Below are 138,547 nucleotides of genomic sequence, written 5' to 3' on the forward strand. Positions count from 1 at the left end.
ACCTAGAATGGTAGCCTTCCTTCTCCTCCCAGGAACTCAGAGCAAGTGAAGATGTCAGCACCTTGGACAGCGCCCAACCTATTACAGGACTCTGAGCCAGAAAGCGAAGCTCTCCAACTCCCTCCGCCTCTGGGTGATGGATTTCCTCATTCCTCAATTTGATTAAAGCCCAGTAGATAACCAGAGCGCCTTGTTCCTTTCTCTTCTCCCTTCCTGATGAACATAATTAACTCCGTTAGGCTGGAGATACTTGCTCTCAAACACTGCTTCCCAACCCCCACCCAGGCATGAATCAGTAGGACACAGCCAGGACACTTAGAAGGCTTACAGAGTTCTTCCTGGGCAGTGGAGGTGGAAGAGGAAGCTTGCCTCTAGATATACAGAGGCTGGTATAGAGACTGGAATGTGGTAGTTGGATGAAAGTACCCTAAACAGAAGGTCAGAAAATTAGCAGCTTGGCCCTGACTCTATCACAAATCCAGCTAGGGTTAGCCACATGCATTTCTTTCTGAGCCTGATCTTACATTTGCAATATGAAAATAATGAACTAGACAACATAAATGCTACATTGGATGCTAAGATCCTATGGAAAGAAATCTTTAGAACAGAAGGGAAAGTATTTGTCCAAGGTCACACAGAAGCTCAGGGAAAAACCAGGCTTGAATTCATGGCTTCCAGCTTCTACTCCAACAGAATTTCCCATGAATAGAATTCATCCCTTCATCTGTATCACAGAATTTCTTGCCAGGGAAAGGAAGCTTCAAAAGTTGAAGTCAGGTAAGATTGTTATATTAATTGGTGTTGGCAAAAGAACGCAACATATACCGATGTCACTAAAGAGAACTGAGTAACCCCCAAGTCATTAAGATTAAGAATGATCACCTGAGAGTTAGACATTCAACCTGAGGTGCACATAAACCCAGAAGTGTTTTAGGATTTTCCAAGGGCCTTCCAGAAAGGCAACTGTAGAGTGTGGAATTCTATTTATCTGTCTGTCTGTCTCTCCCTCACTCCCCTTCCTATCACTCCCTCCCACTTTCTCTTCTTTCTTTCCCTCTTTATTTTCTTCTATTTTATTCAGGGTCTCATGTATCCCAGGCTATCCTCAAACTGGTTCTGTAACCAAAGGTGACCTTGAACTTGTGATCCTACTACCTCCACCTCCTAGACTACAGGTATTAACTGCAACACCTGTTTATATAGGTCTGAGTATCAAAGCCAAGGTGTCAAGCATGCCAGAAAGCTCCACCTAGCCAGCCATTTCTCAGCCCCCATAGAAACCTCTGCAAAGAAAAAAATCAATTATCCTAATAAAGCATCTGGATGCTCCATCAGAAAACAATGGGGGAAGAGATAAGCCGGTCAGCAAATACATTTTAGATGTCTGTACTTGCCCAGCTCTTTGACAGGCATATAAAGAATGATACACAACTTGAGCTCTCTAAGCACCACATCTTCAATGTGTCTCTTCTGCTTAGAATTACGTTCAATAGACTTATGCATCTAAAATGCTGTTCCATCAAGGCCAAAGCAAAATGTCACCCTACCAGGAAGGCATCCGTAGCCTCATTTAGATGGTACATCCTCCTCCAGCTCTCCAAAGCTTTTGTTTCTGTTTTATGATATTCAGAACCATTTCCTTAATCTGCTCCTATCCCCTTCAAGAGTGGTGACAAAAGAGAGAGAGAGCCTGAGAATGCATTTTCTTCAACTTTGAATTCCTCAGAATACTCAACACAATATCTGGCATGTAATGGAATCTCAATATATACAGGCTGGAAGGAGAATGGATGGACAGATAGATGGGCAGATAGATGATAGATGATGAATGGGTGGATGACATGGATCAATAGGTGGATGGGTGATGAATATATAGGCCACTGGGAAGCAGAGAAGTTGAAGAGATAAATATGTGCATTGGATGAGTGAGTATTTGAGTAGAATTGTGGGTGAAAGAATAGGTAGATAATTGGGTGACATAGAAAATGGATGGGAAGTAAACTGATTGGTAGGTGGTCAAGTAGGAAGATGACTGACATTTGAGTGAATCTCTGGAGAGATTGAGAAGGATGTACAGGCAGACAGAAGGCTGCTGGTTGGATTTTGTCAACTTGACACAAATATAGATATGGCTGGGAAGAAGTCTCGACTGAAGAACTGACTCTATCAAATTAGCCTGTGGGCATGTCTGAGAGCCTTTTCTTGATTAGTAATTTATTATTTATTTATTCGGGAGAGCCCAGACTACTATGGGTGGTGCTAATCCTGGGTAGCAAAAGAAAGCAAGCCGTGGAGAGCAAGCCAGTGAGCAGCATTCCTCTGTGGTCCCTGCCTTCATTCCTGCCTAGAGTTCCTTCCCTGTATTCCTTCAGAGATGGAGTGGATTGGAACTTAGAAGCAAAATAAGCCCTTTCATCCCCCAATAGATGAAGTCACACATAGTTGGATGAGCGAGTAGATATCACATTACTATACAAGAAGATAAATGTCAGAGTAGGTGGAGAGTCCTTTGTAGGAAAAAACATAGATATTCTTAGTATCATAAAGGTATTTTTATTAAATTGTGTGTGTGTGTGTGTGTGTGTGTGTGTGTGTGTGTGTGTGTGTGTGTGTGTGTGTAACTGTGCACATGCATGTCACAGCACTGGGAGTTGGTTCTCTCATTCTACCATGTGGATCCTGGGAACCAATCTCAGGTTTTCGGGGTTGGTGGCAATCACCTTTACCCACTGAGCAATTTTGACAGCCCACAAAGGTATTTTTCCTGGAGACTTCCCTTTGGTAGTGCCAGAATAATGATGATGTTTGCTGACTCTGCTTAGCTGAATCAAAAGTGGGAAGTGCTCAGGGACCAATGGTTTCAGGCTGTAACCATGGGAATGCAATAATGAGCTTAAAAAAAAGACAGATGGTCCTGTCCTGACCTGAACTGTTCACACTGCTCTGGAGTTCATGTGATGTCCATACTTTATGCACATAGGAGATACAGGATGGGGGGATTATCTAGAAAGTCTGCCAACTAGAGAGCTAGTGAAAGAGCCAGGGATGTTCATCCCATAAGAGAACAAACTCAGGAGAGGTGATCACCTTGTCCCAGGATCTGGCTGTCCTAGAACCCATGGGATGTGCCCTGTGGTTTTGAAGGCAGAGCTAATTCCAAAGAGAAACCCTGAGACCATTGCTTCTGCCCCATATGAGGAAGAACTTCTAGATGGTGTTCCCACATAAAGAGAAGCTGTCCTGGGGGTGAGCTTCCCATCCTTGAAGGTACCCAAGCACATCTGAACACCTCTGCTGAAGAAGCTGCAGAGTGCAGACTAACTCGATGCAGAAGGTAAATTAAGGTCTCGTTCCCTCAATAAAATTAAACCATCTGTTCATCTCTTCATTCCTCAACAAATTAGGTTTCTCTGCATCCTGTGCTTAGAGTGGAATGCAGGGAATTTCTGTCTGGGATTGGAGGAGATCTGAGAGGTAGACAAGAGCCTTATGGGACTCTCGTTTTCCTTCCATGGAAGCCTGGGACTTGAGGAATGAGGAGTGACTAAAAATGCCCTTTCATGCACCCCAAATGACTAGAGAGGAGGATCAGAGCCACTGAGAGCCAATCCATGACCCAGATTCCCTGTAATGAATGTGCCCACGTCACTGATATGTTGGCTCCTGATCAACACCATCTCTTCAGCCCTGGCCTTGCTCTCTGTATGAGGAGATTAAATCAATTAGAAGGAGATCTGGCTGGTGCTGGTTAGGGACAGAGGATAATTCACTTACATAACAGGGGATTGAGGTTTGGGCTTGACCCTTGAGGGGAGGGGTGGGGGCCTCAGATATCATGCCTTCACAGGGGAAGGACTCCTGCACCTGAAAACCAACATAGATGGGAGAAGACATCCCAGGGAAGGGGATAAGTGAATCCATGCCCACTTCACTCTTCCTTCTGAGATCTAGACTTTCATTCTCTGGGCTAGAACAAAGCCAAACTGAAAGGTCATCTTTCTGTCCCCAAATGAGGGTACCTCCACCTTCAGGACCCCTCACCTATGCCAATATACATAAGCCTCTCTCTTTAGCCTGGTATTCAAAGCCCTTTGGTCTCTCCAGCTGCATCTTCTGCCTCCATGGGGTAGGATGGACAGAGGAGCAGGCACCATGTCCTGGTACCCTCTTGCCAAGTGATGCAACAGTTTTGTGTAGGCAGAGCACAGAGCAGGCACAACCAGGGAGGTCTCGGGGGCCAATTCTGGAAGTCTCCCCAGAGGAAACAGTGAACCAGTTCACCAAGCTATAAAGGAAGGATGGATTGGTGAGAGGTAACCAAGGTGACCTGGGGGAGAGGGAGCTTTGTGTGGAGGAAACATTGTACAAGGTACATTATAGACATGAGGCAGGTCAGCAATAGTTATGTTAGATGGAGCCTCAAGTGAGGCAAGAAAGAAGGAAATGAAGCAGGAGGCCTTGCTGGTCCAGGTCTGACTTGAACGGTATGCCAAGATAGGACGGAGGCAGGGATTCCATAGTCTCAGATCTGTCCCTACTTCCTGAGCTCTGACAGCATGCTGAAATCAGTCTGGACTCGGGAGACAGGTATGAAGTAGACAGAGATGACCCTGACTAGAGCTCTGGCCCCAGGAGTTCTAAAAATGGTACACAACTTTTCTCCCTTATCAGCTGGTAGGTCCAGTTAGCTCTAAGTGAGATGGGCCAGGCTGGGCGCTTCTAGAGCTCCCGTTGGCTGGGCCTGCCTGAAGCCCTTTGTCAAATGCCTGAGATGACCAGACAAGCAGACTTGCTGATCTAAGTGGAATTGACCTCTGGGGACAGCTCCTGATGCCTCACCAGCCTCCAGAGGGTGTAGTGAGCAAGGGGCTCATGAACAAATGCAAACAGATGGGGCAACAGCAGGACAGAATGGTACCCTGCAGACGGGAGTGGAAAGGTGCTTAGGTGTGGACTCACCAGGGTCTACTAGCATAGTAGAGAAAGCCGGAGGTATGTTACTTGCGGCTCTTATCTTGAGTTATTCTATCCCCTGGAAAACATGAGAGCACCAGAATGGGAGGGCAGGGATGAGTGGTGTTTCTGGCTATTTGGGTCCTGGGGCTAATCAGCTGAGGCCTGCCAGCCTGAGTTTACTTAGCCCACCAGAAGCTGCTGCGGGGCCTTACTGCCTCAGCCCCAAACCCTAACTTACTCCCCAGTCTCTTTCATTCTTTCCTTGAGCTACTTTCTCTGGAACCTTCCCTTCAGACTGGCTCAGCCAAGCAGGAACATATCTGAGGACTTCCCTGTTCTTTCTCCAGAAGTCCTGCCCTGAACACAGCACATCCAGAGTTCTTCTGAATAAAAGCTTGGACTGGAAAATGTGTCTTTTTGAAAAGATTTTAGAACTAACCTTTGTGGTTGCAACAGCTGGTCCCAGGATTGGGAAGAGAAGGGAAGTAGAGGAGAGGGGGAGGGAGGGGAGGAGAAGGAAGGGGAGGGGATGGGCGTGGAACACAGAAAATTATTTGAAGTAATTATTCCAATGTTTTCATAGGATGATTGATGAGATAATGAAACAGGGAGTAATATTTTGTTTTGTTTTATCTTTCTGTACTTTGTCTGTTTGAAACAAAAGGCACAGAAAATAAAGTCAAAATGGTTTAAAAATAGCACCATTAGCACAATTAGAGATAAATATGCCTAGAAAAAAAGACTAGAAGGAAATTTGTCAAACAAACATGTTTTTATTGTCTTCTAATTCTATTGTTCAGGTTTTCCCTAGTCAACATACTCTAAAAAGAAAAGAGACACGTATTCTAAAAACCAAGCATATGGAGCATGGTAGTGCAAGCCTTTAATCCCAGCACTTAGGACAGGGGGATTACTGTGAGTTTGAGGCTAGCCTGGTGCGTATAGTGAGTCCCAAGCCAACCAGGGCTACATAATGAGACCCTGTCTCAAAAAGAAAGAAAGAAAGAAAGAAAGAAAGAAAGAAAGAAAGAAAGAATAAAGGAAAGGAAGGAAGGAAGAAAGGGAGGGAGAGAGGGAGGGAGGGAGGAAGGAAGGAAGGAAGAAAGGGAGGGAGAGAGGGAGGGAGGAAGGTAGGGAGGGAGGGAGGGAGGGAGGGAGGAAGGAAGGAAGGAAGGAAGGAAGGAAGGAAGGAAGGAAGGAGACAACAACAAAAACAAAACATGTAACTGATTAACAAGAGGCTTGGTCCTGCACACTGCTGGAGCAGACAGCCCTCCACATGCAAAGGCAGCTGGGAGTTTTCTGGACATCCTGGCAGCTTCACAGTGCCATCAAAGCTGATGCAGCCTCACCCTATCCTGGTAACCATCATTATCTCAGGCCAGGCAGTGAGCCTGGGTGGGAACAGCTCAGCACTCCCACATCTTGTAACGATGTGTATGTTATCAGTCCACTGTGTGCTGGGAGTTTCCCAGCTCTGAGGAGGGGCTGGCCTCCTCCCCTCTGGTTTTATCTCCCCTTTTCCAGGCTTTGAGGCTTACCATCTCTCTCCAAGTGGGGCAGGGCCACTCCATTGTGGATTTTGGGCCCCTCTGAGGTTCTCTGTGTCTCTCTTATCTGGGTTGTAAGCCCCACCCCCTTTCCTCCCACATACTCTATTCAGCAGGTCTATTTTCTCATATAGGCAGATGATAGAGATTTGGGGCAGTCCTGCAGCCTCCGGGGACCCCGGGCTAATGGAAAAGCTATTCTCTATCCTATACATTCCCTTGTCAGATGGAAGAAGGCGGGACTCCCCAATGGTGGGAGGTCTGGTATTACAAGAAAGTCAATTCAGCTGGCTTGGATTCCCCAGACCATCCTTAGTCCCCCAGGCATCCTCCGAACCCTTCTTTCCACCCCTTTCAAAGTACAAGGAGTCGTCTTTCCGTACTGTGCATCCTCTAGCAATTTGCTTCCCCCTCTATGCCCTGGTGTGTTTCCTCAGCAGATCTATAAAATGACTAGCCTAGAGGCCTTGCAGTTCAACAAAAACATTCTATGTCTCTTTTGTGCCTTCCCAAACCGTTTTCCTCCTCCTCCAAGGCACACCCACCTGTGTGTGCCCCTAGACTCTCCAGGCTGGGCCACTGGGTGTCCTTTAGGTAGCCAAGTGCTGCAGAGAGATGCATTGGAGTGGGAGTTGCTGGGGAGAAGGAGGACCCAGTCCAAGGCTGGGCTTGAGGAGGCTAGGCAGGGCAGCCAGCCAGCCTAGCTGCCCATGCCAGCACTACCTCAGCAGCTTCTGCTGAGGTAGTGCATCTACACTTAGGTGGGAGCTGCAGGGCTTGAGAGGCAGAGTGGGATGGGTATCCTGCTGATGTCAGCAGCCTCCAGAAACCTCTCTTTAGGAGGAGGAGGCAGAGGCTGCACAGAGCCAGGGCCCAAATCTGGACTCAGGGATACTTGAAAAGGATGCTTCTACTGTTCCCTAGGGGTGGGTGACTCAGGTCACCTAGAATACAGGCATGGGAAGGCCCCCCAAAGATAGAGTAGTCTCCTTTAGTGAGCTGAGAATATTGCTCAGTGGTAGAGCACTTGACAAGTGTGTGTAAGGCCCTTGGATTAGTTTCCAGCAGGCATTCTCCCCAAAAGAAGTTTCTGGTACTCCTCATGGACTCATGAGTCTTCTGGGGCAAGAAGCTCACTTATTCCCATGGCAGCTATGTATCATTTTTCAGGGGATCTTAAATATCCAGTTACCCAGCATGCCCTACCTCATCAGTACCAAGCTGAATTCACCCTTCCTATCCATCGCATACTTTGCCTTGTTTCTCAGCACATGTCCTGCTATCCACAAGCCAGAGACCAAGGCCACAGGCTGTGACTCTATGCATACAATCTGTCTCCCTCAGCACCTCCAACCTGCCACTTCTCTGCATCTCCACACCTCTGCTCTGTCTCAGCATCACGGCCTTTCTTTCCCATGTACTCTTCCAAGCTTCATGTTTGTCTTGTACCTTGCTCCTTCAACCAAGCTGTGAGAGTAGCTTTTCAAAATGCAATAAATTGGCAGCACCTCTCGGCCTAAAAGTGCTTCCTGACCTCTGGGATAAAGCTCAACTTCTTTGCGGGGGGGGGGGGGGAGTGGGGGGGGCAGTTGAGAGGACAAGGCCTCACGTGGCCTAGTGGCCTTGAACCTGTTGTATAGACCAGGATGGCTTTGAGCACCTGATCCTCCTGCCTCCACCTCCCAAATGCTGGGATTACACATTTGCAGCACCATGTTTGTCCAAGGTCAACATCTTCAAGAAGGCATTTGACCGAGCTGGGTATAAGCCAACAGCCTCTTCCCTAGTCCCCTCCCCCTCCCCAGGGCCTCTCCCCCTACCCCTCCCTGGCCTCTGGTTTCTGACCTACCCACCCTGTCTGCCACCTTAGAAACCTTTGTTCATGTGTTTCACCTTGTCTCCCTTATAGACATAAAGCTTGGGCTGCTCTCCTTTTCTGCTCCAAGTAACTCTTAGGACATCTGTTCCTCACATGTCCCCTGCCTCTGAACATGAGTCCCCAGACCATTCCACCTGCTGGAACAGCTGCAGGACTCAGCAGGGGGTGACAAAATTAAAGTGATCAGAGCCAATGTCCTGCAACCACCTCTTGCGCCAAGAGGCACATCCCTGACTGATTCCCAGGGCCTTCCAGGACTCTCATCCACCCCCTGCTATGGGCTCCCAGGCTCCCAGGCTCCCATCTATGAGAAGGGGACTAAGCGTAGGGGCCTGACAAGCCTCTCTCTCTCAGTTTGTTCCTCCTGGGGCTTCACAGTGGCCTCAGTGCCCCTTAACACTGAGGGGCAGAGGTGAGGTGCCTAGCCTGGTCTACTCTGTCAGGCTCCTAGCCAAGCCCACAGGCCTAGGTGCTCAGGCCAGGGACTGCTTCTTGAGCAGGCTTCAGGGAGTCCCTGAAGCCCTGGCTTCCTCTGGGCCCCCACAACATTCTGTGCCCTCAGCACTGTCATATTAATCAGTTGTGATGTGGGATAAGAGCTCTTCTCCCATACCAGGGGCTCAGCTTGCTTCAGGGCTTGGAGTTTCCATGTCAGCCCCCGAAGCTTGGTTCAAGGAAAGGCCCAGAAAAGAGGCCAGGAAAGGCTCATAGCACTGACTCACACTTTTTTGTTCTCTTTTTGTACAAATTGTATCAAATGCTGTTTCCTATGTCCAGAGCTTTCCTTGAAGAGATGAAGACTCTACTCAAGGATATGATGAACCTGGATTCAAAAAAAAAAAAAAAGAGAGAGAGAGAGATTCACTATGTCATTCTGGCTTGCCTTGAACTCACAGAAATCCACCTGTCTTATCCAAATCCTTCAAAATGCATCAGATTGAATAGGAGAGCAAGGGGACCTGAGCCACTGGTCCTCTGTCTAGCTTACATGGACTCTGCTGTCTAAGCAGCAAGGTAGCCAGCCGCATGCACCACTGTTGGGTCCAGCATCCAGACTCCCATCAAAAGACCGTGTCTGAGATAAAAAATGTCTTTAGCAAATCAAGATTCCACCATCAAATTAGAGAGATAGCTTGATTTCTTTTTAGGAGACAATCTCTTTTGCAGCCCAGGCTAGCCCCAAATTCCAATGTTGCCAAAAGCAACCTTAAAGTTCTTGGAGGGGTATATGCGTATATCTAGAGTGGTATGTATATGCAGATATGCCTATGTGTGCACCCATGTGTACCCATATGATGTCTTTCTCTGTAACTTTCCCCTTTATTCCCTTGAGACAGGGTCTCTAACTGAACCTCAAGCTTCCTCTGTCCACTAGGCTGGCACCAGTGAGCCCCAGGTATCTACCTGTCTCCACTTCCCGATGCTGGTGCTATGCACAGGCACAGCCACGCTCAGCTTTCACATGGTACTGAGAGGTCAAACTCAGGTCCTCGTGCTTGCCCAGCAAATGATCTTACTCAGAGCCATCCTCCCAGCCCAGCCTTGATCTTCCTGCCTCCACCTCCCAAGTACTGAAACCATAAGCATGTGCTACCATGCCCAGTTCAAGCCTCATTTTTCTCAGTCTTTGTTAGTGGTATTAAATCTGGGGAATTTTCAGTGTGAAGCCACGCCCAAAAGGATGCCATCAACCCAGGCTACTTGCCCACAACAGGCAGCTGTTGGCTGGAAACAAGTTAAAACGTTGAGTAAAACCCCCCACCCCACGGGAAATCTACTTTTTTGCTTGCTTGCTTGCTTCTCATGACAGTGTTTCTCTATCTAACGGTCCTGGCTGTCTTGGAACTCACTCTGTAGACCAGGCTGGCTTTGAACTCAAAGATCATTCTAACTCTGTCTCTCATAGGCATGTGCCACCACACCTGGCTAAGAAACCTACTTTCTAAATGAACGAGTGCTTGGGGAAGTGATAAATGTCTGTTGGGCTCTGAGTCACTGTACGTGTGGAATGGCGAAACTCAAATAGCTGCTGCCTTGTATTAATAACATTGCGTCAGGCGTTCACTTGATGATACTGTGCCTTAGTAAAAGCTTGGCTGCCTATTTTTAAGACCTAGAAAATAAACTTAGCTGACCACAGCTCTCATATTTTTGTATGATTATTGAGAACACAAAAAGCCAGCACAGGAGGAAGCATAATGGAATCTGCAGGAGTAATTTGTGATTAGAAATCCCCATGCCACATCTCAGCCAAGGATAATGGTGATCCATCTTCAGCGTACACGTGTCCCGTGCTGGGTGCTGATGAGTCTAATCAGACACACTTCACCGGCATTTTTCACAGTACCACAGGGCCCCTAATTGCCCGTGGGTGGGAAGAGCTGGGCTTCTTGCTGCTACTCTGGGGTGATCATAAAGATGAAGAGCCAGGAGTCAACTGCCTGGAGGTGTGATGCCAGCTTCCCTGAACCTCTGTGGCATCTCTCCATTTCTTCATCTGTATTTTGTTTCGGCTTGTTCTGTTTCTGTAGATGGGGTCTCATAATATAGCCCAGACTGGCTTCAGACTCAACAAGACCCTGCCATGGACTCCAGTGTGTTGGGATTACAAGAGTGCCCTACAACTGGAGTTTGTTTCCTTGTCTTGAAACTCGAGGTTGACACCTTTCAGGATAGTGGTGGTTGGTTTGGTTTGGTTTTTGCTTTATTTTTCTCAGGTCTCATTAATCTGAGACTGGTATTAAATTCACTACATAGTCCATCATGATTCTGAATTCTTGATCTTGCTGCAACTGCTGGGATTGCAGGCATACAGTACCATGCCCAGTTCCTGTTAGAAATAGAACCTAAGGCTTTGCACTTGTAGGCAAGCACACCACCAACTGAGCTCCATCCCTAGCCTGTGGTGGTTGTGAAGATTAAGCTAGCTCTGTTCACCAGTCTGGCCCTCAAAGTGTCTGCTTATTCCCCCATTGTTAGTTCAGGGTGCCCACAGGTAGAATGATTGAGGGTTCACTTCCCAGTCCCTTACTTCTTTGTCAAGGGCATTTTGTTCTGCCAGAAGATCCAGCCTATGTGGAGAAACATAGTGACCACAGTGGTCCTTCCTGAAGCCTGGTATACCCTCTGCTCCCCAGTGTCCACCACCCAACCTGGAATCGTAGCTCAGCTCTGAGCATCTAGCTTGATGATGATGTGCCCAGCTCAGGTGGGGTGGCTTGTCTCCAGCAAGGGTTAAACTTTCTTCACTTAGTTTTCTGCTTCAGTTTAACCATCTGGGAAGGTGGGGGTTGGTAAAGAGATGAAAACAAATTATCTGTTCCACACTTACCTCCCTAGTCCCACCTTCCCCACCCTGTGTCTGCCAACTGTTCAGTCAGGCACTAGTGTAGGCTCCTGGAATCCACTGCATGGGGTCCCATGGGCTAGAAAAGATCTCCCCATCTGCCTCTGAGCACTCCACCATTCCTCCATCTGTTTCCTCTTTCTGTGTCCTTTACTGGCTCAGCCTCTTGCCCACAAAGTTCAGCAGCTGCTCTCAGCACTCAAACACATGCCTGACCCTTTCCATGGTGATCACCAGGGATACTAGGGTGCCACAGTCACAGTTCTTCCCTCCCTCTAAATGTTCCTATCTGAACACCAAAAGCAGGCTGCAAGTCTGAGTCACTGCCCCTCTGCTAAGCCCCTTTCAAACCCCTTGGTCTGAAATCAGCCACTTTATCTGAGTGGCCATCTCTGTATTTAAAAAATCCTGGCACAGTCTACATTTTAGCAGTGTTGAGAGAAGTAAATATGATCACGTGCAATGTTCCCCATGAAGTGTGCCAAACACAACGAATGCACTCATAGGGAAATCAGCCTGTCCTCCCTCCTCCCTTGATCATCCCCTTCCCTCTTCTCTTTGGCCAGCCACCCCCTCCTCCAGAGATCCAACAGGGTCTGTAGGTAGCTGTGGAGCCCTGATTCAGCTGGACCCCATCAGGTGGGTATGGGGGCCAAGCCCTGCACCAGATCTCGTGAGAGGTGAGGAGCAGCCGGACTCTGCCTGCCAAATGCTCTCTTTCTAAAGGATCCACAGCCCTCTGACCTCCTTTTTCTTTCTCACAGTGGCTAATTAGTGCCCATTGTGGGCTCCTTTTTAGCCTTTCCTTTTCTGAACTTCCAATTGGCTCCTTTTCCTTCCCCTGCCCTCTGAGAACTGGGGCTGGGACACATTGGCTGAGACAAGCTAAACAGGCCAGGGCCTGTGCTAAGTTTGAAGAGAGCAACTTATCCCACTGCATCACGGGGATTCTGAAGGCTAGTGGGAGAAGGGGTTTTTCTACTCTCTACCATCCACCTGTCATCCCAAGGTGTCTGTTCTAAGCCCAGGAATATACAAGACAACTAGAATCAATGAAACATATTAGTGAATGTTGGACAACATGAGGCAGGGGAGTTACGATGAACCACCCAGTGATGGGGAAAGTATGGTTGTGAGTCTTGGGAACAAAGATCAGCAGTATCAAGGAGTACTGAGACACTCTCATCCTGACCACTGGGAGAGGACTCCAGCTACAGTGCAATTGAACTGGCCCTGCTGAGTAGCAGAGGGTTGTGGTGTCTGAAACTGGGTAAGGCTACCACTTGCAAAGCAGCGTGAGTCCACGGGAAGGGTAATAGGTCAGGCTGTCTCACAGTAGCTCAGAGTCTAAGCTGAGAAACCTGGGCCAGTGGAAGGTTTCCTAAAGAGGAATGCCACTGGGAAGGTTGAGAGGTCTTGAATCAAAGTTTGGGAAGAACTAAAGGGGGATTGCCAGTGGTTCAATGGCAGGGATCTCAGGGCCTGCACTGTGCTCTGCATTCCAGACTGGAGCTGGGGAGTGTTGCTGGGGCTGCTCTGAGCCAAGGTGTCCTCATGCACCACTGGCAATGAGTCGGGAGACCGCCACATGTTCCCAGCATGCCTTCTCACCTGGAGACAGAGCTGCTACTAATGGCCTCCAGATGTGTCCTTGGGCCTCTGAGGGGGAGACTTCCTAGAGGACACACCTGTTCCCTTCGTCACCTTCATCCACAGAACCTGGTGCAGGCCACAGTGCATAGCTAAAGTGACCATTCAGATGACATCCAGGGGCATCAGAGGTCAGAGAAGGTCAGACTTCCTCCTTATCTGGTTGGCCTCTTACCCCAGAACTCCATAGTTGTCATTTCTGTTCCCAGTGTGGGACTCAAGAGGTCACATGAAAGGTATCCTTTGGAATAAGATGGCAGGTGGCCAGCCTTCCTCGGGAGCAAGCTTGCCATGGACATTCTGTGCAACAGGTGTGGCTAGGCCTGTGGGTCCATGACCATGGCCTATTTCTGTCTGTGCCTGTAACTCTTTCTGCTCATCTGTCTTTGTAATGATTCCCCTTTATCTCTGAGGTGCCCGTGTGTTTCTCTGCATTTCACAGCAGTTTTCCTTGTCTATAACAGCAAATTGCATCTGTGTTTATTACCTAATAAATGTAACTCCAATGTTGTCCCTACTGCTTCACCTGTCAAAGGCCTAGACTTGAGTCTCTCTGTTCTTGGGTTATTTGCAGCCTGGATAGGGATTGTCTGACTCACACTGTTGTTGGGGTAGCTTGTGCTCAAGGAGGAAAAAGAACTTTAAAGGCAGTGGAAGTGCCAGAAATTACACTTGGTGACTAGAAGCAGGTCCCAAGGCTATAGACATTGGGGGTTTATTGAGCCTATTTCCCATTCCCCTTAGCCAGACTTACGCTTAACTGAATGTGGGCTCTTAGACCCGAGCTTATATTGACACCCAGCTTAATATCACTACATTCACACATATCTTCTTCATCACTACCATCTTTATCATCAACACCATCATCAACTGTCATCACTCCCCTTCCCATTGTCATTGATATCAACTCTGCAACTATTATACCATAATCACTGTCCACATCAACACAATTATTTCATTGTGAATGTCAGATGTTTTTTAGATGCTTTTCAGTAGCTATTTCTTTTGCTTTCTCACAAGCAAGGACCACAATGTTCTATTTCACCAACTCATTGAAGCTGATTAGGGGTACCATGTAAGTGAGTGTGTTGGATTAAACTGGGGTTGATGCTCATAAAATGAAGAAGAGACTTTATTTCTATTTTTCTTCCATCTATTGTCTGATGTGGTGGCTACTGCCGTAGTAACCATTTGGACAACATGAATAAGAACTATATCCCAAGAAAGACATAGTGGAAGGCTGGAAGAAGTGAGGGTTCCTTATGAAGGCAAGTGACTAATTAGACTCTAGACCCATCCTTCTGGACTTCCATGGAAGAGAAAGAAGTGGACTTCTATAGCCTTTAAAGGCTGGTCTTGCAATAACTTTAATTATTATACATCTCCATCACCACCATTATTTGCATTGAGCAGTGCAGGCCAGTGATCTCTCTAAGAAGTCTGGAGAGAACACTAAGATATGGTAGGATCCCCACCATGAGGAGTAGCAGCATTTGAGGGCAACCAAATGGCAGGAGATGATGGTGAGGGTGCCGGGAAAAGGAATGCTTACCTGCTGCTAATAGGGATACAAACTGGTACAGTCACTATGGAAACAAGTATGGAGATTCCTCAAAAAACTAGGAAAAGAACTAATATGACAAGTTATAACAGCCCTAGGGATTTACCCAAAGGACTCTAAGTCAGAATATCACAGGTATATGTGCACATTCATGCTTGCTGATATGCCATTCACAACAGCCAAGAAATGGAACTTGCCTAGATGTCCATCATCACACAAATTGATGAAGAACATATGATACATATACACAGTGACATTTATTCAGCTATAAAGAAGAGTCAATTATGGCATTGACATAAAAATGGATGGAATTAAGGATTATTGTTAAGTGAAATAAGCCAGACTCAAATAGACAAATATCACATGATTACTTCTCATATGTAGAATATAGGTGTGTGTGTGTGTGTGTGTGTGTGTGTGTGTGTGTGTGTGTGTGTGTAAAAGAGAGAGAGGAGAGGGAGGGACCATGCATGCACCTGAGTGCAGGTGCCCAAGGAAGCCAGAGGCATTAGAACCCCTGGAGCTGGAGATACAAGCAGCTGTGAGATGTTGGGCATGGGTGCTGGAAACTGAACTCTCATCCTCTGCAAGAGCATCACATGCTCTTAAACCTCTGAGTTATCTCTTCCAGCCCCAAAATTCACATTTAAGCACACAAACAAAACTGGGCACAGTTATATATGCTTGTACACCCAATAAGGTGGATTCCTAGGTCACCCATCATTAGCCTATGACCTCCATGTACACACACACACACACACACACACACACACACACACACACACACACACACACACACACACACACACACACACACACACACTGTACCCGTATATGCATGGTCCTACACAGCAGAGACAGAGCAATAATTGGCATGAAGGAATTCAGCACCATGGACAGGCCAATGCTCCCTTTATGCAGTGGTGGCTGTGCTTGGTCTAGGTAAATTTCAGAGAGCTCCGGTTTGAGCTCCTGAGACCAGAACAGATCAACCCGGGAAAGCTTCCTAGGCATGGAGGATTCAGGGGATGGAGGAACAAGACTGTGTGACAGAATGGACAGAATATTGAAGAATAAGGGACCATGAAGGTGGGGAGGACTCAGTGCTAGAAAGGTCAGTGGGCCAACTGTTCTGTGAGTGAGAAGACAGGGTAGCAATGGATGGATGCTAAGGAAGATGAGTTGGGGGGTCCTTTCTACTAAGTTCTACATTAGTGGTTCCAGATTCTGGTCCCAGACATGTTGCTAGCATTGCAGGGAATGTATTAACTGTGCCTGGGATTCTAGGCTCCTGATTCTCAGACTCTGCATTGGTACTTCCTGCTGTGTGGCATATTGCTCTGAAGTTTGATAAGTTAAAACCCCCACTCAGTGGTGGATCACAGCTCTGTGAGTTAGAGCTTGGATCTGCTGGATAATACTGCTGCAGTTGGGCTCACACATCATCTAGGATCTGGTTGGTCTCAGGGGAGTCAACTGAGATGGCTCACTCTGGTTCCGTCCTTGACACATAGCAATTTCAGGGAAGCTTAAAAAGGTGGCCCCAAAGTTTAAGCACTTACTAACCCCCTGCTTACAACATTTGTTGATGTGCCATTATCCCAAAGAAATGATGTGGTCAAACCAAAGCCAGTGTGAGAAGGCACAGCGTGAAAGTGTAGATCAGAGTGGTAGGATGCATTCAGGAACACTGGGATGGCCTCCCACAGCCTTGCTGTGGTTAATTCCCCACCATTCCTATTACCAACACCACAAGAGCCTATGCTCTGCTTCATAGACACTGTGACTCTAAGACTCCCCTGGGATGTGGTTCCTAGAATTCGATGTTTTGATGTCAAGACTGTGATTCTGAAAGTGGAAGACTACACAGCTGAGGAACTGAACACAAGGGCCTAAGAGGAGGCTAAGAAAGTCATGCAAAAGAAGGCCCTGCCTAGACCTCAGGCCCCAGCTCCATGTCTGGATCAGGTGAATGGTATCAGCAACATGCTTGGAACTAGAAAACCTGGAATAGAGTCTCTGGGTCATCTGAGATGGCACCAAGGACAACTTCAAAAAATTATGTGTATGTATGTGGAGAGTATGTGCACATGGATGCTGTTATTCCAAACAGATTTTTTTTAATTTGTGGCTTTTTGCAGTGCTGAAAGTGGAACCCAGGGCCTGGTGTATGCTAGGTGCTCTACCACTGAGCCACACTCCCAGTCACTCAAACATAGCTCTAACCCAGCCAGTGTTCTCTCACAGCCAACAGTTATGTAGCCCTGTTTTCTGAGTGATACAGAAGACCAACAAGACCAGAACTGAGCCCACTCATTTCCATTACTGGGAGCCTGGGTCCTGTGAAGATTGGGAAGAGGCATTTGTTCCCAGCTCCTCCGACAGCACCCACAGCTGCTGAGACCTTCCTTGAGTTACAAGGGAACCAAGATTCAAATGGTCTCTTGCTCTTGGTTCCTACTTTGATCTGCAAAAGGAAAGGGAAGGGAACAGAGAAGGGGAGTGAAAAGAAGGGACCCAACTCGGCTCCTTCCTCTTTCCCACCCTCTCCTGGGTCTGATGCAATGATATGCTGGGCCAACCACTGGCTGTGCTTGAGGTTCTGTGACTGTGCCCTTTGGCTTCTCCCAGAAGAGTGACAGAGAATCGTGATATCTCTACAAGGGAAGGAGGCCTGACAACACAACAAACCACGACAGTTCACTGCTACAGAGGGACCACTGGTAACCCACTAGCCAAACCACATTGTAGCACAGGTGAGGAACTAAAAACCCAGGAAGGACTGTAGCCTGCTTAGTCACACCCTAGCAGAAGACCAAAACCAGAAGCTTTGGGCTCCCTGCCCTTTGCTAAAATGTAAGTTTCTGATTCTATATGGGATCTCAAGTCCAGCCCGGAGCACCTTTGTAAGCCATCAAACTCAGTACAGGGTAGTAAGGAATATATTTGTCAGTGGTGCATGGATGGAAAAGGGAGGTGGGGGCAAAAGCACTTACACTTCCCCAGGACTCTGCCCACTCATTTATATTAGCCTTTCCTCAGAGGCTGGCCACAGAGTGGAGGAGGGTATTAAATATCAGAGAGTTATTTAAAAGCCAATTGCCCGCCCCTCCCAAGCAGAGTATGGCCTCTGCTGACTCAACGGAGAAAATGAATCTTGGGCCTATGGATTTTCCTGTGTCTCAAGGCAGTGTGGGAGGAGGGAGGCTGTGATGAGTGATGAAAGAGGGAGGCCCACAGTGGAGCTCCCCCTTCCCAGCCAGGACATCACAGAGACACTAGGGGAGAGGAGCTGGGTTTCCCCCAGTCATCATGCCAGGCTGCTAGGATGCACCTCCATCTGCCTCAGAGAATGGTGGACAGAGAGGCATCTGAAAGGGACCTTCCCAACACAGAGAGAGGGAGGGAGGGAGAGGGAGAGGAGAGGAGAGGAGAGGAGAGGAGAGGAGAGGAGAGAGAGAGAGAGAGAGAGAGAGAGAGTTTATATTTGCTTTCACTGTATGACTAAGCAAGCTAAGGCCATGGAGCCAAGTTCACAGCCATATATGAAGGTGGAGGCACAGATATGAATGAGTTATATACTATTTCCATGCCTAAATATCTGAAGAGTCTAGGACTAAGAGGCCCTTTGTCCATAGACACTTTTCTTTCTTTTTCAGATAGAGAAACTGAGGAAACACAGAGGCTTGTCTAAGAATTTGAGTGGTCTTCAAGCATCTCTAAGGGCAAAGAGGTGGTGCCTGCTGTCTAAGGGGATGCTGTCAGGTGATGCAAGGGAAGTCACCAACCTCCTTGTGCTCCAAGTGCACTAGAGCATAGAAGAAGTGGGGTCTTTTCAAGGAGAAAAAAAGACCAGAGTGAAGGAACAGAAAGCACAGGTTGGGGCATCACCTTGCAAGGCTCAGAGAGGAATCCTGAGGTCTCAGAATAAGAAACTCAAGAGCAGGGGCCCAAGCTAAGCATGATGGTAATCTCCTTTAATCCCAGCACTTGAGAGGCAGAGACAAGCAGATCTCGGTGAGTTGACGGCCTATCTGGTCTGCATAGTAAGACCAGCCATAGCTACATGCTGAGGCTCTTCTGAAAACAGAAACAAACAAACCAACCAACAAAAACCCTGAGTCCTGGTCCAGGTGCATGGCTGCCAGTTACTCTGCTTAAATGTGACGCAGGGCCTGCCTTGCTCTCAGCTCAAGGAAAGTTTGAGAGGGCCAGTTCGCTACCCACAGGCTTCCAGTCACACGGTTGGGAAAGGGAGCCTGGGACACAGAGGACTGTTATGGCCAAGGAGCTATGGAAACCCAAAGCTTCTGACCTGGTGGGGGTGGGAGAGAAGCACTTAACCTTCCAGGTGAGGGTCTCCTGGTACAGTTAATAGATGCAGGATCCTCACCTGGCTGGCCTCAAGCCAAAGACTTTCAGTAAAGATTCACTCCCTCGTTCCATCTCCGTGCTGAGCCCTGAGCTGGGTCCTGACAAACACAGCACTCGGACTGGTCTCGAGTCCCCACTACCAACAGTTAAAAAGCCCAAGAGAGTTCTGGCACTCTGATCACTAAATGAAGTTCCAGAAGAAGACGGCAAGCACAGCCAGAGGAGACTATCACAACGGAGATAAACAGTCGAGAAACAGATACTTGCATTGACTAAATCGGAACAAACAGCCTCAGCCTCAAATGGATACACATTTATTAAAACACTTACTGTATATAATACTCCGACAACTCCCTGAGAGAGGGCTCTTCTTCCAGAGAACACAGCAATGTCCTCATTTCCACAACACAGAGCATGGGTCCCCTTGCTCAATGATTATAGGTTCTTCCTATAATCTCTTCCCCAACTGAAGGGTTTAGCACCAATTAATGAAGGCTGCCTGCTGCCCTGTAGCCCCTTTCCCTTGCAGGGGGAGCAGTGAACAGCAATCAGAGGTCAGCCACGATGGAAACCTAGGAGAGAGCACTGTCCTTGGCAGTGGACTACAAGTCCTTGGGGGCTGGAGGCAGAAAGGTCTTCATGCAGTTGGGCCAAGGAAGCAGATAATTTTGAGCCTTTGTGCCAAGTGAGAAAAGGGACCTGTGATCTCCAGCGACCAAGAGCACAGTCCAGGGCTCCTTCGGCATGTTTGCACTTGCACACAAGTCTGCAAGCTGCCCCTCTGAGGCTGCAGTTGAAACCTGCTCTGGCGCAGTAAGTGCTCACTCAAGCACTTAGGTGTACTTCTGAATCTATGGTCGTGTACCAGGTTGCACTCCAAGCTACATTCCTATGTGAACAGGCACCAGTGAGCCTGCCTGTATCTGTGTGAGACAAATCTGTTCAAACCTACTGTGTGCAAGTTGTGCAAGCCTCCCATGCACACATATACACATCCAAGTGAGAATGAATTTGTGAGTCCACACACAGATATGTGTAGGTCTCTGTGTGTAAAACTTGCCTCCTGTGTAGAAGCACACATATATGTATAAACTCATGTGGCCATGTCCACCTCTAAATGTAGCAGTTACTACTGCCATCTGCCAGTTACTGAGAGAGCTGCCATGAAGACGGGGAGAGAGGACTGGGTCAATAAAAGCTGGGGGACCCTCAGCATCATCAGCCTGGCCCTTACTGTTGGTATTTGCTTGAAACCCAGGCCACCGCCAGGTGTGCCTCTTAAATGGTTTCAATCTGCTGGTCGATCTGTTAAATACAACTTCAGGGAAGAAGTCAACCAACTGTCCCCAATTAGGAGAAAGAGACTGACGGATTCTCGTGGGGAGGAGGGGAGCCTCCATCCCAACCAGCTCTGCCAAGTAAGATACTCGAATGGCCCGAAGATCAAATGTCAGCTTCTCCAGCCTGAATAATTCATGCCAAGACCAGGAATGCTCCCTCTCCGGAGTCTGTCTCTTTAAATCAGGTCTTGAGCTTCCCAGTTCTGGAGAGAGAGAGAGAGAGAAAAAAAAAGTAAACAAGCAAAAATCCAGAACAAGCAAGCCTATTAGCAGCTCGGGCCCCCATCTCAGTCATGGATGCTACCACAACCCCACCCCACACTACAAAATCAGTTCCTGATTTTCCTGCTTCTGGAGCCTTCTCCCCCAACTTACACCCTACTCAATACTGACTGGTAGGGGAGTTTGGAGGGGCAAAGCTGACCACCATATCCTAGGGGCGCTCAGGTTCTGGGGCCGGGTGGGAAAGCAAAGAGCTGAATCACTCCACCCACGGGTCCCTGAGCCTGGGAGGGGTCCAGCCTGAAGGGTGGAACCAATGAAAGGTCCTGGCAGAGGCAGAGCAGCCTGAGTTTGGGGCATGGGAGGTGTGGGGACAGGGGGTACTGCAGACTTCCCTAGGGCATGGGATAGGGTCGACAAAAGACTGACGCTCAGGGCCTGCAGAGGTGGAGAAACGGCCGCGCCTAACGGAACTGGGATTGCAGAAGAGGAAGCCAAGGCTAGGTATTTTCCAGGCTCTCGCCCTTAGCACAGCACCTTTCCTTGACTACAAGAAGAGTAACTTCCTCAGCCCACCCTCAGCCCTACCTCCTCTTCTAGGAGCAGCAGCTCTAAACTCCACTCCCACCTTCGCTGGGTGCTCAGATCCACCTGCCAGGTCAGCCTCGCGGGCCCCGCCCCACATGTGCCACCGAGGGAAGAGGAAAGAACCTGCCTAAACGTAGGGGGGTGGGGGTGGGGAAAGAAGCAAGTCAGAGCTTGGAGAGCCAAACTTCTCAGCAGCTCGCGAACTAGAGAGAAGGGAGCAAGAGAGCGCAGAGGCCCTAAGCTTGCTGCTCCGGAGCCTCCCACCCCGCCTCCTTTGGCGAGGAGGTGCGGAGACTCCGCTGGGGGCGGAGGAGGCGGCCGGGAGGCGGGGAGGGGGAGGCAAACCCTGCCCACTCGGCTCGGAGCCCAGAACGGCCGCGGAAGTCGGAGGCCGGAGCGCAAGGCGACGAGGGCACCGGGGGCGGGGGGCTCCTGCCTGACCCCTGTCGCCCCCCACAGCCAGCAAAGTGAAGGCTTCTCGGACTTCACAGGCAGAAGAGGCCGATCGGGACTGCCAGCCGCTCCGGGTCAAGGTCTAGCCCACCCTCACCCTCCCGTGCCATCCCCACCCCATCATCACCAAGCGCTTCTAACTCACTGGTGAGCGCGGCGGGCCAGGGGCTGGATGCGGGGACGGCCGCGATGGCCCCGCGCGCGGGACAGCCGGGGCTCTGGAGCCCGCTGCCAGGGCTGCTGGTCGTGGCGGCGGCGCTGAGCCGGCCCGCCGCGCCCTGTCCCTTCCAGTGCTACTGCTTCGGCAGCCCCCGGCTGCTGTTGCGCTGCGCGTCGGGCGCGGAGCTCCGGCAGCCGCCGCGGGACGTGCCGCCCGACGCGCGCAACCTCACCATCGTGGGCGCCAACCTGACCGTGCTGCGCGCGGCCGCCTTCGCGGGAGGGGACGAGGAGGAGACAGACGGCGTGCGCCTGCCGCTCCTCACCGCGCTGCGCCTCACACACAACAACATCGAGGTGGTGGAGGACGGCGCCTTCGACGGCCTGCCCAGTCTGGCGGCGCTGGACCTGAGCCACAACCCGCTTCGCGCCCTGGGCACCCGAGCCTTCCGCGGGCTGCCTGCGCTGCGCTCGCTGCAGCTCAATCACGCGCTGGCACGGGGCGGCCCCGGGATGCTGGATGCACTGGACGCCGCGCTCGCGCCGCTGACCGAGCTGCGCCTGCTGGGTTTGGCGGGCAACTCGCTGAGTCGCCTGCCGCCCGCTGCGCTGCTCCTGCCTCACCTGGAGCAGCTGGACGCGCGTGGAAACGCGCTGGCCAGCCTGGGCCCCGACGAGCTGCGCGCTCTAGAGCGCGATGGCGACTTTCCCAGGCCGCGCCTGCTGCTGGCGGACAACCCGCTGAGTTGCGGGTGCACCTCACGCCCCCTGCTGGCCTGGTTGCACAATGCCACCGAGCGCGTGCCCGACGCGCGCCGCCTGCGCTGCGCCTCCCCGCGCACGCTGCTCGATCGGCCTCTGATGGACCTGGATGAGGCGCGGCTGGGCTGCGATGCTAACGAGCGCGGGGAAGAGGTGGACGTCGCCGGCCCGGAACTGGAAGCCTCTTACGTCTTCTTCGGGCTGGTGCTGGCGCTCATCGGCCTCATCTTCCTCATGGTGCTCTACCTAAACCGCCGTGGCATCCAGCGCTGGATGCGCAACTTGCGCGAGGCCTGCAGGGACCAGATGGAGGGCTACCACTATCGCTATGAGCAGGATGCAGACCCGCGCCGCGCTCCTGCTCCTGCTGCCCCAGCCGGCTCCCGGGCTACTTCCCCGGGCTCGGGTCTTTGAGCCTCACCTCCCTAATGGGAGGCTGTCCCTGTTAGCTGATGACTTTACTGAGGCCACCCAGCCTTCCCCTGCCTGGCCTGAGCCTTGGAGATGACACACCAATGAGTCTGGATCTCTGAGATCTGAGATCTTTGGATTGATTGTAGCATCCCTCCCATCCCGAAGCTCCAAGGTGTACTCTTTTTCCCTGGCCTGAGAGTTTCCAGGTCAAAAACCCAGAGATGTTCCCATCTGTTTCCAGAAACAAATCCTTCCTGTCCATCCTTCCTGGACCACTGAAATCCCTTCTCCCTATCTAGGCTCACCCAAAGACAACACTCTTCCATTTTGAAATCTCTAGCACTTTCCCCACCATTCTACACGCTTTGAGCCAGACACCTTGGCTAGACTGCACTGACCTCTGTGCCCAGTTAGGAACCCTCAGTCCCTTTCTTGGAGCTCAGGGGGTCTACATCCCTTCTGGTCTTATCAGAAGGTTTTTGTGGAGTTTGAGCCTTTTGTCCCACCCCAGAATTCTGAGCCCTCCATCTTGTAATTCACATCCGGAGGCTCTGTGGCTTAAGCGGCCTCCTCTAGTCTAATGTGCTTCATATCCTGGTCTAGCTGAGGCTCCTCCATTCCCTGGCCCTGGTTGGATCTCGGGTCCAGCCTAGTCTCTCTCAACCCAGGGACAAGACTTGGTGTAGAATCCATCCTCAGCCTTCCCATCGGGGCTCTGATATTCCAACGCTCAGTGTTTGTCCTCAGTCTCAAGCTCAGCTCTTCATCTCAGTCGCCCTTCATGCCCTGGCCCGAGTCTTAGGCTCTCAGGTCCCTTGACATCCATCACTGGCACTTTTACTTGCCTCTGCCGTTCACTGATCAGGGTCCAGAGAGGAGTCTCCCCACAGTGGGGTGCTACCCACTGCCCCTCCAGGAGGAGTTCTCCCATCCTACAGGACAAGGTCAAGCACCCCGTGGCATATAGACAGACCCTGGAGAGAAGAGAGCATATGGGGCATGCAGGGCCTCCAAACCAGGGTCACTGACCCACCTGAGAACAAGAGGCTGGGAGCTGCTGCCTGTCTAGTTGGTCTGTGCTCTCTCCCACCCATGTGGTCTTCACCTGGGAACTCCTTGCTACCACCTCTCATGCCTTCTGGAGAAGGATAGAGTTTGACCTCTTGTCTCAGTCACAAGCCTTCCTGGTCAAGGTCATGGCCTCAGCACCCTGCCTTCTGCATGATCCCAAAGCACAATGGTGAGCAAGGAGGGACCGCCTCCCTTCCTCTCACCCTAAGTCAGGCAGAATGGCAGGCCTGTGCTGCCTCCACACAGGAAGTCTTCCTCCTCTGTGTATTGGCTTGAGGCCCACCTTCCCACCCTCAACTGAGAAATCTGGACCTCCCTTGGGCTGTTTTCTATAAAGTCTGCAATAATCTCCGATACTCTCTGCTCTTGTAAGTGGTGCTGTGTTTTTCCTACTGACCTTGGGGCATTGGTGGGAGTGAGAGGTGACAAGAGGGCATTTGGGGCAATGGCCCTTATGTGCTCTCATGGGATGTAGGAAAAGAAATGGGCTGTGAATACACAAAGCAAGACTGAGGCTAGCTAGACATATGGAGGGGCTTTCCATCACTCTACAAACCACCCTGCTTTTTGATGGTCTGAATTGGGCTTATCCACAACCAGCATGGGAGTCTATGCTTCCTTTACACCCAATATCCTTTGTTTGGGGTGGGGGCCTGAAAGGAAATATGTTTAGACTGACTAACCTCTCCTCAGATGACCCTTTTGGAAAGGAAGCCAGCTGTAAAGGAAGGCAGTTTATTGGAGCAAAATTGTCTGAGGGATCATTGGCTACTCCAGGCCCATCTGCTTGCTCGTGCTTCCAGTATCACCCTGTGTCTTTTTGGCTAGAGGAGATGAACCTGAGCATTGGGTGTACAAAAGGCAGCCTGGAGGGAGTGGGGCAAAGTGGATTTGGGATGTAGGTGGGCCCCAGGCTGGAGGAAGGGGCTCATCTCTTACTTCAGTATTCCCATAGTAATTTACTTAGGGTCTCAAAGCCCCGGAACCCTGGGACAGAAGTCCAGATTTCAGCTTGAATTTTAGAAGTTCAGAGCCATGTGTATCTAGAATATGTGGCTTCTAAACACTGCAAAGGCTATCCTGGTGCCATGGGAAGCCTCTGTTGTCTTTGGTGGGAGACAGTGCACAGTCTCCTTGCCTTCCCCTAGTGGATGCTGAATCTATTCTCCCAGCCGTTTTCCATGAACATCTGTCAATGACCTTCAGTATGTGCCCTGATCATCCTCTAGAAAAGAATAGTGATGTTCTTATGTGGGTTAGAAAACCATTTCTCAACAGATCTCCTCACTGCTAAAAGTGTACCCTCTGGTAACTGCAGTAAATCCTAGTAAATCGTGCTGTTGACTGTGGGCTCATTATCAGCAAACAAGTGAACCTTTTACATAGTGCCACTTTGGACACTCTACTAAGCCCTAAGAACTTAGTTTTCCTGAGCCATGAAATAGCAACAGATATTTTAAAAATCAACTAAAGGCCTGCTGTATATGATGCAAGGTTTTGCCTTCATGTCTTTTACGGACTCCATTAGAAGCCAGCTTTGATCTGCTATGAGGGTAGCAATCTGCCAGCCACATCCCCAGCCCTCCTCCTCTGCAGAGTGAGCCACACATTTAGCCTATACTGAATACAGCTCTGCCAGTCCTAAGGAGCTTAATGACCCAGAGCCCCTGATCCAGCCTAAAAGGACCTAGAAGATGAAGTAGCATCTGAACTGGGTTGGAGTTTATTCTGTTTTGTTTTGATCCAAGGATCTGGGTCAAATTCAGATCCTTGCTAGGCAATTACTGGACCACTGAGCTACACCCATAAACCCTTGCTTTGTTTTTCCTTTGGTTGGTTTCATTACAGGGTCTTGCTATGTAGCCCAAACTGGCCTTGGACTTAAGACCCTCCAGTCTCAGCCTGCTTAGTGTTGTGGCTCCAGGAATGAGTCACCTTGACTCCCAGGATACTATCCACTCAGTCCAAAGCCTCTCCCAGGAGCTGCTAGAAATGAGGGGTAGGCAGAGGCCCAGGGGATGGATACAGCCAGGTCAGAGTGACAGGGAAAAAGCTATTTCTGGGATGCCCCTCTACAGAGCAGGTAGGGCGGTGAGCAGGCAAGGGAGAGAACGTGTGGGTGTAACTGTCAGAGTGTGGTAGACATGAACCCGCTGTGCACTTGGAAAGATAGGCAGGCAGACTTCCCAGGCTGCTGTGACCCATAAGAAATTCAAAATTGCCATTCACAAATTTCTCTAGGAGCAGCCTCTTATGTCGGTGATCCTGAGCCTACCCATACCCTCATATCTAGAGTGAGAGCCAGTGAGGGCCTGTTTTGAGTCTAAGGATCGAGTCTGAATCTGACTAAGCAGGTTACTTGAACCCTTGGACCAAAATATCAGGCAAGTCCTTACTGTGCACTGGAGAATGCTGCCCAGCAGGCCTCTCCCTTTCTTGCCCAGGCTGGCACTGCCTCCTAGACTCCCTTGCTTCTCTGCAGCTCTGCCTTCCTTCGGTTCCGGCTGTAACCTCTGCAGACACTACTTCCACTGAAGTCCATCTCCATCTTCATTAAGTCAGCCTGGCAGGCGCTCAGCCCTAATTTACCAGCATGGCCTTTCCTAGGCCAGGAGGAATGAGTGGGGCAGTTAATAAGGCTGTGCTCATTCACATGGCCGCCTTCTGAACTCCTCCACAACCTCACCCTACCGGGTGCACTCACTCACTTCTCTCAGCATCCTATACGGGAAGCTTTTCCAGGGGTTTACCCATCTTTCTTGGATGGGTATAGAGAACAAAGCTTAACGTGTATAGGAGCCGCTTTGGGTCATACAAAGGCCAGAATATCTGCCTCCAAGGCTGGTCTGCCTTAAGTGTGGGTACCTGGCAGGCCCATCACCTCTGAACTTACTTTTTAATCCTGTGGTACTGCTTTACATCTTTTTAATCCTGTGGTACTGCTTCCAGAGCCAGGATGAGCCACGAAAACCTAGCATGGAAAAAGAAAACTTGAAGTGGGGGTGGGGGTGGGGGTGGGCGTGGGGCACCATCAGCTGCTTCAAACAGGTTGGAGGAGTCCTGATCTGGCTGGCTTCTTGGAGGCAGCAGGTGTGCTGGGGAGCATGTCTGCCCTGAGGGGAGCAAGGGGCCGATTCGGGATGCCTGAGCTCAAGGCCCTGACTTCCAAGCCACCCTTCTTCCTCCTGCATTGACTATGCTGAACACCTGCTGAGCACGGGGCTCACAGGCAGGAGCCAGCTCTTACTGCTGCCCTGGGTCCAGATGGTGCCACACAGGGTCACTGTGAATGTGGCCATACAAGCACAGTATGTCACGAAAGTCTCTGATTTGACCACTCACACTGGGAAAGTTTGATGTAAAGGGATTCAATATCAAAAATCACATGGGAAAATTATTTTTTAAAAAATACTAATATTATTTCACAGAAAGCTGGGCATGGTGGCACACACTTGTAATCCCAGGTGCCTGGAGGCAAAGCAGGGGGATTACCACAAGTTTGAGGGCATCCTCAGCCAGAATGAGACCTCAGACAACAGCAACAGCAGTGGGGACTGGAGAGGTGTCTCAGTGCCTGAGAACACTTACTGCTCTTGTAGAGGACCAGAATTCAGATCCCAGCACCCAAGTCAGGCAACTCACAACTGCTCCAAGGGATCTGGCGCCCTCTACTGGCCTCCTCACACACCCACATGAAAGTACAATTACATGCAGATGGACACACATAAATAAACTTTAAAACTTTTTCTATTTAAATCTCAAAAGAAGCAGGGACCGAAGAAATGACTAGAGTTAAGAACACTTGCTCTTCTTCCAGTGACACCAGTTTGGTTCCCACTGGTGTCTGGTACCTACACTGGGAGTCAGAACTGCCTGTAATTCCAGATCCAAGGGAACTGATGCCGTCTTCTGGTCTTGAAGCACCTGTAATACATTTCATAACACATACAGACACACGCATACGCAAAAATAAAAAGTTAAAATATTTAATTTTTAAATAGGCAGGGTAGGGATGCAGCTTAATTAGTGGGGGAGTGCTTTCCTGGCATGCACAAAGCCCTGGCTTTGGTCCCCAAAACTGCATAGATGTGACATAACAGTATATGCCTGTTTAGTCCTGCACTTGGGAGATGGAGGTAAAAATATTTGTTCTAGGTCATCCTTAGCTACATAGAAAGTTCAAGGTCACTCTGGGCTACATGCAGCCCTGCTTTTAAAAAGGATTCTACAGATACATTTTTGGGCACATGCACCTGTGTGTGTGTGTGTGTGTGTGTGTGTGTGTGTGTGTGTGTGTTTGTGTGTGTGTGTGTGTGCCTGCGTCTCTCTCTCTCTCTCTCTCTCTCTCTCTCTCTCTCTGTGTGTGTTGTGTGTGTATGTGTGTGTGTTTGTGCCTGCGTCTCTCTCTCTCTCTCTCTCTCTCATCTCTCTCTCTCTCTCTCTCTCTCTCTGTCTGTGTGTGTGTGTGTATGTGTGTGTGCCTGCGTGTCTCTCTCTCTCTCTCTCTCTCTCTCTCTCTCTCTCTCTGTGTGTGTGTGTGTGTGTGTGTGTGTGTGTGTGTGTGTGTGTGTGAGATCAAAAGGGGCAAGGATTAATTAGAGCTGTGTAGGCTGCTACCCTTGGACCCAGTGACTTTTGACAAGATTCTGGGAGGGAGGAAAAGTGCTGTACTGCTGGGCTGGACTAGCTAGCCTCTCAGAACCACACAACTAATACCCTCCCTTTCTTGCTTTCTGGCCACGAGAGCTTCTTCTCACATCTTAGAGATGCAGCCAGCTGGCCCTGGCTGGCCCTGAGTCTCCATTAGCACAGTGCCTTTCCCAGCATAGCATCGGGACTCTCAGTGCTATGCGTCTGGGCCTTCTCTTGTATGGTCACTTTTTTTGCCCCTTGCCCACATCAGGACCAGGGAAGAACTGTCTCACTTTTAGGTCCTCATCATAGTACAAAGAAGATATTTTCAAAACTCGCCTGGCCTCAGTCCTACACAACAGGTACACAAATTCAAAGGGAGAAAATCACACGGGGCACTCTGACCTTCCTCTCTGTACTTCTCTAGACTCCCACAACTGCCCACCTCATTAAACTGGAATTGCAATGATATAAGATGCCTGGGTGGCCGGTTCCTCCTTACTGTTCCACAAACTGAATAAACTTGGGGAGGATGCCTGTGGTCCTGGCTCTTGGGAGGCAGAAGTATGAGGATCCGGAGTTCAAGGCCAGCCTCAGCTATTCCAAGACCAGTCTGAGCAACCTGAGGCCCCCCAACTCTAAACCAAACTTTTGGAATGTGACCCTGCAAAACATAATTTACACTTCGCTTCTTCCCTTCACTTTTTAGCATGATTTAATCTTCTGGCTCTCCTTTGGATTTTTTTTCATTGTCCTGCCTGGGCAGAGTCTCCCCAAGCTTTACAGTGTGTGTTATTCATCCCAGGGATCTGAAGAGACATCTTTTGGCAGAGGTGTGTGGAATGACGCCAGCTTTCTCTTTTCTTGACGTCTGGGCGCCATCTGCTGGTGGAGATAGGACAGTTCTTTCTTCTTAAGGTCTACTGTTCATGCTTGAGGCATTGAAGAGTGTAGGAACTGCTAAGAGGCTAACGATACAGTTTTGAGTAAAAAGAGAAAATAATAGGTGAAGTAATCCAGAATTTGCTATATGTCAGAGATTCTTCTAGACACCATTTTTTAATCTGTTAACCGGATGGCAGTTCTATGACACAGCTATTATTCCTTCCTCACGGATGAGGGGCATAGGTCACAAGGAGATGAATGTGACTAAGATCAAGATCATATGGCTAATAAGAGGCCAATGATTTTAGGACCCAGACAGTGAGCTCCACAGCCATGCTCGAGACTGTAAACAAGGCACTTCTTAGATGGGCAATTGGGCGGGGGCTGGGGGCGGAGAGTAGCAGGAAAGAACCTACTGCTGGAGAAGACCATCCTAGGAAGAAGAAACAGCCAGTGCCAAGGGACGGAGATCAAAATTTCCATTATCGGTTGGGGGCAAACTCTAGCCTACGCACCCCTCCAATCTATCCTCTTCCACCAACTCTGTCTCTCAGAGGGATCTTGCCCGGCTTCCTTCGTGACTTCTTGCCTGCAGCGCCCCTCTGGTCCACCCTCAACACTGCAGCCAGACTGATGGGATTACACGAACAGGATCGCTCTCACTCCACTGCCACTGCCCTTTCTCTTCTGGGCAGTGACTACACTCTTTGGGTTGATTGCCTGTGACCTCCTCCCTCTGGTCCAACTTGCTGCCTGCTCTCCCAGCCCTCTTCACACCAGTGTCACAAAGGCCTTACAGTTACCTACAGGTCCAGGTTGTCTCTCCCGTAAGCATCCTCCCCCATATACCTGGATGTCCACAGCCCCTCCTGACACACCTACCTCCATTCTATCCTGCTACATGCACTCCAGACTTCTCTTCCTCCAGGAAGCCTATCTGATCTACCTCTCAGCTACTCCAGCAGAGCACGAGATTCTCCTTAGCATGGCATGCTGTACTATGTGTTAAGGCCACTCAGCACCAAGTCCAAACTTTGGCCTTATCCTCTGTGAATGTATAAGCAACTGGAGGAAGATTGCCTGGTTTCTCTTACAGATAGCCTAGCACTAACCCAGAAAATGGTACAAACCAATAAACTATTGTTTGCAGTAGTTATCTCTTAATTGTTCAGTCTGCCTTCCTCCTCCTCTACCTCTTCCTTCTTTCTTGTTCTTTTGGAGGCAGGGTCTCCCTATGCAGACAAGATTGGACTCAGACTTTCCTATCCTGGACTTCTAAGCATCGAGATTGTGAGCATGTAGTGCTGTGCCTGGCTTCTTTCATTTTTCTTTCATGTTGAAATTTAGACAGTTAAAATCCACTTGGGGGAGGCACGTGGGTCTAAGAGTTTTGAAGAGATATAGAACAGGTCACTAATCTCTAAAAATTACTTTACTGACACCTCCTCACAGCCAGCTCTCACACAGTCCTAGCCACCAGCAAGTGCTGGCCCTGTCTCTCTCCACGGTGGTCCCTTTACCTGTATAAGCAGAGCACAGATTGGTACTTAGACGTACTTTGTCCACTCCGTGTCATTCATGAGAGACTCGTACTGTTGTGTGTGTTATTGGTAGTGTGTTCACTTTTATCAAGGAGCAGCATCCCACTGAGTACAATGGGATAGTCCGTAGGTGGCTGGAGAGCATTTAACGTTTTTCTAGTTTGGATTTCCATTTTGTTCTATTTTGTGACAAGAGTCTCACCCTGTAGCCCAGGCTGGCCCTGAACTGTAGTCTCCTGTGTCATCTTTCTAGTTTTTGGCATTTGTAACTACAGCCATTGTGGACATCTGTGTTAAGATTTTTGTGAGCTTCTCATTTTTTTTTTTTTTTGTCCCCGGCGGAGAGGAAATGCTGAGTTTAAACAGAAGCTCCCAGAGCTGCCCAGTGGACCATTCCTAGTTACCCCCAGCCATGTGTGAGCTTCCGTGTCTTCACTAGCACAACTCTCTGAAAATGACAGTTGAATTGCCTCTCTCTTTTGTCTAAAGTCCAGGGGTCATGGATATATGGGACCATTTCTGGATTCCCACTCTAATCTGTTGGTGTGAGGCTCATCTTTCATGACTGCCAGTCTCAATTGCTTAGCCGCATAGAGAGTCTTTTTTTCTAATTCTCCCACACATTACATCCTGACTTCAGTTTCCCCTCCCTCCACTTCTCCCAGCCCCCCTCCCACCTCTCTCTCTCTCACAGATCCACTCCTTCTCCATTTCCCTTCAAAAAAAAGAGAGAGAGAGAGAGCAGGCCCCCCAGGGATATCCACTGAACATGGCATAACAAGTTACAACACAACTAGGCACAAACCCTCATATCAAGACTGGATAAGGAAACCAAGTAGGAGGAAAAGGGTCCTAAGAGTAGGCAAAAGTCAGAGACACTCCCACTCCCCAAATCCCCCAGGAACACTAAGCTACACAACCATAACATATATGCAGATGACCTAGCTCAGACCCTCCAGGGTTTGTAGTTTCAGTCTCTGTGAGCCCCTATGAGCCCTGCTTAGTTGATTCTGTGGATCGTGTTTTTTGTGGTGTCCTTCACCCCTCTGGCTCCTACAATCCTTCCACCCCCTCCTATGTTTGGCTATGGGTCTCCTCATCTGCTCCCATCAGTTGCTAGAAGATGCCTCTCTGATGACAATTGGGCACTGATCTATGAGTATAGCAGAATATCTTTAGGAAACATTCCACTAACTTTTTTGCCAGTCATTATATGTTCTATCCTGGGTCTCTGGGCTGTCCAACCTCTGATTCCTGGCCATTCAGGCAGTGTCAGACATGGACTCCCTCTTGTGGTGTGGGTCTCAAGTTGGAACAGTCATTGGCTGGCCACTCCCACAAGTTCTGTGGCACCAGTACCCCAGAACATCTTGCAGGCAGGACAGATTGTAGGTCAAAAGTTTTGTGGATAGGTTGATGTCCCAGTCCCACTGATGGGAGCTTTCCTGGTTGTAGAAGATGGCCAGTTCAGTCTCCATATTCCCCATTACTACAAGTCTTCACAAGGGGCACTCTCATAGATTCCAGGGAGTTTCTACTGTGCTAGGTTTCCATATCACCTCCCAAATATCCCCCCAATTCCAGTCATCTTTCCTAGTTCTTTCTCCCTCCATCCACCCCCCTCTGTGCCTGATCCATCCTGTTACCATCCCTACCCACCGCCAGTCTACCTGCAAAATCTATTCTATTTATCCTTCCTAGGAAGATCCCATGTGTTCCCCACTCCCTTGAGCCCTCCTTGGTACTTAGCCTTTGGGTCTGTGAATTGTAGCATGGTTATCCTTCACTTAACAGCTAATGTCCACCTATGAGTACAGACCATTGTAGGGAGAAGACCTGCGTACCTGTACTGCTGACCACACCCTATGAAATTTTGGGGGCCAATTACATTCAGACTACCACAGTATTTCTCAGCCATTTGAGATTTCTTTGTTGAAAATTCTCTATTTAGATCTCTACCCCATTTTTAATTGGATTATTAGGTGTGTTGATGTCTAATTTCTCAAGTTCTTTATGTATTTTGGATATTAGCCCTCTGTCAGATGAGGAATTGATGAAAATCTTTTCCCTTCCTATGGGCTTCTTTTTCACCTTATTGATGGTGTCCTTTGCCTTACAGAAGCTTTTAAGTTTCATGGGGTTCCATTTATTGATTGTTGATCTTAGTGTCTGTGCTATCAGTATCCTGTTCAGGAAGTTGTCTCCTGTCTCCTGTGCCAGTGCATTCAAGGCTGTTGCCCACTGTCTCTTCGATCAGGTATCTGGTTTTATGTTGAGGTCTTTGATCCACTTGGACTTGAGTTTTGTGCAGAGTGATAGATATAAATCTATTTCATTCTTCAACATGCCGACATCCAGTTACATCAACACTATTTATTGAAGAAGCTTTCTTTTTCCGTTGCATATTTCTGGATCCTTTATCAAAAATCAGGTGTCCATAGGTGTGGAGATTTATGTCTGGGTCTTTATTTCGATTCCACTGATTAACCTGTCTGTTTTATGACAATACCATGTGGTTTTTTTTTATTACCACAGCTCTGTATTGCAGCTTGAAATCAGGGATGGTGATGATACCTCTGGAAGTTCTTTTATTGTACAGGATTGCTTTAGCTATCCTGAGTTTTTTTGTTTTTTCCATAGGAAGTTGTGTATTGTCCTTTCAAGGTCTGTAAAGAATTGTGTTGGAATTTTAATGGGGATTGTGTTGAGTCTGTAGATTGCTTTTGGTAGGATGGCCAGTTTTACTATATTAATCCTATCTATTCCTGAGCATGGGAGATCTTTTTATCTTCTGATATCTTCTTCAGTTTCTTTCTTCGAAGATTTGAAGTTTTTGTCATACAAGTCTTTCACTTGCTTGGTTAGAGCTACCCCAAGATATTTTACATTATTTGTAGCTATTGTGAAGGATGTTGTTTCCCTGATTTCTTTCTCAGCTGATTTGTCATTTGTGTATAGGAGGGATACTGATTTTGTTTTTTTTAGTTAATCTTGTATCCAACTATTTCACTTAAGGTGTTTATCAGCTGCAGGAGTTCCCTGATAGAATTTTAGGGTCACTTATGTATACTATTATATCACTGCAAGTAATGATACTTTCCTTTCAAATTTGTGATCCTTTGATCTCCTTCAGTTGTCTTATTGCCCCAGCTAGAACTTGAAGTACTATATTGAATAGAAATGGAGAGAGTAGACAGCCTTTCTTGTTCCTGATTTTAGTGGAATTGCTTTGAGTTTCTCTCTATTTAATTTTATATTGGCTGTAGACTTGCTATAAATTGACTGTATTGTGTTTAGATATGTTCCTTTATCCCTACTCTCTCCAAGATTTTTATCATGAAGGGGTGTTGACTGATTTTCATATTTTGAGCCACCCCTACATCTCTGGGATGAAGCCTACTTAATTATGGTGGATAATTTTTTAATATGGTCTTGGATTCAGTTTTCGAGTATTTTATTGAGTATTTTTGCATCTATGTTCATGAGGGAAATTGGTTTGAAATTCTCTTTCTTTGTTGAATCTTTGTGTGATTTGGTATCAGGATAACGTTACCTCCTTAAAATAATTTGGCATTGTTCCTTCTGTTTCTATTTTGTGGAATAATTTGAAGAGTATTGATGTTAGCTCTTCTTTGAAAGTCTGGTGGAATTCTGTATGGTCCTGGGCTTTTTTTAGGTTGGGAGACTTTTAATGACTGCTTCTATTTCCTTAGGGATTATAGGTCTATTTAAATTGCTTATCTAATCTTGATTTAACTTTGGTAAATGGTATCTATTGAGAAAATTATCCATTTATTTTAGTTTTTCTAATTTTGTGAAGTACAAGTTTAATGATTCTTTGAATTTCCTTGATGTCTGGTGTTTTGTCCCCCTTTTTGTTTCTGATTTTGTTAATTTGGATAGTCTCCCTATCTTTTAGTTAGTTTGTATAAGGGTTTGTCTATCTTGTTGATTTTCTCAAAGAATCAACTCTTTATTTTATTGATTTTTGTATTGTTCTCTTTATTTCTATTTTATTGACTTCAGCCCTCCATTTTATTATTTCCTGCCTATCTAGTCCTCTTGGGTGAGCTTGCTTCTTTTTGTTCTAGAGCTTTCAGGTGTGCTGTTAAGTTACTATTATGAGATCTCTCCAATTTCTTTATGTAGGCACTTAACTTTTCCTCTTAGCACAACTTTCATTGTGTCCCATAAGTTTGGGTATGTTATGCATTCATTTTCCTTGAATTCTAGGAAGTCTTTAGTTTTTTCTTATTTCTTCCTTGAATTTATAGGCTTTCTGCTGTTTCTGTTGTTGTTGAAATCCAGCTTTAACCCATGGTGGTCTAATAGGATGCAGGGGGTTGTTTCAATTTTCTTATATCTATTGAGACTTTCTTATTTATTTATTTATTTATTTATTTATTTATTTATTTATTTATTATGTATACAACATTCTGCTTCCATGTATATCTGCACACCAGAAGAGGGCACCAGATCTCATAACAGATGGTTGTGAGCCACCATGTGGTTGCTGGGAATTGAACTCAGGACCTCTAGAAGAACAGATGGTGCTGTTAACCTCTGAGCCATCTCTCCAGCCCCTATTAAGACTTTCTTTATATGTGGTCAATTTTGAAGAATGTTCCATAGGGTACTGAGAAGAAGGTATGTTCTTTTATGTTTTTGGTGAAATGTTCTGTAGATATCGGTACATTTGGTTCACAGTGTCTGTTAGCTTCAGTATTTCTCTGTTTAGTTTTTGTCTGGATGACCTGTTCATTGGTGAGAGTAGAGTATTGAAGTTTCCCACTATCCATATGTGAAGGTCAATGCCTACTTTAAGCTTTAGTCTTGTTTCCTTTACTAATGTCAGTACCCTTGAGTTTGGGGCATAGACGTTAAGAATTGAAAGATCATCTTGGTGGATTTTTCCTTTGATGAGTGTGATGTGCCTTCCCCATAACTTTGGTTAATTTTGGTTTGAAGTCTATTTTGTTAGAATTATTAGAATCACTACACCAGCTTGTTTCTTAGGTCCATTGACTTAGAAAAATCTTTTTCCAATCCTTTACTCTGAGGTGATGTCTATCTTTGATGTTGAGGTGTGTTTCTTGTATGCAGCAGAAGGATGGATCCTGTATTTCCATTAGACGCTATCTTGTTACTTCCTGTTATTTTAGTGGTGTGTGTGTGTGTGTGTGTGTGTGTGTGTGTGTGTGTGTGTGTGTGTGTGTCCTGTTCTTTTGGTTCTGCTGGTGTGACATTATTTATTTCCTTTGTTTTTATGGGTATAGTTAACCACCTTGGGTTAGAATTTTCCTTTTAGTACCTTTTTGTATGGCTGAATTTATGGATAGTTACTGTTTAAATTTGACTTTATCATAGAATATCTTGTTTTCTCCATCTATGGTGATTGAAAATTTTGCTGAGTATGGTAGTTACTTGGTCTTTTTGCCTTGCAGCTTTTAATACTTTCTTTGTTCTCTATGTTTAGTGTTTTAATTATTATGTGACAAAGGGGACTTTCTTTTCTGATTCAATTTATTTGGTGTTCTGTAAGCTTCTTGTACATTTATAGGCATGTCCTTCTTTAGATTAGGGAAATTTTCTTGTATAATTTTGCTAAAAACAAAATATTTTCTGGGCCTCTGGGTTAGGCTAGGCAGGCACTGAGTGGAAATAGTCCAAGGACAGGTGGCTCCCTGGAGTTCTGGTGGCTGTTGTGGCCTCTGGTGGGGCAGGGTGTCTCTGCCATTGGGACCAGGATGTGGTGAAGGGAAAGCCAATTGGAGATAGGCTGAACAGGCACTGAGAGAGTAGGGGCAATTGATGGGTAGGGGGGCTTGTCTGGGGTCCTGGTGGCCTGTGGGGCCTCTTGTGGAGTAGGGGTCTTCGGCTGGAGTTGTGGCTATAATGAGTCTTAAAATCAGGTAGCAGATGCTCAGTTAGAGAACTTCCTTCTTTTTCTTTATTTTTCCATTTTTCATGTGTGTTGTGTATGTGTGTGCATGTTTTTGTATGTGTGGGAGGTGCACATGTGTGCACACGCATGTGGAAACCCAAGGTTGATGCTGGCAGTCATTCTGGGTTTCCCACCATATTCATGAAGGGTCTCAAACCCAGAGTCTACAGATGTGTGTCATCTGGACAGCCAGCTTACCCTGGAGACCTGAACATTTCAAAGCAAGGCTGAATCACAGGTGGCCACCATGCACACCTGGAATTTATGTGAGTCCTGGGGATCTGAGTTCTGGTTCTTAGGCTTGCACAGAAAGCACTTTGGCCACTGAGCCCCAACCTTATTCTTCTCTAAAATAATTGCTTGTCTATTTTAATTCTTTCACCTTGCCATATAGACTTTAGAATTAGTGTGTTTACAGGTACTTCCCTCCAATAAAAAACCTTCCACAGTCTTGATTTGGATTTCATTGTTTGTCAGTTTGAGGAAGATTGATGTGTAATATTTGTGATTTTTTAAAACAACATCTTGCTGTGTTGCCTGGGCTGATCTTGAGCTCTCAGGCTTGATGATCCCGCACCTTAGCATCAGGCTTCTGGCACGCACCTGTAGTACCAATTTCCTAATCTGTGAACATGGTATAGCTCTCATTTTATTTAACCTCTATTTTGGTTTTTTCATTAATATTTTATCTTTCTGCATAGAGTTCATATGCACATTCTGTTATGTTTTAACTATTTCTGATTTAAATGATATTAAATTTCAATTTCATAGCCAGTGAGATGGCTCAGCATTTTTCTGCACAAGCCTGATGATGACCCAAGCTCTATCTTTGGAACCAAGGTAAATGTGTAAGGAGAAAATGGACTCTACGAAGTTTCTCTCTGACCTCCATATGTGTCCTCTGACATGTCTCCTCTACACACATCATGCACACATAGACACATGATAATAATAAATAAATTTAAATCAAAAATTAAATTTTGAGCTAGGCACACACCTTTAATCCCAGCACTCGGGAGGCAAGGGCAGGAGGCTCTCTGTGAGTTAGGAAACAGCCTGGTCTACAGAGTGAGTTCCAGGACAGCAATACTGCATAGTGAGACTCTTATCTGGTGGAGGGGGGAATTTTAATTTCAATCCAGTTCAATGTTCAATGGAACCATATGAAAGTACAATTGATGCTAGTGCATTGATTGTGTTCCTATGCCCATTGAAATTTATTTAATATTTCTCCCTCTTTTTTGTTAAGTTTCGTGAGGATGTTAACAATGTAGTCAAGTTGTCTGTGAGTGGTGCCATTTTATCTCTTCCTTTGTGAATGGTAGTTCTCTTTACAGCTTTTCCTTGCCTTCTTGCACTGGCTAGGGCCACATAACGTTGAGAAGGAGCTGAGAGAGCATTCTTCCTCACCTATTCCTAATTTTGTTTTGTTCTTTTTTTGTTTTGCTTTGTTTTTTCAAGACAGGGCTTCACGGTGTTGTGCAGCCCTGGCTGTCCTGGAACTCACTCTGTAGACTACTTTGGCCTCGAAGTAACAGAGGTCAGCCTGTCTCTACTTCCTGAGTGCTGGAATATTATTATTATATTGTATTGGGTTACATAATACAATTTTCATGCAAGTATATGAGTGTAGTCTGAGCTCATTCCCCATATTCCACCACCCTCCCTTTCTCAATCCTTCTTTTCATTTAATTCTATATTTGTTCAGAACAGTATTTTCTCTTCTTCCTTGCAAGTCCCTTTTTGAGTCATTTAGAGGTGTTGCTTGATTTCCAAATACCTACAAATTTCCCAGATACTTTTTGGGTGTTAATTTTCAGTTTATTTCTGTGTTGACCAAAGAAAACATTTTTATGACCTAAAAATTTCAAGTTTATTAAGGATATCTTTAGGCATAGAAGACATAAACTATGTATTTGGGGGTAAAATATTTTATGATGTCGTTTAGGCCATGCTAATTGATACTGTCATTGAGACCTTCTGTGCCCTCACAGTCTTCTGCCTCAGTCAGCCAATGAGAGAGGGGTAGGTAGGTTCACACATTTATTGCTTCTGCTCCACCCCTTCTTTCGTCATGTATATGGACACACAATGATCAGGTGTATTGTGCATTTAGTATTATCATGTCTTGATAAACTGATACTTTTATTAGTACACATGCCATACTCAAACCCTGTTAACACTTCTTGTTATGAAATCTACTTTGTAAGTTACTAATATTGCCATTAATTGTACTTCTTTATTGTTTGCCTGGTATAGCTTTCCCAATCTCTGAGGGGCTGTTTTATTTTGAAGCCAGGGCTCACTATGTAGCTGAAGTTGGCCTGCTGCTACCTCCTGGCTGCTAAGATTATAGGTGTGAACCAATAACCCTGGCTTCCATCCTATAAAATTTAACATATTAGCCTGGTGGCAGCTCACACCTTTAATCCCAACACTCAGAAGGCAGAGGCAAGCAGATCTCTATGAGTCTGAGGCCAGCCTGGTCTACAGAGTGAGTTCCAGGACAGTCAGAGCTACATAGTGAGACTCTGTTTTAAAAAAATAATTGTAAAAGAAAATAAATTTTAACATACCTCTTGTCTTTATATTTAAAGCAGTTCTCTTCCCTTGTTCATGGTTGTTCCAAATTCCCTGCCTTCTTTTGGAATATCTGAATTCATTTTTAATCTGCTAATTGTTTCGACTTTCATTTATAGATGTGTTTCTAATTTTAGTTGTTGCTCCAGGGATCACAATATTCACACCTTCTCCTGGTCTATTTAGGGTTGTTAATTACTTTATCATTTCAAGTATAAGATGTATTTTTACATTTTTCTTATTATGTGTACTTGTGTGTGTTCTTGCACATGTGTAAGTGGGTATGCATATATGATATACTTATGGAGGTCACAGGACAGTGTATAGGCGTGGATTCACTCCTCCCACCCTGTGGATTCTGTGGGTCAAACTCTGGTCATCAGACCAGTAGGCATCTTTACCTACTGAGACATCTTGACAGCCCTCAAATATAATATAGAAGATATGTGAACAAATAAGTTTATTTTCCCTCGCTGACCTCACATTATCGGTGTCTTATGGAGTGAACTATTTGTTGGTACTGGCAGCCCTACCAGCAGTACAATCCTCCTTTCATTGGTCATTGTCTTAAAGAAAAGTCAACAGAACCTTATATTTTTACCTGAATCATCACCGTGTCTGTCACTTTTAATTCCTGAAAAGTATGAGTTCATCTTTGTCATAATTTTCCTTCAACCTAAAAAAAGTTTTATTTGCAATGTTTTTAAGTAAGTGTGGTGGTGACGTGTTCTTTTGGTCTCTCTTCATCTGAGGATCTGTTTTACAAACCTGAGACATCTACCCGTGCCTTCCATGTGTGCACATGTAAATGTGTGTGCACAAGTGTTCCTCCCCCAAAACAAACAAACAAACAAACAAACAAAAACAAATACAATTTAGAACACTGACCATCACAGCCTGTGCCTCTTTTGTTCTTCCTTCATGAGACACCTTGTCCCTCCAAGTCCCTGTTTGGTTGCCCCAGTTCCTTGACTGTCGGAAGTATTGCCTCTTCCTCTCCCAGACCCTCTACCCCAGCACAGGTGAAGGCTTCTTATACCTGACCCCAGGGTCTTTCTCACACCCAGTTCTTTCATCTCCAATGTTTTAGCATCGAATTTCCTGGGGCTGGAGATGTGACTCCAAGGTTAAAAGCATTTGTTGCTCTTGCAGAGGACCAAGATTCAGATCCTAGTACCCACATGGTGGCTCACAACCATCTCTAACTCCAGTACCAAGGCATCTGTAGCCCTCTTCTGACTTCCTTGGGCACTAGGTATGCACATGGTTCATACACACATGCAGACAAAACACTCCCACACACAAAATAAAATAAATACATCTAAACATCAACAAAAAAGATGAAATGCCAGTGTCTTCCTCCTGCCCTGCTTTGTCTGTAAGAGAACATCAGAAGGAACAACCCATGGAGGGCAAGGCTTTGACCTAAGTTGACACAATTTTTATAGGAATATAAAAATTAAACCTTATCATATAATCATTCTTTAATTATCATATTCATGGGCCTCTTTCTCCTTTTATTTTCTTTTTGAGACACGGTCTCACTATGTAGTCAGGTAGACCCAGAACTCACTAGGTAGACCAGGTTGGTCTAAAATTCAGGAATCTGCCTGCCTCTGTCTCCCAAGGACTTGGATTAAGGGTGTGCACTACCTTGTCCAGCATATTTCTCTTTAATTGAAAATAATACACAGTCTATTAGAATGCTAGCTGGTCCTCTTCATCTATGTCCCTCCTTTTCCCCTGTGTTCCATTAGCCCAGGAGCAGGTAAAGGTTGGGGAACTGACGTGCCTTTAAAAAGACCTGGCAGAACAGGCTATGGAAAGTGAGCAGAGTCAGAGCCGGACCTGGGCTGAGGACTCCAGCTGAGGGGACAGTAACAGATGGACAACAGGGTCATCAACTCGAGAGCAATCCAGGGCTTATGGAATCCAGCCAGTTCTGAGACCAAAGCCTTGGCAGCTTCCTCACCAAAGGCCATAAGGCTAGACACTAGGAATACAGGAACAGGGAAACCCCTCAGGAATCTTCAGGAGGTCACAAATGAGGCACAAAACCCAGAGCAGTCCAGGGCAGGAGAACATTTCTGGATCCCTCTCCTGTCGGAGCTTATGAAACAAGAAATAAAAACAGAGGCAATATTCTCTATCACAAAAGGCCTTTAATGGCCTCTCGTTCAAGGTTCTTTTGCTCATCTGTCCTGTTGGAGTTGAATAAAACTATAATGACTTCACAGAACAAGGGCAGCCACAGGTACGACAGGTTGACCTGGATGTGGTCCAGGAATGAATGTGCCACAAATCATCACTTCACAGAGGGTCACAGGCCTGAGGCTGCCCCACCACACCCAGGACACACATCAGCTCCCACTCCTCAGAAGAGGTAGCCCCACAGCAGCTGCGACTGGACCTAACAATGAGTGGAGATGCCCTGGGAAGACAAAATATTGATGTTTTAATTCTGTTGTGGGCTCTGTAGATCAGTAACCCGGGCAAGACCCTATTCCCTCACATAGGCTGCCACCTCATAAGACCTCTCTTCCTGCCCACTTATGTCCTTTTCAGTCGTTTCTGTGAGGTGGTCAGAGTCTGGCACTAGCCCTTTACACATGGGGAGCCTGAGGTCAGCTGGGTCTCCTACGCCACACTTGTACTGAACATAAACATCAGTTGGCATTCTTTCTCCCATGCCATGTGATTAATAGTGCTCTGAGCTTCAAATCCTTGCCCAGAATGCCAGGAGGTGGGCCCAGGAGAACTGTGCCAAAGGCTAGCCTCCACAATGAGCTGTCCTGCAAGTTAATTCCCATGACAGTACAGACCAGCATGGAGGGACACTGGTGGACTGCAGAAGGGGGAACCAACCTCTTTGGATACAAAAGCCTCCTGCTGTGCACATGGACATCCATAGGTGTGGAAGTGGAATCCTAGGAGATTCGCTCGAGGAAGACATGCTTAAAATGTCTCTGGAGAATCCAGCCTCAAAAATGCCCTCCCTGGATTACCACCCTTGGCTATGTATAAAGAAGCCAACCCTAGCTTCTCCTCCCATTGCCCTGCTCTTCCTGTCGAGCCATGGGCCTTGCCTAAGAACAAGTCCAGAGTGGACATTGTACCTGACTCCTCATTCTATGGTCCCCATGCAGCACATGACAATATCAAGGCCAAGCCCTACCTCCACTGAGCATCAGGCCCAGCCCACATCCAGCTCATTCCCAAGCCTCAGGGTGGGTCAACTAGAAAAGAAGTGCTCGGGCACGGGCGTGTGTGTGTGTGTGTGTGTGTGTGTGTGTGTGTGTGTGTGTGTGTGTGTGTGTTCAATTGCTCGGACCTGGTAACCTGAGTTCCAACATGAAGCATCTTTGTGTCAGTATTCGGGAGTTGCCCCAACACACAAAAGCAAGAGGAGAGCCTGTGCTTGCTGGTCTAAGATCAAACCTCAGAATGGTGGTTTGAAGTTTTTCTTCAAAGCGGAGTTTAAAAGTGAAACTTCAAAAGACGAGAGAGTTAAAAGCAGTTATTGTGGAGGAAGTGAGAATGAGGAGAAGGCCAGTGACTCGGCCTGTCCCCCTCTTCCCCAATTTCCCCTGGCAGCAACCAGGGCTGTGTGGAACACCAAGGTCCACAGTACCTGGGCAGACAGTGGGTCCCAAGGACCTGTGCTTTGACTGTGACTTCCCTTTTGGGGGTGACAAGTTAGTAATGTGGAGGGGTGCTTCCCCTTCCACAGGCCTCCCTGTGAAGCCAGTGTGCATGGGGGTGGCACCAGTAGGCTGCTTCAGGCCAGGAGGGAGGGCAGAAGGTTTAGAGCTGCCTGGACCAGGCCCAAGACAAGCTGTGTGGGTAAAAACCAGAGGAGTCTCATTTGGTCCTTAAGTTTAAAAAGAGTAAATATCAGAACAGGCGCCCACCCATTTCCTGGGAGCTCAAGCTTGGAATCTTGTCCCTTTCTGGTGGATGGGAGACACACACAGGCTTTAGCCATTGGTAGGAGAGAGAGCTGCCTCTGGGATATGGAAGCTACTGTGAGGGGATCAGCTAGGGCCCAGCTCTCAGAGCAAGAGGGCTGAACATCCCCAAAGGTCTCCAAGGAGCTGTGGTGCTTCTGTTGATCCTGGAGGGACCTTATACTTAGAAGAGGCAACATCTATTTCCTCTCACCCTTGGATTTCTTGGGTGGCATGATGGTGGATTCAGTTCTCTGACCTGTGGTCAGAGCCCAGGTCTCCTGACTTTTGTGGACTCTAGGAGGTGAGTGCAGGCCCAGGAGAGTCCAAGATGCTCCTCCCTGTCCCCCAATCACTGACAACATCTATGTCTTCTGTTTCTGGTTGCTGGGACCCATCCTTGGACAATAGTGCCTACAGTTCTCCCCCAGTGTGGTCACCAAGGCCACAATGGTGGAGTGTCATCGTGGCTGATATCTAACCAGGAAAAATCAGGACAAAAGACAGACTGGCAAACAGTGGGCTCATTCCACAGAAAGCTTCCTGTGTGACATCGGGCCTCATCCCTTCAGTGGCAGGGCCACCCCTGTTCAGCAGGTTGCAGCCTACAGAGTACTGACTCCTGGCTCTCCTCTCCGCCTCATAGCAATTCCACAAATAAAGCAGACAAAGGCTATATTGTTCCAGTTAGTATGGACTGAGAAGTGGCCTCGGGGACTTTCAGGACACGGTCCCTTTCACTGCACCAGGTGGGAATCAGTTTGTCAGCCACCCTCTGGCAGGAGCCATCTGGGCTCTAAAGCCGAAATAGCCATGGGGTCCAGCCAGGCAACTCAGCCCTTATCTTTCTGGGAACTGAATTCTTCTCTTGGCTGGGGCACTGAGCAAGTTCAATCACCCTCTATTCATGAGCTTTTACCAAAGCATGCTCTTCCTGCCCAGATTGGCATCAACATGTGCCCTTTGGTTTACTGGAAAGTCCCAGTGTGGGCTGTTTGGTGGCACAAGTCCCAGTCCCTAAGCACAGGAAAAGCCAATACCACTGGATAGTACCTGGAACCTCGGGAGGCTCCTCTGCCTCCAGTTTCACTCCCAAAATACTTCCTGGCCTGGGACACTCCAGGACAAAGAAGGGCCCTACAGAGAAATACTGGGTGATGTCATGTGATAGGAGTTGGGCATGGTGTCTGGAGCAGACTAGAGGCCTAGACAAGGGATCTAAACCAGCTACTGAAGAAGAGGCCAAAGAAACACATTAGCCTGTGTATCTCACCCAGTATGATAGCACACTATTGTGGAGTAGAGGCAAGTGACACCAAATTCCAGCCTCACACAGTGACATTTCCAGTGAGGGTTTGAATCCACCTGGAAGGGACACTGTGTCCAAACTCACATCAAGGCACTGTGTGGACTAGCTGCAGCCAGAGCTGTCAGTACTGTCTCCTAACTTTGCCCCTGCCAGGAGCTCTCTACAGACAGGAATTCTAGGGAGAAATCCACCTCTATGTCTACAGTACCCAGAATAAAGGAACAAAGCTGTCAGCCAAGGAAGGTTTGGCTGCAATCCAACTTGACCATTGCCCTTAGGTAGGCCCAGCTCAAAGCACAGGGAGCGCTGATGCTTCCCTTCAGCTGGAGAAATTTCAGTTGATCTTTGGAATAAATCCAAAGGTTGAGTGGGGAGGCTGAGGTGCAGGAAGCTCAAGATGCCAGCCTGAAAGACCCTTTGCTTGTACAAGTTAAGGATGGGAGGAAGGTGTGCCAGGGAGGAGTTAGCCCAAATGCTAAAGGTCCTTGTATCAACCCACAGGCTTCAGTGGAAGCCTGTGGAGGGCACATGCTTGCCTTATACTGTTCAAGATTTTCATCAGTTCTGTAGGTGCAAAAGTGCCCAGCTAGCTCTAGCAGTGTCTGGATACCAGGGAGGCCTGCAGTTATGATCCCAGGGCAGGACAGGAAATAAGGTTGCCCCAAACAGTCTGTTCTAATCTGGAAAGAGCTGCCTTGAATTGACTACTTTTAAGATTTAGAAGGTGCAGGGACAGTGGGCCTGAATCATTTCACCATGATAAATTATTGCAATCACTGGACAGGAGGGACTGAAAACGGCTGGGATCTGGTCAGTATAATTGGATCCCATCTGTATAATTCCAATCTGTGAAGCCAGTAATAGTGGGACATGCCTGCAATCCCAGCACTTGAGACAGGAGGATCAAGAATTCAAGATCATTCCCAGCTACATAGTGGGTCATGGCTAGCCTGGGCTACATGATATTCTATTTTAAAAACAAACAAAAGTTGTAGACCCCCTTCTCAGGCAAGTATGGAACTGATAAAAAGAGAACGGAAATCGAAATGAGATCCTCTTGCCCTGCTAATCAATAGAATTGATAAACCCAAGGTTGTCCATGCACTTTTCATGCAAGCCTCAGCAAATATAAGCTCTGGGACAGAGAAATTCACAAAGGCTATGACCACAACTTGACATCAACAAGCCAACTAGGGTTCAAGGGTGGCCCTTCCTAGTCAGGAAAGTGCCCTCAGTGCTCTGCCCAGCTCTGAGTCCCCTGAGGTGCCATGCATCTCCTCTGAAGGCAGATGGGGGCAGTTGGCAGACAAGAAGCTCAAAAAGCCACCAATTTACAGAAACTAGAACTGGAAACTCTGGGATCATCTGGTCTACCTCCTGGCTTTCCAAATAAAAACTGAGGCCTAAAGATGGAGAGGGAATTTGCCCAAGGCCACACAACAAGTTTGCATCAAAGCCCAAACAAAGATATCTTTGAGCACTGTTTTACCACCTGTCTGCCCTGTTACCCTGAAAAACACTCCAGTCAAGTCACACCAACACCAGCTAATGGATACTGAGTACCCATGACCCTGGATACTAATGGGATCAATTCCTCCAGGAGAGGGGGCACTTTCCTATTGGGGAGTGCATCTTTATGGGTACTCCCTTAACAGTGGGAATGGTGGCCTCAGACACCCCTCTCTCTCCTAGCTTATAGGGACAAGTCACTGGAAAACTACTAGAAGAAGCTGGAAGATACTGGTGGCTTCAGCTGCCTATGGTCCTCCATCCTTTCTTCCTGCAGGACTATCCACTAAGGGAAAAAAGGAGAATGGATGCCCATCCCTGCCCTGCCCCATCACTTTACCCCCCTCAGAAAACTAGTAGCTCTGGCTCACTGCTAGGGGCTGGTGTTTTTCAAAGACTCTCTTCCCCTCTTTGTGCCTCCCCACACACAAAATGCAACAAAGCTAAGGCAACTCATCCTATCAGTACTGACAGACGTGTGGGTGGATCTGTAGCCTGCCCCAATCTAGGTGTCTGCTGGTTAGAAAGTCAGTCCATTGCTCTTCACTCCTGGGTTCTATGTGCCTCTCCCATGAAACACAAGGACATGGACCAAGGATGAGGGTGGAGGGGAAGGAGTCTCTGGTGGGCCTAGACCACAAGAAAAAAAAATCCATTGAGAATCTATTCACAGTCCTGCCTTCTCCAGCCTTCAATACAGTCATCTTTTAGCTGCCAAAACTGTATCACCTCCTGGGACTGCGGACATCTTCTTGTGTCTTGTGTCTTGTGTCTTGCTTGAGCCATCTTGCCCAACCTCTCCACATCTGCATACCCACCATCACTTCGGCCTTCTGGCCCCACCCCTCCCTTTCTGCTCCCCAACTCAAGTCAAATCCCAAGGCCAGGTAGTGTGTGTGGCCTTTCTGGGAATGAGCATAAAAAGGGGGGTGGGTAAGTGATTGCAGAGAGATGGCTGAGGAGGATGTGTGCTGTGGTCCTGCTGCCATGGTGATGTGAGGCCAGTTCTGCGGCCAGAGGCTTATCACCGAGACTTGGAAGACCACTGGGGCCCCTTGGTAGAAACTGGAAGAACAAAAGGGAGGGGGGAACCAGAATGGGAAGGAGACGAGAAAGATCCAAGTGCAAAGGTGAACCTGGAGCTGCCAGGGCGAGGGCTGGCCCCAGTCTATCTGTTGTTGAGGTGTGGAGAGCCGGTGCCATCATCCTCTTCATCTTTGTCATCCTTCATGCCTTTCAGCCTCTGGCGGGCAAAGTCCTCAAATACAATGTCGTCATCACTAGTGGAAGAGACAAGGAAAATGCCGTGTGTTTGCAGGGGCAGATAACAGGCAGATCCAAAGGCCTGGTCAGATGTGGGTAGAGGGGCTTGAGAGACAACCACACTCTTCGAGGTCTCTGGGATGACCTCAGGTGGAAAGGCATGCCAGGCTGGCCCATTTACAAACCCACTGGTGGCTGTGGGGATTGTCACACGCAAACTCCAAGAAGCTTGCCTCTCAACATATAAGGCCTAAAAAAGTGACCTACTTCCTCCTGAGGGGATGGAGAAGGTAAGTAAGGGTAGCATTGGACTCCCCAAAGAACAGGTCCAAGAAACCCCATTCACTCCTCAAAATCAAACCAACAAGACTGCTTTAGGGAGCACTGATGTTCCAACCAGGAAGTTGGTTCTGGGCTCTATGGACGAGAAAGCCTATACAGGCTCACATGCTATCCCCAAGGATCCTAAGTAGGGAGGGACTTTTTAGCAGAAGATAGAGCAAGGGGGAAAGATGCCTAATCAGGATTGCAGGATTAAAGACCATTTCTCTCCATCATGTCACTTAGGCCCAGGCAGAGACATATGAAGTCCCTTGCCCCATGGAGTTCAGCCAGCTGAATGGGCTTCCTCATGGGGCAACTTGAAACCCCCATTTCCCAGATCTCTCCAAAGAGTCAGGGAAAGGAGGTTTAGAGAGCAGGAGGGAGAAAGCAAGCCTGGCCCCAGAGGTGATTCAAGCCATTGAGCCAGGTCCTCTTCCTCTGGCCATTGTCTGGTGCCCCATGGCCTTCCACCGCAGGGGAATCCACATCAGTTGGTTCTCAGGTGGCAGAGGTAACAGCACCCAGACACCTTCTCCACCCTACAGGCAGCTTCCAACTGGCATGGGTCAGGTGAGAGAGGGGAGCCCAGGGTCTGAACCAGCCCCTTGCCAGACAGCTGAGTGGGCGCTGCGGATTGACGGACTGACTGACGAACGTGCAAAGACGAGAGAGGAAGACAGACCCCACCAATGCGGGAGGAAGAGGAACAGGCACGAAGGGTCCTTCAAGTCACATGCAGGCAAGCAGGTTGCTGAAGAGGTGATCAGAGGTGGCTCTCAGCAGACAGGTTAGACCAGCTGCTCCTCAGAGGTTAATAAGCATTTATGCAAGTGACCCCTCCACCTCTCCCGTCCCACCTCCAGCCCACCCATAGACATCACAGGCAGGGAGGTTCAGCTTACTTGGTGTCAAGCTCTATGAGATTGGTGTCTACTGGAGTCTCGCTCTCTGGAACTGAACATACACAAGACGTGTGAGGCACCCAGGGATTAGTGAGGGGGGGGGAGGAGAGGAATGGGACAAAGACCCTGCCCCTCGCTAGAATTCTCTAGCTAAGATGCCAAAGGCAAAGAAGGAAGGCAAGTAGGAAGTGTCTCAGGTCTTAGAACACCCCGAGTCTTCTCAAAAGCAGCAGATACAGGGAAGGAGGCATCCATGCCCACTGAAGACCCAGCAGGAGACAGGTCTCCAACATGAGACACATGAATTTCTTGCTTGCTAAGTTCCATTTACTCTAAGGAGACCATTTTTGCAGCCCTGACTGGCCTCAAACTTGTGATCCTCCTGCCTCACACACCTCCCTCTGCTGGGATTGTGGGCAAGTGCTATCATGCCTATTTTCCCACATTGTAACCTCTCTGTATGCAGAGTGCCATCTGTGGCATTTTGAAGTCTGTTTGTAGGCACAGACCTCATTTGCTTTATGAACTTTAACACCCCTTTCAATGTAATGTGGCCAGTCCGCTACCAGTTTAAATAGTCAGCCAATATAGGGACTAAGAAATGGCTCAGCAGTTAAGAGCACTAGGTCTTCTGGTTGTGGGTTCAATTCCCAGCACCCACAGCTTGTCTAACAACCATCTATAACTCCAGTCCCAGGGGATCTGACACCCTCTTCTGGCCTCTGAGAGCACTGGATGCATGCAACACACAGGCACACATGCAGGCAAAATAAAAATAAAAATAATTTTAAATGAAAAAATAAAAGATAAAAATCTACCAATATGGCCTGCCCTCTATTCCTAGCCTTCCTCTCCCGTAGGGAACAGGAGTTGCTGCTCTCGGTCTCCTAGCTGGGTCAAAAGCAAATATACTGAGGGCCCTGCAAAGCCTGGGAGCTGGGGAAAGGATGATACTGAGCTGAAGGCTAACCCAGAAAGAAGTGGGGTGATGGGATAACAGGGAAACTGGTAAGCCCCACCCCAGTGACCCATAGGCCCCACTCACCTTCCCGATGTGGGGGCTCCTCTTTCGGCTTGGGGTGCATTAAGGTAAAAGGCAGCTCCACAGCCACATCACTGAAACACATACCCAACTCAGTGAGTTCGGAGGGAGCCTCAGGCTTTGAGACCTGCTGCCCTGTCAGTTTGAGGCCTGAGGAGTTAGCAGGAAAGCAACTACACTCCAGTCTTGCTACACTGACCACCACCTTTTATTCTGTCTTTATAAAGAGATAGAAGCCCCACCACCACCAGAATAAGAAAAAAAAAAAAAAAAACTTGCCATGTTCCTAAGGATGGTTTGATTACCATGACTGGGAATCACGCCGTCTAGGGACTCACACCATGGTCAATGGCCTGGGGTCCTGCCCACCTCAAATCACCATGGCTTCCTGGCTTCCTGATATTATCCTTCCCAATTTTCTCCCAATCCTACCTGCTCCATCTCCCAATGTTCCCATAAAGGTGTTCGAGTGACCCCAGGATCCTGCCACCTATAAGCTTCAGGAACTGAGGCTCAGTGCTGCTGCACTGTGTAAAGATTCTAACCCTCATATGTGTGCATGTGACAGGGAGAAGGACCACCACTCATTGTTGATGACCAGACCTTCCCTGACCTTGTCCCTGACAGACAGGTTGAGGACAAGAGCTGGCATTTGCATGGTACAAACTGTACCTAGGACTGTTGCAAGCCCATCCTTAGAGTCCAACTTCTGTGCTCCTTACAACAACCTTATTATTATGATGGCCTAGGCAAGGACCAGGAAGCTAAGGTACATGTAGATTAAGTCTTGCCTTAGGCTGCACAGCCACTAACTGGTAAGTGAAGAAAGAGTCTGGCTCCAGGGTTCACCTGCTTAACCACTGGATGATAGAGAGAATTAGGAGACTGATAAAAAGTAGCCCAAAGGCTCCTTTCTGCTAATGGTAGCATCATCCTAGGAGAGCCCCCTTTAGATTACAAATGCCTCCAGAAGACACAACCATACCTTACTGATCTGTTGCTAGAGCCAGCTGGGGATGGCTGGGGGTGGTGATGGGAGCTGGTAGAGGCCAGAGTCAATCAGCCCTCAGAGAAGCCATACAGGATATGGCCAGAAGGACCTGGGCACCAGCTTTGCCAGGCTGTGAGTAGTAAGGGCACCACTGGTTCCCTTCTGAGATCCTGGTACCCTGTAGAAGTCTGGCCACAAGCCTAGACTCAGAAACTCTTTGCTGGATGATACTGAACAAGATAGGATTATCTCTTGAGTCACTCAGATTTCATAGGGTGAGTGACACCATCATCGAGTGACAAGAGGTCACACTATCTGTGTGTATCTGGGGCACACACACACACACACACACACACACACACACACACACACACACACACACACACACACACACGCTCCTAAGTTATTGTCTGGGTGCTGCAAGTACAACTGACTACAGTTAGCCATGAATTCTCAGTGGAGTAGAGGTTTGAAAGTCACTAAAGCTGCATATCTCTGAAGCATTCTAGATTTCAGGTTGGTGATTCTGCTGGTCTTCCTAGGGGTCATTGCCTGGATCACTGTTGTCTACAAAGGTCCTGTCACTTGAGTGGGAAGGAATGACAGCCGAGGTGTTCTGCTAGGAGCCATGTCACCCCACTGTCCCAGTACAGTTCCAGTTACAGCACCTCCCCAGCCCACAATCTGAGATAAACCCTAGATTCTTCCCTCCCAGCACCCTGTGGTTCTGATCAGCTGGGTCTGTGACCCTGGGACCTGCAGGAAGGTGGACAAAGCAGGACACAGGAGGGACTTTACCTGGATGCAAGATCTCCCAACAGGCTGAGTGGGCCAGAGGAGGCAGAAGAAGCGGTCGGGACAGAGTGCAGAGGGGGAGAAAAGAAAAAGGACATTCATTCACTCCTCTGCCACCCTGCCACAGAAGACCCAAAGGACATACTCCCACCCCTGTGCAGCTGGCAGCTCATCCAGAACACTGAGGGGCGGGTTAGCTTGCAGAGCCCCTGGACCCCAGAACATCTGTAACTTGCAGGCTATCTAATGGCAGAAGAAAGACTTTGGGGTCACTAGGATATGGGAAGACTGTGGGTCATGCAAGGTCACAGAACACAGGATTGGCCACTGGATTTAGAAAGGTTCTGTAATATGTAGTCAGCATTAATACTGCCAGACAGAGACAATATTCTTTGTTCTATTCAGACAGGGTATGATATAGTCCAGGCTGACCTCAAACTAGTTATGCCACCAAGAATGACCTTGAACTTCTGATCTCTTGCTTCTCCCTCCCAAATGCTACAACTACAACTACAATGCTGCATCATTCTTGGGTCAGGCAATACCCTAATAAATGCTATTTAGTTCTTTGGGAAAACTATTTAGGCCTCATTTTCCCCATCTACAACATGGGAAAGTCAGCCAAGTTAGCAACCCCCCAATTGAGCTTTGGGTTTCTCAGTCTCTGACAGTGGTGTGTGGGCACTGTGCCCTGAGAGGTGAGAGAGAGCATGGTAGCCCCTGAGAGTCACAGTACACAGTCTGAGGACACCTGGACTCACATAGGCTGTGCCCAATCCTCACAGCCAGACCCAGGCCTTGGCTAAAGAGAAAGAGAAAGGGAGAGAGATGGAGGTGGGGAGGAGCCTCAGCCAGTGGAGAAGGAAGAGGAACCAGGGGAAAGAAGAGAAGAGGAAGTCTCAGCTCCTCCACAGGAAGATGCAACTGAAAGGCCAGACAAACAGGCAGGATGGGTAGGGGTGCTGGGGCATCTGGACTCACCCTCCCCGAGACACCACCAGCTTCACTTTCACTTTGTAGGAAACGATGATCCCCAGAATCTCACGATTGGCACCTTCCCTCAGCCTGCATGGAAACAGGGAAGCTGGTCTGTGTGGATCCTTGGTGGGTGGAATGTGGTAGGCAGTGGAGTGTGATGAGAGGCACCACTCTCCTTCCCTCTCCTGAGCCACTAGGTCCAACACAGCTGGGAGAGTGAGCTGGCCCAATGGACTGGAACTTGTAGCCTTGGGTTCTGTATATGTCACTTTTTGTGGTACTACAGATTAAATTCAGAGCCTCATGAGTGATGGATGGGCACTACTCTACCACCGAGCCATGGCCCTAGTCCCTTCAGTTCCACATTTGGCTATGAGATATCCTTACTCTACAGACTAAGTAGGTCCTCCTCCCTGCCTAGCTACTGCCACACAGTGCAGTGAGAGCAGACTCTAACGGCTCTCCTACCATTCACTTCTCTCACACAGTTTTATGCTCAGTAACCCATAAGCAGAAAGGGCTACATTGAGAGCTGAGAAGCCACGGTAGCTGGGAGTCATGGTGGCACCGGAAGTATGTCTTCAGGGGGTGATGCCTCATAGGGAAAGTTGAGGGCAGGTTGAATATGAGCCAGGGTAGAAAAGGGGCAAAGAGCATGTTGGTAAATGAGGAGCCTGTGAGGAGTGATAACAATGTGCTGGTCTAGCTTGAGCCAAGAGTCTTGAGCTGGGAATGATGGTCTCAGATGCAACAGACAGAGACCAAACCCCTGGAAGAGAGCCAGATATCAACAGCGGGGATGAGTCCCCCACTGTCTGGACTCTTCTAGAGTGGGACAACCCTGAAGCTTCAGTGATGCCCATGGAACAAGAGTGACCAGATGGCCTTACAATATCCCCCCAAATCTATCTCCCCAGCTCACCACCTCTTCCCCAGGCTCGCCAAGCCCCCATTTATCTCCTTCCAGGAACCTTCTAGAAGCCATTGTCTCCCTTTCAGCCTCAACAGCACTGGGATACTCCCAATCTGTGTTCAGGACTCTAGGCTAAGAGTTGCCAATGATTGCAGGAAGCTTTTCCAGTTGTGCCCCACCCCTAGAGCCAAATAATGGGGCCAAGTAGTCTTTGAGTGGGCAGGTGAAATAGGGAGACAACCTCCCTGGCTAGTCACAGTCTGGGGACCTCATCCTCAGAGCGGTGGGTCAAGAGGGTGGGGCTCCATCTCAGGGTGGGCACTAGGAGCATGGGACTTGGAGGGGGTGGTTCTCACAGAGTGCTGGAAGCCAGATTTGTGTCTTCATGCTTGAGTTTCCCATCCAGGGCAAGGCCCCGCTTTTCTCGGTTGTTGGCCAGAAAGGGAGTCAGTGTGTAGACCTTGCAGAACGTTGAGCTGGGTGCCACAGTGTCACTGGGAATAGAGAGGTGTCATGAAGATGGCCCTTATCACAGCCAGCCCTAACCCAGTCAAGATGCCTGGCCTGGCCCTATTCCAAAACTCCTTTTGCCAGCAAGCCCAGATGTAGGGGACCACTTGGGCCAGGCCCAGCTCTGGCAAGAAGCCCACTGCCACTCGAAAGGCACAGACACACCACACACAGGCAGGACTGCCCCTGGGCTAGGGATGGCCATGACGTACATTTATTTTTATTATTTACTTAATGATTAAATTTTATTTCTGTGTATGTGTGTGTACCTCCATGAGTGTATGTGCATCAACACTCTTGCAAGTGCCCTCAGGGGCCAGAAGAGGGCGCCATATCTCGTGGAACTGGAGTTACAAGCAGTTGTGAGCTGCCTGCTGTGGATGCTGGAAAATGAACCCCAGTCCTTTGGAAGTACAGCAAGTGCTCTTAGCTTCTAAGCCATCTCATTGACTTTTAAAAGTGTCACTACATACAAACCATGAGTAAAGCTATTGAACGTCTGGAAGTCCCCACCTAGGTTCTACCATTGAAATTTCACTTGCTACAATGCATATCGATCAATCGTGTGCAGATACTTTAGTTGTTTATTTTTTGCCTGATGTAGTTCCATTAGTTCCATCTCCCCTCTCCCTTTTCAAGGAAGAAACAGGTACATGAAACTGATACTGGGGTAGCCCTGAAATAATTCCCAGATTTGCCTCTTTGAGGGGAGACAGCCACATCTCAAACCCAACCCCACAAGAAACCACGCTCATTGGAAGGCCAGGCATATGCGGCCTTTCTCCGGGTTACATATGCAAGTATGTCACAGAATGTGACATTATTCCACTTGGGACTGAATGTCATTCTAACTCTGGGTCATTTCACTGTACCCTAAATACTCATCAGAAATCTATGCCTTAGCCAGGTGTTGGTGGCACACACCTTTAATCCCAGCACTCGGGAGGCAGAGGCAGGTGGATCTCTGTGAGTTCAAGGCCAGCCTGATCTACAGAGCAAGTTCCAGGACAGTCTCCAAAGCAATACCGAGAAACCCTGTCTCAAAAAACCAAAAAAATGGGGGCGGGTAGGGGAGGACGGGTGGGAGAAGGGAAATGGGATTGTCATGTAAAACAATCCTGTTTCTAATTCAAATAAAAAAAAGTTGTAAAAGAAACAAAGAAAATAAAAGAAAATAAGAAATCTATGCCCTGTGGCTTTGGGTTTTGTTTTTGGATCATTAATGGATATAAGAATATCAAATAATGCAGGAACATTTGGCTTAATAATAACATATTCATCTATAGAATATTAGAAACTATGTCAAAGGTTGCTCACACCTATAATTTCAGCACTTGGAGAGCTGAAGAAGAAAGACTGCCATGAATTCCAGGCAAGCCTGGGCTACATAGTGAGTTTCAGGCTAGCCTGGACTCAGAGAGAGACCTAGACTCAAAACCAAAACGGGGCCAGTGAGGTCACTTAGCACGTAAAGGCACATCTCACCTGAATTCTAACTAGAACATACATTATAGGAGAGAACTGACTCATGCAAGTTGTTCTCTGACTTCCACATGTGTGCACAACCCACAACAAAAAAATAGATTCCGGGGAAAAATAAGTTTTAAAGAAGACTCTTCCACACCATTTACTGTGAATATCAAAGAAGGTAGAGGCTCAGCCCTATGCAAGTTGAGAAGACATGCCTGGGCCTAAGCTTCCTATTCTCCCATCTAGTCCCACTTATCCAAAGTTGGCCTCAAACACACTTACTCGGCCTCCTCCATGGCCACTGGGCACTTGTACTGAGCTGTGTTGAAGAGACAGATGTCTGCATACTGGCGTACTGGAGAGAAAGAGGTGGAGAAGCAGGCACATGAGTCAAGGGGCAGCTCCCAGGATGCACCTTAAGCCTCCTAGGGTAGGAGTGCTTAGATTGAGACAATGGCCAGAGTTTACGAGAGGCTACCACCCCAGCTCTCACCCAAAGAGAAGTCCCCACCAAAGCCCAGTCCCTTCCATGACCAAGTCTTTCCTCCCAGAACAGCTTGGCTGGGACCCAGAAAGCCTGTGAAAAGAAGTAGCTAAAGCTGTATCCCCATTGCTTGTGACATCTGCTTCAAAGCCACCATTGGCTGAGAGCAGACCTGTTTCCAAAACTACTAGAGGTGCTTCACAGGCTTTTAACAAAGGGCATGCCTACAGCCACCCCGACCCTTGGGAGAATTCCCCAGCTACCCGAGATTTTGATCTTCTTCACAGTCTTGTTAGTGTTGTTGGTGACATGGACATTGACGCTGATGGGTTCTCCATGGTAATAGATCTGTGAGGCAAAAGACAGACAAGTGTGGGCAGGCATTCTAACCTCTTCTCCCAAGTTCATCAGCCACTTTCCACAGGAATAAAAGTGTCACACAAACTACCAAGCATATTGACCTTCAGTTCCATTGTGGGACCTTTCAAAGATGTCTGTATTAGAAGATAGCATTCCAGGACTGGGGGACAGCTTTGTCCGCAAAGTACTTGTATTGCAAACACAAGGACCTGAGTTCAATCTCCATACCCATGTAAAAATTCTAGGTGTGGGTCCTGCAGACCCAAAACTGCAGGATCTCCACAACACAGGGCAACAACTGATTATCCAAGAGGAGTCCCAATGAGAGCTCAGCATCGATAGTGTAGCAGAAACCAGAGGCCTCGAACCAGACTAATGACTCTCAGCAATGAACACTTGAAGTAAAGATGCGTGGACAAAGGGGTTTACTGCGTGACTCACTGTGTCACACTGTAACTTCCATGACAAGATTGATTTTTTCCTTCTTTCTTTTTTTTTTCTTTTTTCTCTTAAATTTTATTTTATTAGGGGGGTGTTGCAAGGACAAAGGGTAGATACAAAGGGACAGGGAAATGAATGGGATGGAGATGCATGATGTGAAAGACACAAAGAAAAAATGAAAAGGAGGGGAAAAAGAAAATAGGAAAAAATGCTGGGTGTAGTGGCCCTTCCTTGTAGGTGCTTGTAAGTACTAGAGAGTCAGAGACAAGAGGATCCCTGAGGTTCGATGGCCAACCAGTCTAGCCTAGCTGATAAGCTCCAGGACAAAGACAGACTCTGCCTCAAAAGGAAGTAGATTGTGTCCCTGAGAATGACACTCCCAAAATTGTCATCCAGCACACACATGCACCCATGAACACATGCGTGCACCCATGCATACCCACATACACACACCAAAACAAAATGGAAGCTGGCATCCCTGGCTCCAGTCCTGGTCTCACCTCTAGCTAAGACAACAACAATAACAGTAACCATAGGATGATGACTGCATGACCATGGACATACTGCCTAAGTCTCAGTTTCTCCTTTATTCAGTGTGAGGGGCTGGATGGAGCAATGTCTCAAATCCCTGTGGACTCTGGTGGTTTAGGTTTGCAGACCCAGAAAGCTCGGGAAGATTCAGAGGAAGGGAAGAAGGGCTAACCAACTCACTGAAGAATCTGCTCCAAATTCTCAGAGAAGGGCTTCCACCATATCTTATCCAGGTCCTTGCCTTTAGCTCCTCCAAGGTCACACCTACACCCCAGTCAGCTGGCTTAGAATCCCCTGACTTCTTAAGAGTTTGTTGCCTTCTAGCTCATGGATGAGAGAGGGTAATGGATCCTGCTCTTCACCTCCCCCCCCCCACTGATATGGCTGGGCTTCTCCACCTGGCCTGAAGCAGGCAATTATCCTTCCAGAAGGTATATTGCTCCTGTCTGGTAGGTGCACATACCTACCCCTGTCAGTCGTTTAGACCCCAACATGATTCTCAAAACCCTCAAGGAAGGTCAGAAGACAGTGGAGCCTGAGGGGTATCAGAACTGGGGACAACGGGTCTGAGCCTCTTACCTCCTTATCCAGAGATGCCTCAAGGTGCAAGGGCTTGTCCGACATAAGGAACTGTCTGGTAGTCTCGGCCGTGGGCTGAGGGCCAGGCCTCTCTGGGGCATACTGAACCTTCCGGATGACTAGCCGCACAGAATTCCTAAGGGAGATGTGTGGGGAGAAAGACAGACAATCACCAGCCTCCACACCCTCTTCTCTGCGGTACCTACATCTCTCTCCTGCTCAACAGGCTACTGTAGCTCCTCATTGCCTGCCAGCTACAGAGGTTAGACTGGAGGGCTTGTCACCATGTGACTCTGCTCCAGCCTCCTCCATTCTCTCCCGGGGCCACCCTACAGCATCAGTTCATTTGGGTCCATGTCCCAGGACCCAGCACAATGGTAAGGAAAGCACAGATTTTTTTGCTTCTCACCCCCTATGTATCCTGATAGTGTAAGCCGCTTGAGGATGGAAACTTCTTGTCTGGCTTGTTCACGACCACAGTCTCAGCACACGTGGCTGTACTGCCACTTGGTGGCTTATCTGTTAAATACCCGCTAAGTGGAGATAAACAGAATGGACAGCCCCCCATAGGAGTTGGGGGCTTTCATTACAGGAATTGGATTCAACCACAGAGGTGCAGGACAGTGAAGAGGTGACTCGGTGAGGTCCACAGATAAGAAGGGTCCAGAGGAGGTCTCGGGGCTTTGGGTAAAAGCAAGAATGGACTGAACTGTTGAGGGACTCAGTTGCACACTATTTCAGTGGCACATGGGGAATGCCAGCACCCTTATTTCTCCAACAAGCCACCTTCATTCCCTGGAACCCAGGAGTCTTGGTGGCATACCTAGCTCTTCTCTTAGTATCCACATGGCCTGAGGAAATTACCTCCCTGTGTCTCAGTTTCTTCATCTGTAAAACCCCTCGGGGCCACTGGCAGGCTTAAAGCAGTCCACATCTGTCCATCACTCTGAACATGGCCAGAAACAACTAAGGACTTGAGAACTGACAGCTACTGTATCATTATTACTAGTGAGTCTTGGGAATAGACTTAAGATGTCCCATTGGGTGAGGGTGAAGGTGGTGACTCTCAGTGTTGCCTGCTGGTCATTGATCTGCTCAAGACCCCTCACAATGCTGTTAGGTCCCCTTCATCTCAGGTCTTAAGGGACAGAGAAGCAAGAGAGAGGAGTCTAATCGCCCCTCTGCTCCACCCACCAATGCAGGAGCTACCAAACTGCAGCTTGAAATGCTTGTGATACACCTAGTCGCCACCAGGTGGCAAACTCATCCCTAAAGAGAATGGTGGGCATCCCTCAGCTGGCCTCCAGGTCCAGGTCCAGGACTCAGGATTCAGGGGCGTCAGAGTTGTGGTCAAGGCCCGGAGGCAGGAGGTCCTGAACCCCAGGGAGGGCATCCATGAGATGTCAGGGCCAGCTGCTTTCCTCTCTCTCTCTGCTGAGCCCTGAAGAAGAATGCCCTTTCTCTGAACCACACTAAGACTGTTCTAGGTTCACTTTCTCCACTTCCCTCCCTTGTTCGGATCCCTCCACAACACACAGGCTCCACTCCTGCTGATGGCCTCTCAGTGGGCAAGCAGGGGAATAGGAATAGCCTGGAAACATTCTATGCACTGTTGAAAGTTAATCTTTTAACATCAAAAACTGCCGTCTGCAGAAGTAAGATAGAGGTAGGGATGCAAGAGAGGACTGGCTCGGGCCACCTCCTCCAGGAAGCTCACCATGACCTGACAGCCTTCCAGACCCTTCCCACAGTGCAGCTCATTGCTTCTCTTTGGACTTCCCCCTCCTGTCCTTCCCCCCTTCTCCCACCAGCATCCTGCGCACCTTTTGTGGATCTTCTCCTCCAGGTTCTCGGCACAGAAGGCTTTGACTTCGTAGTCCACACCACAGGCCTGTGGAGGAGGCCATGCTGACCCCATGGCATTGGGGAGACAAGGTCCCTAGCCACCCTCCCATCTTACAAGCCAGAATGCTGGGTGAGAACATAAACTTCTGCCACTTGAGGGCTGCTTGATATGGATCTGAAACCCTGGCACCAATGCTGATCTTGTCCCAAGGCTGCCCCTGACCCAGGACCTTCTGCTGGAGCTGCTCCTGTGAGCCCACCAGCCAACCCCAATCACCCTTGGGATCCCAGCTTCAGTCTAAGTGGCTATCCTCCTCATGACAGCCATCAGCAACATGAAGACCCTATGCCGGGTATCACGGTGTCTTCATCATTCCTTACAATATGGGGAACATGTCCACTGTCTTTGCTCTGAAAATGAGAGCGTGAGCTCCAAAGTCTGGGGCCTGGGATGCTGCTGGTGTCACTTCTCCCTAAGCTTCAGTTACCCTAGCTATGTACAGCAGCCATCCCATCTCCAAACAAGGCAGCTAGGGACTACATGAAGCCACATGGAGGTCTTCAGAATCTGTTGTCCCTGTGCAATCAATACCAAAGCCAGCAAGAGTGACTCAAGGGAGCCTGTGACACATCACAGAATGTGGGGACAAGGCCAGCAAGCATCTGCAGCCTTATCTCAAGGGACTGATTGTCCAAGGAATATCAGCCAGGCCTAGGTCCAGGCAACTTCAACAGGAAGGGAGGTCCCAGATACCCACTACTTCATGGGGAGAAAACCAGGACCCTGGGGACATAAGAGCCTGGGACCAGAAAGATGGTCTTCTTGGAATGACCTACCTTCCCTGTGTCCTCAGGCCCTGGCTGCAATGTCACTGAGCATGGAAGGTTTGGAGGGATCTGTTCAGGAGACAAATAAAATGAGTTAACCTTTCACCTCTACCTTGTCTTTCCCTACACACCTCACTCCTAAACACCCGTCAGACCAAGGAGGACAGACCATCTCTCCTCCATCACACCAGATCTTCTGAAAGCAAGACTAGGAGCCCCTGATATAGACTGTTTCTCTCCTGGTCACACCACATCACACCATGCTGCACACAGGGTCAGTGGCAGACTGGGGGAGATAAGAATTTGAGTGTTCTTCACCCAAGATCTCAGCTCAGCCCCAACCCAGAATCATGGAGTCTTGGAAACATGAAGATGTGAACTCCAGAAGCGTGGAGTCTTGGAATGGCAAGGAGGCATGACAGAGGATGAGCTTGGTATGTGGGCAGCCTGTCTGAGGGGAGATAGACAGAATTCCTCCCTTCACTGCAACCATTCCCGGGCCTTCCTTTCTCTAGTATCTTAAATTCAGAAGGGCCAGAAGGGCAGCCTAGAGTTTAAGGTGGCATGTCCACAGTGGCCAGAGATAAGACACATAGCAGGTAATGTAAGTGACAGTACCCAGGTCCCCAGTTGGGTAAGACAATGCAGCTGCCCTCCTGGCTTCCCCGTGTGCCTGCCCTGAGCACATCCCAGAGGTGAGGCTTCCAGAATGCAGGTGGAGAAGGAGAGCTGACCTCAAAGGTGAAGGGGTAGGCATGCTCGCCCAGCTTCTTGATGAGCCGCTCCTGTAGCCGAGTCAGTGGCTTCTTGTCCTCAGGGGCCGGTGGGAAGGACTGCACGTTGGCCACAAACAGGTCTTTACGAAAAGTCAGACCCAAGACATCCAGGTCTTCCCGGCCATACCGGAAGGCACAGGTCAGCGTCACGTAGACTGTGAGAAGCAGGTGCACTAAGAAAGGGCCTGGGAGGGCAGCACACAACTCCCTCCCCAGAGTTCCAGCTGCAGCCCTAAGGTTTGGCCTACTGGAAGTTACATGCCTGTCCCAGGTTCAAGTGGGGTGGGTACACTGGCTCTCTGACACAAGGTGCCTTTAAGGGCAGCCTTGATACAACTCTTAGGAAGAGGCCCCCTTCTGGGAAGTTCTGCCCTCCCAAGCTCAGGTGTATGTAGGGGCAGAAGGACAGTCAGGCAGCCTGGTGGCTGTGGTGGTTGGATTAGGCTGGCAGACTTAGGAGAGGGGCAGGGAGACAGCCTAGAAGAGAAGCATACAGAAGGCTGTGTTTAAAAGACATGGGATCTCAGGCCAACCTAACCCTAACCTTATACACAGACCTTTTTACCTTTGTCTTCTATAAAATGAGACCCTCTTTCCTGCTGTGTTGTCATCTCCCCTGTGCCAAGCCTTATTGATGGGACAGGGCAAGCTTGGGGCATAAGTTCTCCCATGGTGGGCATGAGGCAGGGCTGCTCTGTGCCAGAGACCAGCGTTCTCACTATAGTAAGCACAGGAGCATCTAAGCACATAACCAATAGGGTGGACAGAGAGAACCATGGGAGGTCACTGGAGAGCAGAGGATGAGGAGCCACAGGGCACACTGTGGGTAAGAGGAACACAGCTTACCTCGCCTTTCTTTGAGATATTCAGGATCCACCAGGACCACACCATCTGGGGGAGACAATGAACAACCTGACCTTCTCAACCCAAGCCCCAAACATCCACTCAAACCAAACCCCAGAGGTAATAAATAAGGCACATGGTCCATTTGGGTATGACTCTCTTCAGGATGCACACCTGCTATCAGAGCCATTGACACTTGTACAGGAAAACACAGCTACAGTCACACACTATAGAACAATATTTCAAAGAACAGTATGTATTAGGTAGCCCCATAAGAGTCTACTGCCTAGGGACATCATGGTGATTTTAGTTTGTGTAAGCACACTATGTCCTCCACACAATGACAAAACCACATAAGGACAATTCTCAGAATTGCCATCATTAAATGACTAATCTCGCCAAGAGGCTAACTATGGTAAATGGCCTTGAGTCATGTTAGGCAGGCTTAGTAATAAACAGAGTCTGCACCAGGCTTAGGAACAATGAGGGTGTTTTTTTTTTTTTTCAGAGCTTCCTGGATAACGTGGGGAGTGAGGGGTGTCTGTGAATTGGGGGCTCCGATCAGTAGCTCTCAAGGCTCATGTGAGGACAGATGGGTAGTCTGTGTCAATGTGCACATGGGTAAATTCTGTCACATATGGAAGTATTTGGACAATCCCTGGCATGTGTGAGCATGACTGTCATGGTTTGGATCTTAAATGTCCTCCAAAGACTGGTGTGTTGGAGGCTGGTCTCCAAAGCAACAGCGTCTGCCTTTAGGAAGTGACTGGCTCATGGGGGATCTAACCCATCAGTGAATTCATAGCTTAATGCCCTGCTGGAAGGCAGTGGAAACTTTAAGAGATGGGACCTGGTTGGAGGAAGAATTCTATCAGTGTGCCATGAAGGGCATATTTGGTTTTCGGTCCCTTCTTCCCACCCTGCTCCCTGGTCGCATGGCCCCTGTCATGACATTCTGCCTCACTTCAGTGCCACAGCACTGAGTGACTGTGAGCTGAAACCTCTAAAGCCATTGCCCAAATAAGTGATCATCTTGTCACAGTGATAAAAGCGACTCACACAGTGGAGAGAATAGGAAGTACCCTGACGGCTCACATGGCCTGTACTTGGGAGCAGAGCATCTGGCAGGACACAGGGGATGCTTCTTAGCTGAGCATCCCTGGAGGCTAGGAGTACTGTCCCAAGGATCACATGTCTGGCATTCACATACACACATACACACACACACATACACACACACACACACACATGCAAACACATGCAAACATACACACACACACACACACACACACACATGCAAACACATGCAAACACACACATACACACACACACACACACACACACACACGCGCGCGCGCACACATAAACACACATAAACACACACATTACCATACTACCCACCCCCATGTATCCCTATAATTGACCATTCAGAGCATCTCAAGAAACAGACAGTGAGTTCTTAGGTCCAAGGTTATAGAGACATCTAACAGGGATATCCCCAATCTATCCTCAGGGTCCCCCACCCCCATGCATACTTTTCCATCCATGACAGGCATCACCTCTGTGCCATGTCCTGCACTGACTGGAATCCTGGGACTCAACCGAGAATAAATATAATGTCCCAGTGAAAGCACTTGCCCCTGCCAGCAGTGCTTCCTCATTGGGGTTGAGGGGAGAGTGACTTGGAGCCAGGCCCCACAGGACAAGGAAGAATTGCTCACTAGATGACCAAGATAGGCAGAAGGAACAGTTCAACTCTGTAGCCTGAGAGCAATGAATTGTGAAGGCTGGTAGGAGAGGATTCCCAGAGCTCGTGGCAAATGTTCCATCAGCTGGTCCTTGGCCCTGGACTAGCACCAGGTCCCTGCTCCAGGTGGGATGGTGAAGTATGGGGAAGACAGGACCAGTTGAGAGAGAAGGCAATGTTGTTGACAGAGGGCTTCTTAATGAGGCACATGGACAAAGCTGGGCAGTGACCTAGGAACTCACTGGGTCCTCAGGTCCAGCAGGGAGCTCTGGTACCCTCTGGTGCCAATGTGTATATTGGAGACCTGGTTCCTCCTTCTCTAACCCTTTCACTGCTCCTACTAGGTTTATGTTCAACAGTGGTCCACCAAGAACTCTCTGGAAACCACTGCCTGAAACCAAGCACAGGGGAACCCCAGACCAAGTGCCTCGGAGGAAAAAAACCAGCTCTGAAGAAGATGCAAATGATGGAACATCAGAAGACCTACACATTGTCCCCAGGCAAGGCTGGAGAGGAAAAGTGGGTGGTCCTGTCCCAGATTGTAAAGGAAGGGGCCTGGAATGAAACCAGAATCTGCAGCTTGCCGTCCTGCCAACACCCCATGGGCTCAGGCCCCCAGGACCTCTGCTTACAGTCACAAGTGTCTTCTCTCTGATGAGCTGAAACCTGCTGTTATGCTCTGTCCTTTTGACTCTGGAACCAGAGTCCCTTTTAGCCCAGGACAGTGCACAAGAACATAGCAATTTCTCTAGGACACCTTCCCAAGTCACACACCCCAGTTTCTTCGCCTGATCCTGGCCTGGGTTTATATCACTCTGAAATGTCCATGACCATTCTTAAAATAATAATTGAACCTGTCTGGCCTCAGCACTTCCCTTTGTAAACCAGGGTGATTCTGGACCTCCCTCATACAATATGAAAAGAGGCCTGAGGCCAATGTCTTTCTATAGAAGCAGCTATTCTGAGTGAGGGCAATTTGCTTCCACATAGTCATTTAGCATTGTCCTAACTGTGGTGACAGTAGGGGTAGCTCTGGTACCTAAGGGCCAAGGGCCAGGGATGATGGCAAATATTCTGCAGTGTACCTGGTGGATGACACCAACCAAAAATAATCCAAACCAAGATGGCAACAATTCCAAGGGCAAGAAACCAAAACTCAGCCATGACATTGGGAGCCAATCTCAGCTGTGACTCAGCCTCTCCAGCAAAGCCCCATGTAGGTGAGGACAGCCCCCTAGTTCTGAAGTCCTAAGAAGAATTTCCCCAGTAGACAGCAGGGCCAGGGGCTAGAAGCCAGACCCTACGACTCACTAGCTCTGTGACCTGGAACAAGTGGCTGAGCCTCTCTGACTCATTCTGTCTGGAAAGCAGGAGATATTGCTGCTGCACAATAAGCCTTATATAATCTGTGGCTGCTGCTGTCCAGTCAGAAAGGACTCTCTCTTGAATAGGGAAGAGCTGCCCAGAAGCTCTCTTCCTGAAGCAGGAGGCCATGCTCACCCATTCTGGGTACCAGACCCTTCTGGAGGTAGGACTCTTCCCTAGCCCTCTGCCCAGCACTCACCCACAGGGTCCACGAGGTCAATGTGGTCCACAAAGTCCCGCTTCCCCAGGTAGACAGTGAGCTGGAGAGGAGAGGCACAAGAGTGTTAGTGGCTGTGAGCCAGCATGACACAGGACCCTGCCCTGGAGCGAACACTGATGCCTACACACATTCCTAACCCTTACTGGAACTGCAGCAAAATGTGGCCCACTACCCCAAACCTAATATTAATGATAGTAGACCTTTGAAAAGTTTTTAAACATCTCTGCTTCCCAACCCCCTATGAAAGGGTTCTTATTCTTCCCATTTTATAGACAAACATACCGAGGCCCATGGAGGTCTTTAAACCAAACCCCACTGAGGGCTGGAGGAAAAGCAGATCAAAACAAGAAAGCAGGGCATCCTGGGGTCAGGCAGGCAAGCCATGTACTCAGTGCAGGTGTTGATGTGGCTCTGGGCTCTTCAGCACTGCCTACTCTGAACTAGGCAGGGAGCTACTCACATGAGGACGTTTCTTCTAGGGCACTGAGGAATCAGGGAGCTAGCTCCCTACCCAATCATCAGCTAGCAAGGAAAAGCCCTAAGCCAGATAGAATTCTACTGGCTCAAAACTGAACTGAGAACACCATCCTAGACGTCCCCTGCTCCTCAGCCTTCCCACAGTCCTGACCATTCTACTCCATCATGTTCTTCAAGGGAGACCACATCAGTCCCTTTGACATTTGGTAGCCTCCAGCTGCTCACATCACCTTAGCCACACCTAAAACGCAAATCTAAGCAAGCAGCTGTTTCAGACAGCTGTGCCTTTCTGAAAACCCTTTAACCATTTCCCTTGCCTCAGGGGTAAGGATGACAGTCCGATTTCATTCTCAGTACCAAATCTAATTGACTGGTCTGGGATGCCTGTGGCCCTAGATTGCCAAGGAATCCAAGATAGGACTGATCCTGGCTCAGCAGGAGAGGTTAAAGATGATTAACGATGGACTCCAAATGGAGATATAGACATGCAGAAGGCAACCCAGGGTGTGTGAGCTGCTAAGCCCAGCCACAGGAAACTGCCATGTGCCCTGTGTCATCCTCTACACTGTTCCTTCATTTCGCTTGGAGACTTACAACCCTGGGATGCCCCACACTTTCTTGGATTTTATGCTCAACCCTAGAGATCCCCCTCTTCACCTAGCTTTGCCTAGAACTGTGTCACCTCCAGAAGAAGCCATGGTTGACACACACATCCCAGGCAAGGTCTTCCAGTCCCTGGGCATCCCAGAATCTCACACTTGGCATTCTGTGTGAGATGATCAACTTTCACACTGGGAGCACCATGCCTCTCTTATCTTGGTACCCTCCCAACCCCCAGCAGTCCCAGCCCCGACCTAGCATAGATGTCAGTACTACCTGTTTGCTGAACAGAGTAAAATGGGATACAGCCTACAGCCTGTGCAAGCAAACAAGAAGCCCAGGCCCTGGGAGTCCCAGAAGAAAGATGGATGGATGAGGTGACACCATGACCTCTCACACCAGGGGACTTGATGGTGTCACAGTGGCCAGCTTGCCTCAGTTTCTCACACTCACACTGATGTCTCTTTGGGAGAAGCCAGTCCATCTCTCCCCCAACTGGGGCTCCCTGAAGCCCACACAGAAAGTTTCCAGGGAGCTCTCCCCCCCACATCCCACACATCCCATTGGGCTCCTATGGCCCTCAGGACAGAGCTGTGTCAGCCCTAGACAGCTAACAGTGCCTGTCTCTCCCAGGAGATGCTGCTTCCTTTCCTAATCCACAGAGGCACCCAGAGTGTGGGAACAGTGAGGAGTCAGCACACACTACAGACTCACCTTTCCATTGGGGCTTGCCTTCTTGAACACTCTGTGAAAAGAAAGAGAGGCCAAGCCAGGGTTAATGGATTCTGCCCAGCCAATCTCTTGCAGGCGACCCTAGACAGGGCCATAGATAAAGGCCTTGAGTGTCCTACAGGGACCAGCAAAGCCTCAGAGCAGGACAGCTTCCTTCCTTCCACCTCTCCTCCTAGGATGAATGTTAGCTGCCTGCAGCCCTCCTTCAATCCTTCAGAGTGGGCTGAGGGAGACTCACAAGCCCACCCAGCTCGAGTAAAGGAAAATCCTTCAGTGCCTGCTAAGTCCCAGTGATCTGACCTGGCCTCTTTCCCTCCCTATGTCACCTCCTGCCACCCTCCCTTAGTCTCCAGCCTCACTGCTCTCCAGCCCCTCTGTTCCTCGTTCCTTATCCACCAGGTGATTGCTGCACAAGGCCTTTGCTCCCAGTTTCCCCTACCCTACTCTCTTACCCTGGACACTCTTCCCAAATGCCCACTTTCCCAATCCCACTACCCCTGTCAGCCAGTCCTTCTCTTGATTCACTCTTCCTTTCTTCCCAGCAACCCCCTGACCATATACTTTACTTCTTGCCCCACCTGTCTGCTCTGCTGGCATGCCCGCTCCAAATATGCCCACTGTCTCTCCTGTCCACGGGTACATCCCAAACACACACAAAGGCACACGTCACTATTGTTCAAGAAATACTTGTTAAATGATTGAGGGTGGCAAGAGTACAATATAAACTAGTTGAACAGATAAATGAATGAATTTCATTGCTTCACTGAGGGACAGAGGCACAGGAATGTGGGGGCAGATGCCTATGCTCGAATAGCAGAGCACTGGGCCTGAGATTAGATGGTAATGTAGTCCCTAAATCCTGAAGAGTGCCACTTGCCTTTCATGGCAACCTTTCCCCTTCTAGAGCTGTGTCTGGGAACCCGAGTCTCCCTCGCCTAAGTACCTTTATCCAGCCCACAATTTCTCAGCCATTACTGGGGAGAGGCAGAAGAAAAGTGAAAGCTAGAGAGATGGGGATGAGGAAAGGTATTGAAAGGAGGGGAGGTGTGAAGAGAGAAGAGAGAGACAGAGGTAGAGGTATGAAAATAAAAGATGAACAAGAGACAGGAGGAGAAGAAAACCAGGGAAAGAATCAGAAAGCCTGAAGCAGGGAGAGATGGGACAGACCCAGAAAGGTGAAACCCCTAGGCAGCCTCAGCAGGGTGTGCCCCAATCCTTCCCAGAAGCTGATCTGCAGGCATCCAGGCCTGTGACTGTGTGGGGTCTCCACAGCCATGGCCCTGCCTCACCCTCCCTTCTGGGACCTAGGGAATATTGACAGGTCTGAGTATTGCTTGCAAAGGAGAGCGTGGCCCAGCCTCTCCCCAAACATTCCCCTAGGGGCCCTGGGAGCCTTGTCTTCTCATTAATATTTATCAGTGTTGGGAGTGTGAAGAAGCCACAACTGGCCAGGGTGTGATAATTGTTAAAGTAAGGGGAAAAAAATGCAGACCACTCCATCTGAACCAGCAACTCCAAGCTAGAAGCTAGGAGCTCCATGTTTCTCCAGGAAACCAGAGAAGTGAAAACCCTGTGGCTTCCAAGTCACAATTACCTCCAGCCCTTGGTAGCCTGTGCTCTAAGGAAAAGGAAAGATCTCACACCCAGGCAGGATAAACAACTGAGAGAGAAAGCCACTCTAGTGGCTGCCGGGAAGGACGAGGCACACGTGGGGCCAGGAGGAGCAATATTCACCAAGCAGCGGAGAGAGGCAAAGGGGAGGGGAATTAAAGCTCTGCCGAGCAGCTCATTATTTCTCATAGTAGAAAGGATAGTCTAACTCCCACTCCACAGATAATTAACTGGAGGCTCCAAGCGATGCATTAACTTGCCCAGGAGCACAGCAAGCAAGGGGCTAGGTCGGGACCCAGACTCACTTCTGACTGGGCCTCCAGAGATTGGTGCCTTAATCCAACCCACTGTTTCCTAAATCCATGTTTCAAAACGGCAGGAAGAACAGACAAGAGGGGAGGGAGAGAGGGATAAATGAAAGGTGACTGGGGTGAGGGGCAGAGTGGGGCTGAAGAGGGGCAGGAAGCACAGCCATCAGTGGGGAATGTCCTGCCACTACCTTAGTCAGCACCCGAGGCCACCTCCTTCAGGAAGCCAGGACTCTTGTGGCTTCCTCAAACAACAAGAGCAGCTGCCTCATTCTCTGTCTGTTTATTATTCCCCACTCATGCCTTTAAGTACTTTTCCCAGGACAAGGCTCTTCCTGGACAATCCCATTTCAAAGATGGAGACATTGAGGCTCGAAGAGGCACCCACGAGACTCAACCACTCCATCACATAGCCAAGCACCACCACTCAAAACTCCACTCACTTCTTGCCCCAACACTGTCAGAAAAGAGGCTCTATGGGGTATTTTCCGTTTCCACAACCCCACGTGTGCAACACCGCATAGACCTCTCTGCCCGTGGCCTAACCTAAGCCCACAATCCCAGCCAGCCTTGCTGAGCAGCTGCGTCTGTTCACCCCCAGCCTTGCCTGTGCCCCACAACCTGAGCCTTAGTCACAGCTGGGTTCCCCAAAGAGAAAGACCAGCAGTGTCCTTCCTGGTTAAGGTTCAGGATAGCTCGAGAAAGAAGAGGAGGTCCTAATAAGGAGGCCAAAATCTCACGGGAAGGATGAGCAGGCAGGATGCGCTGGGGCCGGAGCTGAGAATGGGGACGCCATCGGAGCCTCAAGCCGTAGCTCCCTGTCTCCACCGCTCCTTCTGGGGCTGCTGCAGGGCCTCCTGGCTGCGAGGCTGTCTGTGCGGCTGCTCCATTGTCTCTGTGGACCAGCGCGCCCCGCTTACTCAGGGATTTTTCTGCTCCTCCATCCTTTGGGCTCGCATGTGACTCACACTCCAACCCTGTTTCTACCCTGCCTCTCACTCAGCTTCCCGCTGCTAACTGACTGAATGGCCCAATTCCAAATTCCCAGGAGAGGAATCTGATTGGTCAGCTTTGATTAGGTACCCCACCCCCTGGCCCAATCACCTGTGTCCAGGACATAGCCTGTGGTCCATGAAGCATGAGCAGAAGAGGCTCTGGAGATTAGTATTGTCCAAACCAGAGGTTGCAAGTCACTGGTTGATTAGGAAACCTACTTAAAACATTACAGGTCGGAGAGCTGGCTCAGTGGATAAATCGCCTGCTTCACAAGCATGAGGACTTGAGTTCAGATGCCCAGTACCCATGTAAAAGCTATATGTGGCAGGCTGCACCTGTAACCTCAGCACTGGGAAGGCAAAGATAGGCAGATCCCGGGGGCTTCTGTGGCCACACAGTCTGGCCTACATAAAGAGCTCTGGGTTCACAGAAAGCTCCATGTTTAGTGATGGGCCCTGTTTCAAAAAATTAGGTGAAGAATGATAGTGGAAGACATCCATAGTTGACCTCTAGCCTCTACGCACACATACACATACAGTACGTACATACACAGAGATCCTTTTTTTTGAGGCAGGGTCCTGGAACTCAAATACAAACAAGCTGGCTTCAGACTCACAGTGATTCTCCTGCCTCTGCCTCTCAGGTGCTGGGATTAAAGACATGCGCTCCTATGCCTGATTATATTTTGAGGTTGGTTGTTTGTTTTCAAGACAGGGTCTCACAAATGTAGCTCTAGCTATCCTGAAACACACTATGTAGACCAAGCTAGCCTCAAACTCAGAGATCCTCCTGCCTCAGCCTCATAAGTGCCACTACACCTGGCTTTATTTTTTGATTTTTAATGAAATGGGATGGACTAGACTATAGAAACAAGTGCTACAGGCAACAAAGATGTACTAGATACTCCCTACAGGCACCAGGATTCCCTGAGGCTGGATGTATGGGATGCCAGGCATCTTCCTTCCTGTGGAGTTGGACGCCCCCCTGTGGCTTATTCTGACCAATGAAATGCGGGTGCAAATGTCACATGCCACTTTCAGCCAGAGGCACAGAAGGAACCATCCATGGGTCCCCAAACCCTTCAAGCTCATTTTCTGTGGCTGCTATTTACAAAGTCCCACGAATTCAGTGGCTTCAAACAACACAAACTTAACTAGAGTTCTGTGCTTCAGAAATTCAAGTGGGCTTCCTTGAGCTAAAATCAAGGTGTCAGCAGCCCTTGATTACTTCTGGGGGGTTCTAGGGCAAATCTGCTTCCTACTCTCTCTGGCTTCTGGAAGCCTCCTCCTTCCTCCATCTTCAAAGTCAATGAGAGAAGGTGGCCTTCTCATTATATACGGCATCACTCAGATCTGCCCTCCCTTTCCTTTTGAAAACCATTGAGATGACACAGGGACCATCTGGGTAATCCAGAATGATCTCTCTGTTTTAAGGTCATCGGATTAGCAGCCTGAAGCCCATCTGCAACCATCATTACCCATTGCCACATAGCACAACATTCAGAGGCCCCAAGGAGTAGGACCCCGACATCTTGGGACAAAGCATTGCTTTGCCTACCACACTGTCTTTCTGTGGCTGCTAAATTCAGCAATGTTCTGGATATTCTGCTACATGGTAGTACAAACAGAGAGGCTTGAGTCCTGTCAGATACATGATTGTAAAATTTGAAATCCTGAGCTGGGTGATGATGGCTCATACCTTTAATCCCAGCACTCGGAGGCAGAGGCAGGTGGATCTCTGAGTTGGAGGCCAGCCTGGTCTACAGAGAGAGTTCCAGGACAGGCTCCAAAGCTATCCTGAGAAATCCTGTCTCGAAAAAACAAACAAAAAATTTGGAATCCTGAGGCATGTGTTACAGCAGCAGACCAGCTGGAACCCAACAAGGAGAATGCCTATGATAAACCGATCCTGAAATTCACAGGGGAATGCAAGGGAGAAGAACTGCCAAAACAATCCTGAAAAGAATAGGACAAATTTGGAAGGCTTGGACTTCTCAACTTCAAAACTTACTACAAAGATACAGTGATTAAGGGGGCTGGAGAGATGGCTCAGTGTTTAAGAGCACACACAGCTCTTCTAGAAGACCTGAGTTTAATGCCAGTATCCACACCGTGCAGCTTACAGCCACCTGTAACTCCAGCTCCAGGGGTATGACTCCTCTGGCCTCTTCAAGCATCTGCACACATGTACACAGACAAACACATTAATAAAAACAATAAATTATTTTAATGATAGAGTAATCAAGGCTGTGTGGTACTGACAACATAGAGATCAATAAAAGATAATTAATAGTATAGAAATAAACCTACATATTTGTGGCAATCTGTATTTATCTATATTCAAATTGTGGCATTTTTATGATTTTTTTACAAGAGAGCTAAGACAAGGTGATGAAGAGAAAGAACGGTCTTTCTGTCTGTCGGTCTGTCTGTCTTCCTTCCTTTCTATGTATCTTAGGCTGGTCTCAAACTCCAGCTTCTCATGCCTCAGCCTTATGGGTGGGAGCCACCACACCTGCTAAAATAGTCTTTTCAGCAAATAACAGAGGGGCTATAAGTCTACATGCAGAGGAATGAGGTGAGGCCCCTACTTCACACCATATACAAAATTGGCTCAAAATGGACCAAAGACCCAAATGTAAAAGCAACTGCCATGAAACAATTAAAGAAACTATTAAGTGTGCAAATCTTCATGTCCTTGAATTTGGCAATAATTTTGATTTGTTTTGTTTTTCACGACAGAGTTTCTCCATGTAATCTGAGCTGCCATGGAACTCACTTTATAAACTAGGCTGGCCTTGAACTCAGAAATTCACCTAACTCTGCCTCCCAAGTGCTGGGATTAAAGGCATGTCAAATTATCACCCAACAGGCAATAACTTCTTAAATCTGACACCAAAATCACAAGCAACTAAAGGAAGGAAAAATAAATTAAATATTTATGCTAAAGGAGTTACTATCAAGAAAGCAAAACAGAACTGAAGTGATGGGTCAGTGGTTAGGGTCATTTGCTGCTTTTGCAAAGAACCTGAGTTTGATACTCAGCACCCACAGTTTGGCAGCTCACAACCACCTATAATGTCAGGTCTATGGGATCTAATACCCTCTTCTGGCCTTCAGGAGTGCATTGCGCTCTCTCTCTCTCTCTCTCTCTCTCTCTCTCTCTCTCTCTCTCTCTTTCTCATATATATATATATATATATATATATATATATATATATATATATATATCACACCAATCAATCTATGCTAATCCCTCCTCATACCCACTAAGATGGTTACAATAAAGGACAATATAACTAAGGTGACAAGAACCTAGAGGAAGTGAATCCCTCCTACATTGTTGGTGGGACCATAAAGTGGACAGCAGTGCAGCCTCTTTGAAAGACAGACAACCCCTCCAAAAAGCTAAGCTGAGTTCAGATGTGACCCATCTGACCCACTCCTAGGTATTGACCCAAGAAAGCAAAAAACATCTTTAAAAGGTTTGTCCCTGGATGTCCAAGTAGCATCCTTTAATGTAGCCACAAAGAGGGACAAATGCCTGACTGATGATAAAGTGAATGTACATTTTAAATGTGGCAGACACAAAATGAGATGAAATACTGATCCACGCCACAACATAGATGAACATTGAAAGCAGTGTGTGTGTGTGTGTGTGTGTGTGTGTGTGTGTGTGTGTGTGTGTGTGGTGGAGGAGATGCCAGGGATCAGTTTCCAGACACAAAGGTGAAGGTGGCTGAGTTCCCTGGGTGTTTGAAAGATTCAGAGCATCTGGGCATAGTTGGAGTATGTTCCTAGTGCCTGAGGAAACCCCAGAAGGGCAAGCTGAGCTAGAGAATGGTCCATTGTTCCTGGAGGGCCATGGGTCATCTCTATGATTCTTCACAACTGATTCTTCACACAGCAGGTAGATAACAGTGAGGGGCCTTGAATGCCAGGCTGAGACACTTGGAACCCATCCAGAAGGTAGTGGAGAGCCACAGGCATTGAGAGAGAGGGAGGACGGTGGGCTGGAACTGAATTTTGGACACAAACCCTTGAACTCACAGCTGCCCCCTGCATCTGCCCCTGCCCCCACCACCTCCCCTGTCCCTGCCCCTATGGCAGTATTGGCTCAGTTGGGTGAGGTAGGGACTATGCAAGGGGGCATTACTTCTCAGATGCAGCCGCCCTACATTCTGACCCACTTTCCTGGGTGTGAGAACAGCCGTCAGGGAGCAGGGAGGCGTGAGGAGCAGGTGGCTGCGGCAGCAGAGACTCTGAGGGCCTTACGATATTCTCCCTGGGCGGAGTTGTTTGTGCTGGGCTTGTCTGCTGTCTGCTGTGAGGAAGTAGCAGAATGGAAAAGCCTCACGTGCTCAACCCACCTGCTTCTCAGGTCAGCCCAGGAGGGGAGACAGGAAATGTCACCTCATCACACAGACCTCCCCACTGTCGGGGACCTGAGAGGTCACAGCATAGCCCTGGTGGAGAAACCGGAGCCTGGGGAGAGCAGCTACTTGCACTGGAGCCAGAAAACTGGCTCAGACTTGCCACTGTGTCCCAGCCAGCCTAGGATGAGCACCCTGGGCTTCTCAAAACTTCACAAGGATGCCTTTGGGCCTGACATAGTCTCTGAGCACAGAGTGATGTCTAGTAGGCCTGAGGGCTGAGAGCCATGGATGGGTTCTGTCAGATTTACCTGTAATTATCCAGGCAGACAAGCCTCCAGCCTTTACTCACATAATCTCCTGCCATGATACGGACTGGTGAGATACATGGGTCAGACTCTGTCCCCTGGACAAAGCCCATCTTCTGGGAATCTATGTCACCAGACATGGAAAAACCAAAGACCAATGCAGATTTTACTAAGCTGCCTGGATCTGAACACAATGGCACCCACAGACAGCCTGAGCCTGCCTAGCCTTCCTGAGGGTTAAGTAAAGGCAGAAAAGAAAAGAAAAGAAAAGAAAAGAAAAGAAAAGAAAAGAAAAGAAAAGAAAAGAAAGGGTCCAGAAATCCAAGCAGGTAGACCCCACCTGACTCCAGTTTTCCATCCTCTCTGAGGCTCCCTCTCCTGTATTGAGGGCACAGAGGACCATCTGCCCTGCAGCTGGGAGCAGCAGGGAGACTTGACACTTCTTGTAGACTCCAGTGGGCATTGCTGGCAGTATACTTCCTATGGCTATCAGCTTACCCTGGCCACACCAACAACCTCAGGTGAGAAAGTAACCATGGCAGCAGAAGAGAAGACTGTTAAAGAGAATCCTGTGCCATCAGACTATGGAAACAACGGACCCCTTCAGAGAACCCACCCAGGTGCCCCAGGTGCCCCAGGTGCCTCCAGGGCACCTACAATGCAGATGGGGTGCAAATGGCAGACATTCCACAAACAATCAAACCCTCACTCATAGGTGCAGTGGGAGAGTGGTAGGGAGTAGCACCGTGTGCCCAGTCACAACAGAACCTTTCTCTCTTCTCCAGGGTCCCTTCAGCACCCACACCAGCCCCCAGAGACACCAGGGATGTTGTCTTTCTTTTCCTGTTACTGTGATAAAATGACCTAGCAAAACCAACTTGATATTTAGGATCATGAGACTAAGTGGGCATACCAGTGTGGGGTCATCTTGATCAGGTTCATTAAGACTTGTGAACTGTGAGTGACACTACTGTGGACTGTATACAAAGCAGAGTGAGCTGAGCACAGGAATCCATTACCCACTGCTCCCACACACACACACTGTGGTTGCCATGGAAGCAGCTGCCTCAGGCTCCTCCTACCTTGACCTCCCTGTCATTATGGATGGTGCTCCTGAACTGTGGCACAGAATCAACTCTTATTCTTCCTTAAGTAGGTTGGGGGTGGGGGAGGAGGGGTGGGAGTGAAGGGAGGGAGAGGGAGAAGGGATTGATATGTGAAACAAGCTTGTTCCTAATTTGAACTAATCAAAAGAAAAAGAAAAAGTTATGCACACTGACAAACTTGCTCAATAATATTCTAAATTCGAAAATAAAATTTAATACCACAAAATAAAAGAAATAAGGAAACCATACTCAGCCCCCTAACTTCCATATCATCTTACTGGATTCCTCCTCAGTTCTTGAGGTTAGTTGTGTCCACTGTGTCCTGTGGAGGGAACCTTGTGGAATGCCCCCACTTCAGCCCTTTCAACCCTACATCCAAGGGCAACCACACTGGTAGCATGATCTCCACAGTGGGAGGGTTTGCTCTACAGGAAAGGTAACAACTGAGTTCCCCCACACCACCTTTGTTTTGTTGTTTTCTTCCAATAAGTCAGTGGCCCTCGGGGCAACATTGGGTATAGCCCTAAGTAAGTAGAACTCCCTCTACACCAGCTCCAGTGCAGGGGGGTGCCATGCAAGAATGTATCATGGACACAAGCATATACTCCAACACACACACACACACACACACACACACACACACACACACACACACAAAGAAAGAGAGAGAGGGGGGGGAGAGAGAGAGAGAGAAAGAGAGAGCATGCAAACAGCAGACACTCTAGCACATCTACACAGGCACACCACATAACACACTAACCTCACCATGCACACACTGCTATGACACACCCTCCCTGACACACACCATTCACACAGGTACTCCTACAGTAGTACTCTACCCCGCAACAGAGTAACTTCAACCATGAGAAAACCAAAGAAAGGCAATCCTCCTGCCGCCCCCACCTATCTGAACACTATCCCTCTCCTTCATGGTCCAACCATCCCCACTCCTCCAACACCAGCCTCCTAATGCAAAAGTCTCAACCTCCCCCCAGGAAGCTCAGATGTCCCCTTTCAGTGTCCCTGGAGGCTCTGGCCAGGCAATCAGTCAGTGCTGCCTCACATCTGGCTCTGAGCAGCTCTGGCATAGAATTTACCTCTACCCTTCTTAGAACCCACAGCACTCAGCACCCTGCAGAATTCCATCACTTGGAGCACCTTTGCTGCCACTGACACAGCTAATCCCAAATCTTTCTCTCTGGCCAGACATTGCTACCAGTACTCAGGCAGGTCCTGAACAACTCCTCCCATGATGCTCTTCCCCTGTGCGTTCTTCCCTTCCTAGCCCAGGCCAGCTCAGCTGAAACGTGCTCTGTGCAACTCTCAGGGATCAAGGAATAAGTGATACAAACCCACAGAAAGAGGAAAACAGCTGCTTCCTGGCCGGGCAGATGAGAAGAAGTCTTACCCCATTTTGCAGACACGAGCCTCAAGACTCAGTGGTGCCACAGAGCAAGCCCAGGAAGGAGCAGAGCACAGGAAGGATCCCTCAGCGAGACCCAGAGCTGGGGGCTACAGGCACCAGCAGCTAGGCCAGCCCTGCAGACAGCTCTCCCCAGCCCCAAATGAGGGTCAGTTACAAAGAAAAGGAAAAGGCGTTCCTGATACACGTCCTGTTTCCTCTTCTCCTCTGGGCTTCTCAGGCTAGAGAGAGCGGATGTCTCTGGGCTGTCAGAACTTGGACTGTGCACAGCCCGTCAGTGGTGAGGGTCTCTCTGTACCTCCCTCTACCTCAGCAACACAGGCAGCATGGAGATAGGTTTCCTGAGTGACCCTCTAGTTTCCCTTCCTCAGCACAGGGAGCCTTTCCATGTTAATCCTTTATGAATTGAGTCACAGGCAACACCTGACTCTATCATAAAGGCACCTCCCCCAGGAAGCCTTTCCTATCATTCTCACTTTCTGCAGGAATCCCTCTACAGACCCCTGTCCTTGCTCCTATACAACTGCCCAGCTCATTCTTGACCTGCTATCTGTGGGAGCTGGACTCTCTGGGAGTTAGGCAATGGAGGGGATCCCAAAGTCAGGGCCCACCTGTTGAATGCAAAGACAAAACGTGCCTACCTGTCATATAGGAGTCCTTCCTGAGGGTAGAGGTCAGGCCTCAGGCAGCATCTTCCTGAGGATAGTGGCTATGACTCCTCTATCAGACTGGATGCTCCTTTAGGACAAAGGTCATGCTTCTATCCTCGGACAAGAGGGCTACTGCACTTGTGGGGGATAGAGAGTGCTTATCCAGGGAACATTTTCCCATCATACCAGAATTCCTCTCCTGGCAGATAGGATGCACCTCCTCCTCCACCAGATTTACAACCCCACAGCATTTCCAGAACAAACCAGTTCAGACTAAGGCATAGAGGTGAACTCTCTTTTAGGAAGAATTGGAAGGAATCTTGCCCAGGGTCCCAACTTCCAAACCACACCTCAACCGAACTGAAACTTTCTTATTACTCTTAAGACAGTCCAGTCAAGTATCTAGGAAGAGGCTATCAACTGTCAATCAAGACCCATCGAGGTTCCTCTTTGAAGGCAACACTGGCCTTCCCTGATTGACACCCCTGCCCCTGATCCGTGCAGCCTTCACATCCTCTTCCCTACTTCTGCCTGCTCCAAGGACTACTGTCGGTCAGTGTCAGTCCTCAGAGTGTTTGCAACACCTCTTAAGAACTCAGCCTCACATGTTCCAAGAACAAGAGGTGGAAGCAAAGGCTGAGGAGCCCACGCTAAAGGTAAAATTGGGAAGTTTAAGGGCAGCATCTGAACTCAGACCCCAAGAGCCAGCAGGCTGAATGTTAGCTGAACACATGTCCAGCAAAGAAAAATAATTTCTTACTCAGAAATCATTACAAAACAGATGCCACAGTGTTTACTACAAGCAGGGCACTATTCTAAATACTACATTCACTCATTTCACATTCCACAAGAAGCCTAAACCTGTTGCTATGCCTTTTCAACACACACCACTTGATACACTCTTATTGTTTCAACTGGAAACTAACACAGGTATTAAACAGTTCACCCCAAGTAACAGAGTAGGAAATGAAAGATGTAAGTAGTTTAAAACAAATTAAGATGTCAAAAGGAAGCAGGGCAGGGGTGGCACACACCATTAATTCCAGCACCCGGGAGGCAGAGGTGGGTAGATCTCTGAGTTCCAGGCCAGCCTGGTCTACAGAGTGAGTTCCGGGATATCCAAGGCTACACAGAGAAACCCTGTCTCAAAAAGCAAAACAAACTAGTCAAAAGGAGGGCCTGGGAAATGGCTCAGAGGGCAAGGGTGTTCCTGGTCAAATCTGGAACACACGTGGTAGAAAGAAAAAAAATCCGACTCGGGCCAAGTTACCCTCTGACCTCTACACACAAACCACACATACACACACACACACACACACACACACACACACACACACACACAAAATAATAATAATAATAATAATAATAATAATAATAATAATAAAGGTGAAAAATGCTAGCGATATAGCTGAATGGCAAATGGCAAAGCACTTGCCTAGCACATGGATCCTCAGTACCACCAGCCCAAAAAACTAAAACTTACTAACAGTGCTTCTGAATACTAAAAGAATTGGATACTTCTAAAAGACACAACTCATGCTATTTCTGTTCCAAACCACACACTTCATAACCGGACACAGGATGGAACACAGTTCAGGATGAGGGGGTCTCCAAAAGAGACCTGTTTCTCAGACATCCTAGACCACAGTTAACCTTCTTTTCAAACATTTTTTGATGGGTCTAGGGTCTCATGTGGCCCAGGCTAGTCTTAAACTCATTATGTAGCCAAGGATAGCCTGAACTCCTCATCTGCCTGCCTCTGTCTGCCAAGTGCTGGGCTTAGAGGTATAGGCCACCACATGCAGTTTATGTGATGCTGGGTACGGAACCCAGAGCTTTGTGCATTCGTGGTAAGCAGTCTAACAACTGAGCTACACACCCACCTCATTTATTTACTTGTTTATTGACATGGCTTCCTTATGAAGCCTAGGCTAGACGTGAACTCAAGATCCTCCTGTCTCTGCCTCCTGAATGCTGGGGTTACAAGCATGGGTAACCACATCCAGGTCTTCTGAAACATGGAGTAATTTTATTAGAATTTAGTAAACAAAACCCCCACGATAATTGTTTTATGATAGTTTCTGACTATTGATCTGGTCAGGTGTTGAGTACTTTACATGGTTTTCAGGTCTCAATGCTTGGACAACTCCAGTGAAAAGGCATTATTCTCATTTTGTAGAAGGAGAAGCTGGATCCAGAGAAGAGCAAAGAGAGCCAATGCAGTCCCCCACGCTGTCGAAGGCAGAGCCAGCCTGTCAGACCCCAGCCTCTGTTCCTCCCCTTGATGGCAAATCTGCCCACTGTGCTCTCTGAAGGAGGCTGGAGAGGCCAGAGACCCCGAGGGACAGCTTGCCCCTCTGTAAGGAGCACTGCCTCTTAGGTGCTTGAGCACCTCCAGGGGGAGCACCTATCTACACTTCCCTGGAGGCATGATCCCTTTGGCTTTTTGCTCTGGTGTGTGGGAGAACTCTGGAGCTACATCCCCACCTTATGTGTTTGTTTATTAACACAGGTTTCCTTATGTAGCCCTGGCTGGACTTCAACTCAAGATTCTCCTGTCTCACGCTGAACACAGAGAACAACAAAGTGCACAGGCAGGATGTCTAATGGGTCTGTGGCATCACAGTCCTGCTATTCAGCTGCCAGAGTATGACATGAAGCTCTGGAACAAGCTTGGTTTCTATAAGTGACCATAAAACTAACCACCACAGAAACAGACCTGCCAGGTGGACTCGGGCAGGTCCAAGTCCCTCTTGCCTTCAGCTGTATCAGGGGAATCTTAGTGGAGTCACGCTACCTCATAGGAGCCCAGGCTGAGGAGATAATAGGAATGATGCATTCTGGGAAGACCACAAAGATTGTCAGTAGAACATGGCTGAATTATAGAGTACAGTTAAGAAATGCTTTTCCATTGCTTCTAAGAACACAGAGACCTGAAAGTGAGGATGGTGCCAAGAAGCATGAGCCCTGTGAGGCAGAAAGCAGGGAGAAGCATTCACAAGCAACTCCAAAACTCCCTTCAGACTGGGTAATAAGCACCCCCACATCTACTGTAAACCTTCAACCAGCACCTCAATTTCACTTCTTTTGTCCCCAGAGAAGCCAGCTATGAGGAGTCATACTGACCCCCTCGACCACCAGTTTGTGCAAAGCAGCACCCCCAGAACCAACTCTACCACCCTAGCCTGGAGACAGATCATTTGATCCCAAACCCTCAGAGAGCTGCACAGGAGGAATGGGTGTGAAGAGCAAACTAGGGGAAAGGCTGAATCTCTACTGGCACTATCTCTCATGGCACCGCTCCGCCCCTGTCCTCATCTGGGTTATGGGAATGAATGGACCGATGTCTTCACACATTGGGCAAATAAGCCAACTTCAATGTATAGCGACTTCATGCACAAGAGAAGAACAAGGCTATAGAGGACGGTGTCCTCAGGGTTGCCAGGCAAGTGGAGGAAACCAATGTAATAATTTTACATAAGAACGCAGCTACCCAGTACCAACTGGGTGCTCTCTGTGTGTCCAGTGTATACCCTGGCTTGCAATTTTATGCACTGGTTCAGCCATGGAAGACTGCTCAAGAGAAAGACTGTGCCTGTGTAGCTTCCATGTCATGTCCTGCCACCCCAAGCCAGACCCCAAGGTGCCAACTTCCCATTCCCTTTGTCGAACTTTCTCTGGTCTACCTCAACTACAGTGGCACCGAGAAACAGAGTGAACTACCAGACACCATGTAAGATGGGGAAAACACAGCCCAACAAAGGCACCAGAGGAGGGTTGCCAAGGGAGGACAGTAACTCCAGGGTGAGATGGGGATGGACAGGACTGCTTAAAAGTTACAGAGAGCAAGCTGTCCCTAAGCTGGGACTTGAGGATAATGTTGGACGACAGGGCATTAAAGCAGTATGCGTGTGCATTCAACACTCCTTATATAGCAGAAGGGACATCCACAATCTGTTCCGGTCACTCTTGTTCCGTCCTCTCGCAAGCCATAATGTCATTAACACTCACATATGCATACATACACGTAGGTGAATGAGAAAAATGAGGCTCAGTGAAGGAAGATAAGAAGGCCAGGCAGGGCAAGCCAAGACTGGATTCTAGGCAGAGGGAGGTGAGTTAGAGCCCAGCTGAGCCGCAGTCTGTTATGGGAGGCAGGGGGTCCTGTATTCTTTATGCAACCCCCCACTTTCAGCCCTGCTGGTCCCTGGCTCTCCTCTCACCCTCACCACACCCCATGCACACACAGTCAGGCAGGCTCTGGGGCCTGTCAGAAGGGACCCACCCTAGGAGGGCAGCCAGCAGAGCAGAGCCAAGGATGAATCCTCACTCCAGTCTCTGAGTACTGATAACCTCGACCCCACTGCTGTAAATCTGCTCTCCCATCAAGTGCACAGGACCAACAGCCTCTCCCATCTCCTTCCTCTGCCCCTCACCCTCCCCAGGGAGCAGTTAGCTCAGCCTTTCCCATCAGTGGCTCAGGAATGATGGGAAGTGCTCCTGGCCAGGAACTGAGAGGAGGCTGCTCCAGGGAGGGGAAGAGAAGGGGCATCCTTGGGGCAAGGATCATGTCTGTGTTTCCAGAGCCCCAGGCTGTCGGGAGCATGGAGGCCTGGGCTCAAGACCATGGGAGAGGCAGGGTCTCACTTTATAAATGGAGAAACAGAAACTTGGAGAGAGGAGAAAGGGGAGTACCAGAAATTGACCGGTATGCCACAGGTACAACTACCTTGTAAGATATGTATAGCAGGCTGAACAAAGTGCCACATCTTAACCCTGAGGTGAGATAGAGGGACTCTGCACATGTGGTCTATCTAGTTAAAAGCCTTGCTTGAGGGGAGCCTCCTGGATTATGTGGGCAGGTGGGCCTATAGTTATTACAGGGTCAGAGAGAAGTGGCAGCTTTGAAGTCACTGGAAGGTACTCTGCTGATGACACTCTGTACATGGAGGTTGGGGCCAGGAGCTATGGGATGCAGGCAGTGTCTAGAAGCCAGTGAAGACAGGGAGAGCATTCTCCCCTAGGATCTCCTGCTCACCAATCTTAGGATTCTGACCTCCAGAACCATAAGAGAAGTCTTTAATCTACTAAGGAGACTGTAGGTATTTCAAGTGAGGAAACAGCAAGGCTCAGAGAAAAACTATTACTCGCTCAGGTCCCCTCACACATCACACACCATGCTGCCTGCTGGGTATACTCATTCAAAGGACAAGCTCACCTGGCTATCCCCCTAGGTTCTCCTGGAACTCTGGGTAGAGTCCACTCCCTTTCTGAAGCAATGTGGTCTAGGAAGGAGCCAGACCAGAGAGGCAAGACCCTGGGATAGTCTTTGACTCCACCTTAGTGTCCACAGCTCATCACCCCATTTCTTCACTTCAGCCTCTCTGGAGATTCTTCATCAATGATGAAGTAAATTATAATTAAAAAATAAAATAAAGCCGGCATTGGTGGCGCATACCTTTAATCCCAGCCTCAGGAGGCAGAGGCAGGCAGATCTCTGTGAGTTCAAAACCAGCCTGGTCTACAAATCGAGTTCCAGGACAGGCTCCAAAGCAATACAGAGAAACCCTGTCTCAAAAAACCAAAATAAAATAAAATGAAATAAAAACCACATGGCAGCCTTGTTGCTTCAGTGGTGTGTACAGCACCCCCACACCCAGTTCCCACCACCGCTCTTCTATTGTTGCTCATTCAGGGAACCCGAGGTGACACTTAGATCCTGCATTCAGACCCTAGCTATGTGTGTCCTCTTCAGAACACTCCTGCACTGTACATCTCTTGCTAGCTGTCTCCCCACTACAGAATATGGCCCTCACTAAGCCAAAGATACTGTCTGTGTGGTGGCAAAGGTAACCCTAGATGTGTGCTGGTATTTAGCATGAGGAGGTCACCTCACACTGACTTGTGCCAGGCTCAATGCTGAAAGCTACTAGGCTCATTTAACCATCAGAGTCCCTCAGGAGGCAGGTGGATGATCTGATCTTTGTACAGATGAGGACGGAGACCCAAGAGAGGGAGGGGTGACCTCCTTTGATTACCTAGCTAAGCTAGAACCAGCACTCAGGCTTAGCTACACAACCTGTGGGCCCCATGCAAATGAAAACATCCTTGAGCACATGTCAAGACAGAAACAGCAGTGTTAGAGCCCTGGGAAACACTTCTGATTACAGAACCTGGCACCTCCCTCCCTCTCATGGAGCTGCCCCCCTCCATCAGCAATGCCAGGCCACTTTCTATAGAATGTTCCAAGGCAACATCCCAAAGGCATCAGAAGACATGGTATCTCACATATGAGGAAGGGGCAGAACATGAAAAACTTGTTAAAGCAAATCTGGCCCCTACTCAGCATCAAGAGTGGATGCTGGGAATTTTTATTTTATTTTATTTTAGCTGCTGCTTTTAACATGTGCACATGCTTGTATGTGTAGGTCAGGTGTCTTTCTCAGTCACTCACCAATTCAGCTAGACTGGCTGGACAACAGTGCCAGGAATCTGCCTGCCTCCACCTCCTGAGTGCTGGGATTGCAGCCACATGACCAACTTTTTTATGGGAGATCTGGGGATCTGAACTCAGGCCCCCACACTTTCTCAGCAAACACTTCACCCACTGAGCCATCTCCCCAGTCCTGACAGCTGCGTTTTAAAAAAGGAGATGCTGTGGGCCAGAGACACTGAGAACCAAGATATCAGGCTGGAGAAAACCCAGTATCCTTCACATTGTATTCAGGCCTCAGCCCTGCACAGGAGGGGGGTAATGAGGGGAGGAGCATACAGGAGGAAGACAGAAAAAGCGGGGCTGGAGAGATGGCTCAGAGGTTAAGAGCACTGCTGTTCTTCCAGAGGTCCTGAGTTCCATTCCCAGCAACCACATGGTGGCTCACAATCATCTGTAATGAAATCTGGTGACATCTTCTGATGTGCAGGCAGAACACTGTATACATAATAAATAAATAAATCTAAAAAAAAGAAAGGAAGGAAGGAAGGAAGAAAGAAAGAAAGAAAGAAAGAAAGAAAGATAAAAGGAAATCTTTCCCCAGGTTGCCTTGTTTAATCTTCCCAACCCTCATTACAGAGGTAACTGCAAGGCCCCAAAGTCAGCAAAAGGCCCAGTAACCTCAAGAAAATTATGAGGGCTGAATGGCTCCATCTCACCTGTGGGTGAAACCCTGCTTTATCCCACATCCTACTCACCCAGAAAGCACAGCCAAACCCCCAGGAGGTATTCAGGCAGCCTCAGGCCCCTCAGAGCCACAAAACCCTCCCTTCCCCCTACCCTGCCTGCTGCCCCTCAAGCCCAGCCCTTTAGTACAAATGCCAGAAACCATGTGAGGAGACCAGTGCTGGTGTCATTCTGATAGTGTAAGGTGCCCATCACCAAATCGGACCTTTCTCCCACATCTAAATACCTTTCTCCAGCTTCCCCTCCTGCCACTGCTACACACACCCTAGGCATTGGGACACCTCGCAGAGCTTGCACAGACTGTTCTGATTGCATGGGAGGCCCTTCTTATCTAGCCTACCTGCTCAACTCTTATTCATCTTTTAAAACCCATGCCAGTTCTACATCCTCTGGCAAGCTCCCTGCGGCCCTTGCTTGCTCTCACCAGCTCAGCTCTCCTGGTTGCTCCTCCACCATCTTTACTAAGCAGCTGCACTCCCCTGGCACAGTGCAAGGTGCTGAGGATACAAGGCTGAGCCTGGCTCTGTCAGTCCAGGGTGTGGCTCTGCTTTCTCCTTGTGAACATGAACCAGACAGGACCAGTGAGGATTTCCAAGAAGTGAGTGGATCTGGGCTAGGAATCTGTTCTCAACTCCTGCATTCTGGGCCTCTGCTGAGGTTGGGGTCAAGGCCTCGCCATTGCCCTCAGGCCTGGAGTGGAGATGCTGGGTGAGGCAGATCCAAACTCTTACCAAATGGGAACAAGGCCATTATGAGCCTTTCCAGAAAACAGAGACTCTAGAGAAAAGATGCACGCAAAGTCCACCCAGATCAGCCCTGGAAAGACCAGGAGCCTCCTCAGCAGGTGTGGGTTTTATGCTGAGAAATGGCAAGCAGATGGTGTGCCCCCACCCTGAAGGACTTGCTCCATGGGTCCCTCAAAGGGCGGAAGGCATCAAGGTCCACCATGGAAAGCCACAGCCCACAGAAGATCGAAGCAGAGAGGATTGCTGCTGGTGCCTGGGGTGGACTCGGGCTGGAGTGGAGCCAGGCTGGCAGAGGAAGGGAGCGCCACTGGGAGGAAGGGAGGAGGAATGAGAGGGAGGAAAGAGCCAGACACGCAAACTCCTCCGCTTTGCCTCCTTCCAATCAAAACAGAATTCTGGGCAGACAGAGACCTGTGAGGAAGGAGAGAGGGCAAGAATCTAGGGCTTTAGGGGGTAGGTGAGACTCTAGCCCTGGAGCTGGAGGCTCTGGAAGCTTACAGATGGGAGAGAAGGGTTCAGCCTATTAATGCCAACTCTTCAATACCCCACTCATGTACCTAGCACTTCGCTTACCCCAGACCAAAGGTCTGGGCTAAGCAACAACTCAGCAGAATTAGCACCAAATCAACATGTACCATGGTGCAAAACTAGTCTGACCAGGGGAAAATGAAGGCCTGGCCTCTGAGAAAGGCCCCAGTCCACTGGAAACCCAAGGAGCCCAAAGGAGAGAGTGCAGGCTGAGAGACAACTCTGGGGTCCAGACAAGTAGAAACTGGTCTATGCCTCAGGTCTGGTGCAAGGCTTTAACCCAGTGGGACATAGGTTGGAGTGAAGCTCCTGAAGGAGGCATAGGGACAGAGGAAGAGATGCCATCTTAGCCAATTCCCATCTACACACACACACACACACACACACACACACACACAGAGAGAGAGAGAGAGGGGGGGCACCCAGATACACAGACACAGAGAGAGAGAGACAGACAGACAGACAGACAGACAGACAGGCAGGCAGGCAGACATAGGCACACAGACAGACAGACACATATGCACACTCACCAAGACACACACACACACACACAGAGAGAGAGGGGGGGCACACAGATACACAGACACAGAGAGAGACAGACAGACAGACAGGCAGGCAGACAGGCAGGCAGGCAGACATAGGCACACAGACAGACAGACACATATGCACACTCACCAAGACACACACACACACACACAAACACACACACACATACAGAGACATATAGTCATACAGAGAGAGGCACAGACACATACATTGGCACACACACACACACACACACACACACACACACACACACACACATGCACACTCACCAAGACACACACACACACACACACACACACACAAACACACACACATACAGAGACATATAGTCATACAGAGAGAGGCACAGACACATACATTGGCACACACACACACACACACACACACACACACAAATGCTGGAACTGAAAGGATCCTGGGACCTGGTTCAGGACTTGACTCCACGAATTAGATAAATCCTAACTTCTTGGGTTCTCCAAGGTCCCTCACTGTGGACTTGGAAACTTTCTATTGCTTTTCCTTTAAGTAGAGACACAAGGTAAAAGACAAACCTCAGAAAAAAAAGTACTAAGTTCCTGGGATAACTTGGCTCTAGGCTCTTCTTCAGCACTGGCCAAAAGGTTGCAGAATGGAGGAGTCCTTTACATTGGCTGTTTTATTCTCAGAAATAGATGTCCCTAGTTCAAACCTCCCCTTACTAAAGGGCATAGTCAAGAGTCTTCCCTCTCATATCTCAAGTCTTCAGGAATACCTTGGTGAAGACCAGAGATGAACTGTAGGAAAGGACCACAGTACTGCACAACTGACCCCCAACCAAGGACTGCAGGTGACTCAGGAAAATTATGTTTCAAAGTGCAGCACTCTGGGAGCCCAGGATGGTGAGTGGTTAGCCTGAGGATCCAGGGAAATCCTCCCAAAAGGAGACATACTTTCCAAAAGTGGGCAGGGAAAATGCTCACAGCATAGCTAGAGAGATGGTTTAGCAGGTAAAGGTCCTTGCCACCAAGCCTGGTGGCCTGAGTTTGATCGCTACACCAGCCACATACACACACACATACACACACACACACACACATACACACACACAGTAGAAGGTAAGAACTGACTCCAGCACATTGTTCTCTGACCTCCTCCCACCAAGAACAAGAAAGGAAGCTGCTGAACAAGAAATAGCTTCTGTCTCATAGCATCTAATTCAGTTGTGCTGAATGCCTGGGTACAGGCTTGAGACACACAGCTGAGAACTCACAGCGAAACTTGTAAGCCTCCTTCTGAACAGTGGGATCACGCAGGACTGCCATTTTTTTTGTCCAGGTGGGAAGATCACTGTTTAATCACTGAATGATAAAAATCAATGCTTTCAGCTATGTCTTCAGAACTGGGACTGTGTTGTCCCACTCCTGTGTCTAAAGGAACCCTGCATCAATGTGCTAGCTTTGGGATAGTATTGCTTAGTTATTTTCTTCACTGTTATTGCACCAATGCCAGGACTGCACCCAGCAAATGAAGGCACTTATGGTGCTTGCTGAATGAATGAATGAATGAATGAATGTGCTCCTGAATCCATAGTACTCTCCTTTGTCAGTGTCAAGTGAAGGTGAGGTCTGTCCCATGTTCTCCTAGACTCAGGTCAGAGTCAGGTACCAAGGAAGTGCTACCAAAGGCCTGTGGATGAAGAAAAGGCTCAGTAAATGGATATCCTTCCCTGAAGTCCTCCCTGGCCCCAGGATGCCAAGTTCTTGAGGCCTGGTGTCTGTGAGATTATGAGAGGAGGGTGGACATGGGAGAGGATGTGTCTGGGTGTTCTAGAATACAGAGAAATTGATCCAGCAGACCCCAACTCCTCTGCTTCCTTGGGTCCCTTCTCTTTCCACTATGACTTGGCCCATTGGAACACTCAGGCCACAGAGGACAATAAGCCCTGGGAGGTTCCAGCTGCTGTGTCTTCACCCAGATATAGCTTACTTTATTTTGTTTTGTTTTATTCTATTTTATAACAGGGTCTTCCTGTGGATCATTAGCTAGCCTGGAATTTGATATGTAGACCAGGATGGACTCAAACTTGTGGCCATCCTCCTGCCTGTCTCCAAAGTGTTGGAATTGTAAGTGTGAGTCACCACACTCAGCTCACTTACTCCCATTTTTTTTGTTTGTTTGTTTGTTTGTTTTTGTTCATTTTGTTTTAAGACAGGTCTCATGTAGCTAAGGCTGACCTTGAATTCCTTATTGCCATGTCTCCATGCCCTGAGCGTTTAGATGACAGACATGCACCACGACACCACTCCCACTGTGCTGGATGTAACAGTTTTGAGAAGGAGAAGAGAGCAAGCTCCTTCTTAGAATGGTTCTTGTTAATTCCCATCAGGACAGCCCCTAGCACAGCCCCTGGATGGAAGCCAGCAGGCACACAACGATTGGGCAGGAGGCGGGGAAGATACAGGCATTGGAATCACTCGGCGTCTGGGATGCAGGGGATGTGAGTACACCTGAGGAAGACTTTGCTGGGGATGACTTGCATCCAGGTGACCCTGTGTGTGTCAGTTTTCACCACTGGGGGTATGTGACAATACCAAGTTGACCACTGAAGACACAGTGAAGGAAGAACAAACAGAAACCTAGCGGGGTTGACAGAACATGGAGGAACAGCTGTAGAAGAGGCTATTCAGTGGAGAGCTAAGGTCCTACTGAGCCTAAATGATTTGTGGACAAACATAGGGAAGAGAAACAGGGGTGGCGTCATCCAAAGAAACAGGGTCCCTGTTCTCCAAGACTGCTGACCATGCAGAAACCTCATCCTTCCACCCTATTCCTACCCTGGCTGCCAAAGTGGCAGGACCACAAAGTAATTCACTTCTTACTAACCTTCTTACTAACCGAGTCTCAGTAGGCATGAGCGATCAGGCCCATCCTAATTCAGGAGAGTAACCCTACACTACAGCCCTGCTAAGGACAGGTGCATCCAGGAGCCACCAGAGCCCTCCCCCTCTGAGCTTGCTGTTCTCTTCTTCAACAATCCCTGGCACTCCTCAGGAACCTCTGAGACCCTGTAGACCTCAAGCCCCTGCCCTCTGGAGTCAGCCCCTGCCAGTTGCTCACAACTGCAGCAAAAGCCCAAGGGCCAACTCAGCTCTGCACTGTTGCAAGGGCTGGAAGTTGGGAAGATGCTGGGAACCTTTATGAACTGTTCATACCAGGCAGGGAAACCCAAACCCAGGGCTTCGCTGCTGGTCTCTTTGAGTCTTGTCACCAGCTCCTGAGTCTGGTACATTTCAAAACCATTAAGAAGGCCTGCTGAGTCCCAGGGGAGGTGCCTGCTCGGCCAGTTCTGGAGAAGCAAGAGATGATGAAGGCTTTTCATCAATAGCCAAAGCTGCAGGTGCCGAGCACAGGCTGACTCTTCCTCCAAGGATGTGAGGCGTTCCTGAGAGCGGGCTCTGAGTCATGCTCACAGCTGTGTCTCCAGAACCCTGCCCCAGCCCTGGATCCCTGTGCGTGCCCAGCAAATGAACAAATAAATAAAAACATGAATGAGTGATAATAGCAGCTGCCAAGGCGGAGTTCTTTCAAATATTAACTCATTTAATTCTCGGGAAAGCTTTAAGATTCCCATAACAGAAGATTTAAATTTCCATAATAAAAACTTTATTATTCCCACTTTCTAGGCAGGGAAACTGAAACAAAGAAATGATAAGAAACCTGGCCAAGATGACACAGCTTTGCTCTAAAACTATTACAGTTTTATTTTTAAGATTTTTAAAATCTTATTTATGGCTGGGCAGTGGTGGTGCTCACCTTTGATCACAACACTCGAGAGGCAGAGGCAGGCACATCTCTGTGAGTTCGAGGCCAGCCTGGTCTCCAGAGCGAGTTCCAGGGCAGCCTAAGGCTACACAGAGAAACCCTGTCTTAAAAAAATAAAAAATTGTGCCAGGTGTTGGTGGTGCACGCCTTTAATCCCAGCACTCGGGAGGCAGAGGCAGGCGGATCTCTGTGAGTTCGAGACCAGCCTGGTCTACAAGAGCTAGTTCCAGGACAGCCTCCAAAGCTACAGAGAAACCCTGTCTCAAAAAAACAAAAAAAAGAAGAAGAGGAAGAAGAAGAAGAAGAAGAAGAAGAAGAAAAGAAAAAGAAAAAATCTTATTTATGCATCTGCATATATGTATCTCTATGTGAGTGCACACACATGTGTGTGCAAGTGTGTCCACAGAGGCATCAGATCCCTGGGAGCTAGAGTTATAGGCCTTTGTGAGCACCCAACTCCAGTTCTCATGATTGAACAGCAAGCACTCTTGACCACTGATCCATCTTTCCAGACCCTGAGGATAGCTATGGTTTAGATATGATTTGCGTGTCTCCCAGCTAGGATTCAGGTACTGGAAGCCTGTTCCCAGTGTGGTGGCATTGAGGGGTGATGGCAGTGGCTGGGGCTGTAGCTTAATGGTGGAACTTGCCTTGCATACATGAGGCCTGGGCTCTGGCTAAAGGAAGGAAGGGGAAGAAGGACAGAAGCTAGCAGAAGGCAGCTAGATCATTAGGAGCACTGCCCACAGAAGGGAGTAAGGCAGTGACCAGAGGCCGGGTTTTTATTATTATTATTATTATTATTGTTATTATTATTATTACTACTACGTACGTACGTATTCAGTGTTCTGTCTGCATGTATACCTGCAGGCCGGAAGAGGACACAGATCTCATTACAGATGGTTGTGAGCCACCATGTGGTTGCTGGGAATTGAACTCAGGACCTCTGGAAGAGCAATCAGTGCTCTTAACCTCTGAGCCATCTCTCCAGCCCAAGGCTGGTTCTTGAGTGAGTTGTGGGCTAAGGAAATGACTTAGCCAGGAAAGCATATGGACCTACATACAAAGGACTGCATGGTGATGCTCCCTTAGTCCCAACACTGATATGCGTAGACAGATGGTTCCCTAGAGCTCACTGGAAGCCAGCCTAGGCTACTAGGTGAGCTCCAGGCCAATAAGAGACTCTGTTCTCAAAAAAAAAAAAGAAAGAAAGAAAGAAAGAAAGAAAGAAAGAAAGAAAGAAAGAAAAAAACAAAAAACAAAAAACAACATAGATAACTCCTGACCTCCACACACATAAGCAAGGGCACCCACACAACTTATATCCACATGAACGCATGCATAGCCACGCACGCGCACACAGGTACATACACACACACACACACACACACACACACACACACACACACACACACACACACGAAACTTAAAAGAGAGTCAGTTGTCAGGCCAAGTAAGCCCTAACCCTGAATAGCTTTCTGGCTCCCAATCTCACTGTGAGATCTTGAACTCACATACCTGCCATGATTTCACCCGTCATGAAGCCTCTGCCAGAGCCTCACCCATGCCAGTGTTATATCTTGGAATATTCAGAACTGTGAGCTAAATAAACCTTGGGGATCCTACTACTTCAAAAGAAAATAGCCCAATATCAAGAACTTTAGTCTTAACCACTGTCAAACTGCTCCACTCTGCCTGAAAGCCTGCCATAGCCTCTTAGACCTGAGCTTTCCTTTCTTCAACAGCTTCAACCTAATTCCCAGGTCTCATCTTAATTGCACCTCCTCCCAAACGAAGCTGCCTTCTTATGATTGCTATCAACTTAAAACACAGACTCACTTAGATGAAACCCACATAGCATGCCATGAACATTTAAAACAAAGAATCTGAGCCAGACCCAGTGGCACACACCTATCATCCCAGCATCCGGAAGCAGGGGGATTGTGAGCTTGAGGTCAGCCTGACATACACAGTAAGACCCCATCCATAAGAACAACGTGACTCTAAGAAACCAATGAAACCATCGGAGACCAGGGAGATGAGTCAATTGGTAAAGCACATGCTACACAAACATGGATTTGTGAATTTGATCACCCAGAACCTAATCCAAAAAAGCTAGGCAAGGTAGCAGTGAGTACCTGTAACACCAGCACCAGGGAGGCAAAGATAGAAGGGTTCCTGGGGCTCACATGCCTATCTAGCCAAATTGGTGGACTCCAGGCTCAGTGAGTGACCTTGTCTCAAAGACTGGGGTGGATAGCAACTGAGGAAAAGACCAAACATCAACCCTGGCTTCTACATGCACATGTACCTACACATAAACGCACATGATTAGTTAATTCACAATTAAAATAAATTTAAAATTAAGCCTTTTCGGAAAGCGAAGAAGTCAGTGGCAGTTAGCATCTTCACATGGCTGTGCAAAGCTGCAACCCTGTCTGCTTCCAGCACATTTCCATCACTCTCTTTGCCCATTAAATCTTTTTTCCCTGTCCCCTCCCCATTATCTGCTGGCAACCAGTCAATGCCTGCTTTCCATCTCATGGACTCATCTGTCCTAGATATTTCACATAAATTCTCTAATACAATATGTGGCCTTTGGTACCCAGCTTCTATCTCTTAGCAGGATGTCTTCACGATGATTCATCTAATTACAGCCTGAGTCAGGATTCCATTGCCTTTCAGTTGAATAACGTTCTGTGGCATGGATATACCACAATTTGCCTATCTATACATCTTGGACCAGAACTTTGGTATCCTAGTTAGATATGACCCGTAACACCCACCCCCACCCCGACCCCACAAGTAGGGATTATTTTGTTCCCATCACCAGAATGCAACACTAATGGCCATCTGTGGTACAGGTTATAACTTGGCCTCTGAAATCAGATGCCTCCCCAATGTGTGTCTCTCCAGCATCCTCTCACTCCACACATCCCTTCCTCTCTGACCCTATGTGTCTACACCCAGGTTCCAGAAGGGGGCTGGCATGGTGTGTACAGCTCAGGTTGAGCCCAGTCTCCACTATGACTGTTATCAACTTAAAACACAGACTGAGATGAATTTCACATAGCATGCCATGAACATTTAAAAGGAAGAATCCAAGTGGCAGACGCACGCCTATTAACCTAGCACCTGAAAGCAGGGGGATTGTGAGCTTAAGGCCAAAGCCGCAGAGGCCCACGGGCTGCAGCCCACCCTTGGGGATGTGCTTCCGCCCAACCAAGGGTTTCCAGAACCCAAGGCCAGAGACCAAGCACCCTATTTGTAAGGTAGGAATCTGCAGCAGTGCCTGGAGCCTTTCTTCACCCTCGTTGTTTTCCTCTGCAAAGAGGACGTGGCCCCCAGCAGATGGCTCTAGAGATCCATGAGCAAGACTAGTGAGCCAAGTTGGCTGAACAGGAAGCTGGAAAACCCAGAACCAGCAATGGACTGGGAAGGGCATAGAGCAGTTGCTAATGAGGGGCTCTTGGTGGCCAGTGCCTTTACTTCTCAATCTTAAACATCCTTGGTCTAGAATCCCCAATACCTCTTCCTGCCCCCAAACCTTGAACCATGTGGAATCACACCTCCTCTGAGCCATCCAGCCCAACAGCAGAAGGGAGGTTAATTATCTCTAATCTTAAAGTCCTAAATACTCCCAAATCTGAAACTTTCAGGCTACCAATATAAGGCATACATGAAACAAATGGATTTCATGTTAAATTGGATCCCATCCCCATGAAATTTTATGAAATATGTGCAAGTATTCCAAAATCTCAAATCTAAAACATTTCCCTAGCATGAAGAATATTCAGCCTGTGTAGAATTCCAGATCTGGGGAGGCGAGGAATGAGGCTGTCCTTGAGCAGCTATTCCTACTGATGCTGCTCCCAGCCAAGCCATCCCCATGTAAGACAGGTGGAATGGGACCACTAAAGACCCTCACGATTGTCTTCTGTTTGGGGATAGGGTCTTTAAAGCCCCTACCTATGTAACCAAGGCTGAGTCCTAGGACTTCTGTTTAGATAAGGTCTCACTGCCTAGACGTGAACTGAACGAGGACAGCAACAACAGGCATGATGAAGTGAGCCCGGAAGCCCATCAGTCCTCAGGCCTACACAAAGAACTACAGGCAACTAACACCGACAGTGGGAAACACCCCCCACCCCCACCCCACCCACAGCAAAGAGCACACTGATCGCTTATCCAATACCAAATGGTCAGCCCTAAAAACAGACACACAAGTAACAGACTGAGCAGGTTATATTTAGGAATATATATGTATACACATATATGAATACAACAACAATTAATCAAAAAGAGACTATGGATTTAAAAGAGAGCAAAGAGGGTTGATGTGAGATATGTGTATACTGCATGAAAATGTATTCTCTGATTGGTACAATAAAAAGCTGAACAGCCAATAGGTAGGCAGAAGGTGCGGGCAGGACTTCCAGGCAGAGAGAGGAAGTACAGAGGAGATAATCAAGGTGCAGGGAGACACCAATGAGACATGGAGAGAGTCAGACATACAGAATGAAAGAAAGGTAAAAGTTACATGGTAAAGTAGATTAATAAAAGCACATTAATTTAAGTTGTAAGAGCTGTGGGACAAGCCTAAGCTAAGGCCGAGCTTTCATAATTAATAAGTCTCCGTATCGTTATTTATGAGCTGGCGGCCCAAAGAAAGATCCATCTACAGAGGGGTATATGAGAAGGTATGGAAAGAGGAAAGGGAAAGGGGGGGATGGTGTAATTATATTATAATCTCAAAAAGCAAAAGAAGTAATAATAATAATAAAAGATTAACCTGGGCATTGGTGGCGCACACCTTTAATCCCAGCATTCGGGAGGCAGAGGCAGACAGATCTCTGTGAGTTCAAGGCCAGCCTGGTCTCCAGAGCGAGTGCCAGGATAGGCTCCAAAGCTACACAGAGAAAACCCTGTCTCGAAAAACAAAACAATAATAATAATAATAATAATAATAATAATAATAATAAGATTAAGGTCTCACTGTGTAGCTGTAACTGGTCTGAAATTGGCTCTGTAGACCAGGCTGGCCTCAGATTCATAGAGATCCACCTTAGCAAGCACTCCAGCAACTGAGCCACATGCCTGGTCCCAAGGCCACTGCCTTCTGCCTACAGATTCAGCCATCACAGAAAAGCTCTGCATACAATCATTGGTTATCACTAGCACCCTCAGACCCCCTTTCCCATGTGATAAGAACTTAATGGGTGAGTGGATGGGCAGATGGACAACTCTCCTTGCAAGCTGTGTAGTCTTGAAAAACCTGCTTAACTCTGTCTGAGTCTCCCTTTACAAGTAGGGATCCTATTCTGGGATAATTTGGAGGGCTGAAAGAGAGAACACAAGCACAGGACCTCCCTGGCTCAGGAGGAAGTGGGCCCACCCCATCCCGCCCCTCTGTTCCCAAGGCCAGAGGGAAGCACCAGCTTCTGGGCTGGCCCCTGGCTATACATAAATGTTTATGCCAAGCCCCAACCTCCCAGAGACACGTTATTTGTTTGGCTTATAATTAATTGCAGAAGGCCAGGCTGGGCAATAAATTCTGCTGAGGAAACGTAAACAGCTTTGCACAGCGCTCCAAACCCATTGTGAGCCAGCAGCAAGGGTCCACTAGGAATGGAATGTTTGTGTTGTCAGTCCCTCTAGCCCAGGCAGACAGATCACAGGTCAAATGGAAAGACCCTTGAAGATCCTTTGAAAACAACAGCTGACTTCCAGCATTACCTCCTCCAGGACCCAACAGAACACTTGATTTATCTGGCTGCTCAATCTGAACCTGAGAAAACTGATTTTCACAAGGCAGGAGGCATGCCCCACCTAGAAAATGGCAGGCTTGACTCATGAGAGGGAAAAGCAGACATGAGCCCTGTCCTCAGCGTGGAATTCCTGTCGCATACCTCTGGTACCAGGCACTGGAACCTGGAGACAGGACTCCCAGGGTGCTTGCATTCCGCGGCAGGGAGCCGCAGATGTCAGATTGTCACTAACAGCAATTTGATTACAGGGCTCTGCAAGAGAACAGAGTTGCTGGCCTGCAGGAGCCTAGCAACAGTCACAGCCCCTGGAACTCTGCAGGGCAAAACCACTGGCAGGAGCACACAGTAGGTGCCCTGTATCTGAGGTTTCAGGAGAAAGAACATTCGTTTCTTTTTACCAGCCTATCAAAGTGCCTCAAAGGCCCTGTATATGGTCTGTGGACGGTCACAAGATGAACAAAATGAAACCCAGGGAGCACACATAGACTCAAGACACAGGCAAATGGATAAAGTGCAGGTTACAAGCTAATGAGGATCATGGGAAAGTCCATTAAACACAATCAGAGTACCTACTCTGTGCCAGGCCCTACGTTAAGTCCTATATTATCTGAGGCTCATCACAACCCCATGTCAGGAAGGAAACTTTGAAAATGAAAATTAAAAAAAAAAAAAACTATTTAACAATTTTACTTTCACTGACATGACAGAAGTGGTAAAATCTTTTTTTTTTTTTTTTTTTTTTTTTTTTTTTTTGAGATGAGGTTTCATGTAGCCAGAACCAGCCTTGGAACTCACCATGTAGATGGTCTTGAACTGACCTCCTGCTTCAGCCTCCCTGGTGCTGGGATTATGAGTGTGTGCCACCACAACCAATTAGATGTGAGATTTGAAACCTTTAGCCCAATAACCAGGCCCCTGATCTTTCCTTGTAGCATCCAACCTGCTCTCCTCCCTTTCTCCCCTAAAGTGGGCACTGACGATGGGAAAGGAGAGGCAGCCCTCTCTGGGACTACAGAAGAGAACAGCACAGCCTATTAGCCTGGCTTCCTCATGAGCAGCAAAGTTCGGCTGAGCTTTCCCAGAAGTATCCATAAGCCCCAAAGTGACTAGACTCCTCATCCAGCTGCTGGAGCAAAGACATCCAGGCCAGGCTTCCTCCAGCCTCTTCCCATGGAAAGCCCCATTGGGTTCTGATAGTCCCTTTCCAGCCCAGCTATGCTCCACAATCGAAAGACCATGTCACCCTTCTGGTTTGTCCTGCCTTCACCTCCCAAGTGCTGAGATTATACACATAACCACTACACACGGTTTGTGGGTGCTGGGAATCTAACCCAGGGCCAGGTACATGAGCTAAACCCCCAACCCAGAAGCTAATAAATGAACAATACAAATGATCTTTCTCTGACAAAGCTTAGGACTGCTCTGAATCCTGGGACACAGGCTCCCTGAGAGGAGCCTGGAGCGTAGAAGGCCGGAAGCTGGGGTGCAGCTTTGCCTTGAAGTAAACCTGCCTCGGGACTGGAGGAAGGGCCCAGAGGCGATCCGAGCATAACCCGCCTTCACAAAGGCCCTGCCCCCAGCCCAATAGACAGATGAGGCTCCAGGACGTTCTTCCGATGCAGAACCCTCCCCGTAGTCCAGGTCTGTGTGTCTTGCCACAGCTTCTGAAGTAGCCAAGCTCATCTGAGTCCAGGTCCTGCTGCTCACGAAGGGCATACCAGTGAATTTCTTGGAGATCCTGATGCACATCCCTGAGAAGATCCTCCCACGAGTGGGCTGGCAGTATCTGCCCCCAGCAGCTGCACCTGCAACTCACAGCAGGTAAGAACCCCACCGGCCAGCTGGCGCATACCATAGTCCCAGCAGCTAGACAGGGCAAGTTGTTTTGTCCCCATTTTGCAAGGAGACAACAAGTGCCTACCCACTAAGCACTAACACACACACCGGGGGGCTTTCTGTAAGTGCCATGACACAAGCACTTAGGTGGAAAGGCTGCAACCATGTGAGAAATTGAGCTTTTCATTTCTGAAAAACAGACCTGAGCCTGGGCCTGAAGCCCTCCTCTCCCACCTCCCACCTCCCACCTCCCACCTGGAAGGAAGAAGCAGTTGGCAGACACTTTAGAGGGCAGTGGTCCACAGAGTGAAAGGACTTGAGCTGCTGGAGCCGAAGAGCAGCTGGGGACTTGTGACAGATCTTCTTGAACAGCAGAAACCAGCCACTGCCTTCTCTCAAGACGTCCAAGAAAGCACTAGACCCTAGAAGCGAGCTTCAGAGCAACAGCCTTACGCAGTGAGGACCCTGTGTCCTTCCATTTGTGCCAAGCACATTTCACTTTCCACTGTCCATCTCTTTCCTCACTGTCCATCTCTGGGACCTTCCAGATGCTTTTGTCACTTCCTGACTCACCTCACAAACCAACATTTGCTTTTATTTATCCTAGCCCCACCCCCTGTCCTGCATTAATGATGAATTTATTGATACACCCCATCCACAAGCCTTTATGGAAAATGTACGGTAGGAAACTGTGGTGGTTTGAATGAGAATGGCCCCCATAGGCTCATATGTTTGAATGCTTGGTTCCCAGTTGGTAGAACTGTTTAGGGAGGATTAGGAGGTGTGGCCTTTTTGGAGGAGGTGTGTCACTGGGAATGGACTTTGAGGTTTTTAAAGCCCATGGTGGGTAGGCCCAGCTACCCCCAATGGTGGTCTTGGATTCTCCCTCTAAAACTGTAATCAAATCCCCGGTTAAATGCTTCCTGTTATAAGTGGCTTTGGTCATGTTGTCACTTCATAGGAATAGAACAATAACTAAGACAGTAAGTTGGTTCCAATGTGCTCAGCACTGAGCTGGAGGGAAGGAGGCACTAAGTTGTAAAAATGAGACAGTCCCAAGAAGACTGGCATGGCACTGTGTGCTTGGCCCTGGCCCAGATGATGGCCAATGCTCTCAATCTGCTGACCTGAAAGTAGTGTCTGCTCCACCAACAAAGACACCTGCTCAGACCTTCAGAGTGACACCGCCCTATGAGGAAGGTATTGTCCATTCTATGGCATGCAGAAGAAAGCAAGGCCCAAATAGGCGGCATAAGAGCCTCAAGTGCTTGTCAAGACTTGAACTTAGATCCAACAAGACAGATAAAGAGAAGGGTGAGTTCCAGCATGCACATGACAGAGCTGTAAGACAATAATGCCCTCTAAGTCAGTTTTGTAGCCAGTGTCTGCATATCCTATGTGGGCAGAAAGAGTGTCAGAAAAGGAAAGAGAGAAAGACTCAGACTTTGTTTATTCATCTCTAGGCTAGGAGATTCCAAACCCTAGCTCAAAATATATCCATTTCCCCTTTTCTCCTGGTTCTGTCTGTTTTCTTTCAGCACTAGGACCAGGAAGGAAGTGAGAAAAAAGAAAGAGTGCTTCTCCTATGGGTCAGCAGCTCAGGCCCACTTCCTCTGAGTCAACTCTGACCCACCTCCCCTAACTCTGACCCCAAGGACAGTCTCTTAACTGATACTATGTATCAGTAGCCCACCTGAGACACAGTGCCACCATGGAGTCCTGTCAGGTGCCAAGGGACCCTGAGGACTATTCCTTCTTCCTCAGGGGAGCACACAGCCAAGAGAAAGCTCCACGCATGAAAAAGCTGCCCAAACAACCATTCGAGTTAAGACTGAAGGAAGGAAAGCCAGGGAGTTAGCTCAGTTGACAGAGTGCTTGCCTCATATGCAGCAGGCCCTGGGTTCGATTCCCAGCGATACATAAACCCATTCCAATAGTGCATGCCTGCATCCCCACATTCAAGATATGGAAACAGGAGGATCACTAGTTCAGGGTCATCCTCGAATACAGAGTGAATCTGAAGCCAGCCTGGGATACATGCGACCCTGTCTCACGTGTGATGGATGGAGGGGATGGAAGGTCCTAAGGAAAGAGATAAGTACATACCTTCATTCCCAGTGCTCAGGAGGCTGAGGCAGGAGGATCATCTTGAGTACAAGGTCAGCTTGGGTTATACATCGAGATCGGGTCTTGAGAACAACATATAAAGAAGGTTCTATCAATTGGAGGAAGATGCTCCAAGGCAAAAAGCCTGATCTGATAGAGACACAAGGTGTGGAAAGTCAATGGCCATTGAGGTCAAGCCAGTGTCCACAGTGTGGAGACAGCAGGCAGGAAGTTAGAGACAGGAGCTGCAGGGCTCTTGGTACCTCCTGAAAATCATGGAAGCTCCTGGAGGCAGCAGCTGTTAAGCTGGGCCGGTCACAGTCAGGTGTATTTCTGAACAAAAGGATTGCTTCAAGGTTTTATACTGAATCAAGGACAGGCAGAAGACTAGTGGAACCACTCAGGCCAGAAGCTGGTGAAATAGAGCAGCATTAGAAGACACACACACATCATCATCATCATCATCATCACTCACACTGGATGTCTGAGCTGGGACTCCAGGGAATGGGTTTCTCTACAGGGAGTATGGACTCGGGTCACCTCTGTTCCAGATGCGCTCTCAATCATAAGGAAGCTGAGGCTAGAGGAATCCAGGACCATCTATGGCCTGGGCAGGGCTCATCATAGTCCTCTGAAAATTCCCTCCTAGACAGAGTTCATTCTGCAAAACGGTGCTTTCAATCATGTCTGCTGAATGGCTGCAGAAAGACAGCGCGCTGCTGCATGTGAGAAAGATTGGTGCATTGCATATTAGCAGCTTGATTATAACGTGTCATCAGCTTTGTCCTTTTTAGGATATTGGAAAAAAAAAAAACTTGCCAAAAAAAAATCAAAACTCTCCTTACTAAGTCTTTTTAAATGTCTTCAGTTTTCTCCTACAGCCCTGGGGCCACACAGACTCATGACAAAAATCTCACCCCACCAGATGAGCCCTGTTAAGATGCTGGGTGCTCTCATTAGCACAGACACTACAGTGAAAAAGAAGGGTACCTCTTCCCAGAGTTTGAGCATTTCACCCACAGATGGATGCAGGTATGAGGTGAGAACCCCAACCTACTCTCCTCTCTACCACACTATTTGGTTTCAATGTCCCTAAAGATGGCCCTCTAAACTATAGAGACCACCACACTTGCCCCTTCCTGGCCACTAACCAGAGCTAAACCAGAGCTGTCTCCTCTAAGACTTAACTCCCCAGCCTTGCACTCTTCTGGAGACCCCCAGTGGCCTTTTGCAACCTCTACCTGCCATCAGGGTAGACCCCAGGCAGCCCTGGCTTCCAATGCTGTTTGCCCAGTGTCTGCCAATATGTTCATCTCATTTCTAATCTCACTAAAACACTCACACTTTCACTTTTTGCCCTGATTTCTTGACCTTTTTGTTTCAGTTTTGTTTAGAAAAGAGGGGCTGAGGGTGGAGGAGACTCACTATGTCACCTTAGCTGGCCCAGAGCTTAAAATGTAGAGCAGGATGACCTCACACTTGTAGCCATCCTCCTCCCTCTTGTTCTTGAATGCTGGGATTACAGGCAATGCACTAACATGACTAGATTCACTCCAGATCCCCCCCCGGCCCCCACCCCAGCAGTCTGCATTTCCAAGAAAGTCCTTATCAAAAGCCATGAACCTCAACCTGACACAGGGGTTCTCCAGTCCCAGATGGTGATGGTCTGTATCACAGGCCACCAAGCTCATCTCTGGAGCCTATCAAATGCATCCCCACAGCATGCTTGAGCGTCCCTGTTCTATATAAAGTCCTCTGAGCCTTAATCCTGGATTGCTGTCTCTGGTTATAAATTGATACCCCCTTACCACTCTCTTAAGCATGTTACAGCCATTTATTTTCTGTCTCCCCCAAACATACAAATGCCGTAAGAAGCTGCCTCTATTTCGTATCTCAGGTATCCAGTATAGGACCCAGGGCCTGGCAAGACAATCAGAGGAACATTTGTTCAATGGCACCTCCTGGGGGGAGTGGCATGGCCCAGTTAAAAGGGAATAAGCTGGCCCTGAAAACCCCAACCTGCAAGAGACAGCTTTCCATTCATGAGAGCTCCAGAAGGACCAGCACGTCAGCCAGAGAGAAATAGTCCACCCTTAGGTGTCACATGGAGCCAAACTGCTCCTTAAATGTCCACTGCGGTAGGTTGAGGCACTCCAGGGACATGCCTGTAGTAGAGGTTTGGCACCTAGCCAGCACTGGAGAAATGTTTGTGGAATGGAACAGAACAAACTGAAAAATGCTGGCGATTTGTTCTTCTGGTTGCAGAGGCCAGCTCCCCTCTGGGGGCAGTTTGTAGGCAAATGATCTCAGGCCTGCCGCCTGTTTCCTCTAATGAGGCTTTGCAGCTTCAGACTCCTCAGGGTGTGGGAGGAGGCAAAGCTCAGTGCCAACCCAGAGGCCTGCACTGAGACAGCCCACAAGGCTTGCCCCACAGGGTGTGGACAAGGAGACCACCCCCACACCCACCACACCCCAGCACAGGATGGTCACCAGAGCCTGCTGGGTCTAGAGATTCTGAGCAAAGCAGCACCTGCCTCCTGCTTGCAGAGCCTCTCTGGGGAGGGAAGGAGGAAGTGAGCAGGGAGTCTCACTAACTTATATAACCAGCTCCCTAGGCATCCTCCAAGTCAGAGGCCCTTGCTGGGGGCAAGTCACAGGCCAACTCTGAGGCTGGCAAGAGGCTGGGGAAACAGAGGCAACCTCCTGCTATGTGCTGCCGGTCCCCCAGACCTCCCAACATCTCTCCAGCCCCTCCTGCTGAATGCTGGGAACCAGGAAGGACTGTTGTTTTCCAAGTGTGTGAAAAAGTGGCCGGTCAGCTTCCCTGGCAGCAAATCAGACTCTGGGCTCTGAAAGGGGGTGAGGGGTAAAGGAACTAGAGCTGGGCCTGGGATGCCAGGGGCTCTCAATCCACAGATACTCCCAGCTCTGCAATCTCTCCCCACTTCCTCTTAGAGAATTTGCTCTTGCAGACAGAGGCCAAAGAGGAGGTGCCCCACCCCAGCCCTACAACACTGGCCCTGGGCAATCTCACTTCCCTTTCCTGTCATGACTGGTCTTCTATGGCCCTGTGCAGCCCCACTGACCACTATCCAACAGTGTGCACAGTCCTGTACCAGCTGGGGGAAAGTCCAGGGGGAGGGGGGCAGGGAGGGGATGGGTAGATGGGATAGGCAGACAAAAGCCGAAGTCCATTTCCCAGGCATCAATAACAAGTGACGTATATATCACATTTTATTTATTTGTGTTTGTGTGTCTGAGAATAGGTTCTCTTCTTCAACTACATGGGTTCTAGAGATCAAACTCAGGTAGTCAGTCTGCAGCAAGCGCCTTTACCAGCTGAACTACCTCACTGGCCCCTCAGATATTAGTTGGCCTCAAATTCTAGGCAGTCCTCCTGTGTGCTCAGATCACAAGTGTGAACCACCATCCCATCTATAATAGTGATTTTATTAAACCCTTCCCTCTGGGCCCAAAGCCACCCAGGGTGATGGGTGCACTCACTTCCCCAGTGTGAAACTGAGGTCCAGAGAGTCTGAGCCCCTTGACCAAGATCATGAAAGTGAACTAGTAAGAGCTCAGTGGGCAGTAGCTGAGTTTGTCTTACTGTAAAATCCATACCCAAAACCTTGGGGCTCTTCCTCAGGGGAGTCCCTTCTCCCAACACACACACCTACACACACATGTGCACACACACACTACACTATACACATACTACACACGCACACACACACATCGCACACACACTACATACACACACATACATCACATGCACACACATTACACATATACATAGACACATACACACCCATGTGCACACACACACACACACACACACTCACACACACACAACACATAAACTCTGACAGTACTACCCAGGAAATTCCTACAGAGATGGAAAAGACAGTGCTCTATCTCTGGAGAGGGAGAACAGCCCTTTAAACAGTCTCTCCCTGAGGACACTATTTGGAATCACAGGACAGTGGCAGGACTCAGCCTGGGGATAGCTTGTACCTGGGGAGAGCATCCTGGCTGGGCTACTGGCAAGCCTCCCATTCCAATTAACCTCCGCCCAGGGCTATTCAGATCTGTGGGTTCCTGCTGGCACTGTGGGCTGCTCCCTCAATACAACTGCTGGAGGCTATGCCTTTGCTCTTGAGCACTGAGCAGCATTGCTTGGGCCTTTTCTCTTCAGCACAGAACTTGGAAAGTGAGGAGTCATCGCAGACACCTCCTAGGCCAAAGCCTCTCCCGCCTCCTCTTTGACACATGGGTTCGGGCTCCCATTTTACCAGGGTGCTCTGCCCAGAGGGCACCCTCTCTGCACCTGTCCCTTCCTTTGCTCTCTAGTGCCTCTGCCTACTTCCTGCTTCCCTTCCCCAGCTCTGCCCTGCAGGCTCGGCTCTCAGCATCCCTCTTACCCTCTCCCAGCCTCACCCCCCTCCTAACCCCTCTACACACTCCTCTGGGCCAAACATCCATTCTTGGGTGGTTTAATTAGCTGATTATGACCACAGCCTGCTGGATCCAGTGCCCAGAACTCTGTCCCTTATAATGAGGTGGGTTCTGAGCACTTGCCCACTGGGCAGCCAATGGGGAGTCCTGGGCTCTGCCAGCCAAGGCAGGCTCTTGAACTGCATAAAGAGCTCCTTGATCCGGGCAGATCATGGGAAGCCACGGTCCCCTCCTCAAGCCAGGTCAAACCACACTGGGTGTACTGTTGCCAGACCCAGATGTCCACCCTCAATTGGGACTCCTTGCTCTCATGCCACCGTCCAAAGCAGAGAACAAAGGTTCAGGAACGTCTGAGGATAATCATGACAGAAGGAGCCCACACTTAGGGGTCAGGGGAAGATGACTCCATATTGGGGCACTTAACAAGTGGGATTTGGGGCTAGGATGCAGCTCAGCTGATGAAGTGTTTGAGTATTTGCCTAGGATGTACAACACCCTGGGTTCAATCCCTGGCACCACATCAATCAAGCACACTGACACAAGCCTGTAATACCAGCACTCTGAAGGTAGAGGTAGGAGATCAAAAGTTCAAGATCAACCTTCGCTATACAAAGAGATGAAGGCTATCCTGAGCGAAGGACCCTGCCTAAAAACAAAAACAGGGCTGGGGCTACAGCTCAGCAGTAGAGCACTTGCCTAGCACATATGGGTTTAATCCCTAGTACCAGAGATTTGGACAAGTAGAGAAATGCTCAGACAGTGCTACCAAGAGGGAGCAGGAAGACTAGCAGAAGCAGCAGCAGCGCCAGCGGCCATCAATCCCCTGCCAGGAAGTTCCATGATCAGAAACTATGTTTTTTTTAATTGAGAGAAAGTTGGCCATCCCATGACCTCTGCCTTCTGGGCCAGGAGCCTAATCTAATTCCTGTGGCTCTGCACTGCTCTGAGATCCTTCTCTCCCTTCTGAGGACATCTCCCACTGAACCGCCTACATTGAGCTTCTTTCACTGAACAAATATTTATGGAGCTCAGTGCCACGCCAGACCTGCACAGATACTAGGGGCAAGGCAACCTGGGCCAGGTGCCCTTGCAAAGTTCTTGCTTCATACGAGAAAGTACAAGCAAGGAGAGAGGTAAGCGTGCACATGGGAAGACAGCAAAGAGATCAGAAAGCTTGGAGGGCTTCCTGTAGGAATTCAGGCCTATCAGATGGGAAGGGCATTACATGGGGCCAAGTCACTCCCTGTGCACTAAGGATGGAGCCTTTGGGGGCCGGAAAAATTGAATCAGCCAGTTCCCTCCCTGGGGGAGCTCAGCTTGGTAAGGAAGGCTGATCTAGGGAGAGCATTCAACACTCACCTTCAGCCCTGACACTGTGCCAGGACTCTGAGCTAGACCTGTTTCAACTCACCTAACCCTGAAGAAAACCTCCTCCCAGCTTTACAGACAGGGAGCTACAATCAGCTAAACAATGGCTTAGACAATCAGCTTTTGAGTGTCAGAGCTGGGATTTGAAACCCGGAAATTGGTTCTTCCCAAAGCAACTAATCCATGCCTGATAGAGCTGGTGGCTGGAGAGAGGCTGGCCTAGAAGAGGCTCCCAGAATACAACAGAGACTTAGGCTGCTTCCTGAAGAAAGTAATCCCCGAAGACCCTTGAAGGATCTGGGAGGTGGTGGTGCACACTTTTAATCCCAGCACTTAGGAGGTTGAGGCAGGTGGATCTCTGAATTCGAGGCCAGCCTGGTCTACAGAATGAGTTCCAGGACAGCTAGGGCTACACAGAGAAGCCCTGTCTGGGAGGTTGGGGGGTGGGGTGGAGGGTGCTGAAGGGAGGAGAGAAAAATGTTCAGGAAGGAATCACTTAGTCAGAAGCCACTGACCTTCAGGGACTTGCCAATGACCAGTTGATTTGATTGATCCCTGGAGACTGGAGATGAGACCAGAGAGTAAAGGCCACTACTCAAGGAAGACTTAATGCCACAGAAGCAAGCAGGAGGTACCTCCTTCCGGACCCTTAGCACCATGGACTCTACACCCTGGACCCACTTCCTTGGCAGTCTCTACCTCACCAGTCTGTAACAAAGGCCTAAGCTGTCAAATCCCCAAATTTTGAGCCCCAGAAAAAAAATCCAATAATCAAAATCAAGAGAAGGCACACGCAGGCTGGTTTGACTTCTATGGAGACATTAGGGCTCAGAATTGGTAAATCTCATGTCCTAGGTCACACAGCAGTTGAGTGAGCAGTCAACAGGGACTGGAGTGCTCCTAGAATGGTCCATCCCAGTCTACTCCCTTGGCCTTTTGCCAAAACCTTTCCACCCCCATTGGTGGCAACATGGCAGGGATGAAGCTACAAGAGCATCACGGGAACTCACTGTGAATCCATAGGCCCCAGGCCAGCATCGAAGGGACATTTTGCCTCCTGCCGCAACCCCCACCTTGCTGAGGCTCTTTAGTCAACAGTCAGTTTTCTCTTCCTGGGACCCAAGTTCTATGGGGACCTCACCAGACAGGGCCCCATCCTTTCAGTATTGACTTCAATCACACAGACCTCCAGGGACCTATGAAGTCCAGCCCCTGGGGCCTGGCCTCCTGGGGCCTCATCTGGCATCAGGTCTCCTGAGCAGGAACAAGGAGTTCCTCTGAAGCAGTTCTAGAGATGGGCCAGTCCCAGGAAGGAGGAGGCTGTCTCCTGAGAGATGACCCAGCCAGGGCTCCTCTGAGGAGGGAGGCAGAGAAGGGGCTGGACAACAGAGCCCTTTGTTCCCCTCTCAAAACAGCCACCCTGTCCCACCCCCACTCCCCACTCCCTTGCAAGGAATCAAGCCACCCACCCCCGGGGACAGGATCCATCCTGCACATGGCAGGGCAGTGCCTGGAATCTGCCAGGAAGACCCTTGTTCTGTCCCAGCAAGACTCATTCTCAGCAACCCTATGCCCTGTGGAGTGTGGAGTGTGGACATTGTTTGCTAGGCAGCCTCTGGTCTGATAGAGTATTACTGCCTCTGCCTGGGACCTCCCAGTCTAAATGAGCCATGATCCCTTTCCTCTGAACACCCAGCCCTGTGTCAGAAGTAGTGCTTTGGTTCAGAGGGATCCCTAATGGAAGAGATGGAATTTACATCAGCACTTAGGGGGCCCCAGGGCTGAGAGCAGAGACATGAAGTGACAGAGTTCAATCTAGTTCAACAAAGCTCTGGCAGGTGTCTTCCAAATACCAGATCTGAAGGCTAGTGGGCCCACAGACAAGAAGCAGATTTAGCCAGAACCAAAGCGGGGAGCAAAGACCACCACAACCCCCGGGGAACAAACAAAACTATGCCATGTTATTCAGTCGCTCCAGTGCCTAGGACCAGAGCTGCCACCCCTCTCAGCCTTGCCCTCATAGCCCTACACCTGAGCTAGCATCAGTACCTTGGCATGGGCTCTTCTTTCTGTCTAGGGTACCCTCCTACCACCTAGGCCTCCCTTGAGATACAGCAACCCACTCAGGGTCACCTGATCCAGGAAGCCTTTCCACTCGAGTCAGGGGACCCTCACTCCAGGAGCACATCTGCCCTGGCCAGTTCACACACCACAGTGTGTCTTTTCCATCCTACAAGACCTGGATTCTTCCAGGAAGCCCTCACTGACTTCAAGTGCTTTGTGACCACTTTGCAGAAAGAAAGGCCTGGAAATCACATAGAAAAACAGAGGCTACCCCTTTCTCCTCTGCCTACTGTGCTCAGCTGGATGCCTCACCACTCAGCTAAAGCCCCAGACTCCCATCCACCACCTGGCTACATGTGGGGATCTTGCTGCAGCCCCTCCTCCTCCAGCCTCTGTAGTTCTTCCCTGCTTCTAGGACTCCAGGGCCCAGCTGTCCTCAGCTGTCTGCTGCTTCTCTCCACCCCACACAACAGTGCTCTCCAAGGCTCTGTTGTCCCTTCTCATCACATTCTCCCTTCTCCTGACGCCAAGGTCATCTATATCCTTCCATGGTAACTACCAGGGTCCAGTCAGAAAGCTTTCACGTCCCCACCTGCCCCTTTGTCCCTAGGCTCAGGTCCAGAGGACTCTGTCAAAGCTTCCTCAGCCCACTCCTGGCTCTCCTGCCACCCCTGTGGGTCTCAGCTAGACAGTCAGCATGTCACCCCAACAAGCAGTAGAGAGGATAGCCTGGTGGAGGCCAAGAGGCCACTCTGAGTCTCTTTGTGTGACAGGCCCTAGAGGAGGCAAGCCCACAGCTAAGGACCCCTGACCCCATGCCAGCTAGAGGTTTCAGTCTCAGGCCAGGAGGTCCAGACTTAAAAGAAAACGAGCCATCAAAGGAGTCTGCAGCCCAGAAGCCAGCTGGGAATCAGGGACACCAGGCCAGGCTCACCGCCACGCCCAGCAGCAACCCAGGAACACTCCTGCCAAAGCCACAGGACTTCCCTATGTTCTAGCCAAGAAGGGTCACCCAGGGCTTAACCACCTCAAGAAAGACAGCCAAGGTTCAGAGAGCTGGTGATTGCAAGTCCCCACTACAGCCACCCTCCCTCCCTGGGGCTGAGTGGGGGTGGGGGGAATATAGGGGAGAAAGTTCATCAACATCTGCAGCAAAGGAAGTTCTGCTCCATCCCTCCTGTTGCCTCAAGATGATCCCTGGGGTCACTTTTAGAGTCAGTAGGACCAGCTGAAAGGCCAGCTGTGGATAGGACAAGCCCCTTTCCCTCTGAGTATACAGTAGCAGAGAGGACCTGCTGGGCAGAGAGACCTCTGTGCAGATGCTAGCTGGCTGAATGGTGGTGGACATGCTTTCTCTCTCCCAGTTTATTCCCACATCTTTAACATGGGAACAGCAACTCCTGTGGTAATAAACTGTGGGAGGAATACAGTGAGATTATGCAATACTTCTTGTATGTGTGCTGATATGCATGCACATGTATGTGCATGTATGTAAAGGCCAGAAGTTAACATCCAGAATATTCTTCTGCCATCCGGAATATTCCTCTGATACTCCCCACCCTATGTTTTAGACTCACTAAACCTGAGTGCTAGGCTGGCTGGCCAGAGAGCTCCAGCAGCATGCCTGTCCCCACATCCCTTTCCCTCCTGACTCCCAGTCCCCAGGACTAGGGTTAGAGACCACCATGCCCAGCTTTTATGTGGGTTCTGGAAGCCCAAACTCAGGACCCTGTGCTTAAGCAGCAAGCACTTTTCCGGAGCCATCTTCCCAGCCCCCATGAACATAATTCCAACACAAGACAGGCAGCAAAGGTCCAATCAACCATCTGGCTTGCTGGGCCCCAACTTCCTCATCCATCCTGCCTGCAGCCTTAGTTCTGAGACTTGTTCCTAGAGTGTCTCTGCCTCCAGGCCTCCCCGCCCCCACTCCTCCGGGTCTAAAAGGAAGATTCACCCCTGCCCCTCCACTGCCCCACACTCTCCTTTCAGGGAGAAAAATCCTGTCTTCCCAGACTGGGGATGGCAGGCCAGTGTTCACCTCCTGAGCTCCACCCCCAGGCTGCAGGCCTCTTTTCACATCTCCAGGCCTGGCAGGGTGCTCCAGGTCCATTTCTCAGCCTCCTTAGGCTTGTAGGTAAATCTCTGCAGCTCTGACTACCCTGGACAGCTTCAGGTCACATCCAGCTCAGAGCTTTGGCAGGGACTCCTCTTCTGTCTCCCACAGTGCTGTGTCCTGCATCACAACCACCTGGGGAATGAATCTTCTGGGGATTCATCTTTAGAAACTCCAGCCCCAGGGTACAAAGAAGCTACTTGCTTAATGAATGAACCTGTGTGCTCCTGGGATCCCTGTTAGGGCCCCATCTTGGTGCTAGCACATTCCTGCCCTGAAACTCCTCTCTCTCAACCCAGGGAGTTCCAGAGGGCAGTTTTGATTAATGCTCATTATCACTTCCTCCGTAGGGTGAAATTTGAGACAGGCAGATAGGTATACAGACTCCAGAGTATGAGTGTTGTTTATTTACAAAGTCCTTTCCAATTCACAAAGTAAAATCTCATGACTAATGGAACACAATGGTCAAAGTCTCTTTGAGATTTTGCCTTTCTTACCCAGATAGATCTAGAAAGGGAATGTCATAATTTGGGGTTCTAGAGAATCCTGGAGGGGCTGGGCGAGGAGGAAAGGCAGAGACAGGTAGAGTTTAAATAGCCAGACCATATTTCCAGGCCTAAGCAATTCCTGCTCCTATGTTCAGTAAACTCAGTAAGCTCATAGGAATCATGAAAACCAAAGTTCTGATTGCTCCAATTTACAGATGGGAATACTAGGTCTGCCCTTGAGTTAGAAGCAGAGCAGGGAGAGTCAAGGACAAAGCTCTGGCCTCAGACAGGTTCTCCAACAGGTGTCCTGATCCTGTGACAATTCTCACTATCATGGAGGCGTGTGACACTTCTCTCCTAGTTACAGAGAGGCCCAGTAGGGCTGAGTCACCCTGGTCACCAGCAGCATAGCAGAACAAAGGAGAAGAAATGGCTGCTGACTCCTCACTTATGCCCTGCTGGAGCAAAGCCTGACCTCACAGGTCAGAAGGGTCTCCATGGGGAGATGGATGTGGCTGAAGACAGTCTGGCATCCTTCCTCCAAGGATTTGCAAGTCTGGGTCACAGTGCTGGCCAGCCAGCTGCTAGGGACTGGGCCTCAAGGTGAATGCAAACACCTCATGACCCTCTGCAGTCTCCCAAGGCTGTGCCTCTGCACAGTGCAGGCACCCTGCTAGTCCTCACACCTGGGGTCCACACAGTGCCTAGTGGCCCCAAGGAGAGCCACAGACACAGTGGGTTCTAGCCTCTGCCCCCTCCTGACCTTAAGCAAGGCAAGTGACCTTTCTCATCCTTTGGTTCCTCTTTGAGGAAACCAGAAAAGGAAAATTAACCTCCTGGAAGAGCCATCAGTAGAGAGGCTGGTGAGAAGCAGCTTCTAACCATGAAGGGTCTGTCTGAGTTACCTCAGTGCCTCAGTTTCTACTCCTAGGAAATGGGAATAACCTCTATAGTCCCTTTCACACATTGCTAAGAGTCTCAGCTGGCAGCAAGTGAAAAATCAATTTGTTTAAGGATCCCATCATGTGGCCACAGGGATGTTTCCTCTCTGGTCATCTCTGATCCCCTATGCTATCTCTAGTATACAACAGGGGCTTAATAAATAAATATTGGAAGAAAGAATGTAAGGGCAGAGGGAAGGACACAGAGATTAGAGTGATAAGGAGAGCAATGAAAAACTGCAGGTGCTGGAAGGCTAGAGGAGGAGCCAGGGAGCACCGCATTGAGACTTTCAGGGGCTAGGGAGGCGAATTGGTAGACGGTTGACCAGGGCAGGTTTAGGTCATAAGGCTGACCCCAAGAGCTTCCCTGCCTCTCCCCTAGCCCTCCTACTTTGCCCTCGTTTCCATTTTGAGGGCTTAACCTCTTCTTTCAAGGGAGGCTCTACAAAAAACGGTTCCCCTCACCTCCCTCAGCTAGATGTAGGTCCCAGCTATGTGTTTTGGAGGTAGAGGGGAAGGTAGCCATGTAAATGGGACCTGCCTTCCCAGGCCCCAGACAAAGTCCTCCACTCTGTGACCCGTGGTTCCAGTCCTGCCATGGGGAGTCAGGAGTGAGTATAGCCCAAAACCCCAGCGGGATGTCAGGCCATACAGGCATTTTCTGACGTGCAGTGTGGTTAGCATTGGTGTGTCACTAAGACATGTGGCCAATCAGTCATGTCGGTGTCATGTCAGAGAGGGTTGACAGACTGCGTGCACCAGCCAGAGCGTGCTTTGCAGCATCCAAGTGACAGGATATGTGTGTTGGTGTATGCATGTGGCAAAACGAGGGTGTGTTAGAGCTGGTGCATGTGTATGCTAACAGGACCTGTGTATGCTAACTGGACTGTCAGCAAGAATGTGTTGACAGACGACTGTGTGCGCGCGAGAGAACGTGTGTGACGTCGTCGTGTCACAAATGTAAAGAGTGTGGCAGCGGCTGTCAGTGTGTGCCAGCAGGAGGGTGCTCCTGTGTTCATGAGCGTGTGTGTGGTGTGTCAGCCTGCCCCGGAGCGTCCTCGAATCTGCCGACCGGTGCAGGGTGTGTGAGCTCGTCTCGGCCAGGAACCGTGAGCCTGATGGGGTGGCCCACCCTGGCTGCCTGGGTCCTTACACATGGAACTAGCCAGCGACCACACAGGAGACTTGGGCTGAGAACAGAGTGCCAGATCCCGGGTGACGCTGATTGGAACCTCCGCCCATGCCCTCTCCCAGGTCGTCCCCACGCGCGAGAGGCAGGACGGCCACCCGCACTCACCGTGTCCCTTTGTCGCCCATGGTCCGCGGCGGCCGCAGGGAGGTCCGCGGCGTCAGCGCCCAGGCTGGAAAATCCCCGGCCGCCAGGAGGAGCGCGGGCCAGCCCGCTCCCGGCTACCCCGCTCCGCCTCCTCCGCTGTCGCCGCCGCCGCCCCCGCCCGGGTCCCCGCCCGTCGCTCGAGCAGCACAGCGCCCGGGCTGCCGCCAGGGGCGTGGAGCGTGCGGGTGTGAGCGCGCGTGTGTGACTCCGTGCGCGGCTCTGCGAGTACGCGCCCAGAGAGTAAAGGCTGGGCGGCCGACCACGGCTGGTCCACACGAGCGCGTGCACGCAGGCGCGTGCCAATGCGAGTGAGTGTGCACGGCTGTGCGCGCGAGCCTGTCGGGAAAGTGTGTGTGTGTGTGTGTGTGTATGCAGAGGTGTTCACGTCTTTGTGCAGTTGTGCGTGTGTGCGCACAGCCGTGTGTGCGAGCCCGTCTCCCGCGCACGCCAGGGCTGGCCTTTGTGTCCGCGGGTAGATGAAAGCGGAAAATCCGCAGACTCCCAGGCCCAGCCACAGCGGCGCCCCTGAGTGAGGACAACGAAAGATTCCAGAAGCCTAACCAGGCCTTCGCCCTTTGCTCCACCCTCCCCGCCCCCGCCCTTCTGGAGAGATACCACCCAACTGCACAACGGGGACAGGAAGAAGGGGTGGGGGCGGGCAGCGGACTGCAACTCTGGAGAGCTGATGAGAGTGGAAAGGGTAAGGGAGGGGCAGGCCGAAAGAGGAAGCGGTGAGAACTGGAGATAAGGAAGGGACAGGGAGCCGACCCGTTGGTAGCCCATAACATCTTCGTTGATAGCACCCAGGCCTAGCTTGGTTGCCTGCGATGGTGACTGAACACCAGCCATCTCAGAGCGCATTCCGTGCGTATTGGCTGGGTCCTAAAACCAGCAGGTGACCTGACCTATCCACGGGTTGAAGGGACTCAGTGTTCTTTTGGGCGGGCACCTGAATCCAGTAATGTCCAGCAGAGACTACCATCTGCAGCTTTCTTGGTATCCTTGGAAATCTTGACTTTTCTCAAGTACCCTACCACAGCAGAAGCTGCAGGTGAGAGCTGGGAGGATGGAACCCAGAGGCTAAGGAGGGATGGGAAGGGTTCTGGGTTTTAATCCGTTTCTCCTAGCAGGGATCCTGAGGGGTCCCTTGTTTTGCAGGCAGTGGAAGAACGTGAGGCCCTTCTCACCCCCCCACCCCCACTGACAGGATTTGACTAATTGGCCCTGATAGGTCCCTAATATCGGAGTATTAAGGGTAGGAAAGGAAGCTATCATTTACTCTGATGCAGTTGCGGCTCTGGAATCATTGTAATTATGTTCAGAGGCAGTTACCTATGCTGTTTACATAGAGTGTGCTGTTTATAGCATTGGTAATAATATCCTAGGATAATGACTATCATTATGTCCAGATTGGGGAGGGGTGAATAGAGGCTAATGGGCAGGCAGGGTGGTCTACGTCTGAGCAATGATAAGAGCTAGGAGAAAACTAATTAAGGTCTGGAAATTTCACCTGCCCTTTCTTCACCTCTGGAATCTTCTCCTTGCCCCAACCAGGACAGAACAGGAAGCCACCTGTTCCTTCTACAGGAGTGGGGCATCGTGAAAGGAGCAGAACAAAATCCTCTGTTGATAGCAGGAAGCTCACTTTGTGAGCCCAAAAGGCCCCTAACCAATGGAGAGGCCTGGTCTTGTACTCTCCACATAGGCTTCCTCCAAGCTGGAGTCTGCCAATGCAGTGCCCAGTGCTAATTCTCAAAACATTCGGGTGAATTCTTCATCCTACTAGATAAGTACCTGTGGTTATGTTACTATAACAAACAATGTTTTCGATTACTTCCCAGTAAAACAAACAGCCCAGAAAGATGCGACAGATGGTTCCAGGCAGCCCCCACCCCCGACGGAATTCTTCCTGGACCAGCTTTGGAAAGCAAGGCTCTAAACATTGAGGGACACTGACGGAACAGATTGGTAGATGGTGGAGTCAACATACAAAATGTCAAGGGCATACATCCCTTCTATAGACCCCATGAGGGGGTGGATGGTGTGCCTGGTGCTTCTTGGAACTTGCTGGTCTATGAGTTAGATCCTCTGCTGCCTTTTTTGAAATGAACGAGCAAACTGGTGCTTAAGAGAGACTAATTCCAGCCTAGCGTTGGTGGCTAATGCCTTTAATCCCAGCACTCGGGAGGCAGAGGCAGGGGGATCTCTGTGAGTTCGAGGCCAGCCTGGTCTCCAGAGCAAGTGCCAGGATAGGCTCCAAAGCTACACAGAGAAACCCTGTCTCGAAAAACCAGAGAGAGAGAGAGAGAGAGAGAGAGAGAGAGAGAGAGAGAGAGAGAGAGAAAGAAACTAATTCGCTAGCCCAAATCCATTGGCCCCTAACCTCCCCTTCTCCAGCTTTCCTCCAAGGGACACTAATAAATAGCAGAGCCAGAATTTGGTTTACTGTTTATTCAATAACTGTTTATTGTGCCAGTTGTGGTCCTGGGGAATTTCCAGGTCAGTAGCAAATAGGGCAGAGTTTTCAATCCAGGGAGGGCTCTAGAATGGGGGTAGTGATAAGAGGGTACTTTCCTTTTATCTGTCAGGCCTAAGGAAAGCACTTAGTATTCATTCAATAATCAAAATTAATAAAACTGCAAAAGTGGCCATGAGAACTCCCTGTCGGCAATCTAGTTTTAGTGATAAGTGTTATGAAAGAAACAAAACATAGTGGTTGGGACTAACGTTCTTAGATAAGGCTCTCCAAAGAGGTGACCTTTGGGCAGAAACCTGCACCAAGAAGCCAGAGACATGAAGGGCTGCCGCTGAAGGGCCAGCAAGAAACCAGGAGGGTGTGCCTGGGTTTGGTAAACAGGAAGAGTGGGTGCAGGTAAGGCAGGCAGCAGTCATACCGCACAGGTCTCATAATTAGGGGTGAAGTGCATGGGAAGCCAATTTAAAGAGAGGATTTGGGGCTTCAGTGTGTCTAACCTTTGTCCCATGGGCTACATGCAGACAAGAATACCCATGAATGTTGCCCAACACAAAAGCATAAACTTCTTTAAAACATTAGGAGATTTTTGTGTAATTAGATGGTACATTTCTGGTCTGTGGACTTTGTAGATGACAATTCTGTGTCCCAATGTCAAGAGGTTGGACATACCTGGCATGCAGGTGACAGCTCAACTTCACGTTTTCCAAGGTTGTGCTTCACAGTGCTGGATGGGGATAACGTGGGACAAGGTGAGAGCAGAGGCTGCATGCCCCCTTGGTACAGTATCCTGGTACTGCAGGCCCAGGAAATACAGAGGAAAGGACTCATGGCTACACTTGGAGGCTGTCTTATACCATCCCATTGCTGTGATAAAGCACCATGGCCAAGGCAACTTAAGGGAGAGTTTACTGTGGCTGATGGTTCCAGAGGGATGAGAATCCATGATGGCAGAGCAGAGGCAATGTGGCTGGAGCAGGACACTGAGCTCACATCTCCTAACAGTCAGCATGAAGCAAAAAGAGCACACTAGCAAGCTGGCCATGGTGACATATGCCTTTGATCCCAGCACTCAGGAGGAAGAGACAAGTGGATCTCTGTGAGTTCAAGGCCAGCCTGGTCTACAATAGTGAGTTCTAGGACATCCAAGGCTCTATAGAGAGACCCTGTGTTAAAGAAAAAAAAAGGAAAACAAAAGAAAGAAAGAAAGAAAGAAAGATAGAAAGAAAGAAAAAGGAAGGAAGGAAGGAAGGAAGGAAGGAAGGAAGGTAGGAAGGAAGGAAGGAAGAAAAGACACTGGGGTGTAGTGTGACATTTTGAAATCTCAAAGCCCATCCACAGTGACCTACTTCCTCCAGCAGGGCCACATCTCCTAGACCTCCTCAAACAACACCATCAACTGGGGACCAAGTATACAAACCCAGAGCCTGATCTTTCCCACTCATAACATTACAGAGGTAGAGCCAACTGCTCCTGCTCAGGGACTGGCTGTGCAGAGTGGAGGGTTAGGGATAACTTGGAGGTTTAGGGCAAAGCCTGTTTAACCCTCATGCAGGCTCCTTCCTCAAACAAGAGAAGTCATGGTCCAGAGAACTGGAGGTTCCACCCTTCCTATCTCAACCTACTTGATATGCATCCTCCACCAGAGAGATTTTCCTAAAAGGAAAATGCATTCCATTGCTAAGGCTCCCAGGAAGCAGCCACCTCTAGCTATGTATGTGCCACTCAGGACTCTTCTGTGTCTTCAGTTCATCACCCATAATTATAACTTATTTCTTTTTACTATTTTTTTTGAGACAGGGTCTATTGTAACACAGACTGACCTTCAACTGACTACAGAGTCAAATATGGCCTTGATCTTCTGATCCTTCTGCCTCCTGCCTCCACCTCCTAGGTGCTGGGATTACAGGCATGTGTCACTGCATCCAGTTATATGAACCCAGGGCTTTATATGCTAGGCATGTATTTTTCCAAGTGGGCTACATCCCCAGCCTCCTAATAACTTCTTGTATAAAAAAAAAAAAAAAGAGCCCAGTGGAGAAATGGATTGGTACTTAAGAGCATATATTGCTCTTGCAGAGGACCTGAGTTTGGTTCCCAGCACCTATGTCAGGAAGCTCACAAATGCCTGTCACTCCAGCTCCAGAGAATCTAATGTCCTCTTTTGGCCTCAGCGGGGAACTGCACTGATATACATACCCACACATAGACATGCAAGCATATGCATAATTTAATACAAAAATAAACCTCTTTTTTAATGAGCCTAGGCTAACAAGACAGCTTAGCAGGTAAGAGTGTTTGCTGGCAAATCATACTATCTGAATTCAGTCCCCAGGGGACCCACATTGAGTAAGGAGAGAACTCCTACAAACTGTCCTCTGACCACCACATGCACACTGTGGCATGTCTACATTGCCCCCTTCCCCCCAAGTAATGAAAACAAAAGCATAGAGGAAGATAAATGAAGTCAACCTCTGAGTCCAGTGTGCACTCAGACAAGAATACCCACACACTCACAAGTGCCAGGCACAGTAGTACACACTTGTAAATCCCAGCACTTGACAGGCAGAGGTATGGTTGCCTTCAGTATGAGGCCAGCCTAAATAAACTATAGAGCAAGTACCAGGCCAGTCTGGGCTACAGAGTGAGACCCTGTCTCAAAATAAAACAAAACAAGCTATGAAAATGTTCTTCTTCCAGATCATAGCTTGTCCAGGACTGCTTAGTGATGCAGACCTCGTGCTCTCTTTGCCCCAATTCTTCTTCAGGTCAATCCTAGCTGGACCCTTTTATTTGTTCCTCTTCCCAAAGTTGCCACTTTAAATAAATTACCCCTCTGACCAAAAAAAAATAAAAAATAAAAAATAAAGGGGGGGGTGGAGGGGTGAGAATGATTCCTACTTTCCTACTTTCTTTAGGGAGGAAGTGCCAAGCCAAGGACACAGCAAATGAAAGGAAGACCTGGGACTCAGACTTAAAGCTCAGTCAAGCAGTTGAAAGGCAGAGTGAGGGAGGGAGGAAGTGGGAGGTGTTGTCTCTGCATTTGCAGCTAACTGATGCTTCCCTGGAGATGCTGGAAGTTAGAAACGTCTCTGACTTGTCCAACCAGAAATCTGAGAGCCATCCTTGCCTGCTACAGTCAATGTCAATCTTGTCCAGGACTTCTGTCTACCATGTGCCTCCCAGCAAAGCTAGAGAAGTGGACAAGAATCAGACCACACTATGGCAAGGTGTGTGTGTGTGTGTGTGTGTGTGTGTGTGTGTGTGTGTGTGTGTGTGATGTGTGATGTGTGATGTGTGATGTGTATGTGTGTGGTATGTTTGTGGTGTGAGTGTGTATGGTGTGTGTATGGTATATGTGTGGTGTGTGTGTGGTGTGTGTGTGTATGGTGTGTGTATAGTATATGTGTGGTGTGTGTGATGTGTAGTGTTGTGTGGTGTGTGTGGTGTGTAGTGTGTGTATGGTGTGTGTGTGTGTGTGTGGTGTGTGTGTGGTGTGGGTGATGTGTGTTATTGTTTTGTTTAAAAAGAAGAAAAGAGAAATGGTTGAGACATACATAAGACTATAAGTTTATTATAAGGCCCGGTAGAATGGGGAGACTAAGAAGAGGAACAGGGGTAAATGGCTGACCGCCATGGCCGGTCGCCATAGAGAGACAGAGTGGGAAACAGAGACGGGAGAGCACACAGAGAGAGAGAGAGAGAGACAGAGAGAGAGAGAGAGTAAAGGGGCAGGGGCTTATCTTTTAAAGGGGTCCTCTGCACCTGCGTGCAGACTTCTTTCCCATGGAACCTTGGGCTGACCAGGGTATTGCCTGAGTGGATTCCACCAGGTAACAGGGGCAGGCCAGCATAATGCCTGAACCTTTCAATGTGTAGTGTTGTGTGGTGTGTGTGGTGTGTAGTGTGTGTATGGTGTGTGTGTGTGTGGTGTGGTGTGTGGTATGTGTATGTATGGTGTGTGTGTGTAGAGTTTCATCTTCATCCAGAGGCCAATGGAGAGGCTGTAAAGGCTTTAAGCAGAATGGGGATGCACTAAGATGTGCTTTGAGATCACTCCAGCTGTTACATGAAGAATAGATTAGACAGGGATGGAGGAAGTGCAGAGCCGAGAGCAGGAGGAGGAGCAGGAGGAAGAATGAAGGATAAACCACATTCCAGGGGGAGGGAACAGCAACAGCAGCAGCAAAGCCTGGCGGAAGAAGGATTCTGCCACTGGGAGGAATTCAGATAGCCTGGGGCCACTGTCTGGAACAGGAGATAGGGAGTGGAAAGGAAACACAGGACAGCAGGCCACTCTGAGGAAGCAGGCTCAGTCAGAGACTGGGCAGTTGGTCAACATGAAGAGCTATTTCAGCTTATTTATGAACTTCATACTTGCCTACTGAAAACAATGCTGGAGTTTTCCTGGTTTAACAAACTATTGGCATTGCTGACGGTAACACAAACCTCAGGATAGGACACTACAGAGACGTCTTCAAAGATAAATTAGTAAAGGGTAAGTAAATAAGAGTCTCTAAAAGCAGCCGGGCAGTGGTGGCGCACACCTTTAGTCCCAGCACTCGGGAGGCCAGTGGATCTCTGTGAGTTCGAGACCACCCTGGTCTACAAGAGCTAGTTCCAGGACAGCCTCCAAAGCCACAGAGAAACCCTGTCTCCAAAAACCAAAAAAAAAAAAAAAAAGAGAGAGAAACTTACTAGATATTTGTTCCAATTTTGACAGTCTTGATATTAACAATACAATAGCAGGGTTTTGTTTTGTTTTTGTTTTTGATGCAGGGTTTCTCTGTGTAGCCTTTGTTCTGAAACTAGCTCTATAGACCAGGCTGGCCTCAAACATAGAGATCTGCCTGCCTCTGCCTCCTGAGTGCTGATTAAAGGCTTGCACAACAACCACCCTGTCAATAGCAGATTTTTTTTCTACCTCTGTTTTTTGTTGTTGGTGGTTTGTTTTTGTTGTTGTTGTTTTGTTTTTTGGACGTGTGTGTGTGTGTGTGTGTGTGTGTGTGTGTGTGTGTGTGTGTGTGTGTGTGTGCATGACTGCTTTATCTGCATGTACAATCTTATGCCAGAAGAGGGCATCAGATCCCACTATAGATGGTTGTAAACCACCATGTGGTTGCTGGGAATTGAACTCAGAACCTCTGGAAGAACAGTTGGTGCTCTTAACTGCTGAGCCATCTCTCCAGCCCTCGATAGCAGATTTTTACTTGAAAGAAACTTGTGAACTTATTTTTTTTAGAGGCAGAGTTTCATATAACCCAGGCTGCCCTTGAATTTCATATATAGTTGAGGATGATCTTGACTTCTCCATTCTGTTTCCTCCATCTCCCAAGTACTGGGGCTATACACAATTGACCTTTCTAAATTAAAAACAAATAATTAAAATAGTCACTAAAAGAATAAGATTTTTAAAAATTCACAAGTTTAAGATGACCAGACAGTGATTTAACTACCTGTTAGAACAAAAGGAACACTCTTCACAAACAGTTAACAAAGCCAGGTGATGGTGGCATATGCATTTACTCCCAGCACTCTTGAGGCAGAGACAGGCAGATCTCTATGAGTTTGAAGCCAATCTCATCTACAAAGCAAGTTCCAGGATAGACAGGGATACCCTGTCTTGAAACAACAAACAAAAAAGTATAGAATTGCATAGATTTGATGAAAAGGATCACTTCATATATCCAAGGATTTCAGCAAAACACAAGCAGGGAAAAAGAAACCAACAGGGAAAATAATATACAAGCACATCATAGCCAAGCAGCTATAAACCAGAAAAAGAGAGAAACCTGAAAGCCACAAGAAGGCAAATAGTAAGTAGATACAGAGAATGACCCAGCTGGGTTTGACTTCTCAGAAGCCACAGAGGTCAAGACCATGGAATACCACCACCATAGCACTCAAACCAAAAACCGAATAAATCCTGTAGGGACACTGCAGTCAAGCTGTCTGCAGACAAATGAAAGAACAGACTATTCCTCACTCACAGACCTGCAGGGAAGAGAGTTCCACAAAGCTCTTCAGGATCAAATACAATGACATTAGAGCTTTGAGACTGGAGAGATGGCTCCACAGTTAAGAGCATGTGTTACTCTTGCAAAGGACCTGATTTTAGTTCCCAAAACCCACATGGTGGCTCATAACAATCTGTAACTCTGGTTCCAGGAGATCCAATGTCTTCTTTGGTCTCTGCAGGCACCAGGCATGTGCATCATGCACATCCAACCATCCAGGCAAAACACCCATACACATAAAATAAATCTAAAAAAAATTAATTAAAAAAATTGAAGCTGAGTGGTGGTGGTGCACACCTTTAATTCCAGCACTCTGGAGGCAGAAGTAGGTAGATCTCTGTGAGTTTGAGGCCAGCCTAGTCTACAGAATGAGTGCCAGGACAGCCAAGACTGTTACACAGAGAAACCCTATCTCTCAAAAAAAAAAAAAAAATAGATCAGAGAGTGTGATTCACACCTTTGAGCCCTGCACTTGGGAGACAGAAGCAAGCAGATCTTTGTGAGTTTGAGGTCAGCCTGGCCTACATAGAGTTCCAGGACAGCTAGCAGGACTACATAGACAGACTCTGTCTCAGACAAAAACAAAACAGTAGAAAAGGATAGAAGTTTAGAAATGAGCAAAGATCTCTGGAAATTATAAATGCACAACAACCATAAGACTTAATTTTTTTGTTTAATTTGTTGTGTTACATTTTATTTATTTGGGGTGTGTATGTACATATGCAGGCACAAAGTCCAAGGATCTGGCTCCTAGAACCTGAGTCCCAGTTGTGCGTGGTGGTGCACTGCCTTAATCCCAGCAGTTGGGAGGCAGAGGCAGGTGGATCTTTGTGAGTTCAACTGGTCTACAGAGTGAGTTCCAGTGAAACCCTGTCTGGTGGAGTGGGGAGTGTAGTTGGTAGGTTTTGTTGTTGTTGTTTGTTTTGCTTTTACTCTTTGGGGGCCCACAACCCAGCTCCCAAATAAATACATGGAGACTTATTCCTATTTATAAATGCATGGCCCTAGCTTGTCTTGTTTCTAGCCAGCTGTTTTAACTTAGATTATCCCATTTCTCTTTAACTACATTTTGCCTCTGGGCTTTTTACCTTTCTTTATTCTATAGATCTTTCTTCCCTTCTTACTCTGTGTCTGGCTGTGTGGCTGCCCCCTGGCATCCTTGTCTCCTTCTCCTTTTCTCAATCCTAGCTCTTCTAACAAGCCTAGATTTCTCCACTTATTTATTCTCTCTGTCTGGCAGCCCCGCCTATCCCTGGCTAGCTATTATCCCTTCAGCTCTTCCTTAGACCAATCAGGTGTTTTAGATAGGCAAAGCTTTACAAAGTTAAACAAATGCAACCCATCAACAAATATTCCACAGCATCAATGAATGTAATATATCTTAAAGTACAGTCCACCAAAGGAAAAACAAAAAACAAAACAAAACAACAACAACAAAAAAAACAGATGCCCGAGTCCCTAAGATGTGTTTTATTTGTTTTACAGGCTGGGGATTGAACCCCAGACTTGTCACATACCAGGCAAGTGCTCCACCACTGCACTGTCTCCATCTCTAGTTAGTGAGGAAAGTGCCTTTACTGGCCTTGCTCGCTGACCCTTCTTGTCAACCCTATAAACTTGGAACTGTTAAACACCAAAATAACATTTTTTTAAGATTTTGTTTATTTGTTACATATACAACATTCTGCTTCCATGTATATCTGCACACCAGAAGAGGGTACCAGATCTCATAAAGGATGGTTGTGAGCCACCATGTGGTTGCTGGGAATTGAACTCAGGACCTCTGGAAGAGCAGTCAGTGTTCTTAACCTCTGAGCCATCTCTCCAGTCCCAAAATAACATTTTTTATAGGGTTAAAATTTTGTTTGGTTTGGTTTTGGTTTGGTTTGAGTTGGGTTTCTTTTGTGGGAGTTGTTTGTCAGTTTAGTTTTCTTTTTGAGACAAGGCCATATGTAGCCAAGGTTGGCCATGAATTCCTGACCCTCTTGAACCGTCTTCCAAATGCTGGGATTATAGGCATTGGCATCATGCTGGACTATGGGTTTTGTTTGTTTGTTTGTTTATTATGTATACAACATTCTGCTTCCATGTATATCTGCACACCAGAAGAGGACACCAAATCTCATAACATGGTTGTGAGCTAACATGTGGTTGCTGAGAATTGAACTCAGGACCTCTAGAAGAGCAGTCAGTGCTCTTAACCTCTGAGCCATCTCTCCAGGCCAACTATGGGGGAGGGGTGTAAAATATACAATAGTAGCTGCAAGCAGGTTGTCAGTGGCATTACTATGTTGCAGTTCATTCAGCTTGTTCCGATTGTAATAAGAAGATACATTGTAAATACAAAACACTGAGGCTGGGTGTAGTTCAGTGTTAAGTGCCTGCCTAGCATGTATGAAGTCCTGTGTTTAATCCCTAAACTATAAAAAAGTAAAAAACAAAAAACAAAACAAAAATACAAGAAGTCAGGTGCGGGCAAGATGACTCAGAGTAAGGGGTACTTGCCAAGTAGGATGGCCTGAGTTTCATCCCCAGAACCCACGGTAGAAGATGAGCACTGAGTCCTGAAAGTTGTCCTCTGGCCTCCACATGTACTGTGGTGTGCACAGATACCCCCACCCAACACACAAAATGAATCAGTAAATGTACTTTCTGCCTCCCACAGCTAGCACTATTGGATTTAAATTATCAGAATTTTTCTTAAGCTAAAGCCTGGAAAACTTAGTTACAAACACACATGCAAATATAGCTCATGGCATTGTAAAAGCAAAGCTATGGTGTGGTGGTGTGTGCCTTTGATCCCAGCACTCAGAAGACAGTGGCAAGCAGGTCTCTTTGAGTTTGAGTCTAGCCTGGTCTACATAGCTTGACGTATTTTCGAATTAATGACATTTTGGTACAGCTACACTGACTAAAAGCAGAAAAAAATTAAAGCTGCTTTTCTTTGTTCTTTGAAACAGGATTTTATGTAGCTCAGGTTGTCCTTGAACTCACTACTCCCAATATTGTGATTAGAAACTTTGAGATATCCTACACCCACAAAACAGAGAGAATTCCTAATACAAAGGTTCAGTCCGAAAACATAATGTTTCAGAGAAATGAAAAATAGGAGGGCTCATGCCGGGTAGTGGTGGTGAACATCTTTAATCCCAGCACTCGGCAGAGGCAGAGGCAGGTGGATCTCTGTGAGTTCGAGGCCAACCTGATCTATAGAGTGAGTTCCAGGACAGGCTCCAAAGCCATACAGAGAAACACTGTGTCGACACTGTGTTGAAAACCAAAACAAAACTAAAAGCATGATTGTAAACATTTAGAGGCAATTGCCAAAAAGCAAAGACTTAGGATAAAGTGTGTCATCGGGATTCGGGAGCCAAACGGAACAAATTCTCAACAGCCAACAGTGGAACAATTTGAGCAATAAAATGAATAATATCTTGGACTAGAACCCAAAGTCTAAAATAAATAAACATGAACCCACAGTGATCTAAATGAGTAAATAAATACATAAAGGAAGTCAGCACTGTAATCCCAGCATTTGGTGGACTAGAAGCGGAAGGTCAGGAGTTCAAGGCTTTCTTCCACCACATTTCAAATTCAACATCAAGCAGCACTGTTTCAAAAACCTAAAAAATCAAGGTGAAGAGATCTGACAGTAACTTCTGCAATCAAGTGGTGGCTCCTGTCTTTAGATGATGTCACATTCTGGGAAATCACAAGAGAAATTTTAAATTTTTGTAGGGACATTCTACAAAATGCCTGATGGGGGTGAGGAGAGATGACTTACTGAGTTAAGAGTACTGTCTGCTCTCCCAGAGTTCCGGAGTTCAGTTCCCACCATCCATTCTGGGCAGGTCACAAGCCGCTCCTCAGGATCCAGTCCCCTTTTTTGGCCTCCTTGGGCACCTGTGCTCAATCATGTGTACCTGCCCCTCACACAGATACATATGCATTAAGAAAGAAAAAAAAAAGCCTGATTAGTACTTTACAAAACTGTTAGGTAGCTAGGCAATGGTGGTGCATGCCTTTAATCCCAGCACTCAGGAGGCAGAGGCAGGTGTATCTCTGTGAGTTTGAGGCCAGCCTGGTCTACAAAGTGAGTTCCAGGACAGGCTCCAAAGCCACACACAAGTTTTGAGAAAACCTGTCTCAAAAACAAAACAAGAAAGCAAACAAAACTGTCAGGTATCCCATTTACTTTACTTAACTTTAATTTTTAAATTCTTTAATTATTGGTCTTTTGAGACAGAATTTCTCCTTGTACTCTTGGCTATCCTGGAGAGAGAGAGAGAGCCAAGGTCTAGAACTCACTATGTAGAACAGGCTAGCCTCAGACTCAGAGAAATCCTCCTGCCTCTGTCTCCCAATTACTGGGATTGAAGGTGCACCATTATATTTAGCTCCACTTAGGCTCTAGTTGCAAAAGTTAACAAGTTCATAGTCCAGGGAAAGGGCAGACGAAAACAGCTCATCAGATAAAGGTGCTTGCCGGCAAGGGTGATGATCCCAGACACTACAGGGCATGAGAGAACTGACTTCTCCAACTTGCCCTCTGACCTCCACACATGGACCATTGCATTCGTGTGCATGCCCAAACACAGATAATAAGTAAACAAACACATTAATTAATAAATAACAACAACATTAAAGAAAGCAAAGGAGAGGAATCAGTGGGCCCTGTTGCTCTCAAAATACAGCTCTGGAAGAACCTGGGAACATGCTGAAAGTGCATGTCCTCAGACCCACTCCACTCCCACCCTCTGGGTCAGAAACTATGGAAATGTGCTCAGCCACCTGCATTTTAGCAAGCCCTCTAGGCAAAGTAGTGCTAGTCAGGTTTGAGATCTGTGGGTGGGGTGTGGGTGGTGCTGGAGTCAGCACAGGTGGACAACTCAGACCCCCTTTGGGCCTAGTTCTCCAAGGCCTGCTACTGTCACTGGCTCTGTCTACAGGTGGGGTAGACTCTAGAATTTCTCAGAACCAGGCTGAAGATCCAGGAGAAAATACTTACATCTTAGCTCTGTCTTCCATCTCACCCTCCTCCTCTGGGACATGTCCTCAGCTCTCCTCACTAGCATCCCTTCCTATGGTTTGCATGTGGCTTAAGGGTGTTCAAGATAGGGAAGTTGGTTGCCTATGTTGGTCATGTTGGGGGATGATGAGGTCTAGTGGGGTTAGTTAGTTCATCACTCTCAAAAAACCTTGAAAATTTTCTTATGGGGCCTTAAATTACTTAGATTTCCAAAAAGTGAGTTGTTATATGGAAAAGCCAGAGACTGAGTCACTCTTTGGCTTTCTGTTTTTCCAGGTGATCCATCTCTCTCATACATTCCTATCATTATGACACCATTTGCCTGGAAACCTTGAGCAGAACTGTTTGCAAACAGCACCATGCCCTTGAAGCTCCAGAACTGTGGAGGGAACAAACTTCTTTATAAAACATACAGCCTCAGCCATTTTGTTACAGTAATAGGAAACAAACAAATACACTGTTGCAAGCACTGCCTCTGTGGATTCTAAACTAAGATACATAGTTACCAAAGAACAATGTAACCAGTGCAGACACAAACTGAAAGAAGCCCTGTAGTAAGAGCTGTGTTTGATTTCAATCAGAACAAGAAAACAAAAGCTCCTATAATGTCATTAAGACAAAAAGTATATTTCAGTTAGAAAGTAGTATAAGAAGTCAGAAGCTCTTCCTCTTAGAGTAAAGAAACAGGCACTTCTTCCAAAAAGATAACAAGGGGGCTGGAGAGATGGCTCAGAGGTTAAGAGCACTGACTGCTTTTCCAGAGGTCCTGAGTTCAATTCCCAGCAACCATGTGGTGGCTCACAACCATCAGTAATGAGATCTGGTACCCTCTTCTGGTGTGCAAGCATGCATGTAGATAATTGTATACATAATAAATAAATAAAATTTAAAAAAAGATAACAAGGTACCAAGAAACTTCAATGAAAACAAAAGTGAACGGGGCATATGCTGCAGACCTGTAAGTCCAGCATTCAGGATGCAGAGGCAGAGGATACTACGTGAACTACAAAGAGAACTACCCAATTAGTGTGAGGCTGTTCAGGACCAAATGACAAGAGCCTTTCTAAAACAAAACAACATAAAACTGTATCACAAGCTTGTAATTCAAATATGATCATGTGGCTTTTTTTTCTTTTTGACCAATTGATGACATGTAAGAAGAATGAAGCATTTGATACAAATTTGAAAAACAATCTCATTTTTTTCTTTTTTGACATTATTTTACTTTCTTATGAAAAATGTAAGCGAGTGTAGAAATTAAAAAAAAAAAAAAAAGGGCTGGAGAGATGGCTCAGAGGTTAAGAGCACCGACTGCTCTTCCTGAGGTCCTGAATTCAATTCCCAGCAACCACATGGTGGCTCACAACCATCTGTATTGAAATCTGGTGCCTTCTTCTGGTGTGCAGATGTATATGGAAGCAGAATGTTGTATACATAATAAAATCTTAAAAAAAAAAAAAAGCCAGGCAGTGTTGGCGCTTGCCTTTAATCCCAGCACTTAGGAGGCAGAGGAAGGCAGATTTCTAAAAGTTTGAGGTCAGCCTGGTCTACAGGGTTAGTTTCAGGACAGGCCAGAGCTACACAGAAAACCTGTCTTGAAAAAGAAAAAAAAAAGAAGGAGGAGGAGAAAAACTGACTTACCACATACCTATCTCTAGGCTTCAGTGGTTATTACAAATGTCATTGATATGTGTGTACATGTGAGGATGTATAGTGTGTGTTATGTATTTGTATGTGTGTTTGTGGACACACACATCTTTCCTTTCTGTTTTTCGATTTTCTTTTTCTTTTTCTTTTTTTTTCTTTTTTCTTTTTTGGCTTTTGGAGATGAAGGGACCAGCTCCCCATTTCGGCAGCCATAACAGCCTAACACGTGCTTGCCTGACCTTGCCTTGGTTACTAGGATGTCAGATGCCTGCCTCTCGGCAAGGAACCAATCAGAAATTAGCTGGTGATGTTATGCTTTATGGCTCTGGGTGTGCTTTACGGACAAGTGCACAGCAATGACGTGCAGAGCATAGCAACCACCCTGGGAGGGCCTATGGGCCATAACAACCAGTTGACCAATCAACACGGGGTAAGTCCTCCAAGCCTGGAGGCACACCAATCCTGAGCCTGTGCATACCCCTAGACACTCCCCTTATGCTGCCCTATAAGATCTTTATCTCGTGGCTTCTCAGCCTCTTTCCTCAGCCACCCGCCATGGTGGCTGATTGGGGTCGCTGCAGTCCTGGGCCGAAATCCTGGGGGTCTGAGCCTCCAGGGGTCTTTCAGAGACAGGATTTCTCTGTGTAACAGCCTTGGCTGTCCTGGAACTTACTCTGTAGACCAGGTTGACCTGGTCTTTCCTTTATTTACAGCTACAGTTCAGATCTAATGAGGTCCATGGTCTGCCCTGAGTTCCAGCTGCATGGACTCCATGTGGACATCTCCAGATAGGAAGCTGAGGCTACATTTCCTTTTGTATAAGACTCCTCAGATGAGGTTTGCTCCTGCTGAAGGCCAGATCCCAGTCTTAGCTGCTGCTTGGACAGTCTTCAAGTTGAGGTCATTTCAGCCATTCTCAAATCCTCCATTTCTTCAGAGTCAACAGCACTTCTGGTTTATTTAGCTCCTGAAGGCCCATTCCTTGGTGGTCCAGTCAATGTAGGTGTTCAGGGTGCCCTACTCCAGCATAAATATGGGGGCAGGTGTCCAACACCCAAAAGACTTCCTTGATTTTCTGTTTATCTAAGTTTACTAAGAACCCCCTCTGGTTACACACCATGGATACAAGAGTGACAGGCCAGATTAAAGACACTCAAACTGTGCTGTGATTTATATCTGGGCCTCTCCAATGTCCAAGAAGTTTAGATTAGGATGAAAAGCTATTTGGAACTGTAGCCACAAAAGATCCTCAGAAATAACCCATAGCCATGGATTCTAGGCTTTGTTATAGAACCCCTTAGCTGTGGAGATGCAGGAGGTGCTGGCCTTGAGCCAGCATAGAATCTCTGACCTCCTAGCCAAACCTGAGCCGTGGGTTCTGGACTTTATTCTTTTTTTTTTTATTAGGGTGTCTGGTTGGGGGTGGGGAGGGCAGGCAAGAGCAGAAGATGGAGGGAGGTTTAGTCTGATTTGCCTAAGACTTTATGGCAACTTAGTTGTTGGGCCAGAATTTCAATCCCGGTCTGCCTGGCTCCATATGTTAACCTCCTTCCCTACCTCCCAACTCCCTAAGAATATAGAAGCCGGGAAGCCTTGATGCTTCCTTGAGTGTTCCCTGAGGAACCAAGCAGGAATGCCTGCTATCAGAAGGGTCAAGTTTCCTGCAGTTATACAGGTGATGCAAACAAAAGCCAACAGCCACACCCAGAAACCTGAAACCAAAAGTTAACTAACCAACAACAGTCCTTTTGACAGGAGACCTCTTGATTGACATCAAAGCCTAGAGGCCTTAAATTCCATTCATTCCCAAGTCCTGGGATCACAGGCCTGGACCACATCTGGTTAACAAATTATTTGAATTATTATTAGTAGTAGTATTACCTATTTTGTTTTGTTTTTTCAAAACAGGGTATCACTATGTAACACTGGCTGTCCTGAAATTAACTATGTGGACCGTATCTCGAAAAAAAATTTTTTTTCATTATTTTTAATTATGTATGTGTGTGTGGGTGTGTGCCCATGAGTTCAGGTGCCTGCAGAGACCAAGGCATCAGGAGCCTCAGGAGCTGGAGTTACAGGTGGTTGTGGGTGCTGGGTACTTATCTGAGGTCTCCTGCAAGAGCAGTGCATGCTTTTAACTCCTGAACCATCTCTCCAGCTCTCAGTTTCCTCTCTTAAGACAAAAAAAATCGACACAATCACCAAATACATAGACACAGGGAAAGTGGGGTTTTTCAGAAAGGCCCGCATGCTGTACCTGGTGGTGTGGGTCTGTTGTTTCAGACACTCAGGAGGCTCAGTCTAGAAGATAGGAAGTTCAAGGCCTGCATGCTGTCCTTGAATTTACAGAGATCCACTTGCCTGTCTGTTAGATTTTTGAAGAAAAAGAGGAAGAGAGGTGGATGAGGAATATTCAGTTTATTATAGGCCCAGCAGAGCAGGGAGACTAAGAGAGAAGAGGAACAGGGGTAATGGCTGACCACCATGGCCGGTCGCCATAGAGAGGCAAGGAGAGCTCGTAGGTGAGAGAGAGCAAAGAAGAGAGAGAGTAGAGAGAGCGAAGCAGGGAAGTTGGAACTTTTAAAGGGAAGACTGTGCGTGCACACTGAGGTTCCACACATGCCCAGAGTCCTCACGCAGGCTGTAAATGCGTGGTGGGTGATGTGGTGATGGCACGTCCCTGTGCGTGCTCTGACTGTTCTCAGGGGGAGGGGTCCAGTCTCTTAAAGAGGTAGATCGGATCAGCATCAAAGCCTGAACCTTTCATTCCCACCTGTACTTATTATTTAAAAAGGTGGGGTGTTAGACATGGCAGGTTAAGGAATAAGGGCGTCGAATTCTCAAGACTGCTTCCTGCTGACGTGGGGGGTGTTGACCATCTTTGGGGGACCTGAGAAGGTTGGGGTGCTGCCACGTCCTGGGGTAGCTGGTTGTTTCATCGCAGTTCAGGCTGTATGGAACTCCCTGGCGCCTCTTAAACTGGTTTGTTTGGATCCAATTCAGCTCCCTGGAACTTACAAGAATCCTTATGTGGAAACATAAATATTAGACACATTAGCAGCATATTTTGTTAGAAGCAACTTGGCTGAAAGCATTAACATTTTAAAGTTGACAGATTTTTTTTTAGGGCAATGAAAAGCATCTTAATCTTGACCTAGTAGTTATGATCATACAGTGGTATTGTAGAACTATGAACAGTAGCATGAGAAATAGAGAAATCAGGAACATATTTCATTCTTTTTAATGTCTCAACTCACTTTATCATCACTTAAGCCTTTTTATCCTCAGACCTTCATAACTTTAATTCATACACTTTACATTACCATCTTAGACCTTCCATTTTCAGACCTTTATACCTTCCATTCTCAGACCTTCATAACTTGCATTTATCCACCATGTTAGACCTTTCCATCCTCAGACCTTCGTAACTGTGGCCCATATTATCACTGAAGGCCATGAAGAGGTCCATTATCTGGGCTGCTGCCTGAAGCTGCTGATGTCCATGGGTCATACTGAGCTGGCCCTACCTGTCACCAGCAGTTGCACAGCTCTCCACAATTGATGGCTTCTGACTGGAATGCAGGTGAAGAAAGACACACCTTCTCTTGGGAGGTGGGCCACCAGGAGTTTGATCACGTTCCAGTCAGTATATGGACATCACAAAGTGAACTTTTTGTGGGGGTTGGGGGGGAGGTGAACATGGGAGGACTGGGAGGTGAGGGAAATCTGGGTTCATGATGTGAGATTCCCAAATAATCAATTTTAAAAAAAGAAGTTCAAGGTCATCCTCAGATATTTATCAAGTTCTAGGCCAGCCTTGGCTATATATGACCCTGTCTTTTAAAATCATATTTATTTTCTGTGTATGGGTGTTCTGCTGTGTATGGTGTATATAACTGTGTGCATCATGGGTGTGGCTGTTAGAGGCTGGAAGAGGTGTTAGACCCCTTGGGACTGGAGTTACAAATGGTTGTAAGCCACCATATAGCTGTTGAGATTTGAACCCAAGTGTTCTGGAAGAGCAACCAGGACTCTTAACTGCTAAGCCATCTTTCCAAGCCAGTGACTCTGTCTTAAAACAAACAAACCAACCCCTTTCTTTTTCATAGAGCTAGTCAGGGAACAAGCATAAATTAATAGCATAGAACTGGATGCACTTGTTACTTGAACCTGCCTTCCTATTCCTGAGACTTCAGTCCAGGGCTTCATCTGTATGGTAAGACAATTCTGAGCTAAGTGACCCCGGGGCCAAGGCTCAGATACTCTGTGCAGCTAGAGTCACAGAATCCACTCCCCAACACATAAATCTCCTGTCCCCTCCCTCCCACCCCCAAGTCATTAGAGGATGCCTCTGTCAAGGTAAGAGCAATGTCAAGTTAGGACTTCTCTTACTGTTTTGTGTTGTTTGAGACAAGGTCTCATGAAGCCCAGATTGTCCTCAATTTGTAGCTAAGGATTACCTTGAACTCCAGACCCTCTGTCATTACCTCCCAAATTCCGGGATTACAGAGCTTTGTCACTGCTCCTGGCACAAATTAGAAAATTAATGGGAGAAACACATAGAAGTTTTGTTCTTTCTCTACACAGCGATTCCTTGCTCACCTCCACGTCAGACCCAGCATCCCGGTGACTGTCACAGAAAACCTTTGGAATGTATTAACTCAACAGGCCATTAGCTTCCTCCAACCAACCGGCTAAGAATGTCACCAGACAGCATCAGCAGCCCACAGCAGAGCCTACTCGGTTTTGCTGTGACCACTCACCCAATGTACTTGAGTCAATGTCTGGATTTATGACTTTCTGTTACTTTGAAATCTCATGAACTGTTACTCTGTTGGAACACTGAATCTAAGGGTACCTAAACCTGTGTTCCTGGGCCGTATCTGGCTCCAGAATAAACCATTTCTTTTCTCCTTGAAGGAGAGAGCTGTGTTTTTGCCTCGATGCTGCATGGGGGTGCTATACATTTTAAATCATTACCAAGGCTGGTGAGGTGGGTCATCAGGAAAAGGCTCTTGTTACTAATGACCTGACCCCCATGACCCACTTTGTGCAAGAAGAGAACTGATTCCAAATGTTGTCCTCGGACCTCTACCTGTTTGCACATGCACACACACACAATACCTAAAAATAATTTAAAATAAATATATATTATTGTCAGGCATGGTAATATATACCTTCAACCTTAATGTGGGACGCAGAGGCAGCCAGATTTTTATGATTTGGAGTCGTGTGGTCCACATAGCATGCTCCAGACCAATAGGGGCTATACAGTAAGCCTCTGTCTTAAAATGTATGTGTTTGTATTCTGTGTGTTGAGTGTGTGTGTGTGTGTGTGTGTGTGTGTGTGTGTGTGTTATGTGTGCATGTGTGTTCTGAGGTGTGTGCTATGTGTGTTGAATGTGTTTGTATGTGGTGTGGTGTGCTGTGTGTGTTGAATGTGTGTGTGTGTGTGTGTGTGTGTGTGTGTGTGTGTGTGTGTGTTACTGGGGATAGACTTTGTTATCAGAGCATTTGCCCAATATGTGTGAGGCCTGGAGTTCAATCTGTACCAGAAGAAGAAAAAAGTCCAGTGTAAGAGCCAGGAGCAGTGGCCTGTGCCTTTGACCCAAGACTTAGGAGGTAAAGACAGGAGGATCAGGGATTTAAGGTCATCCTCAGATACATAGCAAGTTCAAGACCTTCCTGGGTTATAGGAGACCCTGTTCCAAGCAAACAAATGAACCCATTGGAGCCAGGCACAGTGGCATATACCTGGATTCCTCTAACACAGGAGGCTACCGCAGGAGGCTGATTTTGTTACCACCTACAATATACAGTGCTATCAAGGCCTCTCTTGTTTTCCTACTTTTCTTCTCCTATATTTCCTAAGAATCTGTTTGTAAGCATATCTAAGTTTTCAAATCTTTAAATAGGCAAGCAAGATGGGCTGTGGTGGTGCACACCTTTAGTCCCTATACTCGGAAGGCAGAAGCAGGTGGATCTTTGTGAGTTTGAGGCCAACCCGGTCTACAGAGTGAGTTTCAGGACAGAGAGATCCTGTCTCAAAAAAACAAAACAAAACAAAACAAACAAACAGCCCTGTGTGTGTGTGTGTGTGTGTGTGTGTGTGTGTGTGTGTTCTGTAATTAGTAAGTGTGTATGTTTAAAACTTTAAAAACCTAGAAATAAGAGAACAAAGCCAATGCCCCAGAGGCCATTGCTGCTGCTGGATGATGCTAAGAACAGCAGAAGGGACAGGCTCTATCTTCAGCTTTGAGCTGGCCCAAGAAAATAGGCTCAACCTGTGATAGAAAGCAAGCTTGTTTCCCTAGATGTTTCCAAATGGTCTTATAATCAACTAGACCACTCTTCTTTACCCACACCAGGTATAGCAAGGCCAGTGTGAGGATTTGACACCAGGTAAAGGATGACCTTGAACTCCTGAACCCCAGAGTTGGGATTACAAACATGTACCATTGGCCTTGCTTACATATATAATTTCTTACATGTGGGGATATATTTGTAAGTTAATCATCTAGAAGTAAAACTTCTGGTTCGAAGCAGCAGTGGTGGCTCATGCCTTTAATCCCAGCACTCAAGAGGCGGAGGCAGGTGGATCTCTGAGTTTGAGGCCAGCCTGGTCTACAGATCAAGTTCCAGGACAGCTAGGGTTACATAAAGAAATCTTGTCTCTGGAAACAAAAACCAAACAAGACAATAACAACAAAAAACATCTGGTTCAAAGAGCAAATGTGTTTTAAATGTTTAATTATGGTTAAAGTGTTCTCAATTTTAAAGAAAGTAATTTTTATAATCAACTTTATAAAAACAAAAATCTGTAGAGGGCACAAGCTCACAGGTGGGCATTCGGGAAACCAGGAAGGTTAAGTACTTGGGCTTGTCTCTTCAATGGAAGGGACACATGCCTGTTTTCCATCCCGGGAGATGGGAGTGGATGTAGCTAATAGCCTGGTTACCTGTGCTATCTGTAGGTCAAACCACACATGAATCCCCAAGACTATTACATTTATCCTTCCTAGACCTTTATCTTAAGCATTGTTTCTCAGTCAGTAGGACCCATCCTTAGGGGAGATGTCACATGTACTTCGTAGCCCATTGACCTCCGTCCTTTCTTGGTCAGGGACCACACCAGATCCTAGATCCTTAAGCTATGAAATCCATCTTCATGGTAGAAGTCATGTGTATTCCACAAAAGAGTTTCAACGTAGTCATGCCTTAAGCTTTATTGAGCACATGGGATTGAGATAATTGTTACCAGGAAATCTTTTTCCAAATTTGTACTGGACTTAAGTATGTCTAAAATAAGCTGTCCTGGTGTAAGACTCTAGAAGTTTGAGCCAATCAAGCTAAGTTGTGCTGAACTGGATTTCCTTCTTGTCTCTCTCTTGGGTCATTTCTCTGCTGGCTGTAAACATTTGCAGGGACCCCCAACCAAAAAAACCAAGTGGGAAGTCTATGTCAGTCTCCACCTCTAAGTCTTAGGGAACATCTCAGGAGGGGAGGTGGAGAGTTATAAAAGCCAGAGGATGGGGAGGCGCACTGTGAAGTGTTGTCTTCTGCCCATGACTTCACAGCAGCTGTGGTGACATGCACATGATCGAGACATACAAAATTCCAGACTAGGCGGGGGCAGGGGGGGCGGGGGAGACACTCCCCACACTTTATTGAGGAACTCTCAGAAGTTAATAGTTGCCAGGGGTAAGAAAAAAACTTTTTTTTTTTTTTTTTTTTTTTTTGGAGTCGGGGTTCGAGATAGGGTTTCTCTGTGTAGCAGTCCTGGCTGTCCTGGAACATGATTTGTAGACCAGGCTGGTCTCTAGCTCACTGAGATCCGCCTGTCTCTGCCTCCTGAGTGTTGGGACTGAAGGTGTGAAGGTGTGCGCCAGCACCACCTGGCAGGAAGAACCATTCTTTTTTGAGGCTCTTTCCACTGATGAGTCCCCAAGCTCCAGTGGATGATCCCCCTCTCACGCATATGGACAACACTGGTTGGACTTAGTCAATTATCAAAAATTGGGCTCGAGGATGGGTGGGCACAGTGATGTAGGCCTTTAAGCTCAGCACTCAGGAGGCAGAGACTGGAGGACCTCTGGGAGTTGAAGGCCAGTCTGGTCTACAGAGTGAGGACAAGAGAGTCAGGGCTACATAGAGATATCCTGTCTCAAAAAAAAAGAAAAGGAAAGCTGGGGGTGGGAGGCAGTTGGTGTAATGGCTCAGCAGTTACAAGCACTGGCTGCTCTTCCAGATGATCAGGATTTGATTCCCAGCACCTATATGTATATATCATGGCTGGGCATGGTGGCACACGACTTTAATCCTAGGGGTGGCAAAGACAGGGGGAAACTCTGTGAGTTCTCTAGGCCAGCCTGATCTACCGAGCCAGTTCTAGGACAGCCAGGACATTAAAGAGAAACCCTGTCTCGAAAAGCAAAACAAAACAAAACACAAAGAAACAAACAAGAAACCTGAAGTTGGGAGGGGAGACACATTGCAGGGACCCAGGGGGAGTAGAAGAAAGGAAATGGGAGGTGGCTATCCATGGATATATGGTCATACTTCATCATTTACTTGCATGAAATGCTCAAGAATAAAAAAAGATTACAATAAGTTGGGTGGTGGCGCATGCCTTTAATCCCAGCACTCAGGAGGCAGAGGCAGGCAGATCTCTGTGAGTTCAAGACCAGCCTGGTCTACAAGAGCTAGTTCCAGGACAGCCTCCAAAGCCACAGAGAAACCCTATCTCAAAAAAAAAAAAAAAAAAAAAAAAAAAAAAAAAAAAGATTACAATGAAAAAATAAACCTGCTTCCAGTTCCTTTTTCTTTTTTTTTTCTCTCCTTTCTTTCTTAGTCAGGGTCTCTCTCTACAGTTTTTGCTGTCCTGGAACTCACTATATAAAAACTAGGTCTCAAACTCAGAGAGCTCCACCTGCCTCTGCCTCCTGACTGCTAGGGTTGAAGGTGTTCCCCACCATGCTGGGTTGAACTACCTCTATTTTTAGCAACATCAAAACTCGAGAAACAGAACGAAACACAAAAAAGCCAGCCGTCATGATCTCCTACTTTAAGTGCTAGGATTACAGTGATGCGCCATCTTACCTAGTACTCTCCCTCCCCTCACCCTCTAATTCAGAAAAAAATGTCCCTCATTGTCCCTCATGCTAAAACAAAACATGATTTTTAAATTGCGCTGGGATCTTACACGGCTGACACACTGAGGCCTTATGCTGAAGGTCCCCTGGATGTGGGTGGCAGAGTCAGAAGAAGAGCCTGGGCTTCCTCACCCAACAGGAAGCTGAGGGCACAAACCAGTACAAGGAACTAAATTCTGGCTTAATTCACCCTGATGCCATGTGACTGACCAGAAACACACACATGACAGATGGGGTGGGGTCAGGGATAGGCTCTCTGTTGCTGAGAACAGTAGTTGGTGAGGATCAGAAAGAGGAGCCACCACCCACAGACACGCAGGCCTGGAGAGAGCAAGAACATAGGTGTGCACATAGCCCAGGCCTTCAAGAGACAGGCTGGAAGAATAGCCATTAGCAGGTACTGAAGCCCCACCCCCACCCCCGGCCCCGCCCCCACATGCCCCAGGCCACTCTCAGGAGCTTGGCTCCACAATGGGAGGCCCCTTGTTGGG

The 138,547-nt window shown here is 48.2% G+C and overlaps 2 protein-coding genes and 1 non-coding gene across 5 annotated transcripts; 1 reads left to right on the top strand and 2 right to left on the bottom strand.

The window, feature by feature from the left end:
* The first annotated feature begins 22,108 nt into the window (after positions 1-22,108).
* Positions 22,109-23,254, top strand: LOC113834878 (trophoblast glycoprotein-like). The gene has a single exon (XM_027407759.2). The coding sequence runs from the start codon at positions 22,109-22,111 to the stop codon at positions 23,252-23,254; it is 1,146 nt and encodes a 381-aa protein (XP_027263560.1).
* Positions 23,255-42,049: 18,795 nt separating this feature from the next.
* Arrb1 (arrestin beta 1) lies at positions 42,050-113,805 on the bottom strand. Of its 3 annotated transcripts, none has more exons than XM_027407757.2 (16): positions 113,700-113,805; positions 67,671-67,701; positions 65,859-65,919; positions 62,551-62,595; positions 61,663-61,859; positions 60,938-60,997; positions 60,079-60,146; positions 58,256-58,391; positions 56,608-56,692; positions 56,143-56,215; positions 54,237-54,374; positions 52,971-53,054; positions 51,993-52,016; positions 50,207-50,277; positions 49,162-49,213; positions 42,050-47,952 (listed from the first exon to the last, which is right to left on the bottom strand). In XM_027407757.2, exons 1-16 carry the CDS (start codon positions 113,717-113,719, stop codon positions 47,841-47,843), a joined length of 1,257 nt encoding a protein of 418 aa, XP_027263558.1. In that variant the 5' UTR covers positions 113,720-113,805; the 3' UTR covers positions 42,050-47,840. The 3 variants fall into 3 exon arrangements, with proteins under 3 accessions (XP_027263558.1, XP_027263556.1, XP_027263557.1); XM_027407755.2 differs by lacking the exon at positions 113,700-113,805 and adding an exon at positions 70,348-70,625; XM_027407756.2 differs by lacking the exons at positions 51,993-52,016; positions 113,700-113,805 and adding an exon at positions 70,348-70,625.
* Mir326 (microRNA mir-326) lies at positions 98,540-98,619 on the bottom strand. Its single transcript, NR_105209.1, has one exon. It is a non-coding gene; the product is annotated as a microRNA mir-326 (primary transcript).
* Positions 113,806-138,547: the final 24,742 nt, after the last annotated feature.

Source organism: Cricetulus griseus, chromosome 3 (genome assembly GCF_003668045.3).
Source record: "Cricetulus griseus strain 17A/GY chromosome 3, alternate assembly CriGri-PICRH-1.0, whole genome shotgun sequence".
Taxonomy (NCBI): domain Eukaryota; kingdom Metazoa; phylum Chordata; class Mammalia; order Rodentia; family Cricetidae; genus Cricetulus; species Cricetulus griseus.

Coding starts and splice junctions, on each gene's coding strand:
- Arrb1 (XM_027407755.2), bottom strand. CDS start 70,403: ATGGCGTCCCCATTCTCAGCTCCGGCCCCAGCGCATCCTGCCTGCTCA. Junction 54,375..56,142: donor GTGGCCATGGAGGAGGCCGA/GTAAGTGTGTTT, acceptor CTCTATTCCCAG/TGACACTGTGGCACCCAGCT. Junction 50,278..51,992: donor TTGGGAGATCTTGCATCCAG/GTAAAGTCCCTC, acceptor TATGTGTTTCAG/TGATGTGGCTGTGGAGCTGC.
- LOC113834878 (XM_027407759.2), top strand. CDS start 22,109: ATGGCCCCGCGCGCGGGACAGCCGGGGCTCTGGAGCCCGCTGCCAGGG.